Source organism: Haliotis rufescens, unplaced genomic scaffold (genome assembly GCF_023055435.1).
Source record: "Haliotis rufescens isolate VD_foot unplaced genomic scaffold, xgHalRufe1.0.p SCAF_8, whole genome shotgun sequence".
NCBI lineage: Eukaryota > Metazoa > Mollusca > Gastropoda > Lepetellida > Haliotidae > Haliotis > Haliotis rufescens.
This window is the reverse complement of record NW_025964372.1, coordinates 36,471,822-36,616,000: the sequence shown is the minus strand read 5'-3', so window position 1 is coordinate 36,616,000 and position 144,179 is coordinate 36,471,822. Positions and strand designations below refer to the sequence as shown.

Genomic DNA, 144,179 nt, shown 5'->3' with positions numbered 1-144,179 from the left:
GAGAGACAATGATTCAAATCTTCAACACACACACACACACACACACAAACACACACACACACACGCACGCACGCACGCGCACACACACACATACACACACACACACACACACATAATTAGATACATATAAATGGAATCAGTTGTGACAAGATTGACGTCATACAACGAAGAGGGAATTGAGTAACATAACAGTTGTCTCAGGGAAGTAGGTACCATGTAAAGTGTTAATAAATTAATAATTGGAATAAATTAATCGATAAGCAGACTGAAATTAAATGTTAACGTGTTATGCATCTGCATCTAACTTCATTAGATTTCAAACAAAATTCTCATCTTTAGTTCGATTTCTCAAGAATTCTAAAATGTTCATTTCGTCGTTATACTGTCAACATATTCTTCCTTTGAATGTCTTGTGGCAAACAGAACATGATACTGTATTATATCCTTCGGTAATAGTCACCTCGTTAACATGAACAGCTGTACACACCAACCCCATCAAAAAAGAGAAATACTTGTATGTCTTCTTTGCATCCGCTGTGAATCCCTTGCACGCTAATGCATATTAGCTTCATTTATGACCACTTTCTTTTGGCATGCCTGTTTTAATCACATTTATGACATCTTTTTTAAGTATACTGAAAACTCAAAGGGCTAAAACAGTTCCTAGACTAATGTAAGATTTGTTTGCGTTTAATAAACACTGCATTATGAACAACGTCCCATTCCGCCAGGGTTCAATGTCAAACAATCAACCAAGTCTCCAATCCTGAACACCGGATATATTTATTCGCCTCGCAAAACAAGCATAGGTTGTCGGGGACAACATGGTTGCTCAACATGGTTGTGTGATGTATGATATATGGTAATTCTCAAAAGTTTTTCCGTCAAGGAAAGCCTCTTTCGAACCGAACAAGTCAAATTTATTATTATCATAGAAGCTCGCAATCTAAAATATAAACTCATGAATAGCAAAAGACATCTTTTCCGCGCATAGTTTATAGAAGAAATACTGTACACTATATGAGTTGCACCATGGAAACGAACCTTAGTTTCATTTCAACCTAGGTCCAATTTGTTGTCTTGTAAACGTATAAAAATTTATAGATACTTACTTAACATTTGGGAGAACCCGTTGGTACGTAGAAACACCTTGGAGAAAGTATTCAGTGATGTGTCTTGTTTTATATTTTAAATATAATGGACCGTACACACCAATTGCAAGTACGATGTGCATAGTTGCGTCCCTTAGGCGTGTTGGGATACAGCGATCATGGGATTACGAACACTGCATACTTTACACCATGCCCTTGCTCATTGACAACTTAAATGACAAACGTGGCAGACGGTACTTCGGGTTTTCCTCGCAAAAAACGGACCTTAAACATTGTATCTATGTGGGAATGAGTGGACTCTTTAGTCACAAGACGATCCCTACGCCCCTGTCTTTAGATCAGTTCAATTCTACAAATAAGGCACTAACCAGTACATCACGTAGGCTACTGAGGACAGCAACGAGTACTGCCACCAACACGGCCACCATCCACAACCACAGGCACGTAACACGCATCGTGTTACCTAATGTTGATGGAAGAAAATCCCGTGATTTGGGATGATGTCTCCGCAATATAACACTGGTATCATCTCAGAGGAACATTCAGTATGCTGTTGACGACGTTTCAATGTTGACGTCCTGTAAACTTTACCAGTTTTACAACTATGTTCCAGCTGTTGTGTGAAGTTCCTTACTTGGGGTGTCAATGTCACACACCGTCATCGATCCAATTCGTCAAATTGATTGGGTTGTATATGATGTTCTTACTTCACTGAAGGGCGTGTGCATGAGGTCGTGGTGAGTTCAAATCTAACGTTGCATATGCATAAAGCGAGGTGTGCAAGTGTTCTTTTTTTATTAAAAAAGGAACTTGTATAATCCGAAGGTCTGTATTCAGATGAATTATGACACCCTGGGTAAAGAGAAAAATGGATGCTGTTTAACGTCACTGTCATATTACAACTATGTCACGACAGTCTGTAAATACAGTAAACTACAATTATAGCGAACTAAAAGGGACCACTAATTTTAGTTCGTTATAACCGCAGTTCGTTATAAGCATAATAAATACAGCATATAAACAAACCGTCGGGACCAAAAAATAAGTTTGTTATATCCATCATTTCGTTATAACCGCGTTCGTCATAAACGTAGTTGACTGTAATCGAGTCTCATCCATGCAAACCAGTGACTGAATATTATAAGCGACAAACCCACTTCCATATTCATCAAAAAGTCGATTGTACGATTCCCACTATATCATGGGCATCTGAGCTGCAGGAGTACTGCTCGACACAAAGGGAAAGTTGACTATTGGAAAGTTAAAATCATGCCTCTTGTCATACAATCTTGCATAGATTGTTTCGTCACTCTGAATCTTTATGCATAGATGTAAATATAAAACAGATGAATCACTATCAAATAGTGATGATACCACGCGTTCGGGAAAGGATGAGCGTATCCTGCCTCCGCCGGTGGCACCTGTCACAAACACATGCAAAGGCAAGTCAATTGTTCACCTGAAAAGATCACGGCAACATATGGTACACTTCAAAAAAGGAATTGCATCGGACATCATTGTTGTCACTGGTGCGTCAAATATGAAAATGGTTGAAGTTTTGAAAACACAACATACAACACTTCAGTTAATATCTAAATATCGATGACAAAATATCCCCTTCGATAACAATCAGTGTTGCTGTGACAAATAACTACCATTTATACAATTAATATATTCACATATTCGATTACAGATTGTATAACGCGCGATGATTTAGATATGAAGATGCGGTTTGTAAATGACATGTCAATGACCTAGGAGAAGATATAAGACAGTTGTGACGAGAGTTGAGAGACACAGTGACAATGAAAATACAAACTTCTTGTCTCTTTTGAGTGATGGTGATCAATCGCATTAAAGACAAAAGTAACCGTTTTAGGCATACGTTGTGATGAATATGACGACCAACCAGCCTGTAACTATCCCAGTGGGATACTTGGATAGCACTGGATCCCTGTTCTTGGAGTAAGAGGCGACGAGGATGATCAGGCTGAGAGTGAGTGAGTGAGTTGGGTTTAACGCCGCTTTTAACAGTATTCCAGTTATATCACGCCGTCAGCTGAATGTGGGAGGAAAGCCCGAAGTGTTGCAGGTTTCCACTTCAGTGAAACCCACGACCTTGGTATGGTGCTGACAAACCTAGAAACATAATCGGGGCAAGTCAGGCGGAGACTTCACTGAGAGCGTCTTATCGTGCTTTCAGTTACTGGTTCGTCTGGCTGGTCCAATCGATTAATGGCTGTCGTCATATACCCAGAATATTGCTGAATTCTATTTGGTTTCTACACGTCAGGTCAATGTATCAGCCTCTTAGATCTAGTTGCTTCTGAGAGGTGTGGTGGTGAAAAGGGGTTTAACGTCGCGTCCAAGATTATTGCATTAACATAGCGACGTGCATGTGCGTGCATGTGCGTGTGTGTGTGTGTGTGTGTGTGTGTGTGTGCGTGCGTGCGCGCGTGTGTGTGGCTGCTTGTACAAGTCCGATTAATAGGGCAAGCCCACTGAGATACGATGCCGCTGTTTAACATGAATATCTCACTCAGACACAGTATACTGACTCCCAGCCGACCAGTCCTTGGTTTAGCCCCTTAATGCCGAGCGCCAGACAAGTACAATATTTTAGAGTCTTTTGGGATGACGCGGCCGGGGATTGAACCCGGTCATTTTGCCATCCGGGCGGACGCTCTACCTCAAGACCACGGAAGCGTTCGTTGTTCCGAAAAGATTCTTAAATATGATTCACAATGTCATTTCATTTAATAAACACTACTGAAGTTTTTCATTAGTGCCACGAGCAAGTATGTCTTACATTTCATGGAATATGAATGCAGCTGTTGGGATAATTTCACTTCATTGCCGCTATTGGTACATACCTATAAATATGTACTATATTGCATGAACATATATTGATGATCGAAATGAACAGTTATGATATATATTACTAAAACAACAGATTGCACAACACATCATGAATTGTGTTTTTCTAAAGAATATATGCTGCGTTTTTGTCAATGAATTATGTATCTGCAGTTTCTTCTCTTTTTTAACTGGTCAACAATATATTCATCCTAACGTCAGTGTACAGCCAGTTAACTTCACCATGTCAAAGTTTTCACTTTAACGTCAATGTACAGACAGTTCGGTTCACCATGCATGACACGAATGAGTTAGGTGTTACCTTTCAATTTGGGATACTAGCGGTCTCGAGTATCCACCGAAACAGTCCATTTGGCGTGAAAATTATACGAATGAGACCCGTAAAGATCCGGGGTAACATAGGTCATCAGCAACTCATACTTGCCGTAATAGGCGACTAAAGGGATCGGGTGACTTGGTTGATGCATGTCATTGTTTCCCAACTGAGAGGATTGATGCTCACGATATCCATCACTGGACTGTCTTGTCCAAACTCGATTATATACAGACCGCCGACATATGGCTGAAATATGGCGTTAAACAACAAACAAACAAATATAAATGGACCAGTGAAAATCAGTGATGACACCAGATGTTCGCGAAAAGGGTAATCATGTCTTGCCCTACTGGTAGCACCCGCCACACACGCAATTTGCATTAATAAGTGAGTATTTATTGCCTTACTCAGCATAGCAGTAGTCTTGCAATGCGCCGGCGGCCTGTAAACGAACCAGACAATCAAGTGATCGATGAAGCAGAAAATCCTGTGTACTATGACGCATTTACATATTTTGTTAATTTTGTCTGCTGTGTACAAGTGCAGAGACACCATGCGACTCCAAGCATATACATATGTGATTGATTGCAGGCCTGGGCAATCCCACCGCTAAGCTTATCCCCACCCTACTGACCTTTTCCTCCCACACATGTAACCGATACAAGCATATCAATCAATACTGTATTACAATCTAAAGTGTATGAAACATGACTGATAGTTTATGAATATAAAACGTCCACGCCAGAGAAGAAGCAGCCTCAATCATCCACTTAAACAGATGCCATTGGGCAAAATAGAGGAGAAAATTATATAAATTTAAATAAATAAAGAAGAAATCCTCAGGAGAATAGTAAGAATGGAGTGTATGCACAAATGGAACTAGTTAGTAGGCATGTCGTTTAATTATTCTCAGTAGAAACTGTTGATTAACTCCAATACGTTGACATAAGGACTGGTCAAAACGTTCTAAGCCCGGCTAACTTTTAACGATGGGCAATAACAAAGTGAACTAGTCAATGTAGTGCATTGTTTGGGTGGTTATTGCATGTGCATTTGGTCTTTTGAGGCCGTCTGTATATTAGTGACAGCCCGTTGAAAGTAATAGGGGTCCAAACGGACACAGAAATGGAAAATAACGAGTACCGAGCAGTCATCAAGGTTTAGAGAAAAGTACTCCCCAGGAAATTCATGACCTGCAAGTGTAATGGGGATAAGTGCCCTAGCTATTCCACTGGTCAACTTTGGGCAGCTATGTTTACGGCTTGGAGAACAAGCCTTGATGATAACCTTAGGTCTGGACGTCCCTCATTTTCCATCTATGTAGATTCAACCAAGGAGATAGGAAAACGTATACCGTCAGATCACCATTGCTGAACTTTAGGAAGACACAGGTCTAAGCCATGGATCCATTGAAAGTATTATTAATGAACATTTACAAATGAATAAGATATCTGCTTGTTGGGTGCCAAAGTTTCTTAATTCCGATATTAAGGAAAAAAGAACTGACATTACCAGAGCTAATTAGGGAGGATTTCGTCACATTCTAAAAGATATTAGTGACGGGTGATGAAACATAGGTCTGCTACTATGATCACGAGATAGAGCGTCAATCAATGGAATGGCACCATTTCACTTCTCCAGCAACAAAGAAATTCAAGACATCAAGATCAGTGACGAAAGTTATGGCCACTGCGTTCTGGGATGCAGAGGAGACTGCCCAAGTTCTACTACTTCATGACAATGCCTCTTCTCACACCTTTCGACTTGCAAAGGTTGCTGTGCGACAATGTTGGTTCGAGGAGCTTCCTCACCCTCCCTACTCACCAAACCTGGCACCAAGTGATTTTCTAAACTGAAAGAACATCTTCGTGGAAAGCGCTATGACGACAACGATGACCTCAAAGTAGTAGTGACAGGGCTCTTTACAAATAGCATGAACCCAGAGAACAACCCCGATCTGTAAATATGTTCACCATTAACGTGATGTTTAACTGGTGGAAATGAGCCTGCAAGCACAACCTCATTGCCAACAGAAACACCCTGAGATGTGGTTGAATACCACCGTTTTTAGCTACAGACTAGAAAGCATTGTACGACCCGAAGGAGTGTGGGAGACCGCTCATTTCTGTGAACCATGGTTGTGTAGCTCTGAAACAGTGGTTTGTGTGTGTTCTGAAGTAGATTTCATCATGTTTGATAAGCTGTTCTGATATCGAACGTATGCAAGTCTAAGAGGTATCGACAGCCACCACATATTCATTGAAGTGAAAGCTATCGATAGATCGATGTGTTTATGTGCAACGTGTTTGTGTGAACGACATGCTAATTTTGAGGTATCGAAACAAGTTTATATTTTTAATTTGTCATATTCAATAAATCCATATTTATAATTCAAATACTAGAGGTGTTGCTATAATGTTTATTAATAATGAAGACATTCACAGCACAAAAGTGGATGAAAATGGCAATTATATAAAAGCTTGATATGACTCTAGAAGATACAAGACTAACATTAACTAATCTCTATGGACCTAACAGTGATGTCCCTGATTTTTATAAAAATCTGTTTGATAATAGGGACAATTTCGAAAATGATTCATTAGTTATTGTGGGTGACTGGAACCTTGTTCTTAATCCTGCAGTTGATTTAGAAAATTATAAAAATATATATAACCCTAAAGCAAGATGGGTAGTACTGGAAAAAATAGAATAATTAAATATGATTAATGTATGGAGAGAACTAAATAAAGACTTTACATGGTGGAAAAAAGCCCAATAAGCTAGGCTGGACTTCTTTTTAGTGTCCGAAGACATAAGAAATATGACATTGGAAACAAATACTTTACTCGCATATAAAAGTGATCACTAAGTCATAACATTATCTTTCTCTAATACAAATAATCAAGAAAGAGGACGCGGGTATTGGAAATTAAACACTTGACTCCTGTTAAATAAAGATTATACAGAGTTGGTGAAGACAGTTATAGAAGAAACTTAAAAAGAATATTTTTGAGAATAATGAACAAAGTGAGTTAGACTGCAAACTTAAAATAGATGACAATTTATTTCTTGTAACCCTCTTAATGAAAGTTAGAGAGAGAAAAAATTCATATTCTTCATTTGTTAAAAGAACCAAAATCAATCAAACAAAAGACTTAGAAAGTTAGATAAACGTTTTGGAAGATGACATGAGGCGAAATCTTCAACAAACAGATGAAAAACGTCTATCAGAATGATCAAAATACAAATTAGAAATGGAACATATTAAAGAAGATGAAATAAGAGGAATAAAAATTCGAAAAAGAATGAAATAGTGTGAGGAAGGAGAAAAACCAACAAGTTATTTCTGCAACTTAGAAAAATAAAGTCAGTAAAATGATAAATAAAGTTATAACTGAAGATGATACAGTAATAACAGGGGGCATTTGCATATTTAATGAATTAATAACCCTTTAAAAAAATAAATACATCTGATAGCAATGACAGAAGTTCCGAAAATGTAACAAATTAAGAGACTCCAACATTAGACAACCAAATAATAAACTTATTAGAACGAGAAATTGAGCTTGAAGAAATTTAATTGGCGGTTAAAAACATGAAAAAAATATAAAAGCCCCGGTATTGATGGCTTTCCTATTGATTGTTTTAAGTTTTTCGGGAAAGAACTAAAATCTCGATATACAGATTTGTAAAATGTAAAAAGTACTTCTGCAAATAACAAAATGAGTATGACAATGAAAAGAGGAGTTATAACTTGTATACTAAAATCAAACAAAGACAGAACATTGATAAAAACATGGAGACCAATAACTTTATTGAATGCACTCAATAAAATAATTAGTACTGCAAATCTATAAAATCAACATTGGAAATGCTCATTCATAATGGTCAATCGGGATTTATTCCTGGAAGATCTATTTCAGGAAGCACAAAGTTGTTATGCGATATTATCCTGGAAACCAAAAGTCAAAATAAAGCAGGATTACTTCTGCTGATAGATTTTGAAAAGGCATTTGATACGGTATCAAAACAATTTATAAACAAAGTTTTTCAAAAATATGGATTTGGACCAGAAATGATAAGGTGCATGAATATACTAACATACGAAACTACATCAAACATACTACAAAATGGGCATCTGAATGTTTTACAAATGAAAGAGGCTGTCGACAAGGAGAGACATTGTCGCCATATATTTTCCTCCTCGTAGCTGAAACCCTAGGATGTATGATTATAAATAATAATAAAATTGAAGGGATTAGTGTTAATGACAAAGAATACAAACTTGGGTAGTATGATGATGATGATACTGAATTATATTTAAATGGTAAAGATGAAAGCTTATGTGCAGCTATAGAAACACTTAATAAATTCTACAAAATGTCTGGCTTAAAAATCAATGTAGACAAAAAAAAGCAATATGGATATGCTCAAAAGCATAAAATAGTTTACGATTTTATTTTTTATCCGAAATATTTTTGACGGAATACTGTACAATTACTCTACAACTCTGGGATCAAACAAAAGTTTTTTAAAAAACAAACAAAACAAATAGTTACGTAGACAGTCAGTTGAACATATGTGTAGACATCCATGTTGAACGTGCTAAACATACCATATTTAATACACTCAATTAGAAACAGTGTTTCGAGAAATACATACAGTGACAGTAGCTGTCGAGATATTACTTGAGTTTATGACAATAATAATAACAATATATCAATATCACAAATGCATACTACATGTACATGTTGGTGGGTTGGTTGGTTGGTTTGTTGTTTTACGCCGCACTCAGCAATATTCCAGCAATATGACGGCGGTCTATAATTAATCGAGTCTGGACCAGACAATCTAGTGATTGACATCATGAACATCGATCCACGCAATTGGGATCGATGACTTGCATCAACCAAGTCAGCGAACCTGACCAACCGATCGCCTTTTACGACAAGCATAGTCGCCAAGACCCATTCTACCCCGGATCTTCACGGGTCTTACATATATATGCATAACGTACATGTATACATATGATAATTTATTAAGTATTCTTTTACTTATCAACATCTATAAAAAATATCTTTGTTATTTAGGCTTACACTCGGTGAAACAGCTAAGCATAATGTGTATTCAACTGCATTAGAGCTAATGCGTATGGGCTGTAATCCACAGCATAATATAATGTTGGTCAGTTATACTCGTTGACCCAAATGCAGGGTGTATTCCATAGCATAGTTGACAAATACGACCATAGTGTTGCGGGTCTCACTCAAACTCCCTCCAAGCTGTTAAACATCTTGAGCACAGGTTCAGCCAAACACGAATTCTTATTTTGTCATTGTGTTCTCGTATATATTTTCCTCTGAAATACAAATGTTAAACAAATAAGTTCATATAACTTGGATTATATTCAAAATATTTAGCTTACCTAATTATCTATATTAGTCAGGTGACAGGTGACAGTTAACTTCACACTTCTTTAATGAAATACAACTTTGATAGCTACCTTAATAAGAATGTTCGAAACACTTCCGGTTCTATTCCAATAGCATCCCTAACGGGTTGGTTTCAATGTCAGCCATGAACTGCCCAGAGATACAAATTCCAATTATAAATGCTCAAGATCATAAGAACACACTCTTCACAGGAAGTCTCATTCACACATACTGACCTTGACCTTCAACGTCATCCAATAACATGCGAGAACATTACTTATTTCACCCTTAGTCATGCTAACAATATTTCCTGCAAGTACATACAACTACATTGTATATAATCATTTCACGAGTCAATGATCTTTAATGTGACCTTGACACTTGACATAATTTGTTTTGTTTGCAGTTTAACGCCACACTCGGCAACATTCCAGCTATATGGCGGCGGGCTGTAAATACTCAGACAATCCAGTGATTTAAATCACGAGCATCGACTCATGAATTTTGGATACGATGCCATGCAACAAATATGGAACATGCAATCAAATAAGCCACAACCATGACAGGTATTGAGTTGATTATTGATATTCTATCATAAGGGATTGGGAAAAGCTTAGATTATTTACGAATTAATACGAATTTTCGTGAAATGTGCTCAATGTTTCATAATTTGACCTCTTGTAGCGTTCATCCCAAACACTCCCGCCTTACAAATCATGTATACTAAGGTTCATCAAATTTCATTCATAAATATCCAAGTTATTGTGTACACAATACCTAGTTCATACCGAGCGAACTTCAATGTCATCCACTCAAATGTCAGAAAATATCCCCTTGGGTATATTGGGTATGTCAGTTGTAGTCTCTACTATCTGCTATACTCACGTGGTTGAGAAAACCATTTGCAGCGGAGCTCAAAATAGAGCAAACACGGTCAGCAGACCCCTTACAAGGGGCTGTTTTTTTAAGGTAGCTAAGAACTGAAATTCGTATCTATTTACCACCAAGATCCCGTGTCTGATAATCCAGCTGAGTGTAGTACTCTTCCCCATCTGCTTGACAATTTCCTATTAAAGACAAAAAAACATCAGATGTTGTATTTTCTACATGTTTTTCACATGTCAATTTTCATGTAAATAATCGAAAATGACTTTGTCTCGAAACGTAATCTGGGGAGGAGTGTAGTTCTTTACATTTTAAACATGTGTGGTCTAGACACGGTCCCATTCGCAGACCAAGCACATTTGATTAAACCATTCAAACCCCAACTTGTTAATGTAAACAATATTGAATGAAATACGGAACAAACTCGGGATAGCGGAAATATCAACTTAAGAAACAAGTACATAAGTCATTCAAACACGAACGAAACATTACGTAATGGACATCGTGAGTCTTATACGGAACTCAATATCATTAAAATCAGACCTTAGTTCTCGCAACCGCTAAACAAAGATCTGAGGACATCCCATTAGGGGTCACGTCAGAACGACCTTTCATCAGACCAATCAGAGCGTCGCTTACCAGATCATGAAAGCGACTGTCGGAATGTGATTTCTAATCATGCAACCATGAGAACCTTAACACGGGGTATTCCGAACGATAGTTACAGGTTTAATGACTGAATTCATACCATCTAGACCATCTATTAGCCATTCCAGAATGTTCTTTTGTTCAGGTTTCAAATTTGTAATCGAGAATTTGTCAAAATATGTTTCGAAGCGTTGTCGCCAATTTGAAATGAGTGTCGTAAAGCACGAGAAAGCTGCCTTCTGATTGGACATTCCATTGGTCGGTCCAAGTTCGCGCAAGGTCGGTCTGACGTGACCCGTAATGGGATGTCCTCAGATCTTTGTTTAGCGGTAGCGAGAATTAAGATAAGATTTTAATGAGATTGATACTGAACTACTCTACGTAACGCTAAGAGGTTCTCTTTACTATTTGATTGGATTAAGGTTCTATTAAATAAGTACAAATCTTCTAGGGTTGGAAGGGAGGTGGCATTGATATTTAGTCGCATGTTTTCCTTAGGTTCAGCAGTCACATTAATTTCAAGATATACAGTCACTGAAATGGTTAAACCAAACTCACTCTCTCGCCCACAACAACTATTTCAAGTGGCCATACTTATAGTCTATGTTACACATAACACTATTACCGGCGCCAGAAGTCCCCTGCTCTTCGATGTATACATTAGGGGTGCTTTGGAAATGAACCGACCTGAAATATATGAGTTTTAACAGAGAAACAAGACGACAACGTGATCCATATCCTGCTCCATTCATGTATGCCTTCAAATATATGCAAACTATATATGACTGACCATAAATATGTAACACATTTTCCCCGATGGCGTTTCAGAAACTTCATATGATAAGATCACTTAATCGTGTAGTGAAACTGCCGTGTAAACTGGTTTCGGCAAACATCTGGCGGTACAGGCACCATGTACATACATCAAACAAGGTCAAGAGCTCAATTAACAAACTTATCCATGAATAACGTATGGAACATGTCATCCTTGTACCCATACCAGTGGCTGGAAGTTTTTTCCTTTAAATGATGCTGGTTTCGAACTTGATCAATTATGTATTGGTTAAGGATGTGTATGTTTGCAGTAACTGGAGATATAGTCATTCAACATTGAAAGCCAAATGCTTATATGATCATTTCACTTTTTAGCTACTGTACCTTTCAGTAGTTGCTTCAAATCTGGAGGCTGAAAAATACGTGAAACAGTCATGAACATATTCATAAACCATCATAAACCACATTTGTACGTTATCTCATTTACAAGACACGATGATAACATGTTGCTAAAAACTTTAACAAGAACATTAAGTTACTCTGAAGGCCTTGGTCGAATAAACTACCCTACCTAATTCTTCCAAAACATAGTGAGTGCGTGAGTGAGTGAGTATGGTTTAACACCGCTTTTAGGCAATATTACAGGAATCGAACCCAGGTCTTCGACGTGACTAGCGAACGCTTTAACCACTAGGTTACCCGACCGCCCCTACAAAACAAAGATGGAAAATGAGAAGGAGACCCATCCCCACCTTTTCCTGGATGCCCCAAAGGCTTCCCACAAGAAACATGAATCATTTTCACTTCACAAAATCATGTTGTACCTGACACCACTAACATGTCTTAGCGCCATAATTCTCTGTACAGAGTTGCGTCCCTTGGCCACGTCATGATTGTGGGTTCGAATTCCGGTTCACCCCGATTACGTTTCTAGGTTTGTCAGCATCAAACCCGTGCTCGTTGGTTTTACCAAAGATGTAAACGTCTGAGACCTTCATCACTTTGCCTTTTCCTCCGACACTAAGCTGACACGACGTATCAGGTTCTGGTCCTATCGTAGGACTCGATCCATCTCATCCCAGGCATGTTCGATGGGTGAGAGGTCTGGAGAAAGAGCCGTCCATGGCAGTACAGCAATGTTATGTTGTGGGCGGGCATTATCCTGCTGTGACGTGACGTCACGTTCCTGCATTTGCACAAATCGTAGAACATGATCTCAAACGATGTCGTCTCGGTAGTGTACGCCATTCAAATTCTCCCATGAGTTGATGCCACCCAATACCATACAATTACACTTCCACCCCCCAACCTGACAGTATTCAGTAACGCAATCGTCGCTAAAACGTTCTCCTTGACGCCTGTGTACCCTTGTATGAGCTCTGGAGCTTTGCTGATTAAACCTGGGCTTATCTGTGAACGGTAACGTCGGGACCGGGTGTTGTGTTTCTCAACCGGTAGCGTGTGGTTCTACGACTAATTGGTCACAACCAAGGATTTGTCCGAGCTGTTAATGTGGCAGTTTGGTATCGATTCCATTGATGCATCAACCGAATACTGTTGTCTTGTTGACGTGACGTCTCGCGTGGACGACCGAGCCGTGGCAGTACATGAGTGTTGTCCTTCTGCAGATAACGTCTCCAAAGAAAAGATATTGTGTTTCGAGGAACATTAAAATGTCTGGCAACTTCCTTTTGCGACATTCCTGTTTGCAGCATGCCCACGATTTATGGTTAAACAAACGTGTTCTCATGAGCACCTGATAGGTTAACAATCATTTTGTGCTGTTCACATTCAAAAAACACGTGTGCGAGTATCATGCTCCCGACAAGTATGCAAACATTCAAATTGTGTGTTGCGCATGAACATGCATGTGCAAATGGTGAATCACGACCTTAAAGTCGAGGAAACGTCTTCATGAATAAGTATTGACAGGTGCATGATTGAATTTATGAGACTCAAGATATTTGCTGGATGTGAGGCATATTGGAAATATGAAAGGTCAACGTCTCGATTCCTTTGGGGTAAAAGGCAAAATGGTGGTGACAATTAGATAAATGGATGACAACAAACAAACAACAAACAAACAAATATAAATGGACTAGTGAAAATCAGTGATGACACCAGGTGTTCGCGAAAAGGGCAATCATGTACTGTCCTACATTGAATTGGGCTGTGAGCATTTAAGATTACATACTTGGCTTATGAACACCTCGTCTGGCTAGACACACAATCGTAACAACAAGAGCTGAGACTACAACGACAGCGACAAATGATACGACGATTGTAGCATTCATGAACACACGACTGGGGAAAGCTGAAAGACAAAAGAAATACTGTGAATCAACAGAGAGCGAAATAGTACTGAGCCACAACGTATCATTATTTGCGGATTATCAAACATACATTATATTATACATATATACACCTGATGATATGCGGCGTGTTATTTATTTGTGTACTTTACCTTTGACAGCGATGTAGACGGAAGTCGAACTGGAACCATATCTAACGACTCCTCGATAGTCCATCATCGAGTTGATGACTGTGAGCACGTAGGTGCCGGTAGCGTCGAGGTCAACGTTGTCGAGAGACAGAAGGACCATGCCACCATCAACATCTGCCTGAAAACTCTCTGTGGCCTTCGTCCAGGTCAGGTTCAAGGGCTGAGGGTTACTGTCCGCCGAACAGTTGATGAACACCCTGTCCCCCTCTGTCACTGTGTGTTCTTCTTCACAGGAGACATCTGGAGGGTCTGGAATACATGGTGAGCTTATACTACATTCCTTCGTAACTATACAGACAATTCTATAATCATATATATGAATGAAAGTTACCGTTGACATTAGTTATGCATACGGGTGTGTCCAATGATTGCGTGAGCAGATTTTTGCTACATTCAGGTATATCGCGATGGGTGACTCAAACTAAGTACACGTACTTTGCATATTGTACTCATAACACATTAACTTCTTGTTTGACAATAACACAATGTATTGATAAAACCACATGAAGCGTCATACAATCTCCCTTCTTGAATAATGTCATATCAAAGATCAAACCGAGTAGGCAAGTCTATACTTGAGCATTTGCATTTGTGATGACATAATGAGGAGCTGCAAAACCAATGACTGTTTCTGACCTTGACCATGACAATTTCCTCAACCAAACAAAACGGGAAACTCACAAAGAATGTTGACTAAGGTGGATGATGCTCCTGCTATCGGACGGAATCCGTTGTCTGCGACACACTTGAGTTCTCCTTGATCTCCTCGTTGGGCACTTAGTGCAAATGTGTCCCCATTTCCAACTTCCATCCCTTTAAAATACCAGGTGAAGTTATCAACCCGAGGATGGGCGTTGTCTACGACACACTTGATATCTAGCTGATCGCCCAGGTGGACATCCAAGATTTTCTTTGATGGTTCAAGGTGTGTTTCAGCAGCAACTGCCAAACAAGTTTCCTAACAATAATTATTAGTTGAAAATTATTTTAAGAAACACTTGGTTATTTAACATTGTTGTCCACCCAACCGGATATCATTTAGTTGTGTAGTGTTTCATTAAAAAGGGGGGTTCATATGTCCATATATTCATTTGACAATGTCTAAACATCTGAAGTGGTAAGTTTACCAATTGTAGCTTTTACTATTAAATTAGAATATATATATAATAACTTTAGAGATAGCGATTGATTGCAATGCAATGAATACACATAACACACTGCACGATACAAATATAGATAGGTTACCAACTTTAGCAACAACAAATAGTTAGGAATATTTATATATTACATGAAAAAAACCAAGAGAAATAGGTCTGAAAAAATTAATTTTGCCAATAACCTATGCATATGTATGAGATGGTTGGCCTATCATTGTTATCATTAAATATATGTAATACAAAAGATATCAGAACTATATGCGATGTTTATTGGATTGTGGTAAATGGCAATTTATTAAACATGAGAAAAGATTAACATGACACATTCTTACATGAACAGCGGGCACTGGCTCCAGTGGTGCAATGTCCATTCTGACCCCATCCATCATGTTCACACTGACCAAGACTGGTTTCATTGCCAAGGCAAGACTGCACTCTCAACACAATGTCTACATATCTCTGAGGTGTCCCCACACGTGCATGCTCACTGGAGAATCAATGTGTGTATATATGTGTTAACCTGAAACAAACTTGGATACAAATTATTTTTCGGATGAATACCATTATATACTCCCCGAATACCAGTTAATAATCATGTAATTCCGTATTTGTGGAGATTTTCATTCCACGCAGGTACGGATGTGCCTCACAAATGTCCTGTAATGCCACCATGGTTAAAATGCCACTTTTCACAGAATGGGTTTCTGCTGTGCAACATTCCCTGGTTAGAATGCCACCCTGGTTATAAAGCCATTTTTCTATTCATGTTGTTACATAAAAATGACAGTTGTAGTTAATCTTTTGGAGATAATTCCTTTTTCTAATTCAACAAACTAATTTCACTCATCTCTGAGCATATCTCAGTTGTTTTACAGCGAATCTTCAAACAGATAATCATTATTTTTCTTAAAATAACAAACAAACTAGTTGGATGTTAATGATATAATTCTTTTCTGTAATAACGTCTTCAATCGCCGTTGTTTCATTTTCTAACAAATATTATGTTGGAAATGGATGTTCAATCATCCCTGGTTTTAATGCTTACCGCTGGACAAAATGTGGCATTATAAACAGGGAGGACTGTATGTATTAAGCTGGAACTAATGGGGATATAAAATACATTGATACTTCGTGATTGAAGCAACCGGCGATATCACCAACTGTGTGTACACCAGGGAATGCCTGGAGCATAAGGACTTCCTAACCTTCATACTCAGGAAAGCATTCCCAACTTGAAGGTAAACAGGCTTCTTCCGATTCAATTAAATGTATCGAGGGCCGCAATGTTTAAATGACATCTATGATAAACTCTCGTTCAGAAGGCCATTTTGACCGGTTGTTCACATCGAGATAACCGCGAATCTCTGCTTGGTGATTAAAAGATGGAGATTGTTACTTCCAAAACAAATCATGGCGAATGGGTCAAAGGTAATTGTCATAATAGAATGGAGACACAGTTTTAATACTAAGAGACATTTCAGTTCTTAAAGGAAATTGTAAGGCAGATCGAACCGGGTCCTCTTTTTCTTTTGTGTAAAGCATAACAAGATAAGTGTGTACATTACTGTCAGCACTTACATAGGCTGTCCAGTCATTCTACAAGCCACTTTGGCAGCCATGTCGTCAAACGTATCGGCACACACACCACCCCATGTACTGTTGTAAGCAACTTCTAATATCTCTTCTGTGTCGTTTGCAGGCGAGGATAGAATCATTCGAGCTGTTGAATATATTGAAAAATAAGTTTTATAAGAAACGAGATGCAATAGTTTAAACTTTGGTGTGGTTTTGTATTCATCAAGTTATCGGTTAGAATTGAAATGAATCAAATTACTCACACTAACCAGACATTTAATCATGTTTTCAGTTCCTTTCAGCAGATTAAAACGACCATGCAAAACATACAGCAGCACCAATTCATGTCCAACCATCAATGTAGTCAAGAAAGCAGCTCTTTGGCTTTGACCAAGCTTCAGTCCTGGCAAATGTGTGTCATGTCAACATAGGATCCCTTTAGCAATACAGTAAACTACGGTTATAACGAACACGTTTATAACGAACGGACCGATATAACGAACTTATTTTTTAGTCCCGGACATTTGTTGTATATATGCTGTATATATGCTTATAACGAACTACGGTTATAACGAACCAAATTAGTGGTCCCTTTGAGTTCGTTATAACCGTAGTTTACTGTAATTGTAAAGAGAACCTTCAAGCATCTCCAATTTTCCAGTGACGGCTCGAAGAATATCGACATTTTATAATTGAAAAACCCTTTCAGCATACATCCCACCTAACTGCACCAATGTTACCTTCAGTACAAACAAGTCCTGTGAATGTTGCACATGACTCCTCTCCCCAGCCAGAGTGGGCACAAAACTCCAGTGACTCTTCATTTCCTGTACATGTTATGTTCTTTAGCCATATAAACATCTCGGATCCACGTTGTATGGCAGTATTGTAGGCACCGTTCCTACAATGTAGATAATGCTGCCAATTAGAATTCAAAGCAGTTAAACACTGAAACCGCGTTGGTTTGATCCCTCCAGTGTGGAATTCACACATTTTGGATAATTACTTTTGGATAATGTCTTTATTATTAAAAAAGACACTATTCTGTGCACCAAGCAATGTGGTTATCCAGAAGAATTTGATCGGAAGGTACAATCCGAAATTATGTGATTAATTAGATATTCTTCAAAATCATTCTTTTATTTTAAGGGGTATTGACTTGTACGTTAAATTTTCTGGACATGACATTGTCATGATTCTTACCCATACATATGTAGAATGTAGATAATGCTGCCATTAGAATTAAAAAAGTTAAACACCGAAACCATCAGGACATTATTACCATGGTAATCCAAGTTTCTTGCATGCTACCCGAGCCTCGACGACCGAAAACGAGTCACCACACACGTAGCCCCATTTGTTGCTATGTAAAACGGACAGGTGCTTGACTCCAGGGGTGATTGTTGTAACTAAACGGAGGCTGAAATCTGGAACAAATGGGATCATTAATGATACTTCAATGACAGGTCCTGCATAGAATAATGTATCATTTTAGACATTTTGTTCCCTGGTGATGTAAGCCTTTTTGTAATGAGAAAGGAAATCATGCAGAGACATATCACGTTATCAACAATAAACATCGAAAGTTTATATAAATTTTATAATTATTTTGAACAGACGTTGCGTTGTCACCTCTAATGTTATAAATCTGCACTGATAATTATATTATCTAATCTTCAATTCAAAAAATGAAGCAGCATAACCAAGTCATGGAGTAGTATGATGTCACAATGACTTTACAATGTCATTCATATTTGTGGTATGTTTGGGTAAAACTCCAGTTGACGTTTTCCTCAACACATATCTTCTGTACTATGTATTCTAATATTCGTTATTTGACATCACAAACCTCAGGAAGGAGTCTGGAGTTCACCGTCTATCAACTCTAAAGAGCACGATAAATAGCAATAGTCACATCAAAGACAACGACAATATTTTCAATACCTTCAAGACATGTGACACGTATAGAGTAATAGCGATGAGGTGCCTTCGTGCAAGCATTGATTTCACCCTCAGTACCATCACATCGCACACATGCCCGGCTTATATAAAGTATTTGTACGAAGGACCCTTCTCTGTAATATACAGAAGAATTAGTATAGAAGCTAGAAATATATTATGATGTTAATGTTTGTGTTTACATGAAAGCCTTGTATTGGAAGCATAGGTACTGGACTATAATTAATGCCGGTTGTAAGTGTCAAGGTTTCATTTTGTTATATAAAGCTACAAGTAGGTGTAAACTTTTCGACATAATAAATTCGTTATGGTGTCAGAAAAATAACCTAATATGACAACATATACGGCAACTAAAGACACCCTAACTAATGTTATGTTATTGTCCAGTATAAACAAATGATGGTAGGTGAGAAAGAAAAGATTTGAACACCGTGTACTTCAACATGAATCATACTTGATGAATAACGGATGTTTGCTGAAAGGTAGAATGACCGGACAATAATTTGCTAAAAAATCTCTAACGAAGATCAATGTGAACAAAGTGCGGAAAGCAAAATAAATTATTTTCAATCTCAAACTAAAGTCACCAACCTCGAAAAGTATAGTCATGCAAGCTTGCATCCGAACAGCGCCACCAGGACTATGAACATCTTACAAACATTCCAAGAGGTGAGGTGAATTGAGGTTTAACGTCGCGTTCAAGATTGTTACACTTATATAGCGACGTGCATGCACGTGTGTGTGTGTGTGTGTGTACGTGTGTGTGTGTGTGTTGTGTGTGTGTGTGTGTGTGTGTGTGTGTGTGTGTGTGTGTGTGTGTGTGTGTGTGTGTGTGTGTGTGTGTGTGTGTGTGTGTCTTTCTCTCTGTGTCTGCTTGTACTAGTCCGAAATGATGCCGTAAATACTGTTAATTTTCATCAGTCATTCAAAACATTCAAAACAATCCAAAAAGGATGAATAATATGTTAAATATAACATAATCTGATGTTACACACAATTGAGGTTAAGACCCATGAGGGAGAGGTGAGAAATGTTCTGAAATGTCCAAAACGACACACAATACAATTTGACAGAACACTGTAAACACCGTTCAGATAGTAGGTCGAGTAGGGGAAAATCTGCAGAACAGAACGGGTCATAATACCTTACCAGGAATATGAAAGTAACCTCATATTGGCAACAATGGGATATCTAATTCAAAGAATCTAGAATGTTAGATATGAATCATTTGAAGGAATTACTAGAGATCTAACATAAGGTTTTCTTTATAGATCAAGATCGTCCACCTCAATAGGACATATGCACCTGAGAAAAACATATATTTATCCTAAAATGCTAAATTTATCAAAAACAGATAATAGGACCTTTGACTTTTTATCCAATCTTAACACAATCGCCAACATTTGAGAAAGTTTTTTAAAAATCATTTGAGCAGTTACTGAAACGTTTTCGTTGGTCTTAAGTTTATGTATACAAATGACCGAATATCCAGTTAAAACGACAAAAAAGTGTTTCACCATCTTACGCCTGAAAACCCAGCATCCTGCACGCAACCGAGCCAATCCTATCAGCATAGGTGTTGTCGGTATAACACACATTCTCCCACTGTTTGTCATGATATGCTTGAAGTATACCAGGTGATGGGCGGGTACCAAGTAGCCTCAGAGGGATGGTGACTGGAAGGATATATTATGAGATAAGTAATTTTGATGTCTGAGAATTTGATTATATTATATGGTATATTTTAAAGTTCGTAAAACAAGAAAACTTGACAGGGTATGTTTTATGCATTAGACGTTCCTGCATTTGTTCTTGAGCCATGCGATAGACCTAAGGTGGCAATGGCGGACTTAACAAAAACTAAATACATTGTAAACTGTGTAAATAACAAGAGGAGTTTTGAAAGGAAAGCACACTATTTCTGTCGGTGCTCTATTGGTGTGTATCGGTGTAACTTTTGTCTATGGCAGCAGTGTACAGTTGCAAAGTGCTACCGACGCACCTTTTCCAATGACCAAAACTACCCGCACCTGATCTGTTTACAAAATGCTATACGGGGCTGTATTTGAAACGTTTACACGGCGCATAAGCCACCAAAACGTCGTCAGTTTACGTTTTTCACACACTGCTTAATCGCGGTTTTGAAGCATGGAGTCAGATGAAATCAATAAATCAATGTCAGCCCTGACACAAGCAATTGCAGCTGACATACTCTGATACGGACGTTCATTCATTATTGATCAGTAAGATCAGTTATATCAAGTCACTAAGACTACATTTTTAAGCGTCGAATTGTAAAACACTGCATGTTTACTCACAAGAGCAAACGACGCCAACATCTTCACCGTGACCACAATTGTGCATTCCCCATGGCAGGTGATTGCAATCGTCTATGTCCCATTCCTGCCCAGTACAGACCACGTCATCCAAGAGAATAGGACCCGTTCCACTTACAACGTTCGTCAGTGGCCTTGCTCCTGATCTACAAACATGCACTTGTTGTTTTACAAATGATTAAAATTGAAAAGACATCCATAAAGATTAATAACACACACAACTGATGTAGATATAGGTTTAATGAATAGCGACTGTAAATTCACGTTTATGTGGATTGAACATCGCTACACATTTTGTATTTTCCAGCACAAATGCTGTTCTCACAAGCTGTGCGTATGTTCGCTTTTCCTATTCCCGCTGCAAAAATAAATTTTGTTATGAACACAAACATCGCGCCCGGAGTTATTGAGTTATTGATGAGTACAAAATAAATATCTTAGTACAATGTCAGTCTGTAGAATCTGATCAGATACTTATGTTTTAAAAAAAGAACAAGTACAATTTTAAATTTTAAACGGTAAAGTTTCTGGTTGGGTAGAAACCGATTGTCTGCTTAATTATGCATTTAATACTGAATAGGAAACGGGTCAATATAGTCCTGGTTGAGTAGAAACGATCGTCATGTGATCAGCGACTGAATCTTGAGGCCATCAGATGAATAATAGTACACAGTGGTTCCCGTTTATAATATTCATGCTATGTTTATTTTGTGAGAATATCATGTATGCATATTATGAAATGATGCCGTAAATGATAGTTCGAAATAAAATGAAGAACAAAACCTTTCGGTTATTGAAAAACACATAAGCTGTAATGCAAATTACGCCAAAACGTAAATATGAATTGTTTGCTTCTTTTGATTAAATTTTACATATGATGGGGACATTTTCTGGGTTTTGGGTTACTAGTCAGGCCTCAAACCTTAGATGAGCTTATGTCTTGGCGCTTTGTGCATCGCCCGTCCCTATTTGAAATCGCACAGACACAGAAGACGGGTGAACGAAATACCTGTATTTTTCATCTTCCACGCCCTGACGGCGGGGAAGTGTAAGGGTTAGTTTGTTTTTGACTGAAGAAGGGCGCCATTTTGGTTTCTCCAAACTCCAAATGAAATGAGAGTGACTTAATCTGGACATGTTTTAACCAATCGCCTGTCACATTCTGTGACTAAATTATGTTTCGTAATGTAGATAATGCATGCAATTTGTTCATTTTGTTTTTTAAAAAAGCCATAACGGTTTATGTTCTGTAAGAATAAACTATTGCGCATTGAGCGAGTATCTTCTTTTGCTATAGGCGTAGTATGTAGTATTATCACGCACTGACCTTGCAATACTGTACATCGTATCTTTTTCAAGCTGTAAGCTGCCGTAGGTTTGGAAAGTGGGTGATTATTTCCCTTTACCGAATAGCTCTATTGCGCACTACCTTTGCAATGTATTGTATGTTATTCAGGCAGCCACCGCAAGAAATTCAGGTCAAGCATGTAACGCGCACTCAATCTTTCTCCTTCCACGCTGCTATTGCAACTTATTGGTCAACACGATTAAATACCAGGCTTCTTTAAAGTATGATTTTGTTTTTTTGAAAACACTTGTAAAACAACGGGTTTGATGTGAGAACTGTGTAATTGGTTGTCTTCATAATCATATGTATTGTGTTTGCTGTGCATAGTTGAACACAGTATTGTTTCACAGTAATTCACCTACTCGTCAGTATGTAATGTATGATTCATACCGTTTCATGTGGTGGTTTACGGTTCTACCTGGTTTATTGCTTTGATGGGTTTTTTAAAACTTCCGGCAGAGGTTATACACCCGTATATGTTCTTTACTTCTGGATACATAGGAAATCAACAGGTTGGTCTGTAGTTTGCAAGTATTTTCCTAAAAATAATTCGGTTCCATGATATTCACGATGTTGGGTTGAACATAGAAACATTCTCCTGAACATACTTAAAATCTAAACCGGAAGTAATCACAGCACCCAGCTTACCAAATGGGACCGTACAGAACAGTAATGAGTGAGTGGGTGAGTGAGGTGCGTTTAACGACGCTTTGAATAGTATTCCAGTTATATCTCGGCGTGTCAGCTTGATGTTGGAGGAAAGCCCGAAGTGATACAGGTCTTAGACATTCACCACTTTGGTGAAACCACAGAGGATGGATATATATTGTGCTGACAAACCTAGAAACATAATCGGGGCGAACCGTGACACTGCCATATGTTTCTAGCGTGCCCAAAGAACGCAACTCTGCGCAAATAGCGATTGGCAGCGCCTTATTACAAAACACACTAGGACATTCAACATTCAAAAGAGGTACATTATAACAATTTCATTTTAAAACAGGTGTATTTTAATGATATGGAAACAATATGAGAATTGAGCAAAACTAGGGTCATGTTGTACATACACGAAATTTATTTATAATTTTAGATATGAAAACAGATCTTGGACATTGATTCTTGATAACTGTTGGTAAACATTGTTAAGAATTTTTCCTTTTTACAGAGTGTAAAAAGTGTTTCTGGAAGAAATATGTTTTACCATTGCAAAATTTACACCCAAAACTTCACAATTATATTATTGGCTCTATAAGGATTTTAACAATATAATTGCTAACATTCCTGGGATATCATCATAAAACACAAACTGATGTTTTTAATCTATGGTAAGCACCTGTGGTTCCCAGTGAATGACTGTATGACAAACTCAAAGTACATGATCTAGACTACCAATTGTCGGACTTTCGCTTCTGTGGAAGCCTCGGTGGATGAGTGGGTTAGATCGCTGACTTTGTGTTTGCGATTGCGAAATTTATAAATGATTACATTAACTATGTCTTTCTCTTTGTGCAGTACATTTGTAGCACCTGTACTACCTGTATTCTCTTCAGTGCCAGGCAGGCAAACAAGGGGTACCATAACGCGCTCTATGTGCAGACGCTCTATCCACTAGGCCACACCTTATTGAACATCAGTTATGAGAGTATGTTAACCAATCGTGACTTACATGATACATAGGGTTATAAATATACAAGGAACAATATTTAAGGGAACTCAAGTCATTTCAGCAGTAATAATGAAATGATCATTTTTGTTGCACGAGGCACAGCTCCTGAGCGTGGATAGCATACTCGATCAAACTTTGCACATTGCGCATATATAGCATGCCGTCGACACATCCTGGTAACTGGCATGTGGCAAAAAACGCCACAACCACATGGTTTATTGATCGGGTACAAAGAAGGAAAATGAACCCAAAATGTACCTGACAGACAATGAAACATTGCGCACAGTAGGTATGATTATAGCTGGCCAATCACAGGATGGAGCTGCCAGACACTTTGTTAAACTAAAAGTGTGCTATCCCGACTGATGGAACGATATCGGCAAACGGGTGGGGTTAAGAGTAGGGTGAGTAGAGGAAGGCCCAGAAAGACTACTCCCAGGCACGATCGATATATTGCGCTGCAGAATAGATTCATTTCTGCGCCAGAACTAAGGAACAACTTCAGGACTTCCACAGAAGTTTGTCACAACAAGGTGTCACAACATTGTCCTGGCCAGCCAAACCTCCAGACAAGTCACCGATTCAACACCTTTGAGATATTCTGGGCCGAAGCGTTCTCAGAATTTGCAGCAACTTGGCCAGGCCTTACAAGACGAATGGCGAAGGATGCCACGGGAGACAATCCGGCATTCGATGTCCAGAATGCCCAGAAAAGCGTGCCTGCATCGATGCTCACGGGGATATTGACCTTACAACAAAGATTGAATTCAACAACGACATTTCTTTACATATCATTTCTAAATAAATTTGGGTGTTCCCTTATATATTGTTCCCAGTATACACTGCAGGTGATTCTGTGATATTTGATTGGCTAGCCATGCAGCGTCTTTTGCGTATATGTCTTCATAAACCGAAAAGTATGCTAACGGAGCACTGTTTTTTGATTGACTGATACTAGAATAGGCGGACCTTGTGTTGCATTATTGCGCTAAGCAATGTCACTCAATAATGTGGTTGTCTACAGTTTTAGCTTTTATATGAAGTCTTTCTGTAAATCTGTGAAGTTATTATCGTTGACGTATCTATGTCTTAGAATTGACTTTAATATGTTTTTGTGTCTATGGTGTTATGACGTAAGACGCAATGTGCCAACATTGCAAGCGGATTTAGACCCGAGAAGATCCGGGGTAGAATAGGTCTTCAGCAACATATGCTTGCCGTAAAAGGCGACTATGCTATCGTAGGAGGCGACTAACGGGATCGGGTGGTCAGGCTCGATGACTTGGTTGAAGCATGTCATCGTATCCCAATTGCGTGGATCGATGTTCATGATATCAAACACTGGATTGTTTGGTCCAGACTCGATGATTTACAGACCGCCGTCAAGTAGCTGGAATATTGCTGAGTGGGGCGTAAAACAGCAAACCAGAACCTAAAAGCAAGCGGATTTACCTAGTATCCACACATGTTTTTACAAGTTTGTGTTTCTATTTGAAGAATTTGGTTGACTTCTTGTCAACGGTTCTGTTAACTTCTGTTAAGTTATCAGAGATGATAATGTAATAAAATCAGATGAAGTATCTGTGTCTGTATTAAAGGCCTTTTGTTCAAGATAATGTCAAGATGCTTCAGAAAGTTAATATGTTCCAGAAAGTGTATCGATGGAAGACACACAGACGTCGCTATTTAAGTGCAATAATCCTTAAAAGGGACGTTAAACCATTTCATCTTACTTCACCTACCAATAAAAACGATCTTGTATACCATAATAATAATGTAACTCACTTTGCATAGCCTAACGTGTGACAGGCTACCTTGGCACCGTTAACGTTGCTGTCGAACGAGTCATCACACACGGTCCCCCATGATCCGTTATGGTAAACCTCCAGTCTTCCCCATGCAGCGGTGGTATTTGTACTGCCAACCAGACGCAGCAGAGTACCTGCATCTGATAAAAGCAAAACAGGTTATAGCACACAAAGACATGCAGTTAATGAATTAACCCACGAACGAATAATAGTAAAAAAGAAGTTGATTAAATTAAAAAAGAGTGAGTGAGTGAGTATGGTTTTACGCCGCTTTTAGCAATATTCAAGCAATATCACGGCAGGGGACACCAGAAATGGGCTTCACACATTGTACCCATGTCTGGAATCGAACCCGGGTCTTCGGCGTGACGAGCGAACGCTTTAACCACTAGGCTACCCGACCGGCCCTAAATTAAGAAAGAAGTTAACTTGAGTGATTACTTCGTGAAATACATTTTCAATTTTATTGGGCCTGTGTAACAGAAAAGGACAACACAACAAATCATTATACAATTTACGTTGGACTAAACAAATGCACTCATGTATTAGTATTATTCAACAATAAATATATGGATGTTATTATCTATACAATATATACAAATATCAGACAACGTTGTATTTCTGCTGGTTTCTACAATGGAGGGTAAGAATCATCAATAATTTAACAAACGATCCCAATAATTAACATGTTAAACATTTTAAAACTTCGTATCCCATGACCAGCAGCCAAGGAGAAAAAACAGAGACAAGGTTGGTCACAGTTGTCATCCCTGCTTAACACCCTGACAAGCATAAAGATAATGATAAGCATTTAGTCCAATGGAACACCTAACGTCTTGGTATAAGCTTTCAGCAAATTGTGCCATTTTACCTGAGACATCAATTTGTGCAACAGTTACGATCGACTGTGTCAAAGGCGATTTTTGATATCAACAAAACAAAAATTATTATGAGCTTTCTGTTAATTACAACATTACAGACGTATAAATGACCGATACAAGTTCTGTGGGATCTCAATGTCATTATTCTCCAAAGTCAGTATGCTCTAACTATGTTCTTATTCCCTTCCATATACCTTCTCAGGTAATGAATAAAGAGATATGTTTTTATATGATAACAACTTACAATAGTCTTGTCTGTCCCTCATTCCTCTGAGAGGCTGATACAAAAACTGCAAAGCAATAGCTTGCTATGCGTTGTGTTGACTTTATGCAATGAGATTCTGAATGGTAATCCATCGAGACCTACAGTCTTTTTTGTTGTTGGTTTTATGCATTACATCACCATTTACTTTCTGTGGTGACACGGTCCTGACACAGCCTGTACGTGACATATACGGTGACCCTGATCAAAGTACTGCTGCCAATGTAGTTATCAATCCTGTGTACGAGTAGTCAATGGTCAAAACGCAGGAGCATCACTATCCGCCAAACAATCACCTGTAATGACTTCTATTTTGACTTCCATTGCGCTTGTTACGCCCAATGAAATCTGTTTCGGTAGATAGTCGAGACTGGTTATTCTATGGCGTTGAAGTTTTGTATTGACTTCAGGTTGGTTGATGTTTCTGCCGGCTGACTGAAGTCCACGAATTTCATCATAAGCTTAGAACCATTTATCAATTATGCTGAGACAAGATATAAAAGAAATGGTTTTGCCAAGACCTAACCCATTTGAGATAACTGGTATCAAACATATGTGTGAGATCGAATTCCAGGCCCGTGATTGGCTACTCCATGGTGATGACCTGGGGTCAGATGATGACGGACTACTTTCCTGAGTGTAAGTCATTCATAAGTAGCTGTTGCTTCAGTCGAATGTTCACCTACGTCTGTATTGAACAGCAAGACCGTGTAATTAATAATAAAAATAAACAAACTCGTCTTCGTCTGCGAGTTTGTTTGTTATTATTATCAGTTACATTATCTGTTGTTATGGCAACATTATCGTTTTTTGAGAGTGTAAACCCCCTGGATGCCACAGCGACACATAGATCTATGTCCCTTCTCTTCAACCCTCACTTCGAAATCAAATAAATTTCAAAATACATCACGCAGAATCTTCACAGTTTTTAATTCCCCCTTCTGTTTATCATTTACTGTCATTTTAGGCAATTCAAAATTACTGAAAGTTAGGTACATTGTAAATCTCGCCAAATCACAATTCACGGCGTTATATAAATATGTACTGTGTGTTTAGAAATCTAAATATCGGATATTTACTCATAATTAGTAGAAAAATAGCATATTAGTGATCACGGGTATCACATCACTAATGATAATTCTGAAACGTCGCTGATAAGCCTAGAATCGTTTAGAATGTTTTGGAAAATACGCATACACAAACGCCGAAGTGTACGTTCCGCCATATTGGATTGTGTTTACAAAATGCCGGTTATGAGACGCCTATTCGATCAGGTATATTTCAAACTCAGCTGCTATACATGCATCCCTGAATTCCTCATACATTTCCGAAACAATGGATAGATGGTCCTTGTCACGAATGCAAATTATCTAGATGAAATCATGCGAAATAAATTAGGAATGGAAACGAAAACTCTGCTCGGCAAACTGTACTTGCTGAAATGTAAACAAAGCAAAATTCATTTTTAGAGGTACTTTCGACTAATTGTTCCATACACTGGCTCCATCAAGCGTTTGAGAATATTCATGGGAAGAGTATCCATGCACTAATTATGGAATTACACATATATACATTACAATGATGTGGTAAATTCAACAGAAGCCGTAACAGTTTCCGTCCTGTGTGACACCATGACTGACGCTAAATCACGCACGATGACGGTAGTTGTCTGCATTTCTGACTAATTCTCTTTGTTACATTCGAAAACATGGTAAACAAATAACAGTACGCAGATTGTCAGAATGTTTCTGATTACTTACGTGACACATTTATGTGTATACGATCCCTCAATCAACGAAACCGCCCCTGGAAATCCCGCGTACTGTTGTCAGTGAACACGCCATTTTGTAAAAGTCGGTCATCGGTAGTGATGTCATACGGAAGTAAACATTGTTGTACATATTTGGTAATTTCTTTGAGGTGTAAACTTTCAACTTGGCACACAGCGTGTTCTTGGTTTTTGTCTAGTTTGCATTCTCATCATCGCCTTGATAATCCACATATATGACGGAAACCTTTTTGTGTAGGATCACATTATTTATGAGTAGTAAGCAGCACAAAGGATGACGTCACTTATGACAGAGGTGTTATGTATTTATGCGCTACTGCAATCATGGGAATAGACAAAATTCATCGGTTCGATGCTAAAAAGATGCGATTTTAGGGTGTGTAAGAAACAGATTACTGTACTCGTGCCTGTCAGATACCATTGATCTTACAACTCGTTGTAAGATCAATGGTATCTGATAGACACACGTGTAGTAATCTCTATATCTACACTGTAGATCATTCGTGACCAACTCGTGTTATTCCGGGACAAGCCGAATAGCGACTCGTGCCCCTCTCATGGCCATTTTTGCGACCGGGTTCCGTCTTAGCGCAAACGGGCATACCTAAAACATTTGTCAACTCGTTGCGTAATGGTTCACACATCTTTCCCCATATATTATATATATTTCAGATACAATTTAAAGCACATCGGGACATGCGAAATAATACAGTATGATTGAACACATTTAACTGTGTCTTGGGTATATTTTTAGATGCAAGACATATGTAAAATCAAAAATTATTTCTGAGGGATTCTTTGACGAAGAACTTGAATTCATACGCGCATTCTGATTGGTTTGTCGTATTTTCGCACATAACATTCATCGATAGGGGGACGAGTCTTCTTGCAGGCTACGGAAAGGGGCGAATGGTGACGAATGCACTGTAGATATCGCTGCAATGAAATTACATCACAATGCTTTGCAGATCATTGTGACGTCACGATCAAATGACATCACTAACAGCTCTGCTACTGAAGCTGTTGGCAGTACTTTTTACACTGAAGACACTGCTAACTACTGTCTACAAATTGAAAAAGTTGGAAGAATGATGTTGGATGATAAATAAAATCTCACCCTCGTGTCTTTTGATATCAAATATATCAACACTCGTTGATAAAAATGGCAAAAATCCTCGGCAAGCCTCGGAATTTTTCCACTTTTATCAACACGTGTTGATATATTTGATATCAAAAGACACTTGGGTGAGATTCTCTATGTCTCATGAATCACCTAGGTGACATATAGAAGTTGACAAGAGAGACATATATACAAAGAAATGAGACAATAGTTAGTGGAGCATAGGCAGTCCATATTTTACATACAGGGCTAGTCGTAAGAGGAGAGGTTTATAAGAACAAGTCATAAGTGAAACAAATCTTTCAGTATTTGGATATTTACAATAATATAATGGGATATCTTTATTTCTTAAATCATCCAATTCATGGCATTCTAGTATAAAATGGAATTCATCACCAATTTTATTTTTACAAAGAGAGCAAAGCCTATCTTCCCTATTGAGGTTATACCATCGGCCAGTTTCAATTGGGAGACGGATGTTGGTGGTTCTGATTTTAGTAAGCTAGATGCGTAAATTATGAGGTAAATACAATAAGTAGTCTTCTACTGAGAGGATATCTTTATACAGATTATAATTATGTCCTTTTGAGGAATTTACTTTACTACTCCTCCAGCTTTGTAAAAATTGATCTATAAGGACAGTTTTGACGTTAGGCATTGTACACTGGGAAATTCCTGAGACAGACAAATGTGATTCAGACCTGTACTTTGTAAAATACGTTGGATTTCATTTACAAGTGTGAAATTAAACTCTGGGTGGGCAATTTGGAGTTTGAACATAAGTTTGATAATTTGGTTTCTGACAGAACTAATTTGCACCAATATGATACCATTCTTAACTTAACATGGATGTTTAATGGGTATCTCCCTAATTCCCCGTCCACTATGAAATCAGGGGTAGTTTGAATTGCTTAACCCTCTGGATGCCGAGTTTTTTTTCTGACGCACATTTTCATAAGATCGGAAAAGCGAAGTTTGTGCGAGAATTGCGCTCACGCGGCACTGGATCTACCTCTGGCTATAAAATTACCCAGAGGTGGAGAATATGAAATTTCTTATTTAATAGTGTAAATTTAACTGTAAATATCAAACCGGTTTTTAAAAAAGACGCTCCTAAGTGTTGTCCGAGAATTTATTCTGCGTTGAAAAACAGTAAATTTCTCCGCTTTTTATCGTACACCGATAAAAGTACTGTGCGACATTTTTTTTTATTAAGAAGCTTTACGGAAACTGTGAGCGAACAAAATAATGCCTAATATCTGAACGACATAACAACATATCAAATGGAGTTATATGCGTATGTATAACGACATACATTCAATTCCAAAAATAGCATGCCGTAAATGACGAAAACTGATTTTTCTATATGACGTCAAAAGGTGACAGAGAGGTTACACACGTACAAAGAAAAGGGGGCATAACTCCGCTATGCTTAGCTCTAGTTTGTTGTAACTCAGGTCACTTGGTGAGAATTAACTGTGGGTAAGGACAATATATTTTCGTGGTGTTTTGTTCAGGAGGAACCAAACTATTCCAACACAAATATCAATATTGAAACTGTACACGTTTAGTTATAAAATATACCCATCAGAAATGATGAAATCGTACTTCATAAAAAGGAGGTAATAGAGAAATGGATGGCCTTATCTAACCTATAACTTTGTCCTTAGATTCCAACATTCTCCTGATTGTTAACGGAGCACAAGCCTTATCACCAAATGTTATGAAATACCCTAAAAATAACACGATACCTTTTGACGTCATGGCTGGTTTTATGTCTTCGATAACGTCGGAAAAAGACGACACTGGTATTTTGATTATATATATCTCCCCTAATTTTCGTTCATGGTATGGAAAATCTCGATGTGTGAAACGGAATTTGACGCTTTTTCGACACAACATAAAATGACTGCTCTCACCAAGTAAATAATGTCTTGAATATGTAAACAATTAGAACGTTTATCGTGTATCTTAACTGGACAAGACACGCACCTGTTTGGCATCAATTTACGTAATGAAATTCCCAAAAGAATATTTCAAAACAACCAGAATTATATTCAATAATGGACATATATTTGTTCATGATTATGCTATTTTTTCTTACACAATAAAAGATGCAAAGAAAGCTCTATTGGTATAGAATTATCAGGGTAATCGTATACGTTTGAACCAACGGGGTACCTGGCATGGGTTTTATTTTTATACATTTTACAATTCCTGGAGAAATAAAGTAAACTGTTTACTATCCTGTGATCACAATATTGAAACAATACTGTAACCATTGATTATATAATGCAAAACGAGAGGAATAATTCGTAAATTGTTTGTGACTAACGCGCACCTGGTGAATCGTTAGATATCACTGTTCTTTGTATCCAACGACATAAAAGACAAATCCAAGACCAAGACATTTCAGAAATGTGTGCATATATTTTACCGAAACATATTATCCATTTTGTTAAAGTAATATATTCAGTTTTAGTTATAAAATAAAATGAAACGGCTGTTCATGGACATTGGTTATATGAACTTATAATATTGACTTATTACACATCCCAAGAAATATGTACATGCTGCAGTTACATTTACACTTCATCTTGTAACACTTGTCCAAAGGAAAGAAATATCGTAGTCGACACTATAAACCTATCACATTGTTATGTAAACAATGTTCAAACAAACAGGAGATTATCATAGGTTCCTTCATACATGTTGTGGCCTATATGTACGTATGATTTCATTTTGAACATTGACAAATATCCAAAGTGAAATTAATTGTGTGAAAAAATGTATAAAAGACATCCAAAATATACACCATAACTGAAACTGTAAACAGCATGATACAGTGATCGTGTGCACTCTCATTCAAGGACCTTCACCTCAAAGAAATGACCAAATATGTACAACAATGTTGACGTATGACATCACTACCTGTGACCCACTTTTACAAAATGGCGTGTACACTTTCAACAGTACGCGGGATTGTACGAGGGGACTTTCGTTGATTCAGGGATCGTATAAACATAAATGTGACATGTAAGTAATCAGAAACATTCTGACAATCTATGTACTGTTATTTGTTGTCATAATTTTCATAGAAACAAACGGAAATAGTCAGAAATTCCGATAAATATCGTTGTGGTTGTGCGTGATTTTGCGTCAGTCATGGCGTCAACCAGAACGGTAACTTTGACAACTTCTGTTGAAAATATCTAATCATTGCAATGTATCTATTTGAAATTCCGTACTTCTTCCTACGATTCTCTTCCCATGCATGTTCTGAAAATGTTGAGCCAATATATTGAACGAATAGACGAATGGATAGCTCAAAATAGGAGAATATGCTACACTGTGTAAAATCTGAATTTTGCTTTGTTTTCATTTCATCCATGTGCAGTTTTTCGAGCACAGCGTTCGTTTTCACACCTAAGTTATTTTGCTTGATTTCATCTAGCCACTTTGTATTGTGACAAAGACCACTGGTCATTTGATTCTAAAATGTATGAGGAATTCAAGGATGTAGGTATTGCAGATAAGTTTGAAAAATACGTGATGTTACAGGCGTCTCATAACCGGTGTACCTGAAACGTGATTTTGTAAACACTATCCAATATGGCGGAAAGTTCACTTCGGCGTTCGTGTTTTCGTTTTTCCCAAAACATTCTAAACGATTCTAGGGTTATCGGAGACGTTTTGGAATGATCATTGGTGATTTCATAAAAGACAGATACCCGTGATCACTAATATGCTATTTTTGAAATTCATTTCTCCGAGTAAATATCCGAAATTTAGATTTCAAAACATGCTGTAAATAACGCCGTGAGTGGTGATTTAGTAATGTGTAAAAAATGGCGACATTTACGATGTGCCTAACTTTCAGAGGTCATGTTCAGTACTTTTGCTTGGCCTAAAATGCCAGTGGATGATATCACAGGACAGGGAATTTCCCACCTTATTCAAAACTGTAAAGTGTTGTTGTGTGGGTGATGTATTTTGAATTTTATTCGACTTCAAAGTGAGGGTTGTACAGGAGGGACATATATGTCCCTCTGGCATCCAGGGGGTTAACCTTCAAAATATATTTACAATATCTTAAGTGAACACGTTCCAGTATAACAGTATTTTCGAAGCCCAAAACTTCGGATCCATACAACAATATAGGTTGAACAAGATAGTCAAACAGTTTAAGTTGACAGTCAATTGGTACTTCTAATACTCGTATTTTTCTAAAAATAGCAAACATTGCTCTAGAAGATTGGTAACCGTTACAGGCCGTGGCGGATGCTATCAGCATGGCAGGACATGCTTACCCGTCAAGCGAACACCTAGTGTCATCTCTTATTTTCACGGCGATCCATTCATATAATTTTCGCTGCTATTTTGGCTGTTACGGCGAATAGAATCTGTTTCGGTTGATAGTCGAGATTGGGTATTCTCTTGCGTTGACTTTTTATATGTCTTTAGGAATGACATTTATGAATTTATTTTCGTTTGAAGAATCAAATTAATTTTTACATTCTCCCGCTGTTTGAATTTTAGAGATTTAGAAGTTTTAACTGTTTTAAGTGATGACTTCGCTCTAACTTCCTGTTTATGTTTATCAAGCTTCCTTTTCTCCTACATAAGTGCCGCCGCGATTCGCTGTGCAGAGTTGCGTCCCTTGGGCACGACAGAAACCTATGAATGTGGGTTCGAATCCCGGTTCACTCCGATTATGTTTCTAGGTTTGTCAGCACCATACCCGTGCTCGTGGGTTTCACCGAAGTGGTAAACGTCTGAGACCTGCATCACTTCGGGCTTACCTCCCACATGAAGCTGACACGCCGTGATATAACTGGGACACTGTTAAAAGCGGCGTTAAACCCAACTCACTCACTCACATAAGTGCACTTTTCAGGAAACATATTTACAAATACACCCTTTGTTAAAATATGTTAGAATAATCGTTTTGACAAACGCTACTCCACAGCTCCACCAAATATGGTTTCTGTCAGAGGCGAGTAAACGCCCACTCACGATTATTGCACTTATATAAGAACGTATGTGTGTGCGTGTGTGTGCATGCGTGCGTTCGTGCGTGTGTGCTTCTACTATTCGACTGATATACCATGCTGCATGATTACCCAACTCAGACATAGTACTAATGTACTGAATCCGAGTCGATTTGTCCTTGTTTTATCCCCTTATTGCCGAGGGCCAGGCAGAATTACACCAAGTACCATCTTTTAACGTGTATTGGCATGTCGCGGCCGGGGATCGAATCACCGACCTTTCGGGCTTTCTGTCATAAGATGTAGATGACAGGTTATTCAGTCTTACGGTAAGTGTTCATAGACACGCATGAACTAGAGTGTCAGTGGGGATTTCGGGTTATGCTTGTCGTAAAAAGGGGACTTAATCTTAAACATGTAGCTGGAATATTGCTGAGTGAGACGTTAAACAATCAAGCAATTGCAAATAGAATACAGTAAATTGTGGTTATAACGAACTCAAAAGGACCCCTAATTTTAATTCGGTATAACCGTAGTTCGTTTAAGCATATGTACAACATCTATACAGAAAATGGACGGCACCAAGAAACAGTTCGTTATATCCGACAGTTCGTTATAAGCGTGTTCGTTATAAACGTAGTTTACTGTATAGCAACAACATATTGATGAACACAAAGAAGTTTAATCCTCGATGGGAACCTGTACCCGTCACACTAGTTCGCCACGGTACCATCTGTGCTACGGAGACTTTTGTCGTCACCAGTGTCAACTTTCCTAGTCAGCATTAGCTTGGTTTATTTGTACATTTATATGTTAATATTGTATTGTAAGTTCGTTGTAAGCCCTGGTGGTGTATGTGTTATGCAAGTCCCCGTGAATCTGATTTGCACATCTAATCTAATATATACTATTCTTGCTGGAATAACTCCCGTCGGACGTCAATGACTGGGAGAAGGTGTTGCTGAAAATTATCACTGCAAACACGAAAACGTCGTTTTTTTCCGTATATGGTCATTGGACGGAAAAACGACTAAAAATTCATTAAAATTGATTAATTGGTCAGCGTCTAGAAAGTGTCCAGAAAAGGGTCGAGTTTTTCAAGCGTAAAATGGACGGAAAAACGATGCTTTTTGCTCCGCCTTGTACAACTGTTAACGGCCAATCAGATGGCGCTGGTCCCCCGACGCACGTGATGTCCAAGGCTTCCTTTCGGACGCTTTAGGTTTCGTATTTCTGGCATGCCTTGCTCTAGTATCTGTCGCGCGCAGTGCAGCGAGATTTGCTGATAAGCTAGTTTTAGGATATGTTACATGTTAATGGAATTCAGACACGCGCCAAGAAGTCAAACCAAACAATGTTACCAAGTTTATTGTGGTAACGGCTATGTACAGTTACCCCTATCGGATAATGGGTTGTGTTTCTTTTGGTTATAACAATAACTAATTTTTTAAAGTGAAGTTTACAAGATATACGACTTGGACGCGAGGTCGGTCACATGACGTTCTTCACGTGACTGTATCTTGAAAAGGCGTAAACACTGACTACTTCAACATTCCTGGGGAAAACCCTTGGAATTCCCTGGTACGAATTCATACCGAAGCGTGGTTGCAAGCCCATTTAAGGATACCCTCGCTACAAACCATCCCAGAGAGAAAAAACACGAAAAAAAATCCAAACTGTCGCAGTGACAATTTACAGAAATCTATGAATTTACCTTAGTATCTATTTGACACATCTTCACAATCACCTTTCAATGATCGGCCAATTGATCAGTGATGTCAAAGGCTTGAAATACCACAGGTTAATTAACAACTTCCGAAATATCTCCCGTCACGTTTATCGTGTCGGCCATTTTGACGTCTTGTACTTGATGTAAATGTATTACGACGCTCTGTCATTGTAATTGACTTACTGAGGTAATTCTGTAAAAGATCTTCTCATCTAATGAGGATATTGTTTGGAATATATTTCTTGTAAACATACTAAAACATATGTTCCTCGCTTTGGGGGGAACTATTATATTCCGGGGTGGCCCATTAAATCTAGTAGTAAGCCAAGGCACCATGCGTGATCTGTTATTTTATGTGTTTAAATTACGATTTGGGGCGTTAATAAAATACACTGACGCAAGTATATTCTATTCAAATCAATTGGACAATTGAATATGCTTTCTTTTACAAATTACATAACATCACTCCACAAAATATGAACAGTTGCAGTAACACAATACGGTAATCGCAATAAACATCATTTTCAACTGTACAGTATTTCAGTATTTCAGTTATATCATGGTGTATCAGACTGATGTGGGATAAAAATCCGAAGTGGTTCAGGTCATCCAATGGGTGTTCGGGAAAAGGTGAGCGTATCCTGCCACACAAGTGGCACCCGTCACAAACACATGCAAGGACAAGTCAATTGTTCACCTGAACAAAGCACGGAAACACACAATGATGCCCGGCCTCAGTTTTACCGAGCATGTAAATTATTTTGTCCGTCAAAAACATGGACGAGTATAAACAATATGTTCATTCACGTAATACATGTCATACCTTTGACAAAATGTATTGACTCGGAGCATTATTGTTAATCACAGAGTATGCAGTTGAACTCATCACCCATCCCATATTGATAACCCTTCTTGAAGATCTATGAAATCAGAAGCTGCAACACTCTATCTTTTAACTGGCATGTCAGACTTCTATTCTATTACTCAGTTTTATTTGCACGGATTACTATGGAAGGGACATTGTCTCGTTGTCGCATTGACGCCTTTACAAAAACAAGCAAAACGTGTCAAAATTAACAAAAGCGCGACAATTGGCCATTTGTCGCATTGTCGCGTGTTCGCATTGTCGCTCTTTGATAATCCTTTTCTTTATTTTACAAAAGGGCGACGATGCCGTAACGCGACATTTTCAAGGTCAAAATATGTCTCGTTGTCGCATTGTCGCCCCATCACAAATGTGTATAAAAGGCGTAAAGTTCAGTTATTGTTACAGTTAGGAAGTTCAACCTGATAAATGTACGTCTTGAAATGAAAACACAAGTCCGTCCGCGAGTCCTTAACGTTTTATTGTGAGCTCTTCTCTAAAAGTGCTTAGTGTTCAACTCCCAGTTCCAAACACGTAGTACCTCCTCAATAATCCACATACCTCCAGTGCAGTGGTCTTCCGGAAGATCTTACTCTTGACCGTATTAGACAACTGACGAGTGCACGCCTGACCTGTGACCTCGTTGCAACCCTAGTGATGTGTTTGCCGAAGGGAGAGGGGTAGGAAATGTGTGCTCCAGCCCAGCGCAGAGCTCGCGACACACTGTATACTGATGTATACAGTATATTGCAGTTGATATACTGTATACTGCATGTGATACTTATTTGCGGAAATGTTACAACTTTCAAGATTCAAGATTCAATTTGCATATATTTCATATACAACAGACCGCCGTCATATATCACTGGAATACTGCTGAGAGCAGCGTTAAAACAAATTGTTTTCATAATGGAGCGCTGCAGTCATTTAAAATAGAACCGTATACATATGTACATGTAGTACCAACTCACTCTATTTGTTTCGAATATTCAGCAGAAAATATATTATTAACCGGGTCTTTGGGAAAAGATATCAGATTTTTATAAGCAGCCACATAGGGATGATAAAGGACCCCTCGCTGATTAGGTTCTTGTTTACTTAAGAGCAGAGTTGGCCATGTTAGATGATATAACCAAAATCCGGGAGCTCCGGCGGGGGGCAAGCTGGTCTTGTTAGTGTATGGTATGAGCTGTGACGTTGACCCAAGAGAATAATGTAAAACATGAGACCAACTCAGGTCTATAATGATTGGGAAAGTCTAGATTTCCACAGCTCTAGCCTGAAATTAAGAATTGTTCTATGCTCCATTTTAATTGTATTATTTTCATTTTGTAGACATGGATGGACCAACCAGGAAAGAAATTGATGGAATATTAATATCACATGTAACCACTGATCCAGTTAAATTCATCACACAATAATAAATTAGTATTTGACATTACGGCACTTGATTAATAGGGCATGGTCATGTACATGTTCACTGTAGTAATGTACACACCAGTCAACTTGATTATAATTTTTATCAAAGTGTAGCGCGGCATCAACGATTACTTTATGATATCCTCACTTGTCATCGATGTATTGACATCGAATAATGGACGGCAATTCGAAATTCTTATGGATAGCTTCAATAGGGACAGCGCCGGTGTCAGTACAATTTTCCTAGTTAAAATAAGTATCTACAAAATATAATCTGAAGCAGACAAGAACAATATTTTTTTATTAATGCTTACTTTCATGGATAGAATTAAGGCAATCTAGGCTTGCCAAATCGTTCTAGACTTGAGCTGGATTCCTTTTAAATTTATTCTGTATGGTCTGGGAGACGAACGGGCGTCAGTATTGCATGGAGAACTGGGACAGCCTTAATCAGTGTAATCGGATATGTTGTGGAGTTTCGGTTTTGGGCTGTTTGCTGAATATATAGAATTGCGAGTTATGTATACTCTGTATTCTTTCGTCATGGTAGCATATATATTTTCTATGTTGCTTTTTGAATTATCCACAAATAATGAGAACTACAATGTAAACCTCTCTCTGGAGATATGCAATAATACTACTGAAGGGCATATCTGAAAAATGGGACTTCTCGACAAATATTTCTTTCTTAAATACTACCCGTTACAGGCATTCTGATCATTATATCATACTTTGTACAGTTTAAAAGTCAAATAATTGCAAATTGTGTATCTTTCTACATTTTGAATTAATTATATTTTCTGAAATAAAACCTTAGCATCAGATAGTGATATACACGAATATGATCTATACTATTATAAATGAATTATCAATTTCGTATTATGAATTAGATCAAAAGAAATATGATAGTAAAACAAATTATTTTAATCTATTCTTGTGAATAGGTAACGAGAGATCCAGGCAACGCACTAACGTAGCCATTTATGAAAAATGAAATATTAAAAGTTTAGGGGTTTGAACATGCACATTGAATGACAGGGAAGAAAGCAACGCAATAATTAAATTATGAATCAAATTATGTTATAAATATAACAGAATATTTAGAAAATATAAGTTTAATTTCTCATTGTTGGAAGGTGTTTAATAATTATATAGATTGTGTTTGATTGTTTGTTGTTTAACGCCGCACTCAGCAATATACCAGCTATATGACGGTGGTTCGTAAATAATCCAGTCTGGACCAAACAATTTAGTCATTATCATCAAGAGCACCGATCTACGCATTTGGGATACGATGACATGCATCAACCAAGTCAGCGAGCCAAGTCGCCTTCGTACAAGCATGGGTTGTTGAATGCCTATTCTAACCCGGATCTTCACGTGTATTTTTTTAAATAATAAGGTACAATGAAATTTTGTTTATGTCCATAATAAGTGTGTATAAGTAGATGGATAATATGTCCATACACGCCAAGTAAATGGTATATGCATTAATTTAAATGCAAATGATTCAATGATGAGTTCTTTCACAAGTCCATATTTCAAGGCATGTATTTGATATTCATAATAACTCCACAAAAGCTACACAATGACAACAAAACGGTACCAGCATCACAGATACCAATAATACATGAGATACATATAATTACTTTAAAGTTAAAACATGTATCTAAATAGAAAATTAGAAGGATACACTTCCGACATTTTTCGTATTTTGTTTTCGTTTGGAGAGAGAAGTTGTGATTGGTATCTAATGGGTGCAAACAGGTGTTCCCTTTCGTCCAGGCCTTGCGGCAATGCTATAGCCCAAAATGAGACAAGCCTTGTTCAACAGGTTCAGACTCAAATTTCTATCCCACTTGGGCTCCTTTTAAATTTAAATATAATTTCTCGTGTCGATATGTGTCAGAAGAAATGAAATATTACAGCACTGGTGAATAGGTTATATGCGCATGTCAGCGTCGATCCTATAATATCCTTTTATGCAAAATACATATATACTGATGAATTAAGGTAGTAATACTACGCAAATATATGTCCAGATGTATACATCAGTATCATCTCGTGATCTTAATTCGTGCTTTGATCCCTTTTTCTACCGGAGATTCTGGGGTGTTACATCACACCAGAAAGCCAGGTCCAAATTCAAGTCATAATTTCATGGTCCGTCTTGTATGTTGGAAACCAATATCGCAATATGGCTAAATATTGCTGAACGTGGTATTAACCCGATTACTCACATAATTATTCCATTTTCTACAGTCATCTACGAACACTATCTTTAAGGAGGTATATATCTGTATCATCCAAATGTCCATACATATATGTCCACATTTATATGTATAAAGCAAGTCGTCCTGCACTCTTCCTTAAAAGATAAATGTTAAGCATTTCCTCTGTGTGGATTTATATAATGTAATATCGTTTTAATGTAATGCTGATGCAGTAAACGTACCACAGACCTGATGCTAGAATAACATCTTATTTCTGAAATGAACATATTTTACAGAAAAAAAACAGTTGTTTAAACAATACTTATAAAATATAAGAACAAGGAGCCAAGAGCCAAATATTAGGCTGTGTTGGACATATTTGTTTTGGGGTCTTATGACAGACAAACCTGATGCCTTTAAGTATAAAGATAAGTAAGTATAGATGTTGTACATATTCAAATATGTTCGTGATTAACCCAACCTTGAAAACTATTGAAAGATGAGTGGTAACTATTTATGCCATTATTTCAAATTAGAATGAGAGCACATCAGGAAAGCATGGTACTTTAATATACGTATCTTGTTAACCCAATATTCTTTTTTAAGTAAGAGCAGCATGTATATCGAGAGTATAGGTTTGGTGCGTGACTTATCACACAGTACTTTCAGAAAGTATGCATATTCTGTTTATCGGCAATAAATAACATAAGACGATTCATACGGGTAAATACGATTTACTTCAGAACTAGTATAGATTATTTAAGGTTAGGGGGAAATGTATGTAATTAACAGAACTTTGGCCGGGTTTGAAGTATTTGGGTCCTGGCTTGGGCTTTGTGTTGGACGTGTAGACGGCATTTCCAGGTTTGACGTATCAATGACAAAAATGATGTCAGATGTCTCTGCCTTTTCGGGTGAACAATTGGCTTGCCTTTGGATGTGTTTGTGGCGGGTGCCACTAGTGGATCGGAATGAGCTCGCGTTTTTGCGAGCATCCAATGACGTCATTTATTATGATGAATCATGAAACATGCTCCTATGTTGTCGCAATGGTTTCTCATGATAAACATGAAAAGATATAATGTTAGTGTATATGGTCATGTAATTAAGAAACAAACGACGAGTGGGAGTTGTTTATTGTACGATAAACAACGACCGAGACTCGTTTCTTTCTATATGAGATGTCAACATTACGTACAGCCTCTTTTAGGGTGTTAAATTAGGAAAAAATACACGCTTTACAATATTTACCCGTACTTAAATAATGATGATTCCTTGAATAGAATCCGACAGCGGCCATGCTAGATAAATCCTTTTTAGGATTTGAGTTTGGTCCCGCATATTCTCACAATTTTCTCGTCAATCATCTGTACCTTTTCTCCCAATACCGATTGTCATATCACTCTCACTTTCGGATTCTCCAGCAACATTTATTGGGAATAACTCACTAGACACATACCTCTCAAAAATAAGGTCAAATTTACAATTTTTACTTTTCAAGTTGCGAGTGCATGTTCGAATCTCAATAAATGACGTCATGATAGAACAATGTTTTATCGTGAAATAAATATCGCTTCCTTCTTTGTTCTTTGTGATTTATCGCGTAGCTATCTTATATCATCAAATGCCAATTTCTAACTGCTTTATTATGACGTATCCGTGTCATGTAGCAATACCATACACAAATATCGTTGACTTCGACGTTGAATAGTGTCATGAAATATTATTATCCTCTTGTGTGCAATATTTCTGGTTGAGAAATCTAACATATTCTTACTTTAAGAATAGCGACTATACATTATTATATATCCCTTATCAGGTCTCTGTAACATTTGCAAAATGATACAAATATAAAAATACAACCGAACCGAAATGTAATATTTTAATATCCTTACGTTGCTAAGTGCAGCATTTAACAACAAACAAACAAAACATAATATCTTTAAGAATTATGCTAACAATTCCGATGCTAAAAATAATTTCACAATCTCCATACCTCTTTCTCTCTATGAAAACATAATAACTTTTTTTTTAATAATCTGAAGGAATAATAATGGCAATACTATCATAATTATCATCATTATTTATGTTACTTATCCTCAAGTGAAGTAGTCCCCGACACTATACATTCAGTGAAGAAGTCCATGAACATATGAACTATGTAACATACATTCATGGAAATTAGATGAACAATTGAAGTTAGCAAATGATATTATTCGGTCGAACGTCTATCAGCCATCTATTCTATTCATGAAGAACATTTCACGTGGGACAAACAGAGGGAATTATGACTATCGACTTGCTTATTATTTTTTATATTCATGCCAGCTCAAACGATCTATTGGCTTGATTTATTGTTATGGTATCCACAAAATAAGTAGGATCCGATTTTTTCCGTTTTTGTTGAAATAAAACTGAATAATATTTGCTGTTTACATATCAAAGTTTGCCAAATTGTTACAATATGTTTGCCCACAGCAAGGCTACATATCCCCAACATATTGTGCTAGGCACAGTATCACTGGACTGAGGGAGGGCGGTATTCCTCCTTGTGGGTCACCTGCTTGGCAATATGGGACGGGAAAACTGCAGGGGGTGAGGGCAGTTAAGTTGATGGTACAGACAGATAAGAGAGATCATTTTACAAATGTGAAACCTCAGTCCACAAAGGAAGAGGCGAAAGCTGAAACTTGGTGAGGTTTACAGAACAAAGGCAGTTATTTCTAGTTTCTTACTGACTCTCGAAGATACATTTAATAAAACAATTAATGCGCGCACACACTAATCTGGACGAACTTCTCATTGTTCTGTTTATGTCATCCTATATACTATTAGTATGTTACCATTCTAAGGTCAACCTCTCACATAACATTATATTGTTCATAGTATCAAAGTTTAATCAACAATATCAAGAGCAGCGATTTAAACCACTGAAACACCCAAACACAAGGCTGTTATCAAGCGCTAGTGCAGACGTGATGCATCGTAAAAACTGTAACTCGATGTCTTCAGAAATACAATTATACTACGAGATAGTACGGCTAACGCTGACTCACCGGTGGAACAAAGACAATATCGCTAATACATACGCTATAACGTATTTGAATGTTAATACTAAAGAGAAACAATCATTATTTTTGCAGTGACGATATAACACGTATACACGTTTATTGTTAACTTTCATCAGTTTTGCTCTTTATTTTAATAACTTTGTTTTCACATATATATGTAGCAATATCCGACAAGCATGTCATACATAATTTTGGGCAGTTTTCAATCTTGTACTGACTTACTCTGGTGTTAATGAGCGAAGTTTATTGGCTTGTGTGTAAAACCCCGTTTTTCTGGTTATCCTATTATTACTTAGTTTATTTCTATCTAATGACACCCTGTACTCTGGATCATGGCTCCGTGACTATCCATAACAATGAAGATGAACATTCAGTTCAAGTAAATGAATGAGTTTGTTTTGACGCTATAGTCAGTCAAAAAACCAATGCTGTGAGGTTTGATAACGCACTTCTACCAGGTCGAACATCGTGGATCCTCATTTTCTGCCTAAAGAGAATCATAGTTCATATGCTAATCCATCTGGGAATACCCCCCACTCAAGATGACCTTACTTGTTGCTAAATCTATCATCTATCCTCCCAATCTCACCCCCAACACTCCAACCCCCACTCCCCCCCCCCCTCCCCCGCACGCACGCACGCACGCAAACACACACACACGCACACACGCACACACGCACACACACACACACACACACACACACAAACAACTGACCTAAATAACCTGGACAGGAAATACTGCTGATAGCCTCTGGTCAACTCAGCCGCGCCACCGCAGAATGTTCGTCCAACTCTGCAGGGGGCATTCTCAGTGGCTTCAAACGCGCTGAAATGTTTTCGCCTTGCATCCAAGATGCCGAAAAGTGAAATCGTATGAAATTTGGCTATTTTAGGTCCTATCTCTTTTTTGATTACCCAATACAGTCAATTCATAGTTACACGGTTGTGAAGAAGCTTACAACTTTATAAGACTTATTCATCTCATTCCAAAAAAGCTACTCGCGCTCACATAAAGTTGTAGTTATAATGTCACGCACGTCTTCTCAATTCTGGGATTGGTAAATCCAAATATGTGTGTGCGCGTGCGTGCGTGCGTGCGTGCGTGCGTGCGTAAATGTGGGCCTGTTGGATGTTACATAAAACATTCATCTTGAGCGGGATGGTAGTTCGAGTTGGATTAGCATGTTAACTATATGATCTTCTTTAGGCAGAGAATGCCGCGCATGAATGTATTGATGAAATTTCTAGGTACATGGGGCCTTTTCGTCCCCAGGAATACCCACAGTGGAGACTTCAATGGGGATAGGGTGTACACAATGTGCTACCTGGTAGATTGTGTGTCATCAGACCGGACAACGTTTGTCTTTGACTGATTGTGGCGTAAAACACACTTATTCATTTACTTATATCGGAAATTGAATGTTCATCTTAATTGTTATTGTTGAACATGTGATATATTTTTACAGAAATAAAACAGTGACATTATAACTACAACTTTATGTGAGCGCGAGTAGCTTTTTTGGAATGAGATGAATAAGTCTTATAAAGTTGTAAGCTTCTTCACAACCGTGTAACTATGAATTGACTGTATTGGGTAATCAAAAAAGAGATAGGACCTAAAATAGCCAAATTTCATACGATTTCACTTGTCCGGCATCTTGGATGCAAGGCGAAAACATTTCAGCGCGTTTGAAGCCACTGAGAATGCCCCCTGCAGAGTTGGACGAACATTTTGCGGTGGCGCGGCTGAGTTGACCAGAGGCTATCAGCAGTATTTCCTGTCCAGGTTATTTAGGTCAGTTGTTTGTGTGTGTATGTGTGTGTGTGTGTGTGTGTGTGTGCGTGTGTGCGTGTGTGCGTGTGTGTGTGTTTGCGTGCGTGCGTGCGTGCGGGGGGGGGGGGGAGAGAGTGGGGGTTGGAGCGTTGGGGGTGAGATTGGGAGGATAGATGATAGATTTAGCAACAAGTAAGGTCATCTTGAGTGGGGGGTATTCCCAGATGGATTAGCATATGAACTATGATTCTCTTTAGGCAGAAAATGAGGATCCACGATGTTCGACCTGGTAGAAGTGCGTTATCAAACCTCACAGCATTGGTTTTTTGACTGACTGTAGCGTCAAAACAAACTCATTCATTTACTTGAACTGAATGTTCATCTTCATTGTTATGGATAGTCACGGAGCCATGATCCAGAGTACAGGGTGTCATTAGATAGAAATAAACTAAGTAATAATAGGATTACCAGAAAAACGGGGTTTTACACACAAGCCAATAAACTTCGCTCATTAACACCAGAGTAAGTCAGTACAAGATTGAAAACTGCCCCATAATTATGTATGACATGCTTGTCGGGTATTGCTACATATATATGTGAAAACAAAGTTATTAAAATGAAGAGCAAAACTGATGAAAGTTAACAATAAACGTGTATACGTGTTATATCGTCACTGCAAAAATAATGATTGTTTGTCTTTAGTATTAACATTCAAATACGTTATAGCGTATGTATTAGCGATATTGTCTTTGTTCCACCGGTGAGTCAGCGTTAGCCGTACTATCTCGTAGTATAATTGTATTTCTGAAGACATCACGATACAGTTTTTACGATGCATCACGTCTGCACTAGCGCTTGATAACAGCCTTGTGTTTGGGTGTTTCAGTGGTTTAAATCGCTGCTCTTGATATGGTTGATTAAACTTTGATACTATGAACAATATAATGTTATGTGAGAGGTTGACTTTAGAATGGTAACATACTAATAGTATATAGGATGACATAAACAGAACGATGAGAAGTTCGTCCAGATTAGTGTATAGGCAACATTTAATAATTAAAATAATTACATTCAACAACTCCCCTTTTAAGTCCATTTTCCTGACTTATAAGTAAATGCAAGAACACAATCGGCCGGAATACAATGTATAGTTCTTGTCCACTTCCATATGACTATATAGCATACAATAAGCTATCGGGTCCCGTTTAGATCGGTTTGGGTGGCAGCCTAGATAGCCATAGAATAGTTTCATCTTGGAATCTCCCATATCACTGGGGATACTCTTCAATTTAAATGGAGTTACTTGTTACGATTCCGAACCTTCACGTGACTGTATTTATGAACCATTGTCAAATAGTGGTGACATTAAATCTAGGAAACAATACGCGAAAGCGCGCATGCACAGAACGGAAAATTTGGTCAAGGCATTAAGTAATCCGCATGCGCAGAACGATTGATTTCAATACTTCCGCTAAGCGCTTCGAGTGCTGCGTCAAACGCGGGCCTGTAATCTAACACGCGGGGACTGACCAATGAAAACCGAGAAGTAGAAATACCGGTAGACGCTGTTGCTTGATTGACAATGTCAATCAAGAAAGGGAGGAGCTTAACGGTATCGTTCTCTCCCAGTAAATTCCGATGTCAAATAACGACGTTATTTGGACGGAAAAACGATGGTTTGAAAACGTCCAAATAACGTCGTTTTTCCGTCGAATGACCATATACGGAAAAAAACGACGTTTTGGTGTTTGCAGTGTATTGTCCCTATAGCGCACAGCCGTCAGGTTTCCTTGGACATGGATAAGATTAGTACGGTTGGTGTAGGATATCGCCGCCCACATCGTGACACTTCCTCCACCGAATCTGTCCACTGGACGTACACAGTTAGGAGCATAACGTTCATGGACCCATCTGTAAACTCTGTTTCGTCCATCCCGTCACTGTAGAAGAAACCTAGATTCATCGCTGAACCATATGCGCCTCCAGTTTCGTAAGTTCCAGGCCGACATGTTATTGCACCAGCGGAGACGTTGGACGCGATGCTGACGTCGTAACACGTTCCCGAAGTAGGGTCTCCGGGCTCTCAGTCCAACCTCTCTCAGTCTGTACCGTACTGTTTGCCCCGATATCCTCCGCTGTGCTCTCAGCTGTAACAGTACGATCACGTAAATGGACGACCAGGATGTAGCGATCCTGAGCTGCTGTGGTGACTCGAGGTCTTCCGGTGCGTGGACGGTCGTTTGTGGTACCCGTAAGGTTGTTGCGTGTTGCGAGTCGAGAAATCGTACTCTGGCTTACATTTAGACGTCATGCAACTGAAGATTGCGACTCACCAGCCCCTAGTCTTCCAATGGCGATATTGCGAGTCGCAGCGTCTATACATGGCATAATGATTCCGTCGTGAAACTCTTCAAAACTGATTTCACATTTCGAATGCGACATGGCATTTTATAGACAGATACAGCATGCAACCAATCTCATTAAATTCAGATCTTAGTTCTCGCTATGCTAAACAAAGATCTGAGGACATCACGTTAGGGGTCACGCCAGAACGACCTTTCGCGAATTTTGACCGACCAGTGAAATGACTGACAAGAAATCGACAGTAGCCAATCAGAAGGCAGCTTTCTTGAGCTTTACGGTACTAGTTTCAAACTGGCGACTACGCTTCGAAACATTTTTTTTACGTATTCTCGATTAAAAAAAATAAAACTGATAAGAAGAACATTCTAGAATGGCTTATAGATGGCCTAGATTGTATGGATATAATCATATATAAAACCCGTAACTGTCGTTCGGAATACCCCGTGTTAAATATTTCTTGGTTGCATGATAAGATAACACATTCCGACTCTCACTGTCATCATCTAGAAAGCGACGCTCTGATTTGTTGGATGAAAGGTCGTTCTGACGTGACCCGTGACGATGTCCTCAGATCTTTGTTTAGCGGTAGCGAAAACTAAGATTTGATTTTAATGATATTGAGCATGCAACTCATGGCCCAATTTGCGCGTTCAAAATGAGTTTGGTTTCGTTTTGGTGATGTGTTTTCAGAAATTTGTAAAACGGCTTATCAAACACAACGTTTTGCGTTTTGGTGGTTTTTTAAAGGACAGATTTACATAGAAGTCTCCCATAAACAGAATTATAACATATTTTATCAATTCAGTTGACATATTCTTTGATCAGAGGATTTTTTTAAATTCAGAAACACCTATGCGTTTCATTTTTGGAATAGTATATATCATACATCTCATCCATATTTGACTTATAGCCTGGTCATATACACTTTATTAAACTATTTAGATTTTGGGATGCTGTGTTTAGGTGGTGTTTAGGCTATGAGGTGATAGCTCATATCATGTGTTTAAAGCCTAAACGGGTTTAGACAGAACACACCAAATGTGCTTACCGTTTAGGATTGAAACACACTCCTGATCATGTCTTGTATGTGTTTACATTCTCAACTCTTTTACAGTGTAATTTAAGTAGTGAATTATACTAATTTAATAAGTGACATTTACTATATCTTCAGCATCTTCGTGAAACCCACCAGGCAGGATAGTTAATTCTCTGTTTACTAAGCTTCTGGCCGCTGTTACTAAATAAGTTCATTATACTGTTTTCTGAGAGTAGCAAACATCGAGTGGTAAAAATGTGTGACCTGGTTGATCGTACCCCTTATGGTACCCGGAAAATCTATCTGATGACAGTGACAGAAAGTTCTGCGCTTTTAAATTAAATACAATCACCCTGTCACTCAGTGATAGAAATCAGATGGTGTGAAATCGTGTTTAAGACTCTTACCGGTAGTGGCACATATTATGGAAATCCCGATAATACACAATACAGAAAGCATCATTCTTGTATGTGTCCCAGAAGAGAATATGCTACTATTGCGAACCTCGGACCCTGCGCATGTAGTTATCAATGTTCAAATAAATGGTGATATCAAAGGAAAGCGAATCACGTGTATCAATGACGCAGAGAAAAAAATCAAAGAGGAAAGTCCCAGCAGAGGAAATACATGATACAGTTGACCTCATGTTGAAGATAGGCAAGTAAGAACAATGCCTGGTGGATAACGTACAACCTTTTCCTCTTTCACTTGTCCCGTCATTTCAATGATGCTGATCACTGTAAAGCTACCTACGTACAATACATGTACCACACGCAATCACATTCAGAGGACATGCAGTGTTGTAACATAATACTTCATGCAAGATATGTATTAGTATGTTATCTAAATTTTTGAATAATAACTTTACAAAAGTTACTTAATTTTTTAACAGTCCTATTTTTAAATGGAAAATAGCAAGACAAAAGTCGGAATGTTGAGACATTTACGATAATATAGTGGGATACAAATATTTCTCTGTTAAAAAACGGGGTGATTAAATGATAATAAAACTCATATACCTTGTCCCTGGTTTCAGATAATGGACGTAATATATTTGTGCCAATGGAATTTGGTTTATTCATCTGCCTTTTTTCAATTTGAAGTGGATAATTTGAAGTTCGAAAATGACATACTGATATTCCATATTTAATATCCAAAATTTTAAGATATCATTCAGAATATAAATCAGATTTAAATACCTTATATAAAGTATATGTATTTGGATCAGTTGTGCATATATATCCACAATCTGCCAAACATTCATTCAGTCGACGAGGAATACTGCATTTGAGTCCCCCAATGGCGATTTTAGGGAGTCTGTCCCACTCTTGCAGCACCTGGCCAAGCGTGACCAGCGACGATTAGTGTCGACATCGTGTTCACCATTGACATGTGTTGACTATATGACAATTTGTAATGGGTGGCACAACACGTGGCTGTCGACCATGGAGATTAGCTGCATATTGACGACTTCTAATCGTCTGACCCGTAACTCCTACTCCAGTAGCCTGATGACTGTTTGCAGCAATTTGATTCGCCGTTGAGCTTGAATTCGTAGAGCCTTGTTTCGAATCAATCGATCCTGTACTCTTGTCGTTGACCTGCGGCGCCTTGAATGGGGTCCCTCCTTAACATTTGGGGTTTGTTGCGACCCGTTTTATAATCTGCTCATCACAGACTGTGAAACATAGAACATATTGGGGGCGGTCGGGTAGCCTAGTGGTTAAAGCGATCGCTCGTCACGCCGAAGACCCGGGTTCGATTCCCGACACGGGTACAATGTGTGAAGCCCATTTCTGGTGTCCCCCGCCGTGATATTGCTGGAATATTGCTAAAAGCGGCGTAAAACCGTACTCACTCACTCACTCACTAGAACATATTGGCCACTGCGCGCTGACTTCTGTCAGTTTCCAGCATACGTAGACGCTCCGCGCGTTGCAGATGCTGCATCACTTGTTCATACACAAACAATGAATGGAGTCAAGTAAATCACGAGTGTATGACGAGCAGAATCCATAAGATTGACAGAAATAATGGTCAACAGAGATCTATCGACCTTCCTTGAAAGTGTCAAAATCAGCAATGACAACCTACGTACGTGTCGTGCAAACTATAGGATGTGTTGTGGTTTTAGGTTTTACAGACATGAACGTTCTTGCATAGGAACAACTTGCCTTGTCGTCAACACTTATCTTTATCCTAATACTTACTTATATCAACATTTATATTGCCCTTCTTTATAAGAGTATATTATCATGTGTAGTTTTGTCAATAGATGCCCCCACCGCGAAACAAGAAATATCAAGGATTAAAACCAAAAAATGCACACAAAAAACAAAGTAGGCATTCCACTCGCATCTGTCGATTTGTATTTCAATTATAATTTATGCTTTAGCGAATTATGTTTGTTTGTTTGTTTGTTGTTTAACGCCGCACTCAGCAATATTCCAGCTATATGACGGCGGTTCGCGAATTATTATGTGATATGGTGATAACATTTAGCTTCTCAATATCTACTTTAAACACATATCCACGATATGTCTTTATTGCATAGTTTTCGCAATTTTCCTTCTTGTTGTGTTGTATCCAAGAATTCATAATAGTGTGACAAAAAAACTGAATTAACTCTGACACCTGGTTATCGAGTTTGCTGACCCAAAACACGTTCAGATTTCCTTACAATTCACATAAATATGAAAATGGGTGTTCTGAATGCAACAAATAATTCTAAAATTGTCTCAACGCCGATTATGAACCTCACGTTTCTACTCTTATCAAATTCGTGGCCGGGTTAGTCGCGCAAGGTTGCACCAGTACTACAGCGCCCGTGGGGATTCCGAGTGAGAGTTCCGCGAAAGAGGAAAGCCTGAACAGAGGAAATACACTGAACGCATGTAGTTGACCTAATTTTAACCCTACAATGCAAGTGAGATAACGTACAACCTTTTCCTCTTCCAACTTGTCCCGTCATTTCAATAACACTGGGGCGGTCGGGTAGCCTTGTGGTTAAAGGTGAGGTGAGGTGAAATGGGGTTTAACGTCGCGTCCAAGATTATTGCACTTATATAGCGACGTGCATGTACGTGTGTGTGTGTTTGCTTGTACTAGTCCGGACTGATGCCGATTTAAAGTGCTAGCTCACTGAGATACCATGCCGCAGTTTAACATGAATACCCCACTCAGACACAGTATATTGACTCCGAGCCGACCAGTCCTTGTTTTAGCCCCTTAATGCTGAGCGCCAGACAGGGTAACAACAAGTACCATCTTTAAACGTCTTTTGGTATGACGCGGTCGGGAATCGAACCCCGGACCTTCCGCTCTCCGGGCGGACGCTCTACCACTAGACCACTGAGGCGGTCCTAGTGGTTAAAGCGCTAGTAGTTGTGTAAAGGGTCTGTGCAGATGCAACTATAGCAGGCGTTTATAATGTTATCGGAAGCCATTGTTAAACGCAGTGATGGTTGGGCTGTGTTTCCACACCAAATGGTATGGTGTGAAAGGATATGATAATATTGAGGCATCGAAGGAATCAGACAGCTGATTTGTATCTTATATTGACCAATCAGAAGTAAGTATTATTCAGTGTATTGGTAGTGCGGTATTTAGTTCGCGCCTTAAGTACCCGGGAACATGTGATACGCTGTAACATTTTCACTGATGTATGAAATCCGTAAAGTCGGAGCATATACAAAAAGTTCAATCACAACAAAAACTCATACTATAATCATGATTTAACTTTCAAAATCATGAAAACTTCAATGTATGTATGGTCACTACAATTTTTTTTTTCGTCCGTATTTCACCACCTTGCACATAAATGATAAAACGTTTTCGCCTCAAAATAATGCCAAGTGCCAAATTAAATATCTATTAAATCCTTGTCAAAAAGAGAGCATCACTAAACTTTCAAATCAGTTATGTCTAATCATGTATCTTGAGAAGTTGATGTTGCGTTCAAATTCATATTTTTAATTTGTTATGATCGAATTTTTCCGTCCCTAGACTTGCTTTGTAAGCAGACTGTTGGTAACTGAGGAAAGCCAACTTTGGTCAATGAACTTCTCAAGGAATGGTAAAAAAGACATAAAATTACAACTGACAAACTGATTGGTAATAATGAAGAGAAACCAATAGATACAGAGAAAATCACATAGACATATGAGCAGACATCTATGTTGAACATGCTAAAAATATATCTATAACACTCAATAAAAAAACACACATACACTGTTTCGAATAATAGATAAATATTCGCCACGATTAAATTAGTGGAGTTTATAATGAATTATCCATAAAGGTTCTTCGCACACATATATACTACACGTGTGGGCATAACGTACAGGAATCCACATGAGGATTTATTGAGTAATATTTTACCGATCAGCATGTATGCAAAACTTTGTGATTTAGGCTTACACGCAGAGAAACACGTAAGGCCAGTATGTATTCAATAGCATTGTAGATAACGTGAACCGGCTGTATTCAACAGCATAATATAATGAAGGGAAGTATTACTTGTAAATCTAGATACAGGGATCCCATAGCCTGATGTGGGCAAATACACCTATGCACCTATAGCGTGTATTCCACAGCGTAGTGTTGACAATACTAGCATAGTGTCGCAGGTCTCACTCATGTGATGACAAAAACACCCCCAAACAACTGGAGCACAGATTCAGCCAACCACGAATTCTTGTTTTGTCATTATGTTCTTGTATATATTTTCTGAAATGAACCTGTAATACAAGAGTTCCTTTTTATCTATATTAGTTATTTAACACTATGTTAACAATAGTGACCAAATCTGAATGTTGTTAATTATGGTGTCTGCACTGTACCAATAAGTCTTTCTGTGCGTGAACCCCTACAGGTAAACAGAAAGTTGTTTGCATTTGATCAGAAACATCTATGATGAGGTAATTTCACACAAGTCCGTTGCCAAACCACTTTGAAGCAGAAGTCTTATGCATACATCTACCTTAAAATACTTCCGTTGAATTCTATTACGTCCGGTTCCAAATTCTAATGCTAAATTCTCAAGATACCCTGCACACAAGCTTCATTGGACGTCTGGGGGCACGGGTGGCCCAGTCGTCTAAGGCGCCGCGATTCACCGTGCAGAGTTACGTCCCTTGGGCACGCCAGTAACCTATGATTGTGGGTTCGAATCCCGGTTGGCCCCGATTATGTTTCTAGGTTTGTCAGCACCATACCCGTGCTTGTGGGTTTCACCGAAGTGGTAAACGTCTGAGACCTGCATCACTTCGGGCTATCCTCTCACATTAAGCTGACACGCCGTGATATGACTGGAATACTGTTAAAAGCGGCGTTAAACCCAACTCACTCACTCACTCATTGGACGTCTACTTCCAACCGAGTGACCTTGACAATCAACGTCATCAAATCACACGCGAGAACATTATTTTTGGCACATTTAGCCATGCTAACAATACCTCTTGCAACTATATTCAAGTGATACCACAAATGAACTACATTTGGTGAACTTGACATTTGAAACAATCATGACATAATATATTTCGCTTGTTGTTGAACGCCACACTCACTAATATACCAGCTACATGACGGCGGTCTGTAAACACTCGAGTCTGGACCAGACCGTATAGTGACTGACACCATGAGAATCAACCAACGCAATTGGGATGCGATTATATGGAACCACCCATGTCACCGAGAATGACCGCCCGATCTATATCACATATCAGATACTTTCGGAATAAAGCTATTTACAGGTCATTTCATGAGTGAATGACCTTCAAAGTGACTGAAACATTGATATTTCAATCAGTTTATTCAGTACTTAAAATGCCACAGGCCTATAGTACAATGCGTATTTACATGTAGGTGACGTGGTTGTTAACTAACAATTCTGTTTCTATGTGACATAGCGTGATAAACATATGTTGACAGGTTACATAACATAATATCATTAGATGAAGTTAAAAGATCTACAAATTTATGGACATTCGCATTGTACTATAGGCCTGTGGCCTTTTAAGTACTGAATAAACTGATTGATTGACTTAGACATTGGACACAACTATGACAGCGTACTAAAGGATTTGATCATGATTGTTCCTGGTTCGGATCCGAACCACACACACACACACACACACACACACACACACACACACAGGGGACTCGATATTTAAGGTAATTAAGAATTGAAATTCGTATCTATTTACCACTACGACCCGGTGTCTGATAATCCAGTGGGTCAAACAACAAGTGAAAATAGTATTAACAGATCAGTATAAACAATCTTGGCAAGCTTATAATCAAAATTCCTCTGAGGCAGATATTTAAAAACTATTCAAAAGCGAACACACTTTAGAACCATATCTTTTAATTCTCCTACAAAATCTACGCATTTGGCTAACGCGTTTTAGAACGCCGATAGAAATAGGAAGATGGCACAGATATTGTACTCTATGTAATGCAGCTGTTGGCGACGAATTTCATTTTTTATTAAGCTGTAATGAATTACTCAACCTTAGAACAACCCTATTACCAGACTATTTTTGTAAGTATCCTACTGTGCACAAATACAACTACCTAATGAATTGTGATTTCAAACCTCTTCTTACAAAGTTGTGTAATTATACAAAGAATGGACTCGCACTGCTACAATGAGTGATCTACATGCCACTACATATCAAGATAGTACCTTAATATATAATTATTTACGCAGGTATGTATGCAAATATGATGCATATATTGTATGCAAATATGTATGTAAATATTTATAATGTACGTATATATAATGCATATTATATTTTAAATCGAAATTGCTTGTATTGTGCTACACTCGTTGTACAATTGTATTTTACCTCGTAATATATGTTCTCTGTACCACTATTGTGTGTTTTTGAGAATAAACTCTGTTCTGTTCTGATAATCCAGCTGACAATAGTACTCGTCACCCTCTGCTTGACAATTACCTGTTAATGGACAAAACATCAGAAATAGAATTGCCTGCATGCAGTCCCCATACCACGTTCTTGTGTACATAATTTAAATACAAATTGCGTGTCTCTATCGTGTTTATCTGTACTAGTCTTTAAAATGCCACTTTATTTACAAGGTTAACTATTTTATCGGGCAGTATATAATACTTCTATGGTCTGGGATAAGAAGCATTTTGCATCAATTCATGATGACATCTGGGTGTCTGAATATTGTCACTGTTTCTTAATGCGTAAATAAGATCACATAAATAATTCGAAGGTAAGTTAATCAGTTTGTGGAATAGCAATAATTTAAAGTATTGTCTTGGAGTTAGTGACTTCAAGTTCGTCTCCTTATATATCAGTACGTCGCTAGTACCTCTGACGGTCCCACAGATAATTCTTAATGTGTCTAAATGTAAATTTTCAAGAAGGTTTTCTTGGACTTTACGAGTTCATAAATATGTAACTTCCAGATATACTCTTGTTGTGAGCATAATCCTAAATGTTTATAGGGTTTGACTAACATCAACATCTTCATTTTTAATACAGGTTCTGCACATGGATTTGCATTAAGTGAGAATTATACGGCCTCAGTCTTTTCTGGATTAAAATTTACTTGCCATTCTTCGGCCCAATAAAATCTGTTCGTCATTTTATTACTGTGTCAAAACGCTTTTAAAGCCATTACAAGACAATAAGAGGTTCGTACATTAAGATCACGCCGGAGGCCCGGGTTCGATTCCCGACATGGGTACAATGTGTGAAGCCCATTTCTGTTGTTGATACTTGATGTTGCGGGAATATTGCTAAAAGCGGCGTAAAACCGAACTCACTCACTCACTCACTGTACATTAAAATAAACAGGACCATGATGTTGAACTCTGTGTGTTTTCTGTTGTTAATTATTTATCTTCAGATAAGCGTTGCATCTGTTGACCAATCTGATTATCAATATCTATTGAGAAGGAAATATTGCTTGAAACATATTGAAAGAGATTACATGTGCAGCGTCAGTTACTTATTTACTTACTTTGGAGATTTAACGTGCGCTTTCCGACTGATGCGTATTTCGCACACGGGCCCGGCCAGGCCATTTAATGTGTTTCAGAAAGGGCGAAAGTGGCCTGTGCAACCCAAGAGGGGGCTTTAGGGGTTGCTTATATAGAATTTGGGAATTTTGAGATTTGGAATAGATGCCGATGGGGTTGGGGAGGAGAACTAAGGGAGCTGGGTATGGTGGATGTTTGTTTGTTTATGTGATTTTGATTTGGTAGGTTATTGTGTCTTTAGATGCGTTTTATTAGTTCCGTTTTTATTAAGAATACGCCTAAGGCCTTGAAGTTTTCTAGTTTATTTGTGGGTATAGTTTTGCTTCTAGAGTGAGAGCTTTGTTTAGATTGAGGGTGGTTTGTAATGCGGTTCGATGTGTTAGGTAGTGTGTGCAGTGGATGAGTGCGTGTTCTGGGGTTTCTAGTTGTTTGCAGTGTGGGCAGTTACCTGTAGTGTTGGGTTTTTTTAGATTTTAGGCGTCAGATTGGAGTGGAGAGTTTTATATGGGATGTTTTACGAGCGCTTCCGCTGATACCGTTTTCACACTCCGTTGTGATTAGAACTTTATCAACATTTAATGCCTTACTTACTTACTTACTTTGGAGATTTAACGTGCGCTTTCCGACTGATGCGTATTTCGCACACGGGCCCGGCCAGGCCATTTAATGTGTTTCCGAAAGGGGCGAAAGTGGTGATATAAATACTTATACATTATTGGCCATTGCTTTTTATTTGATATTGTTGGCATGCCAAAGAAATTCAGATTTAAGAGTTTGTTTGAAATGCAATTGTACAGTGCGGTTAGCTTCAGTTGGCTTGTGTTGTCACAGTCGCTCTTAAACAACAGATGAGTGACCGGATTTCACTACCCTGATCATTAAGGTTAGTTGGGCTCATTTTGACTGGATTAATGGCAGCCATGTTACCAATTAGCAATGTTTTTACTATTAAACACCCATCACACAAGCCCATGTATCTATGCAGGGGTATTTCACATGTTGTTACAGATCAAACTGTGCACAACAGCATCCTTTTCCGATCCCTTTGATCCTTTATCCCTATTAAAATTAGGCTTGTACGCATTAAACTTTAAATCGCACGTGTCACTGCGTGTAAGTATAAATCAGGAGACAAATTGACCACGTCTCATACTGAACTGAAATGCGACAAGTCACGAACGTATAGCCATGCCTGCTGACTTGAACAAAGTGCTTCCGTCGCATCTTAGGATGGAGATTGAACCTCTGCTGAGGTATCCTGTAAAGGCCTACACCATTAAATGTTGTTATACTAAAAGGGAAGCAAATCTGACGATTACGTTCGATATGCTGCATAAAAAGAAGAAATGGGAGACGACGTATGGCGACACTCAGGACGTCTCGAGTGGGCCTGCTACCACGCACGCCAGCCAGAAAGATGTCACAGATGTCTTCCGGGATGAGGACACAGTGACCGGAACTGAAGCCAAGATCTTGACAACAGATAGTGAAACATCGGACCAATCAGATTCCAGGAGGACTAATGTACAGAGAAAGACCGTTATACAAGAGCACCCACAGGTGTGTGATAAAGATGGTATAGGTGAAATAACAGAGCAACTATGGAAAATCGTGGATCGGAAATTCAACAGGAGGAAGAGATCAAAGAAAAGGGGCAGGAATAATCGTATTAAAACAAACCTACCTCAACCATCAACGCAGCCAAATCAACCAAGCAAATGCCCTGATCAGACGGACAGTCACTTGTGTCCTGGCGTCGATGTGTCAGACACTCCACCGAGCACTTGCCCCAATGTGTCAGACAACGAAATGAGTCCAGACCTCGATGTGCCACACAAGGAACCGACACAAGACCATGGTATGTCAGAACACCCCAAAGTGGCATGCAACAAACCGAGCCAAGACCTCGATCTAACGAGATCTGGAAACATGGAACAAAAGAAGGTACGAAGCTTCGACGACGATAAACATATTTACAATCAACCAATCTCGAGCCCTGGTGTGCTAGACCCCGGTATGCCAGAAAGAACTACTAGCCTCGATGTATCACAGGACACACTGACTCCTGCCTCCAAAGTACAGGAAAACCAACAAAGTCAACACCCCGATCTTCCAGGCAATCAACCGAGTCAACAACGCCCCGATATGCCAGACAAGCAACCGAGTCAACAACGCCCCGATGTGCCAGGCAAGCAACCAAGTCAACACCCCGATGTGCCAGGCAAGCAACCGAGTCAACAACCCGATGTGCCAGACAACCAGCCAAGTCAACAACCCGATGTGCCAGGCAAGCAACCAAGTCAACAACCCGATGTGCCAGGCAAGCAACCAAGTCAACACCCCGATGTGCCAGGCAACCAACCAAGTCAACACCCCGATGTGCCAGGCAAGCAACCAAGTCAACAACCCGATGTGCCAGGCAAGCAACCAAGTCAACAACCCGATGTGCCAGGCAAGCAACCAAGTCAACAACCCGATGTGCCAGGCAAGCAACCAAGTCAACACCCCGATGTGCCAGGCAAGCAACCAAGTGAACACCCAGATGTGCCAGACAACCAGCTAAGTGAACACCCACATGTGCCAGACAACCAGCCAAGTGAACACCCAGATATGCCAGACAACCAGCCAAGTGAACACCCAGATATGCCAGACAACCAGCCAAGTGAACACCCAGATATGCCAGACAACCAGCCAAGTAAACACCCAGATGTGCCAGACAACCAACCAAGTCAACACCCAGATATGCCAGACAACCAACCAAGTCAACACCCAGATGTGCCAGACAACCAGCCAAGTCAACACCCAGACAACCAGCCAGGCCAACACCCAGATATGCCAGACAACCAGCCAAGTCATCCCCAAAGACCTTGCACCAGAAAGCTTGATAACAATGGAAGCCTCAAACGAAAGTCAAACGAAATGAACGCAATCAAGGAAAGCGACGAAAATGAAGACACTGAAAAATGTGGGTGGTCTCCAGGGGAGTATCTCAACTCACCCAAATACCGACGAGTAGCCAGGCGCCACCTCTCTGACCACCCTCCCCATCACATCCAAGGATATGACCGTATATCGTTAAGTCCACACTATCCCGTGTTCACCATGGTCATTCAGACTGGATCACATATCAAGTACTCTCGCATCCCTACAGCGAAGGACTTGGCTGCATTTTTCAGTATCTGGCGCCGCAAATACAACTTCAACGAAGGATTCGTGTCCCAGGCTTCTCTGAGATTCCTCCTGTCTACAGATGCCACGTTCAACAGAGCGGAACAACCTCTGCTTTACCAACTGCTGAGAGGCCGCGTTCCATTCATGGACAAACGGTCCAAGTTAGATTTCCTTGACAAATATTAGATCACACATTCTGTAAGAGGAAGGACCATCTGCTCATATTGTGCATGTGCTGTATTGCTTTTTGTGCTAATCCGTATTAAAACGACAAAATTGAACCAACTTGTGTTATAGTGAATCATTATAACCGCAATTAACGTGGTTATTATCCTTATCAGTATTGATCTATAACCGAATCAGGGGTTACACAGCTTTGCTTTAACCGTGATTGAATCCGCTGATTGATTGCTGTGATAAAAAATTCACCCCGATTACGACCCTTGTTCCTTAATAATTCAGTTCAGCGTGAGACGAAGCTTTGGTCGGTCATTAAGTCAATCCATGGTGGTGGGTTTCACCGATATATCTCAACGACCTCGGACTTGTCTTCCATACATCAGGCTATTATTTTATCTTAAGAGCATTGCTCCTGTATTTTGAACCGCTGCACTGAAAGTAAATGCTAATGCTATAGTGGTGTACAGCAACAATCAGGAGATGTACTGTGTACTGTAGTCCTGACACCTGAATTGGAACCATTAAATATCGCGACGGTCAATTAACCTAGGTAATGCATGTCTATTACAGATTTACGCTATGATTTATTGAATTTAGCTTCTCAATCAAATCCAAACTTTATACAGATGTCCGCTGCCGATCAGACCGTGTTCTTTATGCGGAACAATAAGGTGGTCAGACCCCTAGCCGCGCTTCTTCACCACATGTATGAGCGAAGACAACTGTGTCTTTCGTCTCTACCAGCCTAGTTCCATGTATCTTAGTATCAGAATGTTCTGATAACTGGTGATAACCGGTGATAACTGGTGATAACTCATTTTTATGTATATGTATGTACTGTGATATTTCTCATTTTTACTCATATGTATGTGACGTCCTGCGTGTCTCGTAGGCCATAATGGCCGGACACTGTACACACTATTTGTGTATTTTTATTGTCACTGCTGTACAGTGTGTGACACGAAAATAAAATAATTTTCTTCTTCTTCTTCTATTAATGCTCAAGTAATAAATAAGTGACTCCATTCCGACAGCAAAGAATAATACTTACAGAAATGACTAAAAAGCAAAGTGTGCTTAAAAAAATATCCGTGTGTTTGTGTGTGCATAGTAAAAAATGTTCAGGTATTTTCTGTTTCAAGAACCAATATTCAACACGCACCGTATCCCATCGCCATTGTGTTAACATTATTTCTGAACAGACTTGTTTATTCCATCCAAATTCGGTTACAGATAAGATAAGATAAGATAAGATAATATTATATTTGCGTGTCACGCAGTATAAAAATACATACATTCAAAGTACAAGACAAAATATATAATATACCACCCGGCCGGTTGATCAAACACATCACAAATAACAGGCATGCAGTTAATAGACGACCGAGGTAGTACTTAACGTTTACTCAACAAATCCTTCATGAGGAATATATTCACTTGAATTTACGAAGTTAACCTCGTCACTTAAGATGTCATAACATTGTCATAATCATACGAAGTATGAACAACTACCAGCGAGGGTGTGATATTATACAATACATACAACCACCCCTAAGGTGAGTGAGTGAGTTTGATTTAACGCCGCTTTTAGCAGTATTCCAGCAATATCACGGCGGGGGACACCAGAAATGGGCATCACGCATTGTACCCATATCGGGAATCGAACCCGGGTCCTCGGCGTGAGTTTGATTTAACGCCGCTTTTAGCAGTATTCCAGCAATATCACGGCGGGGGACACCAGAAATGGACATCACGCATTGTACCCATATCGGGAATCGAACCCGGGTCCTCGGCGTGACGAGCGAACGCTTTAAACACTAGGCTACCCGACCGCCCCAAAGGTGATTTTAAGAGGGACTGCTCATTAAAATTATGCCCGATGCAATTTCCGATTTTGACTTGTAACATGTGTCCCCGTTGCTGCTTTTTACGTGAATAGATGCCCTGCCTTTGCATGTGTGTGTGACGGTGCCAACGGTGGATCAGGATACGCTCACCTTTTCACATCGTACAATCTCAATTTTCACATCGTACAATTTTATTCACAATATATATGTATGTATAAACAACTTTGTTTATTCTCGGAAACGTTTTTTAGTTAAAGTTTCGAGTTTATTGTTTGAAAGAAGTTTAACTTAAAATGTGAAATATATGTTATCTTATTGGGGTTGGTGCCGTTTTCAGGAGACAGTTTTGCCTGATGCTACTGGGGACTTATTCTGCCATCATATCTGGTTCAGGTAATTATGCCTGTGAATAACAGTTATACCATGTCAGGTAGCCTAGTGATTAAAGTATTAGCTCGTAACGCCGGAGATCAGGGTTCGATTCCCGACATGGGTTTACTGTGTGGAGCCCATTTCTGGTGTCCCCCGCCGTGATATTGCTGGAATATTCTAAAAGCGGTGTAAAACTCCCTCACTCACCCGTGCTGTGAAAGCGGGAGAGTTTAGTTTGACGTTGCTTGAACATGATTTCAGATATATCTGGCGTGGGGGGAATGCTTGTCTTCGAGGCTTACCGCCTTGTTGAAACCGACGAACACGGGAATGGTGCCAACAAACCAACAAATTCAGGGCGTACCTGGAATCGAAACCACAATCATAGGTTTCAAGCATGTCCGAGGAACGCAACTATGTACACCAAATTTCGGCGTCGTGGTATATGGCGAAATGATACAATTATCAAACAAGCCTGCAAATAAATGACGAATTGAGTACCACTTAACACTTATGCGATTAATAAATAATTTATGAATAATGAATAAATGTGATTCTCCTCCTCACTGAACACTGTCGTTTCTCACCCCTAGACTGAACATATAGCCACAACGCAGCTGCATGTGCGCAACACTTTCTCGTGAATATGGTGACTGGGACATTCTCGGACGAGCTGATCAACTGCTCCTCGCCGTCGCCTTGGACGTCTTGTCCGATCGCTGGAGGTAAGGATTATAATGTTCACTGTGGATAATTAAATAGGAAGTCCATTCGGGCAATGCCGTTTAGAATGGCCTTGTTTAACCCCGTGTTCGTTCAAGTTGTACTCTGGTGGTTTTTGACGTAGATGGCTTACGGTAATCTTTTGTTACTATCTAATTGTATTTGTAAAGTACTGCCGGAAATGCTAGAAAACTGCTTTTTGCCTGTTAAAAAGGGATATAATTTTTCACAGACTGTTGTTATTGAAATATCGAATAACTACCGATCGCCCTACCTGTGGTTTGAAATATTTCAGTCACAAGAAGTCCTATCGACAAGTTTACAGGAGAAATATTCGAACGAAAACGGGTAGTTTACATTTATTTTAAGTCCAAAGATGGCAGTATGAAACGGACTATAGAAATATGCGCACGTGACTCCGTTAAAATGATAAGTGTTGTCTTCATAAAACATCTACTCCACACATAAAAATCATTGTGAGAAAATTCTAGATGTGCATCTTCTAAAATGATAAAATAACGTTGCGTTTGTTTTGTTAACATTGCTCCCATGATGCATGTTACATTACACTTGCATAGCCATAACCATGGTACACGATATGGAATCTGTACTTGGGAATGCATACACGTTCTTTACACTTTAGAGATACAGTGGGAAACCATTTATTAATTTAGATAGGTGAATTACCGAACTGCCCAAACTATGGTGTTTTCAATCCATACCATCAAGTCTACGTTATGATAAATAAAACAAAACAGGTATAGGGGTGGTCTCAAAAACAAAACTGGGGCGTAAAAGGATATCAGACAGCCTTGATACAGGGTGATTAGGCGTATAGTGTACAAGCTTTATGAGCAGAAGGTACCCCTGACTTGAGGTAGAATATGGGAGGAATTAAAGATACAATTCGTGTTTCCAGGACTGCACTATTGCTCTCCAAGAGATGGGATTTCGATACACTGCGCGTGGCGATGACCGAGCACTTTTCAGGGGGAAAATATTCCATCCTGTCTATGAGGTCACATTATCTCCGAACCATTCATAACTATCACAGTCAGGGCGTCCAGATACGTTACCTTGGTGAATCATTCCACTGACTACATGTTGCTATTGGCAGATGGACAAAAAGCACCCATGGTACCATCAGGTAAAGGTAATCGTGTCATTGTTTTGCACGCTGCAACCCATGATATGGGGCTTATTGATGGATGTTTTCGAGGCGAAAAAGAAAACTGGTGATTTTCATAAGGAAATTATAGGAGGTGATGTGTTCATAGACTGGTTGAAACTTCAGCTATTGCCCATTTTAAACAACGTCAGTGTGATTGTCATGGTTAACGCCAGTTAATATACCGTCCGGGAATCAGATACTGTCGCCGAAACCATGTGTAGTCTGAAGGCGACCATACAGGAATATATTACATTGGTCGACTTCAGACCATATGTAAACGAAAGTTCAACTCATGGACAAAATTCGGCTGAATAAGAAACCAGTAAAGTACAAGACATATGTGCTGGCGGCACAACGCGGTTACGTTGTCTTACGTACGCCAGTCAGACATTGTGAGCTCAACCCTGTTGCGTCTATCTTGGCGAAATGTACAGGGTTCGTGGCAAGACATAACACAACATTCAAAAGTACAGATTCATATACGTCATCAGCGGAGATAAATGCTACCTCAAGAAACCATCTGTAGACCAACAAATACTTCTGGATTCCAAAACCGCAACCGTCCAATACTCATCCCGTTTCATAGCTCTTAACTAGTCCATCATGTTCCCAAGCAAATATAATGCAGTACACATCCTAAATTGCTACCTCATCAACGCATGTCAATTAAGTACAATAACAGCAATATTTTGAGACCACCCCCAACTCGGTGACATTTGCACCTGGGAGAATGCACGGGACTGTGTGAGGTCATCACCTCGGGACAGGTGTTAGGAACTCTCCATTCCTTTAAAATAATGGAGCCGAGGCTCATTATTTTTAAGGAATGGAGAGTTACGAGGATATTCCCCTACTTAAAACTAATCCCTACTTTTACACTTTGACAAAATATTCTGTAGTTGAAAATATTTAAAAAATAAACCAGAACTATTTTTTGTCTGTATTTATACTGCGTGAGTCGACCTTGCGTGATGCACGAGGAATGCGTTCTCTGCCGCTGTTGCACGTGCGACAAGCTCCGTGGCGAGTTGACATTTACAATGCATGGTACACGGCTCTTCATAATTTTGTTGGGTCCTAAACTAGTATTTATCAATCGCTTGCACATTGTTAATACATGCTGATGGGTATAATTGGAAATATAGAGCCCCGAACAAGCGATATTTATGTTACCTTATTTGTTTTTTCTCGTCAAAGGTTTCTCTAACTATCTATAAATATGAACATTGTTGTGGGTAACCTGCTCTAACACAAAATATATACATATTATTTTGAGCTTTTAAGCATTATGCAAAATTATGAAAATATTTAATAGTTAAATTCACATCATGCCTTCATGTGCCGCAGTAGCTGAGGTTGACAATTACACGTTTTCAAATCTAACGATGCCGGTTCAAACCCCGCTGGCGACACATGTTTTCGGGGGAAAAATGAAAATATTCACTTGTAAATAAATGTAAAAAAAATAGTTCCGTCTGTTCCAAGTGGAAATTAATTCAAATGTTGCTTCAAGATAATGTAGTTGACAAGCATCTCTCCATTCCTGAAAAATAATGGAGCGTTCAAACGATGGAAGACGTCACAGATGTGTTTTAACTGGGTTATAGGTCATTTCATACATGCATGAAAACACACGAATATTTTCTATGTTGATCATCATTTTACCAGTAAAAGTACATTTTAAGGGTAATCACAGTGTCAGTTAGGACAGGCTAGATAAGGGCAATTTGCGTTATTTTGATATATGCTCTTTTTATAGAATTATGACTCGTATTTATTAAATGAAGCCAGAAAAGCAGTTTTCTGGCATTTCCGACAGAACTTTAGTTTGTTTGTTCTCTGTTCAACGCCGCACTCAGCAATATTCCAGCTATATGATGGCGGCCAGTAAATAATCGAGTCTCGACCAGACATCCAGTGATTGCCATCATGAGCATCAATCTTCGCAATTCATATACGATGACATGCATCAACCATGTCAGCGAGCCTGACCACTCGATATCGTTCGTCGCCTCTTACGACAAGCATGGTCGCCTTTTACGGCCATCATGGGTTACTGAAGACCTATACTACCCCGGGTTTCACGGGTGTATTTGTAGTATACGCATTTACATCATCGCAATACTTGATAACATTTGTAGTATGCGTACACGATCGTTTTACTTTGATCACGAGTGTAACATCTCGGGGTCGGGGATATCCACAGATCGACGTCTATACTTAGATGCGTTCATAGTTTGGTATAATAAGAAGACTGGTCAGAATAGGTCTTCAGCAACCCATGCTTATATCTGGAATATTGCTGAGTGTGGCGGTTAAACAACAAACAAATATTATGCGAAGAAAGTCACGCTTGGTGCAGCCAGGTGATGGTGGCGCATTTTATTCCCATGTCGTCAGATGTTCGGAAATAACCCGTCTCGGAGACATGTACACTTATCAGGTCTTCTACATAACACGCCGATCGACGTACGTATTGTAGTATACACATTGTATTGAACGTCGATCTGTGGCCCAGTCGTCTAAGGCGCCGCTGTGCAGAGTTGCGTCCCTTGGGCACGCCAGAAACCTATGATTGTGGGTTCGAATCCCGGTTCGCCCCGATTATGTTTCTAGGTTTGTCAGCACCATAAATGTGCTTACTTAAGGATGTTTTCGCGCTTTTTTAAATCTACAAACTGCTATCATATAACTGGAATATTGCTGAGGTCGACGTTGAACATAAGACTAACACACAATGTTGTTGCAGACGTCGGAATGAGCGGAACAGCTGTACACCGTTTGCTTCCGGTATTCAATGACCAGAGAATGCCCCAGCTAAAACCAATCCTTGGTGTCGATTTCCATGAAGACAGAGAAACGGCATCCGTCCCGATGATGAAACACCATATGTCAGAAGCTGAGTCAAGGTAAAAACCCAAATTCATATATTATCGTATGTACATCGTCAGTTCCCAGTGCAGGCCCTGGTGACACGTGCTTGTAAGAGCCGACAAATGAAGATCGGGTGGTTTTATGTGTGTCTTCACCTCCTTCAGATCGAAGACAACCAGCCGTCAGTTTGCTGGACTGTTGCATATATATCGCTGACTCCGGAGTAAAACATCATTACACGGTGTTACACACGATGTGTTGTCCTAAGATCTGGGGGCACGGGTGGCCCAGTCTAAGGCGCCGCGATTCGCTGTAGAGAGTTGCGTCCCTTGGGCACGCCAGAAACCTATGATTGTAGATTCCAATCCCGGTTCGCCCCGATTATGTTTCTCGGTTTGTCAGCACCATACCCGTGCTCGTGGGTTTCACAGAAGTGGTAAACGTCTGAGACCTGCATCACTTCGGGCTTTCCTCCATCATTAAGCTGACACACCGGTATAACTGGAATACTGTTAAAAGCGGCGTTAAACCCAACTCACTCACCCCTAAGATCTACTGATCGTTGGTTTCAGTCTCCCGAATATGACCCTTGAACTGCCAACATCTTAACCCACCTGGGTCTCAACAAAGTCGTAGCTGTTCGAAGTCAAGTGTTGTTTTTTCTCCCATAATTACTCCCAACAAAACACAGCTCATATAAAATAATCCTGAAAAGTTCCTGCAATGATGCTATTTATTTACACACAAAAATGACAAAGGTCATGAAGTACACAAAAAACCTGTCATTGACAGTTACCCGCCCTTGATGTGAAATGAAGTCGGTTGAAATTGACTATGCTAAAATAGTTCTGTTTGCATAGTCCCACATGCTACAAAACGGCTTAAGTCTGTGAATTGGGTTTATTTGTAGACACGTGATCTTCCAGCAGAAACTCGCGCAGACTTCCCAGCGAGCCATGAATGAAGACAGGTCTGGAAGTGCTGGGGAGAGGGACAGGTTCCTGAGGCGTGACCCCCGCCACGTGGCCGTCTCCTGGTACAGCTACTACTACTCCAGGCCCGACTCCCCCACACAGTGGCAGCAGCGCACAGAGGGTATTGGTACGTATGTAACCACCACAGACCCCTGAGGCATTTCGTGATAGAATAGATCTACCGTACTCCATGCTTGTGGTAAATACATAATGCCAACGCCAGAGATTGACCAGAGAACCTCGATTATCAGAGAACCTCGATTATCAGAGAACCTCGATTATCAGAGAACCTCGATTATCATCAGAGAACCTCGATATTATCAGAGAACCTCGATCATCAGAGAACCTCGATTATCCGCAGCAATGAATCCATTGGGAGGGAAGGGCAAAATCAACCAAGTCATCGAACTTGGCCACCGATACACAATAGCTTCGTACGACAAACACAGGTAGATATGGACCAATTCTAACTGGAATCCCATGGGGGATTATCATCTTCAGACATATCAACTACGTTTATGATTAAGTCCGTTACCACTAATTGAACTTTCTAAAACTGTTTCAAGCATCTATGGGAGGCACAGGTGGCCCAGTCGTCTGAGGCTCCGCGATTCGCTATGCAGAGTTGCGTCCCTTGGGCACGCCAGAAACCTATGATTGTGGGTTCGAATCCCGGTTCGGCCCGATTGTTTCTAGGTTTGTCAGCACCATACCCGTGCTCGTGGGTTTCACCGAAGTGCTAAACGTCTGAGACATGTATCACTTGGGGCTTTCCTGCCACACTAAGCTGACACGCCGTGATATAACTGGAATACTGTTAAAAGCGGCGTTAAACCCAACTCACTCACTCAAGGATATCCTCCGAAAAGATGTGATGCTCTTTGAAAATCTAAAAATCGGTCTTAGATCATGAAGATGCAGGTACTGCCTGTGGTTTGAAATTAACCTTCTTATATAATTAATAAACTTATTAATCTCTCAAGATTACTCAAAACTGAAAAGGGACTATACCGCTAAAACTAATTCACAATTAGTTCATAAATGTTCATCTGGTGCTTGATTTCCTGGTTCATGCGTCAGTTTCATACATTACAAGCTTTTGACATTCACATTACAACCAACCAGTTTCTTGTTCATACGTACATTTGTCAGTACACTTTGAGACATAAAGAAAACCTCAGTCAGGCATTGATTAATGTACATCGATGTATGCAGGGTGTAACTTACGTAATATACTTAACGGTTATGGTAAATACATTCTCCAGACCTTATTGAATTGACCCAGTGTGAAAGGCCGTAAAAGGTGACTATGCTTGTCGTAAAAGGCGACTAACGGGATCGGGTGGTCAGGCTCGCTGACTTAGCTGATGCATGTCATCGATCCCAATTGCGTGGATCGATGGTCATGATATTAATCACTGGATTGTCTGGTCCAGACTCGAGTATTTACAGACCGCCGTCATATAGCTGGAATATTGCTGAGTGCGGCGTTAAACAACAAACAAACCAACCCAGTGTGAGCTCAAAGCAGGGGTGTATATCTAGTGTGTGAAGTCAGGTGTTTTGAGGTGTAACTTCGATAGCAGACCGTCACATATTTACATATACTTATTATTAAGACGTTCGATACGCTGGAGCTTAGTTTCTTGAAAGAATAGGCGCATCCGTGGTCTGGTGGATAAAGCGTCTGCCCGAAACGCGGAAGTTTGTGGGTGCGATCCTTGCGATCCCTTGCCTCGTCATACCAAAACGACGTTAAAAGATGATGGATGGATCTATCCATAGAAAGAGCAAACAATACTGAGTAGAGATTATAGTTCTTGATATTGCTTTTGAACGTTTGGTGCCGCCCGGCCGCGTCATACCAAAAAGACGTTGAAAGATGGTTCTTGTAGTTACCCTGTCGGGCGCTCGGCATTAAGAGGCTAAAACAAGGACAAGTCGGCTCGGAGTCGGTATACTGTATCTGAGTGGGGTATCCATGTTAAACTGCGGCATAGTATTACAGAGGGCTACCACTATAAAAGTCGGTATAAGTCTGGACTAGTACAAGCAGCCACACACACAAACACACACGTGCATGCACGTCGCTATATAAGTGCAGTAATCTTGGACGCGACGTTAAACCCAATTTCAACTCACATCTTGTTAGAATAAAAGGAGTATTAAATCTTTTACCCCTGTATGAAAGATGAAATAGAACATAAGCTGATACACCAAATATTATTCTAGAAGCAGAAGAGCAACCGATGATAGACGCAGATCTCACAGGCCGTGTGTCGCCAAGCAACCAGAGTGAAATGACATCGGATATACCCCTCCTTCAAAAGGTAATTCCTGTGGATCATTTACTTAAAATTATGCGAGATAACAAGTCTATTCAGTCAATTCGGGCAGTGGCACAAGACGCCACAACTCGACGTTCAAAGTTTACAAGATTCGCTAATCGTGAGTTCGAATCCCAGATTAATTGCAGATTATGACCCTTGGTCTGGTAGTACCACAGCTTTGTTTGTGCATTTAACCAAAGTAATAAAGGTATATGGCATGTCATCCCACTAAGACGATTCATTCACGCCTTTACTCGTCCCGTACCCCTTGTTTCAGCTGTCTGCTCTGGCTGAGACTGGACACGTGATCAAAACCAGTGACATTGACCTTGACCTCGAGGTTGAAGATATCTTTAATGAGGAACATCACCTGATCAGACAATTTAAGACAGGTAAATGTGACCGGATCAGGACACAAGGTATTTCGAGACTATTTCTTGCCCTGTCATTAAGATAATTGTATCTGGTCTCCAATTATATTGTCTCTTTTGTAAACTTGATTTTCAAATATTCTTTTGGCAGTATACACTTTAAAAGGGATCGGGTTGTCAGGCACGCTGACTTGGTTGATGCATGTCATCGATCCCAATTGCGTGGATCGATGCTCATGATGTCATCGATCCATATTGCGTTGATCGATGCTCATGATATTAATTCATCGATCCCAATTGCGTGGATCGATGCTCATGATATCAATCACTGGATTGTCTGGTCCAGACTGGATTATTTACAGACCGCCGTCATATAGCTGGGATATTGCTGAGTGCGGCGTTAAACAGCCAACCAACCAACCAACCAAATCCTTGTCCATACGCTCCAGGATAAACACATGTTACTAATCCTTGTATTGCCAGTCGCCGTCTTATAATTGTACTCTGTTATCTCCAGCTATACTGTTAGCTGATTAACTCATGAGTTTGTGTTCGCCAACCATCTTGTGTATTTTCTCTTTCACAAGTAATGAACATATTGAATCTTAAAATCTAAATAGAAACTGTCAGTAAAAAATCCGTTACGTTGCCATCCTCTTAGACTGGTCACATTGAATCCCGGTTCGCCCCGATTATGTTTCTAGGTTTGTCAGCACCATACCCGTGCTCGTGGGTTTCACCGAAGTGGTAAACGTCTGAGACCTGCATCACTTGGGGCTTTCCTCCCACATTAAGCTGACACGCCGTGATATAACTGCAATACTGTTAAAAGCGGCGTTAAACCCAACTCACTCACTCACTCAACCATATTGTGGTGCGCCTTGATATGCCTATAACTCGCCACTCGCCTTAAGCTGACGAGCTACGACTTAAGAACTGTTGGACGACTTGATTCCCTGTCTTACTCCACCATCCCATTCCAGACCCCTCACGTGGGAAGTGGGGAGAGATGGACAGTGAAACCAGAGCCTTGCTGTCCAAGCTGAGACGGTCGAGTCCACCAGTTGATTTGTAAATAAAGCCAGCCCTCACAGCCAAATACCTCAGGCATTTCATCATGTGGGGTCCATCACCAGTACATCAATGTATATAAATTGCGATAAAGAGTTCAAGCATGAATCTTCATTTGTTTGTTATAGACGCTATTTAAATTGCCCACCGAGACTTTCTATTTTATATTGTCGCTGTGGTCAATTTAATTGGACTACGTACAAAATGAATAGTAAACCTCACACCACACGACATCTTCCCGAGACAAGGGAGTTAACTGACTATGAAAGTCCAGTTGCCACCCTTGCCGAATTAGGCCGGAATATCTGGGTTCGATACCAGCACCGCCAGTGGCTATTTCGAGTTATGTCCCTTCTATGGACCAGTCAGATTCCAACTCTCATATCACTTGCATTTGTTTCAAACGAAATGGCAGCGCCTAGTGAGGGCGATCCGATCGATAATCAAGATTTTGTAATATTGTAAATATTGTAATAAAACGGGCCTTACTTCGCGAAGTGCATCAAATCACGTGAGCACCTTGATTAAAAACATGAAAGATTTGGAAAATATCTGTTGACGGAACACATGCTTTGCAAATCCTGCAGTCGACCGAAATATGTTTACAAACCGGATGTTGATTTCGTTGTGCGATTTTGATTGGACTATGCATAGACTCGTTAGTCCAGCCAAAATATAACACCATAATTGCAACCAAGTTCGGCAAGGGTGGAAAGTGGACTTTCATAGTCAGTTCACTCTTTCGTCGGGAAGATGCACACGAATTTACTTATGCTAGAAAACGAACATGTTACTTGAGGGCCATAAGGAGAACGTTTGGCTGTAATATTTTTCACAGAGTCCATATCTATTTTATGGTCTCTGCCCACACATAACCAAATAATAACGATGTCTGTTCAAAGGGTGCACGTTTAACACCTCAATTACTGATCTTTGGATAAACATTGGCTACTCTTTTTTTCTTTCACCTATTTTCGCGAACACCTGGTATCATCACTATTTGATAGTGAATCATTTACACATGCTTATGATATGGTCGGAATCGGACAGTCGACGATTTCTTATGAATATGGAAAGGGTTTTGTCGCTTTTTTTCATGTCCACAAGAACTTAACATGCAGTTTAAGTGTAGGATTTGGAGTATTTAATACCACTACTCTTCTACAAAGTGGTTAAGATATTTTTTATACTTTGATTAAATTTCGAATGCATCCGAGTCTTTCGGGGCTGTTTTGTCTCGCTTTTTAACTTCATTAATAAATCAGCAACGGTAGTTCCGACTTTCCCCTCGGTCTTCAAGTTATATAACATAGATTGAATGTATGTTTGTACGTGATACAGTGTCTACTGTGCAGGGCTATGGTGGATATTGTATACTACGCATATAACGTGTAGAATTGTTGCCAAAGAAATTCCAGTGAAACCGAATGATGAATGGTTTTGACAAATGGGCACACAGGTCAAGTTTAGAGGCTGACTATACATTTGTACATTGAACGTTTGCGATGACATCTGTAGTTGCAATTCCTAAAACTGTCTGATAATACTAGATTCTGCTCATCCAAAACGGATGGAGAAATATTTGAACTAAAACAGGAAGTTCACATTTATTCCAAGTCGAAAGATGGCAGTCTAAAACAGATTATAGAAATATGCGCACGTGACTCCGTTATAATGATAATGTTGTCTTCATAAAACATCTAATCCACACAAAAAAAATGCGTTTTTTTGTTAGCATTGCTCCCATGATGCATGTTACATTACACTTGCATAGCCATAACCATTTGTACACGATATGGAGTCTGTACTGGGAAATGTATACAAGTTCTTTACACTTTAGAGAGATAGAAGGAAACCATTTATTAATATAGAGAGGATGAATTACCGAACTGCCCAAGCTACTGGGTTTTCAATTCATACCATCAAGTCTACGTTATGATAAATAAAACAAAACAGGTATAGGGGTGGTCTCAAAAACAAAACTGGGACGTAAAAGGATATCAGACAGCTTTGATACAGGGTGATTAGGGGTATAGTGTACACGCTTTATGAGCAGAAGGTAACCCGAACTTGTAGAATATGGGAGGAAATTAAAGATACAATCAATGTTTCCCGGACTGCACTAACTATAGCCCTCCAAGAGATGGTATTTCGATGCACTGCGCGTGGCGATGACCGAGCACTTTTCAGGGGAAACTATTCCTTCCTGTCTATGAGGTCACATTATCTCCGCACCAGTCTTACCTATCACAGTCAGTGCGTCCAGATAATTTACCTCGATGAATCATTCCACTGACTCGGCAGATGGACTAAACGTACCCATAGACCATCAGGTAAAGGTAATCGTGTAATTATTTTGCACGCTGCAACCCATGATATGGGACTTTTTGATGGATGTGTGCTAGTTTTCGAGGCGAAAAAAAAACCTGGTGATTTTCATAAGGAAATTATTATAAGAGGTGGTGTGTTCATAGGCTGGTTGGAACTTAAGCTATTGCCCATTTTAAACAACGTCAGTGTCATTGTCATGGACAACGCCAGATAATATAACGTCCGGGAATCAGACACTGTTGCCCAAACCATGAAAAGTCTGAAAGAGACCATACAGGAATATATGACATTGTCGACTTCAGACCATAGGAAAACGAAAGTTCAACTCATGGTGGCAGCACAACACAGTCACGTTGTCTTACGTACGCCAGTCAGACACACTGAGCTCAACCCTGTTGTGTCTATCTTGGCTGAGTGTAAAGGGTTCGTGGCAAGACATAACAGATCATTCAAAAGTACAGATTCATATACGTCATCAGCGGAGTAAATGCTACCTCAAGAAATCATCTGTATAACAACAAATACTTCTGGACTAATTAACCGTAACCTTTCAATACTCATCCCATTTCATAGCTCTTAAATATTCCATCACGTATCCACGCAAATATAATGCAGTACATATTCTAAATCAACGCACATGCAAATTAAGTACAATCAGCAATATTTTGAGACATCCCCAATTCAGGTGACATTTGCACCTGTGGGAAATGCACGAGACTGTGTGAGGTCATCGCCTCGTGACAGGTGTCCGGTAATTACCTCAGGTTATAGGCCGGTTCATACATACATGACAACACACGAATATTTTCTATGTTGATCATCATTTTACCTGTAAAAGTACATTTTAAGGGTAATCACAGTGTCAGTTAGGACAGACTAGATAAGGGCAATTTGTGTTATTTTGATATATGCTCTTTTTATAGTCCTATGACGCGTTTATATTAAATGAAGCCAGAAAAGCAGTTTTCTAGCAAATCTGACCGAACTTTATGGGTTTGTGTACAGTTGTGACGGAGAGGTTAAGGAAACTTGTCGCACATAAACATTAATAGCCAAAGAAGTTGTTCAGCCATAAATTATTATCCTTACGTAGTACTCCAACTTCTAAATGCCTGTCAAAGAAGACATTAATAGCCATGTTTACCCCCAATAGAGAAAAGCCTAGGTTGAACTCATTCATGTGTGGAAAAAACGTAGTCTAGAAATATATGCACAAGTGACCCTTTTGAGGTTGTTGATGTTCTCTTTATACAGCGTTTGTGAAATTATAATGGGTGGTTCAGGGCTGGGATGAAATGTTTGTTATAAACTGGGAGCGTGTAAATGTGAAGGCGTATGAGAGACGACTGAAATAACAACACCACAGCCAACATTCCGATATGTCACGTGTACCACACGTGACACTTAAATAAAATGTTATTCTTCTTACTCTTCATGTAACTAACACAGTGATCGCATGACACATGCCTCCCTAAATGTTGGCTGCCGGGGGGAGGGAAGCGTGGTTGCTGTACGGTGAGTGGGACACATTAGTGTGTTTGTTTATTGTTTAACGCCACACTCAGCAATATTTCAGCTATATGACGGCGGTCTGTAATTAATCGAATCTGGACCAGATAGTTCAGTGATTTGTATCATGAGCACTGATACACGCAATTCGGATACGATGACATGCCTGAATCAAATCAGCAAACCTGACCACCCGATCAAAGGCCCTTGTGTAGTTCCTTGAATATTTCTAGAAATGCACTATCCTGTTATACCTTCACACAAGGCCAGACTCTCCTACAGCGCCGCTCGCCTTGTATCTCTGTTTCTGAAGTGAAATCGCAAATCGGGCACAAAAACGTCACATCTACCCTGTCTACTGTCTAGGGTGATTATTCTATCGATTCCGATAGATGATACCTCCCAATTTTTTATTGCTATGAAATAATATCGACCGAAAGCCGTCAACTCGCCACACAGAAAACAAATGGGCAAAAATGGCCATTTAAATGACTATTTATACAAGCAAAAACAACGATACTATCAATGAAAATGCTTGTACATAGTTTGTATGGATTTTGCAAAGAAGGGAATGAACGTTGCTTATTTGGAATGTGAAGAAACACACAAGCTATGGATTGACCTTGAACCTTTTCTGCACACATACCTTACAGGAAATATCAACTTTACACAAAGCTTGATCTGTTTGGGAAATGCTGATAATAACATATTATTCAATCCGAAAATCATAATATAAACATTTCAATTAGGAATGGTCGTCTATATTAACAGCCTAAGGAAAATAGATCCTCCCCTCACCACCTCCTCTCCCCTTTCTCCACCTACCTCCACCCACCCTTCCCTTTCCGACAAACTGTACAGTCGGTAAGATGTACAAGTATGTGCAATCAGCCGTCAAGTTTCAGGACAATATCCATACCTCTCTTACCCTTTATAAGAATGGACCCTTCCACAACGTCAACACTAAAACAACCAGCGTGCAGCAGTTTATGTGAGACTTCATACCAGCAACAACGAAACGGTGTTATTTGGAGGCTGTGCGCAGGGGAACTCGTTACTGGTCAGTAAATATTTCATACATTACGTTCACACACAAAAATGAGCCGTCGCCAAAATAATACAACTATGTATACCCTCGCGGGTGGTATTAAGAAAAGCATTACGATAAACCAACCCGCTGACTTCGACAAGCAATAAATGTGAAATAAATCGTTAGAACACTCACCTTTACACAATTTAATTACAAGGAAACATCATTTTGTCCACAAATGCCTCCGTATCGGCTGCTGTACAATAGCGGCCATTTCTACACAACTTGTAGTGATGTCACATGTTTCCGTGGTAAAGTTCATCGGGTCAAGTTACGGGTGGTTAGCACATGCCACAATGTCAAAGTTCTTTTTAATCGAAAGTAATGTTCCCAAGGCACTTCCAAACGTAACCAAATACGTATTCATGTTAAACTGCGGCATGGTTTCACAGTGTGCTAACACTATAAATCGGCATCAGTCCGGACTACTACAAACAGCCACACAAACACACACACGTACATGCACGTCGCTATATAAGTGCAATAATCTTGAGTGGGGGAAGGCTCCTATGTGCCGTGTGCCGGGAGCCACACAGAAGTGCCAGTAAGCGTGAACCCGGGGGAGAGTTGGGTTACATAGACTGGCGGCAAGTCTCCCTCGCCAGATCCCGTATTACAGGGCTGTGGAAATACGGGACGCCCCCAGCTCACCATCTGTCTCCAGAACTCTCACGCCGACTTCTTGAGACTTTTCAATGTTCTGTACTTTTTAATATCAAAATACATTTAGTGTTTGTCAGAAGAGTTAGTTGCATACTTAATCAATTCTAAGTCGATTAAATGGTTTGTTTACGGTAGACGAAATTATATGACCATAGTGTCATTGCCAAACCCTTTAGTTCAATTCTAATTGATCCAGACTGCACAATATCGGTGGAAATCATCATTACATCTCTAGTTGTTTTGGTACCGTTAACGAAGACGAAAATATTGCATTAGTGTGTTGCATCATGTATGACGAACAATACCCAATTCATTACTAAAAATACAACATCTGGCCGATTCAAATGACGGGGATTGCTAATTGTAACAACCTGTAAATACCTCCCATGGTCGTTGAGACGCCAATTATGCATTTCAGATCGAAGTGCGGCGAGGGGGATTAAGAAAAGTAGAACTTGACATTAAATTAATGTACAAGCTTTTCAACTACTACGTATATAAAATAAGATCTAGGGAAGCTACATCTTTCCCAAAATCTAAGATCAGAGTAAGATTGAAAATGAACTTCATCTTCAACAGTATCACAATTACAGAATTTACAAAATCGTTCTTTAAGTGGACATTCTAATGGCATTTTTGTTTAAGTATTTTTAACAATCCTATTTCGTAAAAATGATTTCTTAGTTATGCTTTTTTTAAACCTACATTTGTAGGTTTGTGGGTAGGTAGGCTGTCAGATGAAGACAGTGCCTTCTCACGTGAGCAAATTCCGACCCTCTTCTGATGTTATTGTTAGACATCGGGGAATTCGTAATTCGAATTGATAACGCAATCACGCGGCATACGGACGTTCATTGGGAGAAGGACTATTGGCTTGGCGGTGTTCATACAGGCGTGGTCACCCGCTACTAACAATATTAACCCGTCAAGCGCCGTGTTAGAATTGGTCGTCAGCAAGGTGACTAACGGGATCGGGTGGTCAGGCTCGCTGACTTAGTTGATGTATGGCATTGTATCCAAATTGTGTAGATCGATGCTCATGATGTTAATCACTGGATTGTCTGGTGCAGGTTCGATTATTTACAGACACCGTCATATAGCTAGAATACTGGTGAGTGTGGCGTTAAACAACAAACAAATGGAGATCTCCAATCATCATTTATCACCATGCATTTGGTGTAGTCTACCGTGAGGACGAGCGCAGAATTCTCTGGAATGCTGAGAACACCGCAATCTATAAGTACAAAGCTTTGAAATTCCTTTTGCCTCCAACATTTGAGAGAATTACCCTATCACATCCGCATTGCGCATTCATGCAAGGGGCTCTTGACGTTCAATGTGTATTGTGCAGTGCAGTGGAATATCTGCTTTGGACTTCATTGAGTCATTGTTTTGACATCCAGGTGAAATGAACGTTTTACTTGTTGTGGGGTCAAAAGTTAGTCTGATTTAGACAGAGGTCCGTATTAGGATTATTATAACAGATGATAACACATGTAAATGGAAACAAAGTTCAAAGAAGTATTATTATGAATCATAGTACATTCGGCACAATTGATATCGCCTTGTATTACAAATGCTGATCAGTTAAAGTCCTGTCTCAACAGATTCCAGTGTGCGCGGTAATATTTGTAAATGTAATATGTGTGAAGAAAATATGTCCATATTAGCTATAAGGTAGCTCAGTGTCTCAATCAAGTTTTGGCAAGTCACGCCGAAACTGCCGAGCTCGATTCCTTTCATCAGGGTAATGAAGCCCATTCCTGCAGCCACCCGACGCCGTGATATAACCGTTGAAGCGTATAACACTATACACTTGTATTAAGTGCACTTATAAACTGATTTGAAAAACTATTTTTACCTTCCTTAACTATTTAGGCATAAAATAACGTAAAAGTAGTCGCTCAATACCCCCTTTGGGGAACTATACAGCTTCCCTTTAACACGGGGGGTTATCTATACAAACATCCCAGTGGAAATAGTCTGAAAACTTAGTGGCACATCTGGGAGCCTCGCATTTTTCGCATCAAAATACTTTAAAATATGGGTTTTAAATACTATGTTCACCTTCCTTAACTATTTAGGTACAACATAACGTAAAAGGAGTCGCTCAATACCCCCTTTGGAGAACTATACAGCTTCCCTTTAACACGGGGGGTTATCTATACAAACATCCCAGTGGAAATAGCCTGAAAACTTAGTGGCACATCTGGGAGCCTCGCATTTTTCGCATCAAAATACTTTAAAATACGGGTTTGAAATACTATGTTCACCTTCCTTAACTATTTAGGTATAACATAACGTAAAAGGAGTCGCTCAATACTCCCTTTGGAGAACTATACAGCTTCCCTTTAACACGGGGGGTTATCTATACAAACATCCCAGTGGACATAGCCTGAAAACTTAGTGGCACATCTGGGAGCCTCGCATTTTTCGCATCAAAATACTTTAAAATACGGGTTTGAAATACTATGTTCACCTTCCTTAACTATTTAGGTATAACATAACGTAAAAGGAGTCGCTCAATACTCCCTTTGGAGAACTATACAGCTTCCCTTTAACACGGGGGGTTATCTATACAAACATCCCAGTGGACATAGCCTGAAAACTTAGTGGCACATCTGGGAGCCTCGCATTTTTCGCATCAAAATACTTTAAAATACGGGTTTGAAATACTATGTTCACCTTCCTTAACTATTTAGGTACAACATAACGTAAAAGGAGTCGCTCAATTCCCCCTTTGGAGAACTATACAGCTTCCCTTTAACACGGGGGGTTATCTATACAAACGTCCCTATTGAAATAGCCTTAAAACTTAGTGGCACATCTGGGAGCCTCGCATTTTTCGCATCAAAATACTTTAAAATACGGGTTTGAAATACTATGTTCACCTCCCTTAACTAGTTAGGCATAAAATAACGTAAAAGGAGTCGCTCAATACCCCCTTTGGAGAACTATACAGCTTCCCTTTAACACGGGGGGTTATCTATACAAACGTCCCTATTGAAATAGCCTTAAAACTTAGTGGCACATCTGGGAGCCTCGCATTTCTCGCATCAAAATACTTTAAAATATGGGTTTGAAATACTATGTTCACCTTCCTTAACTATTTAGGTACAACATAACGTAAAAGGAGTCGCTCAATACCCCCTTTGGAGAACTATACAGCTTCCCTTTAACACGGGGGGTTATCTATACAAACATCCCAGTGGAAATAGCCTGAAAACTTAGTGGCACATCTGGGAGCCTCGCACTTTTCGCATCAAAATACTTTAAAATACGGGTTTGAAATACTATGTTCACCTTCCTTAACTATTAAGGTACAACATAACGTAAAAGGAGTCGCTCAATACCCCCTTTGGAGAACTATACAGCTTCCCTTTAACACGGGGGGTTATCTATACAAACATCCCAGTGGAAATAGCCTGAAAACTTAGTGGCACATCTGGGAGCCTCGCATTTTCCGCATGTGAATAGTTTAAAATACGGGTTCGAAATAGTATTTTCTCCTTCCTCATCTATTTAGGTATAACATAACGTAAACGGAATCGTTCTGTAACCCGTTTGGAAAACTATATAGCTTCTCTTTAAGATAGTGTTGTGTCTATACAAACGTCCCTATTGAAATAGCCTTAAAACTTAGTGGCACATCTGGGAGCCTCGCATTTTTCGCATCAAAATACTTTAAAATACGGGTTTGAAGTACTATTTGCTCCTTCCTTAACTAGTTAGGCATAAAATAACGTCAAAGGAATCGCCCTCTGTCCCGTTTTGAAAACTATATAGCTTCCCTTTAAGACGGGGGGCTGTCTATGCAAACGTCCCTATTGAAATAGCCTTAAAACTTAGTGGCACATCTGGGAGCCTCGCATTTTTCGCATGGAAATAGTTTAAAATACGAGTTTGAAATACTATTTTCTCCTTCCTCAGCTATTTAGGTATAAACAAACGTAAACGGAATCGTTCTGTAACCCGTTTAGATAAGTATATAGCTTCTCTTTAGGACGGGGGGCTGTCTATGCAAACGCCCTCTATTAACTTAGTGGCACATCTGGGAGCCTCGCATTTTTCGCATCGAAATTACTTAAAATACGGGTTTGAAATATTATTTTCTCCTTTCTTGACTGTTTATGTATAACATAACGTGAAAGGAGTCGCTCTATACCGCCGTTTTTACATGGGGAAGGTTATCTATACAACATCCCTTTGGAAATAGCCTGAAAACTTAGTGGCAAATCCGGGAGCATGAAAAGAGTTTAAAATACGGGTATGAAACATTATTATCTCCTCCCTTCCATAAGATAATTTAATGAGATCAGATAACATAACATAACATGAGAAAATGTAATATTCAAATAAATGATTATTTATAACTTATTTTAACCTACAATGATGTATTTTACATACAAAGAACAATAGATACTTATTTCCACTGCGCACATGATAAAGACTAAACCGAAACGCCCTTCACCCACCGTCATTCAACACGTATTGTCCCTGACATAAAGGATACGTGGAGTACTCTTCTTTATGAAATTTTAATATTTTCCGTTTCACATTTGAGCACATACTAATCGAAAACCATTTGAAACCCATTTTAAACAAAACCCTGGACATATTATACCCTCGAACATGACGAAAAGAAACGCCTCTATTTTAATAAATTACTACAAACTAACACGTGACAATGTACATGTTTCCCAAAGTGGCATTTTGAAAGCAAATCCTGCTTCCTTTCAACTTTGCACGAAATTATAAAAAATAGTACGTACCTTGCAAGAAATATTTTTTGGGACATAATCCAGTCTTGAAAGTTGCATAGCCCTGTTTGTGAGTTCACAGCGCTCTGTAAATACCTGAGTCTTATTTAGAGTCTGTTGTGAGATGCCCTGAGTATGTAGAAGTTGGACGATATCACAACATTATCAAAGTTCTTAGATACTGTGATTATTGTCAAGCTAGAAGTGTTAACGTACTTGAAGATGAGTATCATTTTCTATTAGTATGTCCCAAATATAAAGATATTAGAGTAAAATATATACATAAATACTATTGGGAAAGGCCATCTGAATTAAAACTAGTCAGCCTGCTACAAACAAGTTGTAAAACACAACTTTTATACATTTATAAATATATTAAATCCTGCTAACAGAAAAAAATAAAATCGTGTCCTACCTCCATTGTCAATATATATTTTTGTTGTATCTGGTAGACGAGGGGCTGAAGCCCAAGTCTTTTTCGTGAATAAATATCTCTTCTGTTCTGTTAAAGGCTGACCATGGTCTAAGTTTCCAACATCTGTAGCTAGCTGGTGTTAGCACTCTTATAATGAAGCAGGATGCTCCTTGTGTATATGTATCAGTTAGCCCTGTCAGCTCCAGGAACTTCAGTCTTACATAATGTCAACTGCTGGCCCCATTCTGGGTTTCAGGTAGTTTAGTACCAGGCCAAATGCAAGAAATGTGCTTATCTTTTAGGATCTCACAGAAGCACTAAATGTGTTATCCAGTTATTGCTGTGACATCTCTAACTCCCTGGAAACTCCTCTAGGATCTGGAACTTGCCACAGAAAGTATCATGTTACAATAGACAAACAAGTTCCCTAACAGACCCTATAAAGAAAGGGTCTAGAAAGTCTAGACTTCTTGTTTTAAAAATGAAGATACCGAACATCAAGTAGTGTATTTGTTCATAAAAAATGTATTTAATAGATTCACCAAAAAGTAAAAAGAAAAAAAGTATACACTTGCTTTTTTAGACTTTCAAAAGGCCTTTGATTCAGTTGACAGAGCAACCCCTAACAAAGATATTTCAAATAAAATGTCAGGAAATAGCTCGTCTAAAGTGAAAATTGACGAGGGCATTTCACAATCCTTAAAATCCAAAATCGGCATAAGACATGGGTGCATTTTGTCTCCCACATTATTTATTATATTCCACAATGATCGTCCAACACATATAAAACAGGAAAAAAAAAATAACACTTAATGTTTCAAACATTTGTCGTTTGTTGTTTGTCGATGACTCAGTACTATTTGCCACTTCCAAAAAAATCTGCACGAGTTATTTGATGGTCTAAGAGTATTTTGTGTAACAAATAACCTAAAGATTAAAAGTGAAAAAACAAATGTTGCAGTGTTTGGCAAATCAAGTGAAATAGAAGAAACGAATACTAGGACCGTGGTTGATACAAAAATTCTAGTTATGGATATATATAATTGTTTATGAATAACATTTGAAGCAAATGGTAAACTTAATAAAAGCACCAAACCTCTCTTGAAAAGGGCCTAGGTCCTACCATAAGCTTCAGTCTACCAATAATCTACCCAAATCTGGGGTATAGAAGCAATCCCCCTAGCCTGAACAACTTTGATTAATTAATCCCCGAGAAACTGCGGCGCAGATGTTGTAAATCCATGTTACAGGGTGTCAACAAAACAACACACAATTGGGCAAGGCGAGCAGAACTAGGATTCTATATTCTTATGTACACAGTACTAATATAAATTAGAAATGATATCCCTATGTTGGTTCTTCAACATAGTGAAGTTCTGGTTCTGGGGTGGGAATATCAACTCAATCTATTCTCATAAAAACAAAATATATAAGTCTTTCAAAGAGACAATACAGTCTTAATTCGACTCCCTCTCCAAGGAATCTCTTCAAGATGCCAATGCAACTAAAGGCACAGTGAGTGAGTGAGTTGGGTTTCACGCCGCTTTGAACAATATTCCAGTTATATCACGTGTGTCAGTTCCATGTGAGGGGAAGGCCCGAAGTGATGCAGGTGTCAGACGTTTACCACTTCGGTGAAACCCACGAGCACGGTTGTCGTACTGACAAAACCAAGAAACATAGTCGGGGCGAACCGGGATTCGAAGCCACGATCATAGATTTCTGGCGTGCCCAAAGGACGCATTTATGCACAGCGAATTGCTGCGCCTCAGACTGGGACAACCGTGCCCCAAAAGGCGCTAGAAAAAACTGCGGACATTCAGGACAGTTAAAAATGAAATAAAATTAGAATCCTATTTCAGTCACTGTAAAATAAGAAAATATCGAGTGCACTTTTCTAAACTAAGATCAAGTAACCATAAATTAACTATAGAACTTGGAAGACATACAAAGCCACCCACCCCACTACATCAGAAACTATGCTCTACATGTTCAACCATTGATCCTGAAAAACACTACTCTGCTCTTCCCCCTGCCACTCTGGCCAGACATGCATATGTGTGATTACATTGGACACCTGCTGACATATACAATCTTTGTATTTTCTTTAGTTGTTTGATTGGTTGGCATTTCTGGTTGAAATGAATAGGAACATTGATGACTTAATTGCTTTATCACTGATGAAAACAAATATTCAGAGCAATCCGTCTACGGTTCCATTGGATTGATATAAAAAAATAACAGCCTTTTCACAAGTTGGCTTAAAGTATTGTCCACTCAAGTTACCTCACCTAGACATGTTCGACACACGTTATGTGAAGAACATTCTCGATGTACTGCTCTTTGAAAACTTTGCAGTGAGAAGAAATGTCTCTGTCTTAGTACTTCCAATGAAAACGTATATTCTGTTCGATGCTACATCAATCAAACTGCCATACTACAATCAAGTCTCGTTAATCCGACAATCGGCTTTATCCGACACTAATGATGGGAACCGATTAAATCAGTGCTATTTAGACCCGTTAATCCGACAGTCTCGCACTCCGACTCCGACACACCTAATTTGCAACGAATTACCGAAATCACTCATTAACCAGTCTCGTTAATCTGACACAGTGAGCAGCGTACTCCGTGGTCATCTGCCCTTTACTTCTATTTTAAGTGAAAGAATTAATAATTATCTGGAAAATAATAATTTGTTATCAGAATCTCAAGGAGGATTTCGATACGGATATTCTACTGTTGATAACATGTTCGTATTGCACTCCCTCATTGAATACCTCAGGGCACGCAAAAAGAAACTGTATTGTACATTTATATTATAGTTTCTCTGAGGCCTTCGATAACGTTTGGTGCTTTGGACTCTGGCAAAGATTAATAAAAACAAATGTACAAGGTAAATGTTTCCAGATCATATTTAACATGTATCAAGGCATAAAGTCGTGTATTGTTGCTAATGGTGAAAATTCATCGTTTTCCTCTAGTGATATCGGAGTTAGACAGGGGGAAAATGTATCGACAATTCTCTTTGCCCTGTACCTAAATGACCTTGAAGAATATCTACAACAGAAAATATGTAAAGGTATTGATGTTATATCGGAAGATGAAGTAGTTAGAATCTGTAAAAATATATTATTGTTTTGCTATATGCAGATGATACTATTATACTTGCAAATAACCCCTGTGACCTTCGAGAAAAATAATATGAATGTTTTTTATGAATATTGTAAACAATGGAAGTTGAATATTAATATTGATAAAACTAAGGTGGTTGTGTGTGGATCAAGAAAGAACAATAATGTGTTAAGGATAGGCGATAATGTTGTTGAAGTAGTAGATCAATATAAGTACTTGGGTCTGGTTTTTAAACGAACTGGAAATTTCCTAGCAGCCAAGATGTCGTGAGTAGCTCAAGCTAGAAAAGCTATGCACTTATTATGTATTAGAATACGTAATCGTGACTTACCAATAGACTGCCAGCTATTATTATTTGATCAAACAATCGTGCCTACATTAACATATGGTTCCGAAATTTGGGGATTTGGTAAACTAGATATGATAGAAAAGGTTCACACAGATTTCTTAAAATATATACTCAGGGTACAAAAAAGCACACCCCACTATTTTTCATATGGAGAGCTGGGAAGAACCCCTATTACGGATTTAATTAAACAAGGAATGTTGACATATTGGTCTAAGATAACTTATAATAAACCAACGAAATTGTGTACTGTTATGTATAATGTATTATTTGCAGACTCCTGTAACCATAAATACAGCTGGCTCGAATATGTTAAAGGACTATTTGATGGATTAGGCCTTAGTTTTATACGGACCCAACAATTCATGCCAAATATAAACGTATTAAAATGTGTTATTAAACAACTATCTTTGGTCAGTTTAGCCCCAGACGTGGACAAGTTATATAAACAACTCTCCCAAGGAAGTATTTTATCGAATATTTAAACATAAAATCATCTGCTGTCGCTACCCTGAAGACTCAGCATCCCGATTACTAAAATAAGATCCACAAACCATAGATTGCCAATACCCAATAGAAAAGGGGCTATGGGAAAATATACCGCGGGAAGACAGAATTTGTAGTCACTGTAATAAACATGACTTAGCTGACGAATATCACTATCTACTAATATGTCCTTTTCTGCATAACTTGCGTAAGTTATATATTCAAAAGAAGTATTTTACAAGACCTAGTTCGATACTACTTGATATGTTACTCAATACTGAAAGTTTACCTGAACAAAGAAAACTAGCACAGTTTGTAAAAGAAATCCTCAAGATGCTTAATTAAATGTATGACTGTGTTGCAGTTAAACGTATAGCCTCCTGCCTCGTGTCACCATAAATCTCCATTTGTACCTTCAATATGTCATAGCTATGACCTTGAAGCGAAATATACGTTTGTTGTTGTTGTGTTGGTGTTGCCCGCGAGTACACAGCCTCGCGTTTTGATGCGAGACGAATCGGCGAGTAGCTGCAAATTTCAACGGCTGCAGAGATAAACTTGCTCAACAGTAAACAATTACTGCTTTAAATAAACAAAACAGGATTAATCACATGCCTAGATTACCTCAATCTCATAAAATCGGATACAAGTTCTCCCTACCACTGAGAGCATCCCATTACAAGTATAGTGCAAACAGAATCTTTAGATTTTGCAGAAATATTAAATAACTTTGAAATCGTTGTCGGATTTTTCGAGAGATTTCTGGACATTAGACACTTAAGCCTCTCAACTGCCCACGACTGACAGTGAGAGGGTGTGTTTTGGGGGAGAGGCAGTAGCGTCAGTAAATATTTCTGTCAGACACACTTTTAGTGGCCTGTCAGTGAGGGGTGATAGCAATCTATACGTGTGTTGTGAATTTCCAGGCAATTATAGCTCTACAGATTTGTTTAGTCTCTGAAAATGAAGTGAGTATTTATTATTAATATATTTCATAACTAATATTTAACAACTGATTGTATCTGTAAAATATGTTAATTTCAGAGACAATACGTACGTCTAAGACATAGCATCTCGTCATTGTTACGGTTTGTGGCTGTTTTAGTTATGAGGTACACTCACCAAGAAAGGGTGAAGAATCAAGAATCAAGAATCAAGAATTTTTATTGTACGGAACACCCTCGTAGGGCAGGGTACAAACTAACTACATATGGAATAAATATAACTATCAACATGAGAGGTATATATACATAATGTACATTATATATATAAATATTACATATTATTTCATTCATAGTGTATAAACATTTATATATATATATATCATGAGGTGGTTGGCAGCGTGTACTTTAATGATGCTGATACTGTACAGATAAGACATAATAATAGTCATAAGGTCATATCTTGATGTTGTCTATAAGAGAGGTTCTTTTAATAAACATGTCGGAGATAGTTTGTGAAACATATTTTGCACTTTCAGGACAGGGGTTCAGGATATTTGCTAGGATTTTATTATCATTTTTGCAGGTTTGGAGGTCTAGTGTTCGAAGAAGTATCTGCCTTTCGTTCTGATAATTTGGACAGTACAAAAGGAAGTGTTTCTCATCTTCTATCTTATTTAGGTTACATAATTTACATATTCTCTGGTCGACAGGCGTGTTAGTGTATCGGCCTCTTTCAATCTCCAGATTATGGCAACTGAGTCTTAATTTGGTTAAAGCTAATCTATGATCTTTACATTTTACAGCTGAAACATACTTCTTAAGTTCAAATTTATCTTTAATAAGTCCTAGATGCCTAAGTTTGTGGGAGTTATCAGTGTTTACTTGGTCACTTTCAATGAGAAATATATTTCTAAATTTTGTTTGAAGAGCTTCATAGAATTTTGAGCAAGGGGCATTTTCACTGTTGGATTTGGGAAGTAGGTGTGCCATCATATATTTGATCGAGGATGTCCAGGATATTTTTTGTGAGGCCAAGAGAATATCCTCCTGGTATGCATCGAATAAGAGCCTGTCACCTTCCAAGCCTCTCAGGCGCTGGTAATATCTAAACATGGACATATATATTTGTAAAGTAAGAGGGTACATTCCTAATTCACTGAGGCATCCAATATTACTCGACTTTTTTGGTACTCCTAGAATCTGTTTTGCTATTTTGATAGTGATCTCATTACATAGTTGTTTTGACCAGTTATGATACATTTCATGTGAGGGTCTTAGAAGGCTGCAGCCCCATACCTCGGCTCCATATGACGCAATGGGTACAATTAAGACATTATACAAGCGAATGAGAATGTCTGCTGGGAGATGAGAAGTTGATTTCAGTGAACTTTTGATCTTATACCATGCTCGCATGGCCTTTCCTCTCAGTGTATTGACAGCGGCCTTAAAAGATCCAGTCCTCATTAGTACTACTCCAAGATAGGAGTAGGAGTCCACTACCTCAACGATTTGATGGCCCAATTTAAATTGAAGTTTATGTTCTTTTGAGGAGCCCCCAAATACAATTATTTTAGTTTTGGATAAGTTAACTTTAAGTTTCCAATGTTCAGTGAAGGTCTGTAGGCTGTTAAGACTGTTTTGCAGACCACGAGCAGAGCATGAAAATAGTACAAGGTCATCAGCAAATAGTAAGTGGGTTAGGGTCTTATCATTTAGTAGGGGGGCATTGTTAGAATTGTCTGACATGAGGTAATCCTGGAGGTCATTTACGTAGATACTGAAGAGGGTAGGGCTGCAGACACATCCTTGCTTGACACCAATATTAGAACAAATTGGGGTACTGGAGCCTTCTTGAGTTTTCACAGCATAATAGAGTGTAGAGTATATATTATCAAGTAGATTATAGATTTTCCCATTTATGTTGTTATTTAGTAGCTTGTGTCTTAGACCATTTCTCCACACAGTGTCAAAAGCTTTACTAAAATCAACAAAGCAAGCATACAATTTCTTCTTAGACTTCTTATATTTCTGAATCAGAGTCCGCAGTATGAAGATGTTATCAGATGTTCTAAAATCTTTTCTAAAGCCAGCCTGTCTCTTATCAAACAACTTGGATGATTCCATGTGTGATATGATTCGCGAGTTGATAATAGCGAGCACAAATTTAGATAGGCAGCTTCCGAGGGCAATCCCTCTGTAGTTATTAACATCGTCAACATCCCCCTTCTTGTATATTGGAACAATGTAGGATGTTCTCCACTGTGATGGGAATATACCGCTATCCAAAATCATATTAAATAACTTCAGGTAGTGGTCGGCCAATAAAGTAACAGAATTACAAATCATTTCATTCAGAATCAAATCTGGGCCACCAGATTTGCCACGTTTTAATTTCTTCACAGCAGTGTAAAGTTCTGAGGCTGTTATTTGAGAATTACATATTCCAGGTTTATCTTCTAGTTTATTTTCTCTTGTGTCCTGATTTAATAGGGATTCTGAGATATTACAATGAAATTCTGTGCTATCTGGTACGTCGCAATTTAGCGTAGTGAAGTGATTTTCCCATTCCTCAGTAGATATGTCACCTTGTTTTTCATCAACGTTATTTTCAGTGAGTTCCCTGACAAGTCTCCAGTATTCCTGTGGGTTTCTTGAAGACAAAGTTTCAAGTTTGTTTAGTAAATCCTCCGTATATTTCTTCTCTGTCCATTTTCTACAATGTTTGTACTTTTTACGGGCATTATAAAACTGATGTTGTCTATTTCTATCATACGGGTCCTTTGCTAGGTCCCGCCATGCGACTTGCATTATATCTTTTAGTTCTTTACAATTTTTGTTGAACCATTTATTTTTTCTCTTTGTCTTCTTTTTTACTTGGACAAGTCTTACAGCCCCCTGTGCTGCATATAGTAGAATACTGTTGAGGTTGGCTGTAGCATCATCAATACCACGTTGGGAATTCTCATGCGGAGTAATGAGGAAATTGTTTGAAAGAATTTTGGAATTTACCGAAAGCAGATTATTACTAAAAGTCGTCTTTGAATCATCCTTCCATATGAACTTGAAAAGTCTTTTAGACTGTGTCTTCCTTGCTTTGGAACTGCTCTTTATCTTTGGTTTTAATGACAATGTCATAGTTGCATACAGAGAGCAGTGGTCTGACATATGGGTAAGTGGATGTACTTTCAGACTTTTAAAGGAACCAAAATCCTCACACTTTGTTATGATATAGTCCACAGTGCTGCAGCCATTATACTGGAAGGATGAATAGTTTCCAAACAAGTCACCTATTATTCTACCATTTAGGATGCAAGTGTTGGTATTTTGACAGGTTTGAATGAGGTTGCGTCCAAATTTGTTTGTCACAGGGTCTGTGTTATTCCTGCTTAAGGGAAGAAGGGGGTAGTTAGTTAGCAAAGGTAGGGGAGAATGGCCATTGTTTCGCTCTGATGTAATTTGATCGCTTAAGGTTCCCGTTCTTGCGTTAAAGTCGCCACCAACTATTAGTTTTCGTATTTGACCATAACTAGCTAGATGTTGTTCAAGAGAAGCAAAGGGGTCTTGTGATTTCACTTTCCATATGCTAGAATTTTCTTGGGGTATATATATAACTCCAATGATGATATCATGGGAACTATTTAGTGGCTTGCCACTGACTCTTATCCACAGCATATCCCCATCAGTTCTGTCTAGAATTTGAATGGCAGACTCATACTCTTTCCTGTACATAAGAGCTGTGCCACCTCTAGATATGCTACTTCTAGTATTTACACCACACGTTCTTGGATTAACTATAACATTATAACCGTTAAATCTACTTCTGATATCTTCTATGTCGTCCTGGCTAATCCAGCACTCTGTTAAGCCTAGGAAATGTGGAAATTCTACACTACTAAGTACATTAGTCTTGCTGGCTAGTCCCTGTATATTCCAAAAGCCAAAAGTCAGTGAATTTGTCATTTTGGATTGTAACGAAGAAATAGCTAATCACTAGGCACTTGGGCAAGTACAATATAGAGATTATGGTAAGCAATATATGATGTAAAAACATAAGTGGATACTGATGACCAACAGTAACACACCCCGAGACACCAACCAATTCCAGATGTGAAACGCAGAGATTGTATGAGAAGATATGAAGATAAGATCGAGTAAAAGATAAAGCAGAATCACTGCAAACCCCCCACCCCTCACCCCCACCAGAGGGAAGCTATATAGTTTTCAACAGGTGCTATAAAGCGACTCCTTTTACGTTAGTTTATGCATGAATGTTTAAGGAAAAAGAAAATATTTTTTCAAACAAGTATTTTAAACTATTTCCATGTGAGAAATGCGAGACTCCCAGATGTGACACTAAGTTTTCAGGCTATTTCCGTAAGGACGTTCGTATAGACAACCCCCTGTGGTAAAGGGAAGCTATACAGTTTCCGAGACAAGATATAGAGCGATCCTTTTTACTTTATTCCATGTCTAAACGGTTAAGGAAAGAGATAATAATATTTCAAACCCGTATTTTAAACTATTTCCATGCGAAACATGCGAGGCTCCCAGATGTGCCACTACGTTTTCAGGCTATTTCCATCGGGACATTTGCATAGACAACCCCCCGTGGTAAAGGGAAGCTATATAGTTTCCAAAAGGGGTTATAGTGCGACTGTTTTAAAGTTATTTTATGCCTAAATGGTTCAGGAAGGAGATAATAATATTTGAAACACGTATTTTAAACTATTTCCATGCGAAACATGCGAGGCTCCCAGATGTGCCACTAAATTTTCAGACTATTTCCATTCGGACGTTTGCACAGACAACCACCCGTGTTAAAGGGAAGCTATAAAGTTTCCGAGACAGGATATAGAGCGATCCTTTTTACTTTATTTTATGTCTAAACGGTTAAGGAAACAGATAATACTATTTCAAACACGTATTTTAAACTTTTTCCATGCAAAACATCCGAGGCTCCCAGATGTGCCACTAAGTTTTCAGCCTATTTCCAAAGGGACGTTTTCATAGACAACCCCCTGTGGTAAAGGGAAGCTATATAGTTTCTGAGACATGATATAGAGCGACTGTTTTAAAGTTATTTTATGCCTAAATGGTTAAGGAAAGAGATAATAATATTTCAAACCCGTATTTTAAACTATTTCCATGCGAAACATGCGAGGCTCCCAGATGTGCCACTAAGTTTTCAGGCTATTTCCATAGGGACGTTTTCATAGACAACCCCCTGTGGTAAAGGGAAGCTATATAGTTTCCGAGACAGCATATAGAGCGACTCTTTTTACTTTATTTTATGCCTTAACGGTTAAGTAAAGAGAAAATACTATTTCAAACACGTATTTTAAGTAATTTCGATGCGAAAAATGCGAGGCTCCCAGATGTGCCACTAAGTTTTAGCCTATTTCCATAGGGACGTTTGTATAGATATCCTCACGTGTTTGAGGGAAGCTATATAATTTCCAAGAAGGGGTATAGAGGGATTCCTCTTAAGTAATGTTATGCCTAAATGGCTGAAGAAAGAGATAATAATATTTCAAACCCGTATTTTAAACTATTTCCATGCGAAAAATGCGAGGCTCCCAGATGTGCCACTAAGTTTTCAGGCTATATCCATTCGGACGTTTGTATAGACAACCCCCCGTGTTAAAGGGAAGCTATATAGTTTCCGAGACAGCATATAGAGCGACTGATTTAAAGTTATTTTATGCCTAAATGGTTCAGGAAAAAGATAATAATATTTCAAACACGTATTTTAAACTATTTCCATGCGAAACATGCGAGGCTCCCAGATGTGCCACTAAGTTTTCAGGCCATTTGCATTCGAACGTTTGTATAGACAACCCCCCCCCCCCCCCCCCCCCCCCCCCCCCCCCGTGTTAAAGGGAAGCTATATAGTTTCCGAGACAGGATATAGAGCGACTGTTTTAAAGGTATTTTATGCTTAAATGGTTCAGGAAAGAGATTATAATATTTCAAACCCGTATTTTATACTATTTCCATGCGAAAAATGCGAGGCTCCCAGATGTGCCACTAAGTTTTCAGGCTATTTCGATAGGGACGTTTGCATAGACAACCCCCTGTGGTAAAGGGAAGCTATAAAGTTTCTGAGACAGGATTTAGAGCGACTCTTTTTACTTTATTTTATGCCTTAATGGTACAGTAAAGAGATAATACTATTTCAAACACGTATTTTAAGTAATTTCGATGCGAAAAATGCGAGGCTCCCAGATGTGCCACTAAGTTTTAGTCTATTTCCATTCGGACGTTTGTATAGATATCCTCCCGTGTTTGAGGAAAGCTATATAATTTCCAAGAAGGGGTATAGAGGGACTCCTTTTAAGTAATGTTATGCCTAAATGGTTAAGGAATGAGATAATAATATTTCAAACACGTATTTTAAACTATTTCCATGCGAAAAATGCGAGGCTCCCAGATGTGCCGCTAAGTTTTCAGGCTATTTCCATAAGGACGTTTGCATGGACAACCCCCTGTGATAAAAGGAAGCTATATAGTTTCCGAGACAGGATATAGCACTACTCTTTTTACTTTATTCTATACCTAAATGGTTGAGGAAAGAGATTATAATATTTCAAACACGTATTTTAAGTAATTTCGATGCGAAATATGCGAGGCTCCCAGATGTGCCACTAAGTTTGAGCCTATTTCCATAGGAACGTTGTATAGATATCCTTCCGTGTTTGAGGGAAGCTATATAATTTCCAAGAAGGGGTATAGATGGACTCCTTTTAAGTAATGTTATGCCTAAATGGTTAAGGAAAGCGATTTTAATATTTCAAACACGTATTTTAAACTATTTCCATGCGAAACATGCGAGGCTCCCAGATGTGCCACTAAGTTTTCAGGCCATTTCCATTCGGACGTTTGCACAGACAACCACCCGTGTTAAAGGGAAGCTATAAAGTTTCCGAGACAGGATATAGAGCGACTGTTTTAAAGTTATTTTATGCCTAAACGGTTAAGTAAAGAGATAATAATATTTCAAACACGTATTTTAAGTAATTTCGATGCGAAAAATGCGACGATCCCAGATGTGCCACTAAGTTTTCAGCCTATTTCCAAAGGGACGTTTGTATAGATAAACTCACGTGTTTGAGGGAAGCTATATAGTTTCCAAGAGGGTGTATAGAGCGACTCCTTTTAAGTAATGTTATGCCTAAATGGTTAAGGAATGAGATAATAATATTTCAAACACGTATTTTAAACTATTTCCATGCGAAAAATGCGAGGCTCCAAGATGTGCCACTAAGTTTTCAGGCTATTTCCATAGTGACGTTTGGATAGAGAATACCCCGTGTTAAAGGGAAGCTATAAAGTTTCCGAGACAGGTTGTAGAGCGAAATGAATAACAACATGCATAAGATCAATTTTACAGGTTGGGAGTTATGCAGAAGAAGCATATGATGTGACTGTAATTCTTTTGACTTTACTACTAAGATAATTGTGTTTACCCTCGGAAATATATTTCTTTACCAATGTGTTGTATTTAACTTAGATTTTATGGGTAATTTTGCAACCATGTTTCTTATTTTTTTTTCCAATGAAACTTTGATCATTGGTAACATTACATAACATTTGTAAAAGACAGGCATACAAAAGAACTACACAAAGGTCAAAATACTGATCCTATGAATCATATTATATATAGTAGCTTAAATCGATGTTATGCTCAGTTGGTTTATAAGATTATTTGATGAGAAACAAATGCATTATAACACAAGAACACACTGATATGTATCTTAATTATCTATATGGCTACTTTACCTGTTTCATTTGGCACGCTTGATGATATAATAGGTGGAACTATTTGAAGATGATATTGTATAATGTAAATGCATTCCCAGCCGGAAGTAAAGAAAGTGTCGTCTGTTACAGACAGATTAATTATCCAGCCGTCCTCGTCTTTATCAGTTAGGAGGTTGGAAATTTGTTCATGTGGACCTTCGCCGAAGGGATTTGTTCCGGAGAAATAGAATAAAAACGCATAATTGAATTCAATAGAAAAACACTGGAACATGCATGCTGAAACAGAACAGTGAACTAAAATGTACTATAGGTGGCTAGAGGGGTTGGTGGTGGGGAAATTAAAGGAAACATAATTCAGGAGCTCTTAACCGTTTGGAGAATATTTTTAAAAGAGTTCAATTTAACTATAAACCCCCACAGTATAAACTTTCTTGGTCGAACACCTCTCATGGTATTTACTTTCGAAACAAGAATATTATATGGACAGGGTGTTATATACTACCTAGTATGCACTAGACAAATACTGTAACATGTGAATAAGAATAATATTTGTGAATAAGTACTATAATAAGACACACAAATGTTATCAATGCTTTGGGAAAAGCCTGTGTAAGTCTATGTCTCCTGACCCCCCGGTTCTATCAGATAAGGGACAGTCTCGCCACAACACAGCTGTTGCTGAAAGGCGATATAAACAATAACACAGAGATGTGGGTCAGCTCACTGGCACTTTTTACTGGCACATGTGCCGATCAGTGGCATGAGCCTTCCCCATATGATAATCTTGGACGCGACGTTAAACCCCATTTCACCTCACCTCACCTCATATGGCTGAAACTTTCCGCATACGCAACACTTGACGTCAACTTCGTTGATAGATTCCGAATCTGACTGATCGTCGCTTGAGATAAGGAGCTTATCAATCCCAGATGGTCCAGGTTGTTGGGATGACACAACAGTGGGACGTGAAGCTGATTTCCTTATACTGTCCTGCTTATCCTTGTCTCCTGAAGACTTGCTAGTCGTGTTATCTTTTGTCACTTTAGTTGTCTTTGGCTTCGCCGTTGATTTTGATGCCCTGCTTCCTACGTTTGTTGACTGTTTGGACTGGTTGATGTAAGCTGGACTTGACATGAAATATCTGGTTCGGTAATTGCTTGTCCACCAACGATCTTATGGATAGAACGTCTTGGATTCGATTTCTTAATGGTAACAACAGGTAGATGATCTTCAAAAAGTCTTGAATCTGATGGCTGTTCAACGATGTCAGGACATGTAACTGAAATTTCTGATGCTTTTTCCGCCTGTTGATTGGCAAACGTAGATGGCTTCAGGAATGACTTGTCAATTGCCGTTGGGTCAAATGGATAAATATTAAGGGTGAAACGATACACCGATATTCTGATGCATCGCGATACTTGACCCACGGTACGATATACGAAAAACGTGGGCCCATTTATCGATACGCCACAATACGGAACGCAAATCTCAAGTACAGCCTTTCCTCGCTATTGTGCCTTTCAATTAACCGCTAACTTGGTTATAGCACACGGTAACGCATGGCTTCCCAAAACGTATTTACATTTTTAATAAGCTCAGGTTTTACACTGACAGATGATTTTCCCCATCTCAAAAAACATTATCAGCTGATCACCGCAAGCACAGAACACCGGAAATACCAGTCAGCTAAACCGAACTGAAGTACGCAATTCAATACCACCATTATACTATCTTGTTATTAAAACGTGTTCATTGTATATCTGGACATGTGTTTGCAATATATTTTATTAATATTATTCAAAATTTCATTTAATATTGTTTTCATTAAGTTAGGTGAAATCGTGTGTGAAGAGATACAACAACTACGGTCAGATTACCTCTTCTGGCGCATTGAAACTAACTTTAGTTGCAAAAGAACGGATACATATATTAAAAATGACATACTTTGACTCGTTAAAAGTCATATTTGTGGCAATTTGGCTAATATATTTCAACATAACATTTTCGCAATTGAAATACCTGTCACGGGGAAGTCCCTACGGTGACTGGTCAAATTGTTCAATACGTACAAATATCCTGCAACAGCAATCACCAGTACCAAAATGCTACGCTTGGTTTATAATTTTAAATACGTATAGAGTAAAAGCTTCAACTCAAGTAACACGATATTGGAATATATTATTCCTGATAAAACAATAATTTCAGATACAATTCCTTCGACCATTGCATACAAATTCTTTGAAGTTGTATCACTGGTGAAGTACATTAATTATTTTCTGGTGTTTGAACTTTGAATTGTTTTGAAGGAAAGTTAGATAAAGTTTCACTCTGAAGCTTAACAACTTCAATAGTCTTGTTATTATAAAATAATGTTGACTATTCCAAAATCATGAAAGGTTCAATCTTGACATGCTTTAAGTCTTGTTTTTGTATCATTGCGTATCGAGATACGTATCGTATCGTGACCAGAATATCGAGATGCGTATCGTATCCTGACCTTCCTGTGTCGTTGCAGCCCTAATAAATAACACATTTCCTAAAAGCACTGTGCAAGTTACTGCCAGACAGAGAAATCCCGTATGCCTTACAAGCCAATGAACAGACGCTATATCTGTTAGGTTTCTAGAATGTGATCGCTGCCATTTCCTACATTCTGAACTGAAAATCTTGGTGAAAGGCCCAAGGCACCAAACATCCATCGGCTGGAGAAAATGGCGTGTGTGAGGTGGCAGAACAAACAGGATTATCCCGTGGTGAACAGCGTAATCTATCAGATGAGGGGTGATGTGAGACCCGTGGCCGTTATATAGCAGCAGAGTTTTCTTGTCACCTCCGACTTTGGCATACTTCACAAAATGGCCTGTCAACCATCGTTGAAATATATCTGTATTGGACCATCCCGTCTCGCTTACAGTTCCACAAGTTCCAACGGTCGAACCATCTAACAGATCATCGCGCATGCGTGAACCAGGGATAAGGGGATCTTCTGACCAAATGCATTGCCGCGTCCCAAAACAGTAACTGTAGCGGTTTTCTCTGGGCAGATTTCAATTGGAACTTCGTCTGCATATCCAACGATTTGCGGTGAAGAATGTGTGAGATTAATTCCCTTCTCATCGACGTTGTAGATCATCTCTGGGCTTGACTTTAGGTCATACTTGTCAAGAACTGCTTCAAGTTGAGAAAAATACTTTAAAAAATAATAATACTCTCCTGAGATGTGGCAGTGGCTCGTAACTGAGACAATCCCCTTGGTCGTCGCAACTTCAGTTCAGGCCATCTTCCCATCAACCCATAAAACCACTGCTGTGATAGGGATTTGGAATCATTTATACGTTTCTTGAGATTTATGGCATAGTCAGTTCCAAGACAGATAACCTGCGCCCTGGTATATCCATACCCTACTGAGGCCATAAGCGGTATGTGGTCGACAAGGCGTGCTTCTTCTTGGGAAAAAAATGGGCCTGGTCCAGAGGACAAACATTCTGGGGAAGTTAATGCCTTTAGTTCTGTCCCTCAGAGTCTGGTCAGGCACAGAGTACTTCCTGGCTGCTTTGTAGACAGAAGAACCTCGTTCAATTACTCCAGATAGGCTTCTTTCAGTTGTGTTAGACTTTAAGGCCGGTACTGTCGTTTACGTCTCGCTCGGAGCTGTCACGATCGAGTTGTCAATGTAAACAATCGCTAGGAAGCGCAAATCCGTGCGAGGTACGCGAGTAATGACGTCATAAAAAATACCACAGTACAGATTAATGTGTCGGCGGGATATAGTTTAATCATATAAGATATAGTCTATTTCTGTGATATTTACTTCAGCTACATGTAATGGTTTTGAAGTTACCTCGCACTGAATAAACGACAGGAATAAATTTGAAATTAATTTTTGAATTTATAGAGATGTTGGATTCGTCCAAAGTTAAAGGGGTGCCGGGTTCAGCTGGCAATTGGCTGTCCTACCATGTTTGGTTATTCCAAACCTCGTCGGTTGTATGCAAACACATTGTTTATGGTGTACATCTATCTCACAGTACATTACCATAATGAAACGGTGACAATGTCTTAGTTTCGCATGTCAAAATCACAACTTTAAGGAAGACAATGCTCCAAAGGTTCGGTCGGGTAGCCTAGTGGTTAAAGCGTTCGATCGTCACGCCGAAAACCCGGGTTCGATTACCGACATGGGTACAGTGTGTGAAGCCCATTTCAGGTGTCCCTCGCAGTGATATTGCTGGATAATTGCTAAAAGCGGCATAAAACCATATTCACTCGCTCAATGCTCCAAATTGGTGAAATGGAGTCTAACGTCAGGTCACGATTAATGGACTTATATAGCGACGTGCATGCATGTGTGTATGTGTGTAGGTGGCTGCTTGTACAAGTCCGAACTTATGCCGATTTTATAGTGCTAGCCCATTGAGATACCATGCCGAAGTTTAACATGAATACCACACTCAGACACAGTATACTGACTCCGAGCCGACCACTCCTTGTTTTCGCCCCTTAATGCCGAACAGAGTAAAGTGCAAGCTACGGTTAATCTAAACCGGACTTATACAAGCAGCCACACACGCACGCACGCACGCACGCGCGCGCAAACACACGTGTATGCACGTCGCTATACAAGTGAAATAATCTTGAACGCGACTAAAACTAAAACATGTGCTCCAAAAACCAGTTTGTTATCACAGGAGATTGGTAGTGAACACTTAATACCAGGTAGATATGATATCTGTAGGATTTCTAATCATCTCTTTATCTGTGACAAAGGATTGTGAGTATTTGTGTTGAACCAGCTCATGTATTCTGCTTCGGGATCAGAACCCGTGTGTAATTACAACATCCTCAGGATACCAATAATAACGAAATGTGCAAACAAACAAACATGACCAACATTATCATTCCATTTTGATCTTTGTGCCATGCATGTAACTACAGGTATATTAATATATGTATACCTTTTCAGTTTGTGTGTAGTCGTGCATAATTACAAGAAACAGTTGATTCTGAAATTATTTAATCACATATTTCTTAGAGTATTTCACTGTTATCCTAAAATTGCAATTATACGTTATTATTTTTTCAGTCAATTTTCGATTAAATACGAATTACGTTACATGGATTATATAAAGTTGTTACAGACCCTTGGATTGACAAGGTTAATAACTCATGTAGTGGCAATACATTCTATAATTAACACCTGTCACAAAGGAACGGACCGTTTAGGGCACGAAATAACAACAAACTATTTTACATTAATGAACGTGTAAATAGACAAGTAGAGATTGCTACAGAGCATCAATTGTTCCCCGCCATATAATGTCATATGCAGAGGAAGGAATGTTAGCAGTGGGAGGAGAGGATTGGTGTAAAGTTCAAATTGGTTGTTGTTAATGAAGTTAACTTTGGAAAGCACAATAAGAGAAACAGTGTCTTTAAATGGTCAGCACAATGAAACCCAGGTTGGAAATCGCGTAATTGGGCCTGTCAGACAGAACTTGGTATGTACCCACTAATAGTACCAATAATTTATAAAACAATTGATTACAAGTCCTATATAGATAACACAACAAATATCATTCTTAAACATGCTTTGGCAGCAAATGAATCTTTCTTGTCAAAATGTTGGCTGGGTTACATATAAAATTCGATAAAAAGAAACGCAAAGCCAGATTTGTGTGAGGTAGGAAAATACATTATACGAGGAACCGTACAAGGTATTGAACCAAAATGTTGTGGAGAGAACACTTGGTGATTGCAGTCATCTCAGTCATCGGTACACAGGAAAAGTCCAAGGTGAAAGTCAGCTACCATCAATAACGCGTATGTCGCCAGTTAGAATCGATAGCGGCCTGACATCTCTTGCCTATGGAAGAGACAAGTATGCGAATCACATCCTGGGAAAAATCGTAGCCAACTCGGCCTGCAACGCAAAAGCCAACTGCTGCGTAGCCGTCTTTCCAATTCATCCCACAGGTGCTCTATCAGGTACAAATCCGGGGATCTGGAGGGCCAGGGGAGAACATCAACGTTGTTGCTGTGTAGACAGGCTCTTGTGATCCGTTCTTGCCGTTGGCTGCTATTGGGAGGGCGTGTGGTAGGAGAATTTCGCTGATGTATCGTTGAGCCGTAACAGTGCCCTGGATATGGACCAAACCTGTCCTGCCATGATCCTGTACAAATCATAACACAGCTCCACCAAACCTGTCCACTTCCCGTACGCAGTTTCCGGCGTAACGTTCTCCCCGACGTCTTCCATTCCCGTGCTCTTCCATCCCCTCGACGGAAGAGAAATCTTGATTCGTCGCTGAACCAGACATCATTCCATAGCAGCTGTGTTGACGACACCAATGCAGACGTTGTTGACGATGTTGTCGACTCAATATGACGCGTCAAACAGGACGTCTTGCTCGTTGACCTGCTGCTTTTAAACGGTATCGTGCGGTCTGTTCGGAGATTCTACGCAGTCTGGGTATTTGGGATGCGGCAGAGGCGGCTGTAGTCGTCCTTCACGCAGTTGGATGGAGCGATCTTGAGCGGTGGTAGTTACACTTGGTCGTCCCGACCTCGGCTGATCACGTGTTGACCCATGCTGTTGAAACATGGCCTTGTGATGGTGCTGGACGCTACAATGAAAACCCTCGCTACAGCGGGCGGGATTCCCCTGCCTGCAAGCGGTCGACGACGTTGTTTCTTTGCACTTCTGTTAATCTTGGCATGTTGTTGAACTGTCACTGTCCGATTGACGCAGATGCCAGGCAATCAAAAACCCTGCATTATAATATCGTTCGTAGTGCTGCTGCACGTGAAGTATGTGCAGCCCCGTGGCTCTTTCGTTTATGCACTGGGTGCGTTTTTTCGAATCCTACGTGTTTCCCGACTAATGGTTTGCATGTCCTTGTTGTGATCATTCTGATCCAGGAAATTCATCACTGACACTATAACACATTACACATGTTCATTTTGCACCTCTTGGTGGGCTAAGTTTGCTTTTATGGCCAAATATATCCGTATCGCGTTTCTTTTTGGGGGAGTATAAACAAACTTTTGAAATAGTAAACACAAATAAATGTAATGATCATGAATCCATTGAAATATACTTCAGTCCAAATTTCAAAATATGTTCACGCATTCATTAATGGATTCCCATTTATCCAGCAGTAATTTAAGAACATACAGGTACGTCAAGTCATCTATAAATATTGAGAATTATCTTACATATTTCACTTCGTTTAAGTAATCACAAGCTAAAAATTGAAACTGGTAGATATACAAAAACACCAACCCTATTGGAACAACGTCTCTGTAAAACATGTGACGTCGTAGAAGATGAGCAACATTATGCACTGTTTTGTATCAAATACAGACCAAGAAAGAGAATCACAAAAAATCCTCAATCATAATAAGAATTTGGTACACTCTGTTAAAAGGAACAATTCTTACCATTTTTAACAACAGTTATCCAGAAATAATTTCCAAGATCAGTTATCATATCTTACTACAATTATAAACAAATTCCTTGTATGGACAACATGATCATAGTTTTGCTCTATTCTCATATGGTTTCCATATCATTATAATACACTTGTTTGAAAATGAAATTGTTATATAGTACCTCTTTGTATGTTGAATGTCCCTGTGTGTTTTGCACTTATTGTGGATATAGTTTGTAATATTGTAATATTGCTACTGTTTCTATATGGAATGTTACGCAATACATAGCTCATCTAAATCATCTTTGTTGTATGATAGTTTGTTACAGTTGTGTAGGGGGGCACGTTTGGCCCAATCGTCTGAGGCGCTGCAATTCGCTATGCAGCGAAAGGGAGTTGTGTCCCTTGGACCCATCAGAAACCTATGACAGTGTGTTCGAATCCCGGTTCGCCCCGATTATGTTGTCACTGTGGTCGTGGGTTTCACCAAAGTGGTGAACGTCTAAGACCTGCATCACTTCGGGCTCCCCCCCCCCCCATCAAGCTGACACGTCGTGTCTTTAAGTACATCTTTAAGTTGCTTAGAAATACTTAATCTAATCTTAATCAACCAGAATAATACATCAAGACGGCAGTTTCCGTGTAAAGATTAAGCACATCAATGCAACTTAAAGATATGTACAATATCTAGATATACATTGATATTGTGAGCCACCTTGATGTAATATTATGTATGTTTATTGACGGCTTGTGATTAATTGCTACCAGATGGCTCCAGCTGTTATAGCAGATCGCAGTTTCCATATAAAGATTAAGTATTTCTATGCAACTTAAAGATACGTACAATATCTATATATATCTAGATATTGTACATATCTTTAACTTGCATGGAAATACTTAATCTATACATGGAAACTGCCACCTTGGTGTATTATTCTGTATTGTATGTTGACAGCGTGTGATTAATTGTTACCAGATAGCTCCAGCTGGGGTAGTATTCGACAAACTTTCCACCAATGGGAACAGGGTAAAATGCAAAATTATGAGCAGGCTGGTTATCATCGAACTCTAGCTGGGCTAGCAGACGACTCACTAGTCTAAGATGTATTGAAAAAGCACAAATAGTTCTCAACCTTATCTAATGTTAATTCAACGGATTATCATATACTTAGCAGTGGGATAATCTGTTAATAACATCTCTTAATTCTGTGGAATGGTCCTGTACATTCTATCAATGTTTATTTGTACAAAGCTGCTTTATGTATGTACAAAAGTGAGACACTAATAAACTATTGTCTGTCAGGTCTACAATGTAAACCAACAGCTCGCCACAAATCGATTTCAAGTGATTATAATATTGAGGTCACCGCCAGTGCAATCACCTCCGCTGTGTTTATTTGACCATAATGTCTACTCATATACCAAGCACCGCGCTAGGAAAAAGTACCAGACGTCTCAATCGCTTACCTGTCAATATCATTGCAAGGAGAGTACGTATCCCCGCTAACAGTGTGGAGTACTAATTAAACCTTCCAGTAATGTTACACGCCACTATATCAGTTTTATTTGAAACTTGCTGATAATATTAATCGACTTAAAAACACTCATGTTGCACATACAGAACAATTATATAACAATACATAGCAATTATCCCCCTTTACCAACAAAAAGAAAGAAACATAGTGATCAACTTAAAACACTGCATTTTGCACGTACATAATATATATATACGAATACATAGCAATTATCTCCCTTTATCAATGTATACAAAGAAAAAGATTTGTGGATTATCACTTATACAAAATTGTATATTTTTGGATATATCATCAATCCAAAATTGTTTACATCCCAACATTAGAGTATCATTATCCTACTTAAACACCCAGGGCGGTGGGGTAGCCTAGTGGTTAAAGCGTTCGCTCGTCACGCCGAAGACCGGGGTTCGATTCCCCATATGGGTACAATGTGTGAAGCCCATTTCTGGTGTCCCCCGCCGTGATATTGCTGGAATATTGCTAAAAGTTGCGTAAAACCATACTCACTCACTCACTCACTTAAACACCCCAGACCCCACGTTTACCCATTGCCAAAATCTCAATATGCAAATGTACCCATCATAATATCATTTGTTTGCCTAATATTGTTCCTCGTCATTTTGTACAAATTATACAAAAAGACGTCTTCTCATACCTACGTAATGCTGGAACAATTTACAAGATCCCCGTGCCTGCTATTCCCCATCATGTCTTTATCTTTAAGTCCATCCTACTGGCTTTTCAAAGGCTCATCGAATAATTGTAACCTAAGAATTCAGGGAATCTGTCCACATAAATTACTTATTGATTGGTCGAATTTTCAAATACACGTAGAAAACAGAATAACCAATTAAGCATTATTTGTCCCGGACATCATCCCCATTTCAATGAGACAAAGTCTCAACATTTTCAGCAAATGTTTTAATTCTCCATCATAAAATGTGTGAAATATTCATGTTCATACAGATATTGTCCCACGAAAGGTTTTTTTCCATCGTGTAAGGGGTATTGTTATAGTGCACCATTTGCTCTAGTATACCTTAATATATTTTATAATTTTCCCATTTTATTCATTAAAAGAAATTGTAATATTTGATAAAATATCATATGTAATTATACTTAATATATTTGGCCTGTTTTCGCTTTTCTGTTATTCAAATTGTTTAACAGCTTTGTCGAATCGGTGTCACTGTTGAATTACAACGCCTCAGAGTATCTCAATACAAAGGTCAAGCCTGTCATGCAGCTGGAGTGGTCACAATGTGTCACAGTTTTAATTCTTTGAGTAAATAAATTCCTTAAGCAAATGACCGCCTAAATTAGCATAGCCGAGGACTTAATACCCTTATGCTTCTTTGTTTAAATGAATTTAAGTCGCTTCCTAGATATAAATCTTTTAAGTTAACTATGTGATCATAGTTAAATCCACGAACTACACATGAAAAGAAAGTATATGCCCATTCGATGTTGGCCACAAATATTAAACAAAAAGATACAGTTGACCAATCAGAGCAAACTGTGCGTTCTACCTCATCAATGTTTGGGTAATATGAGAGCAGGGCAGAGCTATCCAAATCACTCTACTCCTGTAATAAACCTTGGAACGCACAATTTGCTCTACGTCATCTAACTCTACATTATTCTTACTTCCACTTTAAGGTAAGCCATGTTTCAGTTTACTTACTTAAACTGGTGTAATTGTTTATAACAATTATTATCTGCAGTAATGTATGTATTCCACTGTTTACAACTTATCACCATCCATACATATATATGTATATCACTGTAAACTTATCAACTGATAATGTGTCCAGATCTCTCTGCTCCTGTAATAAACTTTGGAACGGACAAGTTGCTCTACATCTGCATCTACATTGTTCTTACTTCTACTGTAAGGAATACGTTAGACGTTGAGACGAGCGCGATCTCAATATTAAAGTTCAGAGACTCGATCATTGACAGACCGCCGTCATATAGTTGGAATATTGCTGAGTGCGGCGTTAAACAACAAGCAAGCATGCAAACAAACCCAGAAACAGAAACTTAAGAAATATGAATTCGCCTCTACGGCGTGACAAGCTAACGCAATAACCACGTGGCAATCCCAAAGGGCACGGGTGCATCTCAATAACTAAATGTTTATGGCGTACTGTTTTCCTTTTGTCGCCTTTGTACAAATTTATGCTCTGATAAACTTAACATGCTCGTTCTGCATGTCCAAGAAGAGCGCAGATCGGAAAGCGTAGCTATCAGAGTTGATGGAACATGACGCTTTATAAATGGATTTACATAGTGTAAGAGGAAGTTAGTTTCTTGCAGTTGGGTTGGGGTCATCTCCAACTATTCAGATAAAACATTGTGGCTTCCTTTCTTTGTGTTTAATGCAATGCTGTCTCTTTGACCTTTTGATTAGTCCTTCTTTGTGAAGTTGTCGATTTCTTTGTGCTCATAATTTTTAGTGAGGGAACCGGGGTTAACGTGTGGCAGCATGATGTTAACGGACTAGGAATATGGCGAAACCAGTGAGGCCAAATGAAACAAACTCAAGCAACTTTTAGGTTTGCCATTATCTAAATCATTTTCGTTGGGAACAACAATCCGATTTAAACGTGGTCGTCTTTATTCCTTCCTAATTCAGGTGAGCTTTTAATGCTCTTTGGGTTTTTTCACGCGCCATGGAGCTGTTTTGCAGCAGCACTTTTATCTACACATAGAAACAATTATATAATGGAGAGGCTTCTCAGCAGGATAAAGCTTCCCTTTGATAAAGTTCAGTTACTCTAGCCGACAGACCGATTGTTGCCGAGAAGGCAAGTAGGAACAATTTGTGTAGGCAATTGTTGTTTTGCCTATATATAGTTACGCCACTGTACAAGAAACAGGTTTCACTTGGAACTATATTGACTGTCACAGTCCGACTGACACGTTACGTAATATATATTAATGCGCACATTCCAGGAAAACTTGGAAAAATGTTAGAATGGATGGCCCAGTCGTCTAAGGCGCCGCGATTCGCTGTGCAGAGTTGCGTCCCTTGGGCACGCCAGAAACCTATGATTGTGGGTTCGAATCCCGGTTCGCCCCGATTATGTTTCTAGGTTTGTCAGCACCATACCCGTGCTCGTGGGTTTCACCGAAGTGGTAAACGTCTTAGACCTGCATCACTTCGGGCTTTCCTCCCACATTAAGCTGACACGCCGTGATATGACTGGAATACTGTTAAAAGCGGCGTTAAACTCAACTCACTCACTCACTCACTCACTCACTCACTCACTAATATCCCCCCAAAACACTCGCGTCATAACCTCTCTATACACAATAAACGTTTTCATTCATTCATACATTCATTCATTCATTCATTCATCCATTCATTCAATTGTGGTGCTAACATTGTATCCTTTATCTTTCTCTATCAGCTAAAATTGACTTTGTCTAATCTTACTAAATACACCTTGATTTTCAGGAGAGAGGAAATTGATCCACTCTTGACTGCAATACTTTCCTGTATTAAATAGACGTAGACCACTGAAAGAAAATTCGTTCAGGTGGTCATAAATGAGGAATGTTAAACCTTTTGTAGATCTGCTTAAGAGCGTCCTGGATGTCGCGTGCTGCCAAGGGAATGTTTTACATGTGGGGCAACATGTGACTCACCTCAAGCGGAATTTTACATTTGCCTATGTGACTATGTGATAATAATGTACAGTTTCAGTTAGAATTATGCATTGAATCATAAAATATTGAATTGCATTGGACAAGACACATTGTTTGTGGGGACACGGGTGGTCCAGTTGTCTAAGGCGCCTTCATTCGCTGTGCACAGTTGCGTCACTTGAACACACCAGAACCTATGATTGTGGGTTCAAATCCCGGTTCGCCCGATTATGTTTATAGGTTTGCCAGCTCCATTACCGTGCTCGTGACTTCTCTGAAGTGGTAAACGTCAAAGGCCTTCATCACTTCGGGGTTTCCTCCCACATTAACCTAACACGCCATGATATAATTGAAATACTGTCAAAAGCGGCGTTAACCATAATTCACTTACTCAGTCCTTTTCCTTGATGACTTTTCTCAAATTGTCAGGGTAGGAGATGGTTGTGGCTCTTCTGGCGATGTTTGTTATTATATATGGTTTGTTTGATCCGGGCTTATTTATGTATGTTTTTTCATACATTGACAAAGCTTTTCATTTCTTCAAGTATTTTAAACTATGCTTATGCAAACCTAGGTAATAGATGCATGAGGCTCAGTCAGTAGTAACATTTTCGAGCATAAACTGAAACTCTATATTTCAGATTCTCAGTGGACAATGCCCCGCGTACGGGTGTTGGATCGATCCGGACACGGACTCAACTTTGTCGACGTGGATGGGAGGTGGTTTCCCGGGGACGTGGACGAGCAGCTCATCCGGGGAGTTCCAGATATGGAAATCCGGGATGATGACGTCATAATCTGTGGCTGGATGCGTTCAGGTTTGTTCAAACTATTAAGGGCTAGCATATGACCTTAATATGCCCTTGCATATTATCTGATTTTCAATCATGCTATACATACTACCGTATTCGACGTAATAAGCGCCCACTGCGATATTTGCTAATATATTGGCTTGTGAACAATCCCATTTAGCACCCCTTCCGATTGATCAATGTACACAAGACTTATTTATTCGCGTATAATACGCACTCGTGTGTTATATGCATTCTTAATTATGGGCAATTAAATTCTGAAAAAATATATCTGTCGCATATAAACATTTCAGTCTGTCAGCATAAACCACGAATTTTATCTTTCAACTCTGTTTTTTCCACCAAAATAATATTCTAAAAAGAGCCCCCTATTTCTAATTTTGAGAGCGCCCTGGGCGCTTATTACGTCGAATACGGTATGTTAAAGTAACATCGTGTTGGACTCTCCACAGGGACGCACTGGACATTTGAAATGACTAACATGATCCTCAATGGGAGTGCCCAGACGGTAGAAATGCCCAAGCAGGATCAGATGATCGAGAGAATATCCCTGGACCAGCAGAGGGCTCTTCTCTCCCCTCGCGTCCTCAATACGCATCTTCGATTCCACCATCTCCCTCTCAGTGCGCGAAAAAAGAAAACCAAAATCATCTTACTGCTGAGAAACCCAAGAGATTGTGCTGTGTCGTGGTTCAACTTCCAGAAGACGATTGAATATTTTGATTATGACGGCAGCTGGGAGGATTGGTTGCAGCTATTCTTGGAGGGGAAGAGTAAGGAACATAAAAACACCATGTCCATACATCACTATGTTATCTGTCACAACAACAAAATTAAGCTTTGTTTGTAGTGTTCTTGATAAAGCGAGAAACTACGTTGTTAATGCGTTCTTTCGCCACGACGAAGACTGAGTTGTAATTCCCCATATGGATAGAATTGTTGAATAAAAGCGACAACACCCTCCCATAGCCACAACAGTTTCTGCAAAACTCAGAGAGGATTGTATGATTCCGACTATATCAGGAGCCTGTGTTAATGAATCACTATCAAATAGAGATGATAACCAGGTGTTCGCGAAAAAGATGAGCGTATCCTGCCTAACCGGTGGTACCCGTCACAAACAAGTGCAAAGGCATGTCAACGTTTTACCTGAACAAACACGGAAATCTCCCGCGACAATTCACTAACGGACATAAACATATTTCTGAAAGTAACTTTTTTCTCTCAATCACAAATTTGAAAAAACGAGAGAGATATTCAGATGTGTTTACGGATAGGCGGTCGCGATCGGTTCCAAATGGAATTTCCGTGCATCGAATAATCAATAAAACCCGCAAATCTGAAAACACATGGTTTATCTCCAAATTCACTCACTAACTCGCAAGAAACAAAACAATGTACAGTTATGACAACAGGTGTTCGCGAAACTGTCTGTGTGTCAACCCGTCGAGCGACGTCACTTTTTTAGACATTTGGAAATTCTATAGTGATCAGTTGTATCACTTTTTTATGCTGTCTTTGAAAATTGTATATTGATGAATTGTGCCCTTGGACCGCAAACGAACATAATTCAAACATGTTGAAGGAAACGTCATTATTATTTGTATAATCTGTGAAGGAGTGACTTGAGGATGGAGCCAATGCCAAGTCGGTCATTTTCGTGCCAGCATTACCATGACAAAGTAGACACAATGTATGTATAACAACTTCTTTAATATTGTAAAGGCAACGTTTCGGTATAGAACATTGTACCGTTGTCAAGAAAAACCTGCTTGACAACGGATCTATACCGAAACGTCACCTTTACACTATTAAAGAAGTTGTTATCCATAAATTGTGTGTACTTTGTCATCCGTCAACTTCTAAGTAATGCCCATCAAACAATTCATTACCATGACAGTATACACATATACCGGAGTATAGAACACGTGCCACAATAGGTTCCCATGTCCCATGCTTGTCATAAGTGCCGTTGAATATTGATTGGCAATGTCACCTGTGTCAGTTTCCCCCGAAGACGTAGATCGTTTGTATTGATCGTGAAATAGCTTGAATAACTAACGGGTGCATCATCTGATAGGCTATACTTATAGATAACTATGTAACTGTTATCCATTGAAATCTTACACAGCATTGAGGGTCATATTTGCTTGGCCTTCCTCGACACGGGGGGCCCAGTCGTCTAAAGCGCCGCGATTCGCTGTGCAGAGTTGCGTCCATTGGGCACACCAGAAACCTATGATTGTGGGTTCGAATCCCGGTTCGCCCCGATTATGTTTCTAGGTTTGTCAGCACCATACCCGTGCTCGTGGGTTTCACCGAAGTGGTAAACGTCTGAAACCTGCATCACTTCAGGCTTTCCTCACACATTTCCTCACACCCCGCGATATAACTGGAATACCATTAAAAGCGGCGTTAAACCAAACTCACCCACTCACTCACTCCTCGATACGGTGATATGATGGATGTAAAAAGGCACTATATTAGAACTTACAATTACATTGCGCAAACTTATCTTGCAGTGGACTGGGGTTCCTGGTTTGATTACGTCAGAGATTGGGAGAGAGTCGTTGACGAAAACCCTGACCATCCCATATTTCTCCTTCACTATGAAGAACATAAAGCTGTAAGTTATCATGGTTTGAAGAAAATAAGCAAACATAATCCTTAATAACAAGTACAGACGCTTGCAGTTTGGGGAGTCTTCCTGTGCATGACAGCCTCTATTGGCATTGCGAATTTCCTTCAAACCATTGCTAAAGACAGAAAAGCTGATATCCTTAATCATCCATAGGCTGTATGTTACCCACACCACGTAAGGACTCAGGTCAGTATATATATCGTCAAGTCACACAAGTTCGATCGACATGTAACTTCGATCGGCCATTTTGAATGATATTTCTCGCGAAATGTAACGAGAAATTACGGTACCTGCAGCTTTGATCTTCTGACAACACCGCTTTCGTTCGCTTGGACCGGAAAATGCTTCGTGTCAAGTTACCAAACGTAAGTAATAGCTCATATTCAGCAAACAACTACTTTTTAACCCGAGATCACTAATGTAACTTGATCAGCTCAAATAAAATGTCAATTGTAATAAATGCACAGGTTGTAAATCGACGGCACACCTGTCGTCTGCTTGTTTACGTTCATGGTGTAAATGTCACGTGATGAGACACGTGATGTGCTCGCCAAAATTTAAAACTATGGAAACAAATTAGGGTCATTTCTTATTGAAAATGTTATGCTTTTTGAGAACTTCTGTCTCTGGAGTTTTGGTAATATATAAAATAAACCTTTATTTTTACAGGTTTTGACCAATGGTGAACCAACCAGAAGAGGTCAATATAGGCAATATTTGTCTGCAGCCCTAGACAAGGCATATAATGCTGTTTTAGATGGAATGGCAATTAGGAAAGCTGCCACTACCTTTGCTGTTCCATTTGCTACACTGCATGACAGGATGAGTGGGAAGGTTTCTATTGAATGTAGTACCACTGGTAGAGAACCACTATTGTCCATGGAAGAAGAACAGGGACTTGTTTCACATATTGAAGCCATGGCAAATTTTGGGTATGGCTATACAAGGGCTGAAGTTACTACTATTGCCACAGACCTAGCAATATATGTTGGAAAGAAGTCAAAGGATGAACAACCCCTATCACTTCAGTGGTTCTATGGGTTTATGAAGCGATGGCCTGATCTGTCAGTGAAGAAGCCACGATCCCTTGAGATACAGAGAGCAAAAGCTACCTCAGAGGAGACGATCACTCATTATTTTAATGAGCTTGGGCACATCATGGATAAGTACAACCTGAAGACATGCCCTCATCGCATTTATAATGTTGACGAAAAGGGACTTATGGAGCATCATACCCCACCATCAGTTGTTACATCGAGTCAGAGTACTCCAGCTGCAGTCACAACATCAAGATCAAGTACTACAACGGTTATAGGTTGCGGCAATGCGTCTGGTAGTTCTATACCACCGTATTTTGTTTTCAAGGGCAAGAGGATGCGGGAAGAACTCCTTTCAGGAAGTACCCCTGGAGCAGCAGGCACTGTAAGCGACTCTGGCTGGTCAAACACGGAGATTTTTCAGCACTATCTGACAGAGCATTTCCTGAAGCATGCTGTCGCCGCGTCTGCAGATAGTCCACTTCTTATTGTGTATGATGGTCATAGATCCCACGTATCTATTCCACTCATCGAATGGGCACGTCAACGTCACATTATTTTGTTTGTACTGCCTGCACACACGTCCCATGTTTTACAGCCAATGGATGTTGGTTGCTTTGGACCTTTTGCTAAAATTTACAACAACCTCCGTCATACGTATATGCGGGAAAATGCCACAAGTTCAGTTGATAAACATTCTGTTTGTGAACTTGGCTGTAGAGCTTATAACCTGTCGCTGACACCAACAAATCTGCAATCCTCTTTCAGGAAATGTGGAGTCTATCCATTTGACAAGTCTTCCACCGCCAATATCAACTTTGCGCCATCAACAGTTTTTAAGTCGACTGAACCTTTGCTGCATCCTGATACTGGTGTTATTGATTCATGTGTGCCAGTTGGAGACAAGGTTGTCACTTCACCTACTGAGGGAAATGATGTAGCAGGATTCTTTAAAGACAAGACGACTGTACTTTTCAAGAAAGCTGTGCCTACTAAAAAGAGAAACGTTCTGAGCGCTGTTGTCGGGGGCAAGGCCATCACCGAAGACGTGATTCTGAATAAAATTATTTCCCACCAGACTGTGAAATCGGCACCCAAAAAAAGAAAGCAAGCACCTAAACCAAGTAAATCTTTAAAAAAAAAAATACTGTCACTGCAACGAATGCAAGTACTGGAACTTCACGGTCCAACGCGCATCAGGACGATAGTTTTGATAGTGATGTGACAAGTGATGACGAACTGTGCTGCAAATGTAGCAAATTTGTACCTGATGAGGTTCGAGCTAATGTCTCCCTGATCATAACAACCTGGGCACAATGTACCCACCCTACATGTCAGCACTGGACACATTTACGTTTCTGCACGCCAGTTCGTGTTGTGCGTCGACATTCTGAGTTTTGGTGCCCCTGTCACGATGAGCCTGAAGAATAACTCCCTGCATCAACCTTGTAAATAATCTGGATATTTGTGACTTTTCATCGTTTTTTTTCAATATTAAAACATAAAATGAACGTTTGTTGGACAAAGATGTAATAAAACAACTGCGGACTGTTCTAATTCGAATTTTGACACAAGAGATCGTCCATAGATGTCATCCCGGTTATGCGACAAGCCAACCAATCAAATGATCGAACTTGTGTGACGTAGCTTTCTGGGTCACTTCTGTTGACAGTGAGAGGGCGGCCATGCCGCGAGTGTAAATTTCAATGGAAATACGTGGATTTGGGAAATGTTTGTCATAAATAAACAAGTTCACAGGTAAGATATTTGAAAAAAAGATTATATGAATGTTACTATGAATATTCAGCGACTTTTCGTAAGTGATCGAACTTCCATGACACGAGGATACCGAGTACCCAATATTTGCCGTAAGAGCTGATTGAAACGGGATCGGACTTGATTGATCGCGTTGTTCGTTGCTCAGTTACTGGATTGCCTGACCAAGACTTTTTATTATTGGTTTGTATATGTGTATTGCTGTTTGCTACGTAACCCAACATGCATCCTTTTGTATGTACATATATCCCAGGATCCAGTTGAAGCTGTGGAGCGGTTGTCCAGATTCCTTGACTGCCCGGTGACCAGTGACCTGTCCCGGAAAATAGCAGACGAGTGCAGCTTTGACAAGATGAAGGACAACAAGCGAAACTTTGCCTGGACATCACAGAGTGGCGTGCACGTCCATTACCGCAAAGGTAATGAAAACACATACGGTGTTTCAAAATGGACCCGAAAATAATCCTAGTGCTATGACTTGGCGCCAGGATCTTAGCGTCAGGATCACTCAGCTCAGAGGCAGGACTTGGATCAGCTTAGTTTGCAGTATGACATGTTGAATCAGCCTCACATTGAGCCAATACTGTACTGTCTACCATCTCAAGTATACATCACTCATTCAAATGGTTTCACCCTTGTTACTTATGTTACCAAAGGCACTTGAACACAATGTCTAGACCTACAATCAAAATGGGAACTGTGTCATCTCTTCCATTATATGATCGAATTTCATTTTTATGTCTTTAGCTGTGCCAAGCACCCACGGTGAAACATGTGGTCCAGGTCCCCGTTTCTGCGACTGTCGTAACATCCATAGTTTAACACAGACCTGTGACATGCGTAGCGCCATGACTGTCGTAACATCTATAGTTTAACACAGACCTGTGACATGCGTAGCGCCATGACTGTCGTAACATCCATAGTTTAACACAGACCCGTGACATGCGTAGCCCCATGACTGTCGTAACACCTATAGTTTAACACAGACCTGTGACATGCGTAGCGGCAAGACTGTCGTAGCATCCACAGTTTAACACAGACCCGTGACTGTCGTAACATCCATAGTTTAACACAGACCTGTGACATGCGTAGCCCCATGACTGTCGTAACACCTATAGTTTAACACAGACCTGTGACATGCGTAGCGGCAAGACTGTCGTAGCATCCACAGTTTAACACAGACCTGTGACATGCGTAGCGCCATGACTTTCGTTACATCCATACTTTAACACAGACCCATGACTGTCGTAACATCCACAGTTTAACACATACCTGTAGCATGCTTAGCCCTATGACTGTCGTAACATCCATAGTTTAACACAGACCTGTGACATGCGTAGCGGCAAGACTGTCGTTACATCCATAGTTTAACACATACCTGTGACATGCGTAGCGCCATGATTGTCGTAACATCTATAGTTTAACACAGACCTGAGACATGCGTAGCGCTATGACTGTCGTAACACCCATAGTTTACCACAGACCTGTGACATGCGTAGCGCCAAGACTGACGTAACATCCATACTTTAACACAGACCTGTGACATGCGTATAGGCAAGACTGACGTAACATCCATAGCTTAACACAGACCTGTGACATGCGTATCGGCAAGACTGTCGTAACATCCATAGTTTAACACAAATCTGTGACATGCTTAGCGCCAAGACTGTCGTAACATCCATAGTTTAACACAAATCTGTGACATGCGTAGCGCCAAGACTGACGTAACATCCATAGTTTAACACAGACCTGTGACATGTGTAGCGCCATGAAGGTCGTAACATCCATAGTTTAACAAAAATCTGTGACATGCTTAGCGCGAAGACTGACGTAACATCCATAGTTTAACACAAGTCTGTGACATGCTTAGCGCCAAGACTGACGTAACATCTATAGTTTAACACATTCTTGTGACATGCGTAGCGCCATGACTGTCGTAACATCCAAAATTTAACAGAGACCCATGACTGTCGGAACATCCATAGTTTAACACAGATCTGTGATCTACGACAGAGATTTGTCATGCTGACCATGGTCTTGTGGCATTTGTTCCCTTAACTCTCTGACCATGCCTGGAGCAATAAACTGAAGCCAGAAAGGGTGGCCACATTTGAATACAACTATAAATCGGCATGTGCAGGTAGCGTTTTACTTCAATTTTGATTTTAACTTTTTCAAGTCGGAATATGGCTGAAATATGCTCACAACAACAAGGTTATGCTCTTTCATAACTGGTACAAAGTTTTTCACGAACAATTTTCTTCTTTTAAATTACCAGAACGACTTAATATTAAAGTTTTTGTTTTCAATTTTACGAAAGAACTGTCAATAGTCAGTGTATGTTAATCATTACAATGCTGATGTGTGTATTTACTTATTTACAGGCAAAGTTGGAGATTGGAAAAATTGGTTCACAGTGCGGCAGTGTGAAGAGTTTGACAAAGTGTATCGACAGAAGATGGCGGGATCTCGTTTTGAAAGGCTTTGGTCATCATGAGTCAAGGTGGGTTTGCTCTAATGCGCTTGTTGAAGTCGTTCGGCATTTTATTCAGTTGTATGCATATACAATGTTCTGATACAGAATAAGACTTTGATTCAAGTCAGATTTCCTATTTTGGTAGATGGTTGCTTATGAATAATATTGAAAAGTAAACGAGATATTTTTTAATAGATATCCCATTCCTTCTTATGAAAATACAACTGACCCTTGGGGAAGGTGGGTGTAGATGATGAAATCGGAACAATATGAAACCACAAGTGTGGAATTTCTCGATAAAACTACCATCTTACCTAGTAGGAATTACACCATTACCGTCGATGTCATTTCTAACATGACTTTTCCTCTCACATGTCGATATAATTGGACATTTGTTTCTGACAGCAATTATACAATCTACATGCATACACGTTTATTGCAACGGAAACATGACAGTGAAATACTGCAAATGTTCAGCGAAAATATTTGCTTCAACTGATATTGATATTGTGTTTATTTTTGTAGTGACAGCGGGGACGGGAGTGGTCCATTCGGCTAAGGCTCCGCTATTCCCAGAAGCGTGCAGGACTCCTGTGATCGATAGTTCGAATCCCACTATCACCCTGATTATGATCCTCATTCTCTCACTGTAAAGCCATCATTCCTTGTATGACACGTTACTTTAATACAGGGAGTGGGAAAGTGTATTTTATTATTCAACCCTCATTCCAGCAGTCTTCGAAAATGTGATCGAAAAGAACAACATGCTAAGTAAAGTACACTGGTAAATGTGCCATTAAAAATCCTTTCGAATTGCTTGCCACAGTTGTTTTCCCCAAAATATTGTTCCCTGAATATCCCTATAAAAAATGAGATTTTGGTCCAATATAAATAGCCATTGACCATAAACAGTCTGCCTTAATAGCCATAGGAATATGATATAGGACATATCTAACACCGTTTCTAACCCTTACTCGTAAAGAAAGATTTTGCAAACTATGTCAATTTGGCCTAATAGAAGACCAGTTTCATTTCCTGCAAGTGTGCCCTGCATATACTCACCTACGCCATCTCTATATTCCTTCAAAATATTATTTACTCCCAAATGTACATAAGTTTAATATGTTTTTATCTACACCTAACACAAAGCTCATTATTAATATCGACCCGTGAAGATTCCGGGTCAGAATAGGTCTTCAGCAACCCATGCTTGCCGTAAAAGGTGACTATGCTTGTCGTAAAAGGCGACTAACGGGATCTGGTGGTCAGGCTCGCTGATTTGGTTGATGCATGTCATCGATCCCAATTGCGTTGATCGATGTTCATGATATTAATCACTGGATTGTCTGGTCCAGACTCGATTATTTACAGACCGCCGTCATATAGCTGGAATATTGCTGAGTGCGGCGTTAAACAACAAACAAACAAACATTATTAATATCGCTCAATATCTGTATCACAGTAAAAAAGTAGGGACAGTATTTTATCATGTGTGATTGTTGCCATTAATATGTGTCATACATTTTGTACAAAGGGCCTGTGGCCTGTATAGTTCTGAATAAAGAATTCATTACATAGCTCAACATTGAAATCATAGTGCGTCCAGCACTCTCTTTTTCATGTTTTCTCATATATTATCATTCGTTGTATAAAATTGGCATTAGTTCGGACTAGTACAAGCGGCCACACTCCCACACACGTGCATGCACGTCGCTTTATAAGTGCAATATACCCCATTTCACCTCAACTGTAATTACCGAACTGAAGAGCGGTGCAGTTATTAAAAAAAATGTAATCCGTGAAGCAGTCAACATACATGCATCATGCATATATTTTAACATACATATTTTAGTCAAAATGAAAGGCTATACAGATGTCGACTTGTCACACAAATAACGGCTTCATGGTACATATGAAAACTATGTGACAAGAATATTAATAAATTTGCTTCCCAGATAATATTTGGTTTATAAGATTCTAGTTACTAACAGTGACTCATTGATGTTTTGCACCTTGATTTAAAAACATAAAAAGATTTAGAAAATATCTGTTGACAACCAGTTAGCTGTGCACATGCTTTGCAAATCCTCCAGTCGACCGAAATCTGCATGACGGTTTACGAACCGGATTTCGATTTCGGAGCGCAATTTTGATTGGACTATGCATAGACTCGTTAGTCCACCCAAAATGTAACTCCATAATACCAGCCTAGTTCGGCAAGGGTGGAAACTGGACTTTTATAGTCAGTTAAACTCTCTTGCCTCGGGAAGATGTAAACTACATTGAGGTTATCACGAGAGTGTGTGTTGGGATCGGAAACATCCTGTATTAGGAATAAACATTTTATTAAGAATAGCTTTGGCGAACTAAATACACCGTGTTTATTCATTATACAAAATATTAACCATTCCAAAACACACGAAGCTTGATAACCTCCCGTGAAGATTCCGGGTTAGAATTGGTCTTCAGCAGCCCATGCTTGTCGTAAGAGACGACTAACGGGATTGGGTGGTCAGACTCGTTGACTTGGTTGATGCTTGTCATCGTATCCCAATTGCATAGATCGATGCCCATGATGTCAATCACTGGATTGTCTGGTCCAGACTCGATTATTTACAGACCGCCGTCATACAGCTGGAATATTGCTGAGTGCGGCTTCAAACAACAAACAACATTTCCATCATGGCAACCATATTGGAAATGTCATGTTGGTTCGTTACTATGATGTTTCCCTCGTTTGAAGTAGTGAATTAGAGGGAAACTACTTTCTCCTAGTGGTACGTTCTATAATCAAGGGAGGTAATAATGCCAGTAGATGGCGCTGATATTTGGGGCTATATAAGGGTAGGATTTTATGATGTCGCCTCTTTCGCTTGCAATCACGGCAGTTCAATTAACAACATGACTGATGAATCAACCGCGGCAAAACTAGACGCCATCTTGGTTCAGCTTAATTCAAACAAGACAGAAATTGAATTGGCAATCGATTCCAAGTTATCAGCAATACGAAAAGAGTTTCTGCAGACATCTGAAGACGTAAGAAAAAATAAAAGCCGAAAAAGAATACAGCTGGTCACGGGAGGGAAACAAAATTCAGTTTGGCTTCAACACAGAGTGTGTTGACGGGTTGAATAAAATAAGACAGTTAATGTACTCTGGAACTTATTAGAAGCAGGTGGTGCTATTGGTTCAGAGATCCAGAGAATACAGCAGAGGAACAAGCTAATCAAGATTGCAGATTCATCAGAAGGTGGTTGGGAAACAGTCCGAAACTACAATACAAACAATCTAGCAGATGATTCTGACGATGATAAGAAAATAACAAGGGCTGATTTAAAAGCAGTGAGAAAAATCAAGCAAAAACGAAATCGGAATGCGCCGTATTCGACAAGGTCAAGCGCCAGGTCCACGACTTTCACTACACAGCCCGTGCAGTTTGCTTTACCTGCTTCTTCTGGTGTGCAGTCGATTCCACCAATCAACAACTAGCTTTTTCGAGGCAAAGGTCAGCGACAATGATCATGTTTTCACTGCGGAGAATTCACGCACTTCAGAAGACTGTCCCTATCTCAACGCAAATGTCCAGACTGCAAGGTTGTCAAGCAGCGTCCCGTCAGCAACCGCCACGCAGTAGAGAGGGCACATGCCAAGGTCTATCAGTTAAGTGTTCATCTACACAATGTTTCGATGCATGTAATCTTAAATTGACTGATAATTACTTTGAATATGAGCAGGGTGCTGCAGAAATTGTCGTTAAAGGTCGTTTGAAACAGAATGAAAACTTTTGGCAACAGATAGGTGCAAGTGACTTTGTTTTAGATATAATCAAAAATGGATACAAAATTCCATTTTTGTGTATGCCACCCAAAATGTACTTGCATAATAACAAGTGTGCCTTAAATAACGCTGATTTTGTGTGTGAAGCTGTATCAGAGCTTGTCAAGAAACAACTAGTTGTTGAGTGTGATATCCTGCCGTATGTTGTTAATCCTCTATCTGTCGCTATACAGTCATCGGGCAAGAAACGCTTGATTTTAGACCTGAGTATCGTCAACAGGTTTGTGCAAAGACTTTGAAAAATTTGAAGATTGGAAAACTGCTTTAGAATATATCAGTGCAAATGATTGGCTAATCAAGTTTGACATCCATTCAGCATATCATCATATAGATATCTACGAAGGGCATACTGACTTTTTGGGCTTTGCTTGGAATGCCCCTGATGGAAAAACACATTTTTATAAGTTTGTAGTACTTCCCTTTGGACTGACAACAGCTCCATACGTTTTTACAAAAGTCACTCGCCAGCTTGTCAAGAAGTGGCGTTTTGAAGGACATATGATAGTCACATACTTGGATGATGGTATATTATCAGCAGAGTCAGAATTAAGAGCACTAAATTCAGGTTCTGTCATTAAAAATGACTTGATTAAGCCGGGGTTTGTACCTAAAGTTGAAAAATCTTTATGGGCACCTTCACAGTCCTTGGAATGGCTCAGTTTTCACATTCAGACTACAAATATGACTATATCTGTACCTCACAGGAAGATAGTCAAGGTGAAGTGTTCAATTACTGACCTATTAAAATCCAAATCAAAGAATGTCAAAGTACGAGATGTAGCTTCTGTTGTCGGTCAGCTAGTGTCCATGAAACTGGTTCTGGGGCCGTTATCACAGCTTATGACAAGATCATTAAGCATAAACATACTTTTGGTTTCTTCTTGGCATAGTTCATTAAAACTTTCATGTGACAGTATTCATCAATTGAAATTTTGGCTGGGTAATATTGACAAACATTCTTCAAGAGCACTGTGTTGATAAATCTCTTACTACAAGACTTGTTTATTCTGATGCAAGTGATAGTGGTTTTGGTGGGTACTGTGTTGAGATTGATTCTGACAAGTCCCATGGTCAGTGGTCTGCGGAAGAAGCTCGTCAGAGTTCTACATGGAGGGAGTTAAAGGCTGTTCACTTGACATTACTGAGCTTTATTCCCAACCTGAAGAACAACCGTGTTATGTGGTGTACAGACAATACAAACGTTGTGTTAATCATTGAGAAAGGCAGCATGAAAATACATTTGCAAACATTGGCTTTACATATATTTGAAATTTGTACAAAACAGTCAATACAGTTGTATATGCAGTGGATTCCACGATGTGATAATCAGACAGCTGACTATCTTAGCAGAATGATTGATTATGATGACTGGGGTATTTCAAAGACCATATTTCAGCAAATTGAACGGAAATGGGGTCCACATCAAACAGACAGATTTGCGTCATATTATAACACTAAACTTCATTGTTTTAATTCCAGATACAGCAATCCTGGAAGTAACGTTGTGGACTGTTTCACTGTTAACTGGGGTGGCGTTATGAATTGGGTGGTTCCTCCTGTATGTTTGATTCCGAGGGCAATCAAACACATGTCAGAATTTAAGGCTAAGGGTACCCTTGTGATACCAGAGTGGCACTCTGCTTGTTTTTGGCCATTGGTATGTCCTAACTCGGTATTCATTCCACAGGTGAGAGATTGGATGTATTTGCTCCGATCGAAGGAGGCTTATGTTGCCAGTAGAATAAAGGGTGGCATGTTTGGGGAGAGAGATCTTTCATTTAACATATTAGCGCTTAAGATTGATTAAGACCGTATTTTGTGTGTTTCAGATATATTTCGGACAACCTATAGTGATGAGATTGCTACACTTCCGAGAGGTGTCCGCGAATTAGCAGGGGGTCTGCCAGGCCTCTTAGCAGGGTGTAGAGCTGATTCTACAACAAGAAAGTATACATATGGATTTGGAGCTTGGAAAAGGTGGGCGATCGTCAATTCGATGTCTGTAAAATTGCCATTGTCGCCATTGCACTGTGCTTTATACCTGTTATCTGTAATTCAGCAGAGTGATTCTATATCTCCTGTTCAGACAGCGTTCTATAGCATCCGTCATGCTCATATTTATATTGGTTTAGCAAGTCCAACTGATAATTCACTGGTGCGTAATGTCTTGGAGGCAGCAAGGCGAAAATTGGCTAAAGATGTATGTTAGAAGGAGCCAATTACCATTAGCCTGCTAGAAAAGTTGTATGATGGTAGAATGGCAGATCCATCACTGTATGATTTGAGAATTATGTCAATGTGCTTATTAGCCTTTGCTGGGTTTTTAAGGTCAGCAGAATTGTTGCAGATCACGAGATCAGACATTGTATTTTATGATGCTCATATGATGGTATTCATTGAGCAGTCTAAGACCGATGTCTACAGAGACGGGGCGTGGCTGGCTATTGGGCGGACAAACACCAAGCTTTGTCCAGTGTTATGTTTAGAGAGATATCTAAATAGTGCGGAGATAAGTCTCGATTCATCTGAATATATATTCAGAGATTTGTCCAAATGTATTGCTGGTTATAAACTTAGAAATATTAATGTACCCATGACTTATTCGCGTTTGAGGGAATTGTTCATTGAAGCATTTACGCCATTTGTTGACAATATAAAGCATTATGGACTGCATAGTCTTCGAAGTGGTGGTGCATCTGCAGCAGCTAATAATGGCATCCCCGATCGCATATTTAAGAGACATGGTCGTTGGAGAAGTGAAAAAGCAAAAGATGGCTACGTGAAAGATAATCTTCAATTCAGGCTAAAAGTTTCACTTTCTCTTGGACTCTAGACTTTCTTTGAATCTCTGCCGTGTACCGCACAGCCGTTCCAGTGTATATTGTCTTGTGTTGTGTTGTGTTTAAGGTGATTATTAGAGTTTCGTGTGGTCTAGGAGAAATGATGTTTCCCTCGTTTGAAGTAGTGAATTAGAGGGAAACTACTTTCTCCTAGTGGTACGTTCTATAATCAAGGGAGGTAATAATGCCAGTAGATGGCGCTGATATTTGGGGCTATATAAGGGTAGGATTTTATAATGTCGCCTCTCTCGCTTGCAATAACGGCAGTTCAATTAACATGTAAATTTATTGATGTTTGCTTCTTTCATTTTTATTATTCCGTTTCTAATATCTTTTTCATGTGTCAGGCATTTCGTTTTGAGATGTGGACGTGTGGCGGTGAGGCCACATTCTGTTATGGTCATCTGTCTCTGTTGACAGGCCATGTATGTTGATGATGCTGGAGAGCTGTTAAAATACTCATTGGTATAATCGTGTTTACTTCCACCTGTGAATTGTGGCTGCAGAGCCTTTAGAATACTTTGTATATATGTTTGCATTTCATTGGCTACACAATGTACGGTAGGCTGCAGAGCCATTAGAATACTTGGTCTTGGAAATGTTCGGTTGGCAGAACCATTATAATACTGCTGTATTGGGGGGGGGGGGGGGGGGGGGAGGGGGAGGGGGGTGTGTGACCCATGTTAGATGAGTAAAATAAGGATTTTGTGTATAATTTGTATTTGTAAAAGTATGTTGGACGTGTGTAAAGCGTAATTCAAATACTGTATACTCCCCAGTTACTGGTGCTGTTGCATTCGTAGGGAGAACACGGTTCCAGAGCTTTTTGTATTAACAAATTTTTTATCTCTGGTTTTACGTGTCGGGCTTCAGCTACCGTTACCATCTGTATGTTTCGATATGTTATATTCTATATGTTATGACACATGTTATAATGGTATATGGAGTGACGTGATGTCACTGTCTGTTGTGTCTTGCGTGTTGTGCATCGAAAATAAACTGTCGTGTACCGCACAGCCGTTCCAGTGTATATTGTGTTGTGTTGTGTTTAAGGTGATTATTAGAGTTTGGTGTGGTCTAGGAGAACAGCCGTTTCTGCATTTATCATTGTGAAATTTGACACGCATTAAGCATGTGTTATGCCACTTTTTCGGTGTGCTTTGGTGTTTGACATGGCTTCAGCCTTTGGCCTTCACGTATCCCCGTTTTCTAGTGTTACTGCATGTTTGACATCTCCTCACATCTGGGTTACTGAAGCGGACTTCGTGTGGTGTCATCGTTGATTTTCAGTGATCCATTCATATGAATTTCTTCACCATTTTCACTATTACGCCAAATGGAGTAAACAGCAGATACTCGCGACTGATTATTTTCTGGCGTTAACGTATTATAATTTATTATATACTTCATTGCAGTGAACATAACACTTGATATTCCACTGCAGTGAACCAAACCCTTTGACGGAACTATTGTCATACAAGAGTTACCTCCCCTTAAATTGGCTCCCTTTGTCGTAAGTGACGAGCCCGTAAACAACAAACTGTTGACATTCTTTTTACGTTTACGTTACGTTTACATTGACAAGGCACACTTATGACAGACTGTCGTTACATTCACTGCTTGCAGTTTGTAATTCTCTCGAAAATGTTTCCTTATAAACTGTAGATTTCTCATTCAACTCGTCAATCGAGACTGTTCGATTCCCAAAACGCCATTTTTGTTACTTGACCAACGTGTATTCTTTCGCTTCCAACGGCAGTTTTCAAGAATATTTTTTGTTAAAGTTGATTTTGTAAATAATCATATCTATATAATAAAGAATTTTCCTGACCCTTAATATCTTTCGATACTTTTGTTCATATTTTTAAGATTTTACAAACACGAAACTACTTTTAAGTCGCAAATACAAGGGCTGGTGAACCGTCCCTGTGTGTTGTGTTAGGTAGGGAGAATTTATGTTTCAAGGTTTTACATTTGTTATGAAATAATTTAATTTGTTTGGTAGATAACAACACAAAAAGTATATAATAGAGAAGATATTCCTTGTGTCGAGTGAAATACCATGTTTCTCTCATCGAGTGACGGTGTGTGCGTGTGTGTGTCCGTGTGTGTGTGCGTGCGTGCGTGCGTGTGTGCGTGCGCGCACAAAATGTATACGTGTTTTTAGCAAAGTTGACTGAAATGAATTATTCAAAATATCAGGGTTGATTGCGTGTCATCGTAGTCCCGGCGGCGTAGGTCGTTACTGTTCTTATTTGAAGGCACACACGTGTAGCTAGAATATTGCTGCGACGTTAAACAACAAAGAAACTAACTAACAACAAACTCACACACTAACTCTCGATTTTTTACGTTGGGGAATATATTGTACACAGCCCTGGGTAGATTGAGTAATTACTGAAATCCTACTCGGTACAATGCTGGCAGTAACGTATGTCCTCATGAACACCAGTTAGATGTCCAAGCCTAGGTTCCTGTCGGCGAATAGATCGCGTTTTAGAGAGTGATTACTATTAGTATGCTAAAATATGTTTGATTTTTTGTTAGATATTGCTTTTTGTAGCAATATCTAACTTTGAGTATTGATCTCATCTTTCTTAACTCATTACCGAAATATTGATGAGTTATATTTTTACACACTTACCCTTAATGAAATCCGATAACAATTTAAAAACAAGTCAGTATTTGCATGTACTTATTTTATTTTAGGAAATTATAATTGTTACTGAAATGTTAATTATGTAACTGGACATTGTCATTTAAACATCATAACTAATCCCTTCCAGATATATCAAAGACAACAAGACAACAAAACAACGCAAATATCTTGTATCAACCGCTCGAAACAAATCAAATGTCAGAATCAAATGTTTAAATGTGTTAGTGTGCATTGTTTCCAACACGTATTTGGTACCCGTAGACAAGGCTGGGAACCCATGATAGCATATCATTTTACTGTGTCTCAGTTGTGTTCCCTTTTTGTCCATTTCAATCAGTATGTATCTGTTATGGATACCTCCAACAAGAAATCGCTTAACTTCTCAAACGTTACTTTACACATATAATTTGTTTAAAAAATTCTACTATTCACATATGGTAAAACAGCGGCAGAGCAAACTATCAAGTGCATACAGTGAAATGTTCAAATGTTTACTGTCAACAAAGTAACAATGCCGATCTACAGAAGCCTAATGATACAGATGCAATGCGTTAGCTTATTACAGAAAATGACCGCCTCCGTGGTCTAGTGGTAGAGTGTCCGCCCGGAGAGCGGAAGGTCCGGGGTTCGATCCCCGACCGCGTCATACCAAAAGATGTTAAAAGATGGTACTTGTTACCCTGTCTGGCGCTCGGCATTAAGGGGCTAAAACAAGTGGGGTATTCATGTTAAACTGCGGCATGGTATCTCAGTGAGCTAGCACTATAAATCGGCATCAGTCCGGACTAGTACAAGCAGCCACACAAACACATACACGTAAATGCACGTCGCTATATAAGTGCAATAATCTTGGACGCGACGTTAAACCCCATTTCACCTCACCTATTTCTGAAAGTGCTGCTTAAAGCAAGACAATATAAAGGTATGTTTACAACAGTGTCGGATAGACAACTATCCTCGTGCTCAAACAAGGACTTTATAAATTGAAACGGCCCCTTCACTCCCAATTATTACCTCAGGGAAGCGCCTGAGTTCCACCTGCTTCCATTTCCCTTGGGATTCCAAGGTCTTCATGTTTTCTCTAAATATCACGGCTTTGACATCACCATCATCAGTGAACATGTTGTAGAAAGTCGAATTGATGATGTAACCACCTGGAAAGCAAACGGGAAAGGACATGCTGTCCATCATGTACTGGATACTTGGAAACATCAGCTCCCCTGATCATTTTCAGACCATAACGAAATACTGTCAAGTGATTTAAAAGGTTTGATTTTGTATCAAGTGAGTATTTAGTGTTTGTTTGTTTGTTGTTTGTTGCTGCGCTCAATACTCCAGCTATAATAATAGAGTATGGAGCAACGAAATTGTCATCATGAGCATAGAGCTACTCAATTGTGATGCAATGTCATGCATCATCCAAGTCAGCGAGCCTGGCCAAACGATACCGTTAGTCACCTCTAACAACGACAAGCATGGCTTAATAAAGACCTATTCTAACCCGGATCTTCATGGGGAGGGTACTGAGTGAGTGAGTTGAAATGTTTAGTCACATCGGCACCAGCTGAGCCCCATTGTGACAAAAACATTTGCAAACTATATATTACAGTCAAATCATGTCAACAGGGGAAAGCAAAACAACCTTTAATTAACAATAACTAATAAATAAATTCGCTGTAGATCACCAGCAACCGGAGCTAAGATACCATACAATGGATCATGGAGATGTTGTGATGTTTCATGGGGATCATTGTGACCAAAGCATTTGTAAACTATATATTACAGTCAAATCATGTCAACAGAGGACAGCAAACAACCTTTAATTAACAATAACTAATAATAAATTCGCTGTAGATCACCAGCAACCGGAGCTACGATACCATACAATGGACCATGGAGATGTTGTGATGTTTCATGGGGATCATTGTGACCAAAGCATTTGTAAACTATATATTACAGTCAAATCATGTCAACAGAGGACAGCAAACAACCTTTAATTAACAATAACTAATAATAAATTCGCTGTAGATCACCAGCAACCGGAGCTACGATACCATACAATGGACCATGGAGATGTTGTGATGTTTCATGGGGATCATTGTGACCAAAGCATTTGTAAACTATATATTACAGTCAAATCATGTCAACAGAGGACAGCAAACAACCTTTAATTAACAATAACTAATAATAAATTCGCTGTAGATCACCAGCAACCGGAGCTACGATACCATACAATGGATCATGGAAATGTTGTGATGTTTCATGGGGATCATTGTGACCAAAGCATTTGTAAACTATATATTACAGTCAAATGTCAACAGAGGACAGCAAACAACCTTTAATTAACAATAACTAATAATAAATTCGCTGTAGATCACCAGCAACCGGAGCTACGATACCATACAATGGATCATGGAAATGTTGTGATGTTTCATGGGGATCATTGTGACCAAAGCATTTGTAAACTATATATTACAGTCAAATGTCAACAGAGGACAGCAAACAACCTTTAATTAACAATAACTAATAATAAATTCGCTGTAGATCACCAGCAACCGGAGCTACGATACCATACAATGGATCATGGAAATGTTGTGATGTTTCATGGGGATCATTGTGACCAAAGCATTTGTAAACTATATATTACAGTCAAATGTCAACAGAGGACAGCAAACAACCTTTAATTAACAATAACTAATAATAAATTCGCTGTAGATCACCAGCAACCGGAGCTACGATACCATACAATGGATCATGGAAATGTTGTGATGTTTCATGGGGATCATTGTGACCAAAGCATTTGTAAACTATATATTACAGTCAAATGTCAACAGAGGACAGCAAACAACCTTTAATTAACAATAACTAATAATAAATTCGCTGTAGATCACCAGCAACCGGAGCTACGATACCATACAATGGATCATGGAAATGTTGTGATGTTTCATGGGGATCATTGTGACCAAAGCATTTGTAAACTATATATTACAGTCAAATGTCAACAGAGGACAGCAAACAACCTTTAATTAACAATAACTAATAATAAATTCGCTGTAGATCACCAGCAACCGGAGCTACGATACCATACAATGGATCATGGAAATGTTGTGATGTTTCATGGGGATCATTGTGACCAAAGCATTTGTAAACTATATATTACAGTCAAATGTCAACAGAGGACAGCAAACAACCTTTAATTAACAATAACTAATAATAAATTCGCTGTAGATCACCAGCAACCGGAGCTACGATACCATACAATGGATCATGGAAATGTTGTGATGTTTCATGGGGATCATTGTGACCAAAGCATTTGTAAACTATATATTACAGTCAAATGTCAACAGAGGACAGCAAACAACCTTTAATTAACAATAACTAATAATAAATTCGCTGTAGATCACCAGCAACCGGAGCTACGATACCATACAATGGATCATGGAAATGTTGTGATGTTTCATGGGAATCATTGTCGCATACCTACCTGGTTTGACAATGCGGATGAGCTCCTTCATTGCCTTTAAAGGCATTTTTTTCAAAACCATTGCGCTCAAACCCGATATTGTCACCGCATCATATGTATCTGAAACACATATAAATAGTGGGGTGAAATACTCAACAAATAACCTAACACGATTCACATTGAACCTGGCTCGGCCACGTCCAATTGAAAATGAAAGAAACAGTGTTACATTTCACTGTTCGAAGTGAAAAGGGACATATCTTATAGACTGACAAACGTACAGAATGATTAATTTGTTTAGGCTGACATACACGACCATGTGGGTTTTGATTCAGGAGATAAACCTACTCTGTTTTGAAATTTGATGAAGTCCCACTGTGGAGTAGATACCTCTTACAGTAAACTACGGTTATAACGAACTCAAAGGGGCTACTAATTTTAGTTCGTTATAACCGTAGTTCGTTATAAGCATATGTACAGCACAGATACAGCAGTGACCGGGACAAAAAAATACGTGCGTCATATCCGTCAGTTCCTTATAAGCGTGTTCGTTATAAACGTAGTTTACTGTATTTGAATTTGAACCGAGGTATCTACTCTCCAGCGGGACTACATCAACCTTCAAAACAGATTAGGTTTATCTCCATACTGCCATGACCGCAACAACGCTTTGAAAACGGTGCTCTCTTGCCACGCGTAACAACACAGGGTACACAGGTACGCAATCTTAGTACAGGTAGTTATGTAACAAATATTACTGAAGTTAAACATCAAAATACCCATAGTCTTGATCAGTTCAAAATAAATGTTCAAAACACATAGTTTTTCAAAAAGAAGTTGACAAATAACCCTCCAAACTTAGTCCAAAGATACAGTAAACTACGGTTATAACGAACTTAAAGGGACTGCTAATTTTAGTTCGTAATAACCCTAGTTCGTTATAAGCATATATACAGCAGAACTACAGCAAATAGTCGGGACAAAAAAGTAAGTTCGTTATATCCGTCAGTTCGTTATAAGCGTGTTCGTTATAACCGTAGTTTACTGTAGATGTTTAATTTAACAGCAGCATGGTGTGCACTGTTTGGACAACTGCGAGAGAAGCCATTTCTTGGAAATCGAACATGACATTTCCATTGTAGGAGGAACAGGTTTAATATTAAAAATGCTGAACGAATATACTTCTCCATCAAAGTTTACGAATTAACATTCCACTATTTTTTTCATGTGTAAGTGTTATTAGTTGTATGGCAATTACTCCCAGTAAATAATGTAAAAAATCAAAATAAATCCCTCTCCACCCGACCTTGGATGTGGCAGAACTTGACCTAGATCGCGGTTAGTCGTGCCGCACTGTGGATGGCTGACAATGATGTGTTTACATTCTCCGTATTACACGAAGCAAGATGACAACCCTGACCTACATTGTGGTTCAACATTAACGTGTATATTTACTGGGAATGAGCCTGCTGGTAAATTTCCAATGGAACTGCGTATGACAAAACAGCCGCTCTTCAGGCTGCTGTTGACACGAGGAATCTGCATGATTTGACTGGTCAATTTCAAGATTTCACGGATTCAAAGCCAGCGTGTGTATGGTTGTCTTAATTCTGCGTGTTCTGAAATTAATTCCATCAAGTTTTCCGTAGCAAAAATGAAACCTCGTTTTAACCAATCAAAATTAAGCATTCTTCAATGTCATTGTAGAATGAAGTATCAACTTTTCGATGAATATTCTTCCATGAATATGAAAATACTGAATTGTATTTCATAATCACAAATACCACTGTTGCTTTTTGAAAACTATCACATCCTCCCTCATTGTATGCAGGCATTTTGAAATAATGATATACACAATAATAAGATACAGAAGGCAGAGTAAGGATAAGAATGTATGGATGAACAACTTCTTTATTACAAAAATGAATAAAGAAGTTGTTCATCCATACATTCTTATCCTTACTTAGTACTCCAACTTCTAAATGCCTATCAAAGAAGCTACAGAAGTCAGAGTTGTGGCTAGTACAATATTTTAAGAAGTGATAGGAAGTGATTAACTCGTAGAAAGTGATTGAGAGAGTGTATTCCAAATTTCAGGACAATAGAGAGATTTATACAGGTTAAGTTTATCTCTAAAATGAGAGCACAGCATATTCTTCTTCTTTTTTATGGCAGCAACGTATTTCGACGTGACTGCAATTCTTCAGATGAACCGACATGCAGCTCTAACCTATTACCGTATCATATTATAAACACATTTTCGTTTCAGATGTTTCCATCTTTGGTGAAGCCCACAGGCACAGGACGGTTACCTAGAATCATAAGCAGGGCAAAATTGGGATTTGGACCCCCGTATAATAGATGCCACCAATACCATTTAAGGAACACATATCACGTGATATTTTATCACCAGACATAAAAAAACGTTATTGATTAAATTTGCAAGAAACAAATAAGATAAAACATTTGTAAACTCATACCGGCCATATGGCATCCATTCTAAATATGTGTGTGACAGTGTCGAGTCCTGATGCATAAGGCATGGCCTATAGCCAACAGGAAAACCTTTTTAGGAACATACTATCAACACTGACTGTGCCTCACTGTCACATTCCCACCACGTACCATTTTTAATGTCTATGGTATTTTCTCCTAAAACTTCAATGAAGTATCGACCATACAGTCCTTTCTTCCTTGCCTCATCCAGCATCTTACTCGACGGATCCAGGGCATCCATGTTTCGAAAGCCATGATGATAAAGCTGTAAAAGTCACAAAACATATCACCATAATAAGAGACATTTTCACTTTAATACATTTGAACATTTGAGAATCACAATACAGATATATCTATTCTTTTCCGTGTAGATGAATTCAGCAACCATGGAGTAAATTAAATAGATTTTTGAAATATTTTAAATCAAACGACATATGACTTCTTGCGACTCCGTGCAACAAAGAACAGGGAGCGTCTGGAACCTTCAAAAACCATCAGCACAGAAGGATAATGAAGGCTACAAAGAGATTGATGGTAATAACTTCCCGTTGCAGACTCGTCCTCTATTCTAATTACGTGATATACTCTCTTCACAAAAATATATACTAGAGGACTAGTTGATTAAAGGACAAGAGGACTAGGCATGGATCAACTGCTTGACGTCTGATTGGCTGCTTATGAGGTGGTGGAATCCGGATCCTGTAAATTACGATTTGTGATATTATGCATGACAATAACACTTTGGCCATATGGAGCCTCGAACCAGTAAAAAACCCATTCATTTCCCGATGATAACCACTGGCTTAAAGATCTTTGGTCTAAGAGAAAAAATGGCAGCGTTGGTTCCAGCAATTAGTTTTAACTCCTTTAGAATGATTAAATAGACAACATTAATTGTCTCCTTAACCTACCTTCTGACCCTTGCACATGTTAGGGTGATTATCCACTCATTCAGTTCTTACACAGTTTGGCGTATAGCACACTGATAAATATACTAGCCACATAAAGAAACTGTGCACGGAGAAAATATATTCTGGATTGAAATACAACACAGCAAGAACAAAATGATTCAGACGCTGTAGCAGCTGAATGATCGGACCATAAGAAAATGTCAACGGGACCTGAACAACATCTGTTACGATGACGTCAGAAGATCAAAATGGAGTAGGGGGTCAAACGACAAAGTCACAAAGTCAATAACGGGTATGACCACCATGTGCGTGAATCACAGCAGTGCATCGGCGACGCATGGAGTCCACCAAATGGGCATGGAAGGCCTGGGGAATGGCCTGCCATATCCTCCTCAAATCCTGTGCCAAGTCACGGACGTTATCTGGAGGATGTGGAAGACGACGCAGACGGCGCTCCATTTCATCCCACACATGCTACATTTGGGAGAGATCTGGAGAATTTGCAGGCCATGGCAGTAACATGACATTGTTATGGTGAAGGAAATCCATCGCGACCCTAGCCGTGTGAGGACGAGCGTTGTCCTGTTGAAATGTCAATCCCGGGCCATGACGTTGCAGGAAAGGAATGACCACAGGCCTCAGAATCTGATCTCTGTAGCCAACACCGGTGAGATTGCCCTGAACAACCACCAAAGGGGTTCGGTGCCGTGCTGTTATCCCACCCCAAATCATCACAGAGCCACCTCCAAAACGATTCCTCTCCACAATACAGTTGCGTGGAATACGTTCTCCCAAACGCCGGTAGACACGTTGGCGCCCGTCACTGTGGGAAATATTGAACCTCGATTCATCTGTAAAGACAACATTTCTCCACCATATTCGAGGTTGGCAAACATGATTTCGACACCATCTTAGACGGTTGACTCGATGACGGTGTGTCAGGATGGGACGTATGGCAGGGCGTCGTGGTCGAATCCCGTACTGACGTAAACGATTCCTGACAGTGTTGGGATGGATACGGCGCAGTCCAGGAATTGTCTGGGACGTCGTTACTGCCGTTTGGAACCTGTGTCGGAGATGTGTAACTCGAATCCATCTGTCCTGTCTTGGCGTCGTTACTCGGGGACGTCCTGTACGTGGGTGGTCGGCAACGTCATTTGTGTTCTGATGCTTGTGTCTGCGCCTGAGAAGTTTTGAATTTTTGAATGACCACAGATCATGCTTTCTAAAGTGACAGCGAATTTTGAGTTGCACATGCTGTGTACAGCTGCACAGGATGCACGTGCAGTAACACATTGCACGTCCATAGGCCCCCATCAATGACGTCATATCGCATGGCACGTGCATGAGCTTTTGAATGTCTCCAATAATTGCTGTGTTCAAACTTCTATTTCATATATGGACGGTGTGCCCTTATATCTATATTTTCTCCGTGCACAGTTTCTTTATGTGGCTAGTATACTATTCAGCTTCTATCTTCTACCTGTTCTTGCTGTTATTACGACTCTAGTTGTGTAAGTGTTGGTTACTGCTTTGTACACTTTGTAGGCTGCTCCTCTACTGTCATGACTATTTACGAGGTTTCTTTATATCCTTCCAGAATACAAAATATCAATAAACATATTGAAGCACATTCTGAATGAGTGATTGAATTAATTGAGGGATGGATGATGTACGCCTCTCCGTGGTGGGCCTAGATTCGGAGGATGTAAGCCCCTGAACTAATCGTACATCAACCAGTGTTAGGACACGAATTGAGTTACTTAGAGTACTGACTAGAAAATGCTATGAATTATCATGAATTAATCCGAAAGGTCATACGATTTAAGCAGTTATATATTTGTCACCTCTTGTTACCTCGACCTTACATGGACGTAAGGTCCTGCCTTAGTGATCACGTATACCAAGTTTTATCAAATTCTAATCATAAATGTTCTTTCTTTACACTGAGTGACCTTGACCTCCAGTGTCATCCAATCATATGACAGGAACATTCCCCTTTATAAATATATATCAGGTATGAAGTCTCTCCTGAGGTCTCTGACATCCGAGCGCATAGTTCAGAAAAACAATTGCGGCCGTGGCGGCGGACCTCGAATTTGACCAGACACATTTAACATCCTCTACTTTAACCATTTCGCAGTTTTCTAAAATTCAACTAGCCCGTGAAGATCCGGGGTAGAATAGGACTTCAGCAACCCATGCTTGCCGTAAAAGGCGACTACGCTTGTCGTAAGAGGCGACTAACGGGATCGGGTGGTCAGGCTCGCTGACATGGTTGATGCATGTAATCGATCCCAATTGCGTGGATCGATGCTCATGATATCAATCACTGGATTGTCTGGTCCAGACTCGATTATTTACAGACCGCCGTCATATAGCTGGAATATTGCTGATTGCGGCGTTAAACAACAAACAAACATAAATCCTCGTTCACATTGCTAAGTCATGTCCGTCAGTTGCAGTTGGTACAGAGTATTGTTTATGTGAGACCCACGTCATAGACAACGAAAACGTTCTCTGTTGAAAGTGACCGAGGTTATCTAGTTAACAGAACCGTTTTAATTTATACTGGTTATCAGGAGTTTGCGGCGTTCATCAACAAACAAACCAACCAAATCTAAAATTCAACTACAAAGAAACAAATATGGCCATGGACTATGAAGTTTCACGGCAAATCATACCAGATGAATGTATAGAATATACCAACCTCATCTCCACAAAGGCCTGTTCCTGCAGCCACATCCAGGACATAAACATCTTTTCGTTCGCCAGGAAACAGCTCAGCAGTTGTCTGTGCAGTCTGCATTGGACACTTGAAGTTTATCCCTTTCATAGCCTTTTGCAAAATGAAAAGATTATGAGTGAATTCTTCGTGTTTGTCAATAAACACACTCTTAAATTATGCACAGTAGTCTTTCAATATGGTTTGCAAATTGTTTCAATGATTATGGAGATATCCTTGTAAAACCTTGACAGTGAAGGAGATCAGAAACATCTCGTCATACTTGTGGTCGGAATCGTACAATCGACTGTTTTTGACAGAGATTTCTTGTGAATATGGAAAGGGTTTTGTCATTTTTATTTAGATATCGCCTTGTGGTCACTTACATCATTTGTAAACAGGAGAAAAACCGGAAAAGGAAATTGTTCATGTTTCATGAATATGTTGCAGTTTAGTTCATCAGGTCATGAGGGGCGGTCCGGTAGTCTAGTGGTTAAAGCGTTCGCTTGTCACGCCGAAGACCCGGGTTCGATTCCCGACATGGGTACAATGTGTGAAGCCCATTTGTGGTGTCCCCCGCCGTGATGTTGCTGGAGTATTGCTAAAAGCGGCGTAAAACCTCACTCACTCATTAACCCATCAGGTCATGAAATATCCACTCACTCACTCACTCACTCACTCACTCACTCACTCACTCACTAACCCATCAGGTCATGAAATATCCATGACAAGGTTAAACTAGGATGCTGGATGTTTAAGCACATGGTAGTTATACTTGGTCATAAAGTTTCTGGATATTGGTATTTTATCTGTAGTGTTGACAAAGGAAGTTTTACTATACCAGCGGAAAATAGTAACTGTACTTCATATAAAGTAGTGTAAACTTTATGTTATAGAAAATAACAACATAATTTTCAGTCATTCGTCTGATGAAGGTTTTATCATATTAAATTAATTGACAAAAAATTCCACACATTGTGACTGGAGAGAGAGTGACAGGCCCTATAAGAGGGGTGGTATCACAATTCAATTAACAATGTCAATCGGGTGTGACCAACGTTTGCGTTGATACAGGCGAGCCAGCAGCGGCGCATTGAATACACCAGATGACTGAAAACAGCTTGGAAGATGTTCCAAATCTCAACCAAAGATTCCCACAACTGGGCTGGCGTTACCAACTGGTTCTGATCCTGTCGTAAGTGTCTCTCCATCTCATCCAAGACATGTCCTGTGGGGGGGAGGACTGGAGAAACAGCACTACAGCAATGTTACGCTGCCTCAAAAAGTCTGTTACAACACGTGCAAAAGGGCGGGCATTACCCTCATGTCGTCCCGGTAGTGTAGGCCATTCTAATTGCCATTAACAATGCTAAATTGTGTTCTCCACTGAGTTGTTTGTTGGTTGGTTGGTTTGTTGTTTAACGCCGCACTCACCAATATTCCAGCTATATGACCGCGGTCTGTAAATAATCGAGTCTGGACCAGACAATCTAGTCATTGACATCATGAGCATCGATCCACGCAATTGGGATCAATGACATGCATCAACCAAGTCAGTGAGCCTGACCACCCGATCCCGTCAGTCGCCTCTTAAGACAAGCATAGTCATCTTCCACGGCAAGCATGGGTTGCTGAAGGCCTATTCTACCCCGGATCTTCACGGGTCGATTACCATATACTATCCATGTTGGACAAAGATATCAAATACAACATTATGAATCGTTCAATTTATATGTAAAGTAAATAGAAAATATTATAGCATGTTTATGTGGGCATTTGAAAAGTTGGCATCTTTTTTAAAAATAGACACCAGAAAGGTCTAGTGTAACCCAATAACTTTCTCTGTGATCTTAGTAAATGCAAACTGTGTATATACGTTGTATACAAATCGTTTATACATACATGCATGTCATTTCTTATTGTAGTGATGGGGAACTCAATATAATTCATTCATTTGGAAATCATTACTGTTCTACCAGTGTTCACTGACCGATACCAACCTTTTCATATTGTTGGCTGTTTTGGGAAAACCGTCCAATAATATCTTCTCTGCTGGTTTCCTCGTCCCCAATAAGGTAGTCAACCATAGCCTTGGCTTCCTCTCTCTCTTTCTGTGTCATGCTTTCGTTCAACTTGGATGACGCACTCATAGTTCCTCGAATGTAAATTCTATTCTATTTCAACTGCCGGGCAAAGGAAATTCTACATCAATGTTTGATGGTGACTAGACATTAAACATCAAGACATACTAAGATGGTGATGTATTTTGTACGGTAATCATAATTGTGTTTTGGACCTAAAGTTCGCAGTGTTTAGGTGACTAGTTTCAGCCAAGGTACGTTTTCAAAATGTTTTCGATTTTTTTGTCAAATCCAATTTTTAATTGTATGCTGCCTTTTGCCCGGCGGTTTAGTACATTTATCAACATAATTTTGTTACGCATATACTGTGACTGAACTGCTACAGTGCATTAACATTCACGTAAACATACTACGTTTTTCTATTACAATCAGTAATTATGAAAATATTTACATATATATATATATATTTGTGTCGCCTAATTATCTAGATCCTACAACTATGTGGCAGCCATCCCAAAGTGTCTGTTGGGATAGAAGGTCTGCACAGGACGTTTGGAACTATTTCTTTGTCATTATGTAATGATAGTATTGATAATATAAAAACATTGCGAATTTGACATCTGCGACCTTTCGGCCACATGGGGTTTTCTATAATATTCTCGGACACCTGGATATACTTGGTAACACATTGATAAATTATGGTACAGGCATATTTTATTCGTTTTTGATCAGTTTTCCCATTTCAGAGGGTTTTCTCCTTAACTTCAGTGTTTCGCGCTCACGACTTTCGCAGGTCATGAGTAGGACCCGGGTACCCCCAGTACTAGATCTAACCGGAACTTTGTTTAGTTTTATGACAATAACAAGTAAATGGTTACACTACAAGTCATTAAATGGTCGCATTTCTTTCAGACTATGCACACATTCCTTCTGATTTTATATGTTTGAGTAAATATTGAAGCTTCTGTCAACTTCAGAGTATGCATGATCAGAACGTTTTTGCGAGGGCTCTGGTAAACCAATTACCAATCTGACATTTTGCACCCAACTCTTGAGACCTACAGCTGATACCTGGGTAAGGTAGAAATATTAGCATCTACGGGCATGTTTCTATACAATGGGTGTATATTGTTTTCACAATAGATGGGCCAAGTATATATATGTGTGTTATAATAATGATCTCAGATCTTGTAGAAATTCAGAGTGATTTCTAAAATTAAATTTGAACATGCTACATTGTCAACTTGTTTATGTAGAAGTCTTAGTCTGAAGAACAACTTGCCCATCTTCTCTGAATGAAACCGCCTCCGTGGTCTTGTGGTAGAGCGTCCGCCCGGAGAGCGGAAGGTCCGGGGTTCGATCCCCGACCGCGTCATACCAAAAGACGTTAAAAGATGGCACTTGTTGTTACCCTGTCTGGCGCTCGGCATTAAGGGGCTAAAACAAGGACTGGTCGGCTCGGAGTCAGTATACTGTGTCTGAGTAGGGTATTCATGTTAAACTGCGACATGGTATCTCAGTGAGCTAGCACTATAAATCGGCATCAGTCCGGACTAGTACAAGCAGCCACACATACACACACACACACGTACATGCACGTCGCTATATAAGTGCAATAATCTTGGACGCGACGTTAAACCCCATTTCACCTCACATCTCTGAATGAGAGCCGTTTTGACCAAAATGACAAGTTGGTATGTTTGGGACCGACCGAAAACGATCCAAGGTGGTTAATAAACTACTTGATCCTTCTGTCTTTTTATAATGACTTATCTGATCTATATTTCTATTTTTTGTCTGCAATGACTTAGTTTACAGACAAGATAAGCGAGTTCGAGTATCAAACCCGCACAGTTAATTGAGCATTAGCAATCGTTACACCCACAATCCTAAAATGATGCAAAACGCATGATCGCCGCACAAGTATCATGTCGTGTGCGTGAATGTTAGGGTGACTGATTATCATTGACGGCAATTGTTGGAACACACGAGAAAACACGGTGAACACATTCTTGTTCCCACGATTACCTTTAAAACAAATGCCAAGACTCCCAATAATGTTCGTGACAGAGCCATCGGAAAGTTGCACACAGGCATGCGTACTGCGGTCGTTGCATTACATGTCTGAGGGAGAGTTACAATGCAACTGGAGTAACCACTGATCGTCCGAGAAGTGGACGTGCACGTGTAACAACACCAGCTCAAGACCTCTATATTGGGACGTAACATTTACGCAATCGTTTCCTCTCAGCAACTTTTACTGCACAGACCACCCAAGGAACTTATAACAAGAGAATCAGTGCTCAAACTGTTCGCAATCGGTTGCGACAATATGGTCGGAGAACCAGGAGGCCATACGTTGGGTAAATTCTTACCCAACGTCATCGACGTCAACGTCGCGAGCGGGCTCTTGCACATCTGCGTTGGATGGCAGGGAGTGCTCTGGAGTGACGAATCTTTTTTTCACTCTCCAGATATGACGGTCGACAGCGGGTGTACAGACGGAGGAATGAACGTTATGCTGACGCTTGCGTTCCTGAGAGAGATCGTTTAGCAGGAGCTGCATCTGTAATTGTTTGGGCTGGAATTGCACACGGCCTTGTTCCTATTCGTAAAACCTGAATGCGATGCGCTACAGGGACGAGATCCTTGCTCCTTGCCTGGTGTCCCTTAACTCAACGCCAACATGACGTTTCAGCATGACAATGCTACAAGTAACACTGCATGCATCAGACGGGACTTTACGCAGGCTAACAACGTGGATGTCATGGCGTAGCCAGCCAAAAGTCCGGACATTAATCCAATTGAACATTTGTGGGATTCTTTAGACAGACGTGTAAAACGACGTCAGAATCAGCCGGGAACTTGAAACTGCCTTGTTTGCAGAACGGAAAAAAACATTCCACAAGAAAAATACGGTTTTGATAATGTCACTTTCAGTTGTGATACCACTTCCACAGTAACGTCAGCCTCATCGTTCCACGGATGTTTCAGTGACTGATTTCTGTTAATATCTACTCAAAAGGCAGCGCATGTCATGGAATATGACATCACAGTTTACATCGTCATGACAATGTTATATTATTTTGGTTAAAATAAAGCCCGACGTTTCGTTTTTTGTCAGTATATGTATGGTCGTGTTGGTTCCAAAGACCCGGCTCCCAGGTTAAGAAAACCATCGATATCTATTTCAGAACCATTTACATCTACAATGCAAATAAATGCTTTTTTTCGAAAATAGAGAGAGGTCAAGAAACGTACTTACTATCGTCCAGATTGTAGAGAACAATTGGGACAGAAACTCCGGTTTAAATACAAAATTCCCTATTCGACCAGTCCACTGCAGACGAGGGAAACAGTTTGCAGTTGATTGTGAAAATGGATTCCCTTACTGCCAAATAAAGATCATGTTCACGTAACGTGAATAATTTCTGATAATTGAATATGAGCACAACAAAGTCATTTTCATCAGTCGCTACACTTGAAAAATGTCTGACGGGAAATGTAATCTATCTGTGGTCATGTTCTTGAATGTTGATGCTGTATATCGGTGACCTACCTTCAAATTGCGTTGTGATAAGATTTATGGAACATATTATTTCACACTTCATACGCAGCAATCACAACATCGCGATGGGCTACACCTGAGGTTATGAATGAGATGTTTTGATGCATTGTAAAATGATAAGATGAGGTGAAATGGGGATTAATAGCAATACTATTGCATGTAGATAGCGTTGTGGATGTACGTGGGTGGTTGCGGGGGATGATTGTGCCAGTCCGGGCTAATGCCGCTTTTATAGTGCCAGCGGCCACCACATAACAAGGATTATATACAGACATATGTAATCTGAAGGAGTACCCACTTTGATCTGATGCAGTACTCCCACCTCCATAGCCAACTTTGGTTGTCTCCTTGACCTATTTTCTGACCTTTGCATATGTTGACTTTTCACTCACAATTATGTAAATATAAAACGTTACCGCCAGAGAATAAATGAGTCACCATCATCCGTCGAAACAGATTCCACTGGGCGTTAAAGGCACAATAGCGATGAGATTCATATGAATGGGCAACTGAAAATCAGTGACGACACCGGGTGTTCGCAAAAAGGGTAAGCTATCCTGCTATACCAGTGCACACATTAGCATTATAGCTCACACGTCTGAAAGTCACTTTAGTTTATGTTGTGGACTGCGTGTCCGTCATCCCATATGCACGGAAAAACTTCTCTAAAACCACTGAAACTTCACATTCATGTTCCTGCCAGTGACGAAACCCCAGGGTTTCGATTCCTACTTTCAAATACCATCATGGCAACCATACTAAACAACATGAGCTGAGCAATTCCTCTGCCTTTTTGTTTCCAAAGGGATGCAATTTTGGGAATATTTAGTTTGTAGGACCTTGGACTGTATGTAAATAATAGATTTTGGACCAGACAATATAGTGATTGACATAATGATTATCGATCCACGTAGTTGACATGCCATCGACCAAATCACAGAGTCTTACCACCCGATCTGTTTAGTTTGTACTGGACTCAACACATAGGTTTAGCTCGGGGGTATAATAAAACTGAAATGTGGGGTGGTCTACCCGGTACAAACGTATTTGCAACTGTGCATTACAGCCCGACAGATTATTTTGGGGCAATACATGTCCCAATGGCGTCCAAATCCTCTCCAACAACCTCCATGATTTCACTTAAAGAAAACAGAAGCAGTTCATATTCGCCGCCACTGTTACTGTTAATCCTCTACTGTTAATCCTCCACCTACTATATATACTTAACAACAAAGGTTCCTATGACACCAATATTTTAGTGTATTTTTCAAAATAAAGTTTGGTTTTCAATATTGTAGTACATGTATGGAATCAGGTCACAAAAACGCAACTGCTACAGAAAAGCATGCATTCCATGCAAAAGTTGACTTTTATGCAAGCCCCATGCATTTCACTACCCAAGAATGGGTATAAAAACATGTGCGTTAACGGGATTCCATATGCTTTGTTTAGCATCGTGCTGACAACAACCACTCAGAAAAACAACAAACTTACGCAAATATTCAACATGACGAAATGCCACGCCTGTCCGAAAATGAGCGTCAGCGAGCCATTGGTATGCTTGAAGCAGGATCGAGTCAACGTGATGTTGCAAGACAATTTAACGTCCACAGAAACACCATTTGGTGTTTATGGCAACGTTGGCAACAGACGAATGCAGTCAGAGACCATCCTCGGAGTGGCAAGAAAAGACAACTGGATTCGAACAACTCACCTACGAAATCGATTCAAGCCAGCAACAGTGACTGCAAGAAGCATCCCTGGCCTTCGACGATTATCTTCAC

At 39.4% G+C, this 144,179-nt stretch overlaps 6 protein-coding genes across 11 annotated transcripts in view; 3 read left to right on the top strand and 3 right to left on the bottom strand.

The window, feature by feature from the left end:
• The window catches only part of LOC124138415, a 5,765-nt gene extending 4,171 nt beyond the window's left edge, over positions 1-1,594 (bottom strand). The window contains exon 1 of the mRNA XM_048389800.1: positions 1,481-1,594. Coding sequence (XP_048245757.1) covers positions 1,481-1,567 — 87 coding nt within the window. The 5' untranslated portion in view covers positions 1,568-1,594. The remainder of the gene's footprint in view (positions 1-1,480) is intronic.
• Positions 1,595-9,282: 7,688 nt separating this feature from the next.
• On the bottom strand, positions 9,283-48,473 carry LOC124138416 (scavenger receptor cysteine-rich type 1 protein M130-like). Its single transcript, XM_048389799.1, has 16 exons — positions 48,350-48,473; positions 26,374-26,536; positions 21,557-21,720; positions 20,764-20,914; positions 19,224-19,354; positions 18,562-18,706; positions 18,020-18,180; positions 17,283-17,424; positions 16,037-16,191; positions 15,229-15,489; positions 14,509-14,796; positions 14,239-14,358; positions 12,429-12,456; positions 11,896-11,957; positions 10,739-10,804; positions 9,283-9,664 (listed from the first exon to the last, which is right to left on the bottom strand). The coding sequence occupies exons 1-16, from the start codon at positions 48,471-48,473 to the stop codon at positions 9,630-9,632; spliced, it is 2,196 nt and encodes a 731-aa protein (XP_048245756.1). The 3' UTR covers positions 9,283-9,629.
• Positions 48,474-64,073: 15,600 nt separating this feature from the next.
• LOC124141838 lies at positions 64,074-73,122 on the top strand. 3 transcript variants are annotated; one of them, XM_048389469.1, is made up of 6 exons: positions 64,074-64,225; positions 68,144-68,303; positions 69,179-69,369; positions 71,475-71,572; positions 71,850-71,964; positions 72,927-73,122. In XM_048389469.1, the coding sequence occupies exons 1-6, from the start codon at positions 64,147-64,149 to the stop codon at positions 73,016-73,018; spliced, it is 735 nt and encodes a 244-aa protein (XP_048245426.1). In that variant the 5' UTR covers positions 64,074-64,146; the 3' UTR covers positions 73,019-73,122. The 3 variants fall into 3 exon arrangements, with proteins under 3 accessions (XP_048245426.1, XP_048245424.1, XP_048245427.1); XM_048389467.1 differs by having other exon boundaries at positions 71,850-71,991; XM_048389470.1 differs by lacking the exon at positions 64,074-64,225 and adding an exon at positions 64,333-64,357 and having other exon boundaries at positions 71,850-71,991.
• Positions 73,123-76,766: 3,644 nt separating this feature from the next.
• Positions 76,767-119,099, top strand: LOC124141818 (sulfotransferase 1C2-like). Of its 4 annotated transcripts, XR_007219353.1 has the most exons (9): positions 76,792-76,860; positions 77,793-77,914; positions 109,715-109,891; positions 110,338-110,658; positions 112,408-112,511; positions 115,593-115,758; positions 117,724-117,842; positions 118,341-118,420; positions 118,452-119,099. XR_007219353.1 is itself a non-coding variant. In XM_048389190.1 (8 exons), the coding sequence occupies exons 1-7, from the start codon at positions 76,802-76,804 to the stop codon at positions 117,834-117,836; spliced, it is 1,062 nt and encodes a 353-aa protein (XP_048245147.1). In that variant the 5' UTR covers positions 76,792-76,801; the 3' UTR covers positions 117,837-117,842; positions 118,341-119,099. The 4 variants fall into 4 exon arrangements, 3 of the variants coding, with proteins under 3 accessions (XP_048245148.1, XP_048245147.1, XP_046365928.2); XM_048389190.1 differs by having other exon boundaries at positions 118,341-119,099; XM_048389191.1 differs by lacking the exon at positions 77,793-77,914 and having other exon boundaries at positions 76,767-76,860; positions 118,341-119,099.
• On the top strand, positions 112,597-115,555 carry LOC125376858 (MFS-type transporter clz9-like). Its single transcript, XM_048389189.1, has 2 exons — positions 112,597-112,891; positions 113,196-115,555. Exons 1-2 carry the CDS (start codon positions 112,868-112,870, stop codon positions 114,786-114,788), a joined length of 1,617 nt encoding a protein of 538 aa, XP_048245146.1. The 5' UTR covers positions 112,597-112,867; the 3' UTR covers positions 114,789-115,555.
• Positions 119,100-127,995: 8,896 nt separating the features above from the next.
• Positions 127,996-138,990, bottom strand: LOC124141829 (probable 18S rRNA (guanine-N(7))-methyltransferase). The gene is made up of 5 exons (XM_048389697.1): positions 138,747-138,990; positions 136,732-136,860; positions 133,240-133,375; positions 130,636-130,734; positions 127,996-128,305 (listed from the first exon to the last, which is right to left on the bottom strand). The coding sequence occupies exons 1-5, from the start codon at positions 138,894-138,896 to the stop codon at positions 128,115-128,117; spliced, it is 705 nt and encodes a 234-aa protein (XP_048245654.1). The 5' UTR covers positions 138,897-138,990; the 3' UTR covers positions 127,996-128,114.
• Positions 138,991-144,179: the final 5,189 nt, after the last annotated feature.

Bases quoted from the DNA above. Each gene is read 5' to 3' on its own strand.
- LOC124138416 (XM_048389799.1), bottom strand. From the start codon at position 48,473: ATGAATCTAGGTTTCTTCTACAGTGACGGGATGGACGAAACAGAGTTT. The intron at 19,355-20,763 runs GTAAGATGGTGA...TGTATATTACAG, and splicing joins AGGATGCTGGGTTTTCAGGC to AGAAGGGTCCTTCGTACAAA. The intron at 14,797-15,228 runs GTGAGTTTCCCG...CATGTATTCCAG, and splicing joins CACCTTAGTCAACATTCTTT to ACCCTCCAGATGTCTCCTGT.
- LOC124141838 (XM_048389467.1), top strand. From the start codon at position 64,147: ATGGTGACTGGGACATTCTCGGACGAGCTGATCAACTGCTCCTCGCCG. The intron at 64,226-68,143 runs GTAAGGATTATA...ATGTTGTTGCAG, and splicing joins GTCTTGTCCGATCGCTGGAG to ACGTCGGAATGAGCGGAACA. The intron at 69,370-71,474 runs GTACGTATGTAA...ATATTATTCTAG, and splicing joins GCAGCGCACAGAGGGTATTG to AAGCAGAAGAGCAACCGATG.
- LOC124141818 (XM_048389190.1), top strand. From the start codon at position 76,802: ATGACACATGCCTCCCTAAATGTTGGCTGCCGGGGGGAGGGAAGCGTG. The intron at 77,915-109,714 runs GTCAGTAAATAT...TCTATATTTCAG, and splicing joins CGCAGGGGAACTCGTTACTG to ATTCTCAGTGGACAATGCCC. The intron at 112,512-115,592 runs GTAAGTTATCAT...CATATATCCCAG, and splicing joins ACTATGAAGAACATAAAGCT to GATCCAGTTGAAGCTGTGGA.
- LOC125376858 (XM_048389189.1), top strand. From the start codon at position 112,868: ATGCTTCGTGTCAAGTTACCAAAC. The intron at 112,892-113,195 runs GTAAGTAATAGC...TTATTTTTACAG, and splicing joins TTCGTGTCAAGTTACCAAAC to GTTTTGACCAATGGTGAACC.
- LOC124141829 (XM_048389697.1), bottom strand. From the start codon at position 138,896: ATGAGTGCGTCATCCAAGTTGAACGAAAGCATGACACAGAAAGAGAGA. The intron at 136,861-138,746 runs GTTGGTATCGGT...ATTTTGCAAAAG, and splicing joins ACAGCCAACAATATGAAAAG to GCTATGAAAGGGATAAACTT. The intron at 133,376-136,731 runs GTTGGTATATTC...TGACTTTTACAG, and splicing joins CAGGCCTTTGTGGAGATGAG to CTTTATCATCATGGCTTTCG.